Source organism: Pelophylax lessonae (genome assembly GCF_965119305.1).
Source record: "Pelophylax lessonae genome assembly, chromosome: 4".
NCBI classification, from domain to species: domain Eukaryota; kingdom Metazoa; phylum Chordata; class Amphibia; order Anura; family Ranidae; genus Pelophylax; species Pelophylax lessonae.
The window spans coordinates 152,111,478-152,255,656 of record NC_138771.1 but is presented as its reverse complement, the minus strand read 5'-3'; the positions used below and the strand labels follow the sequence as shown (position 1 = coordinate 152,255,656).

The window sequence follows — 144,179 nt, the reverse complement described above, 5'->3', positions numbered from 1 at the left end:
CCACTTCTCTGTGGTGTGTGCTTCCTCTTCTGGCCCCCTTGAATAACCCGACACAGTAAGGGCACACTTTGATGTGCCCGCGTCTGAGCTATGCTATTTTCATCTCCAGAACCCGCTCCTGAGTCCCGGCGCATGCTCAGTAACCCCCGGAAGACAATGTCTGCAGGGAGGTTTTTCCGTGTCTGTGAAGTGCGAGAGCTGGTCGCCGCCAGTGATGGCCCATGTGACTGGGGGTGGTGCCAAGCTCCCGCACTCCAGGAAGCTCTTTCTAGGAGCCGGGCTCTGAGAAGACTGTCAGCAGAGATTGCTTTGCGATCTCCAGCTGACTATCCTCAGTGCTAATTGAAGGGAATATTTAAACCAGCCCACTAGCACACACTTTGATGCTGTCTGCTGTGGGTCTTGGTTGTCAAAATGTATCTCTTGTAACATCTCAGGTATGGTCATTTCTTTGTTATTTTTTCTTAATTATACAATACCCATTCATCTTTTAAAATATGGATGGGACATTTGACAAGCTCTATTTTTATTTAATTCTATATATCAACATATATGTATGTATACATATATATTTATGTATGTATATATATATATGTATATATATATATTTTTTTCTGACCACACCTATACAAATTTACTGGCTTTGCTAATATACTCGCAATGATTACCTTATATTTTTCTTATTTGGTTTACTTTTGTTAGTCATTTTTAGTAATTACCATTATGACCCTTAATTACAAACAACTCTTCATTATTTGAATGGGTGTTTTGCAGCCCAGGCACATATTTGTGCCTAATAATGCCAAGATCACTACATTTTAAATTGATATTTGTTTTATATTAGTCATTACTCTGTAAAAAATTAAAAATTCCTCTCCTCCTTCCTCCTTTTTCTTCCTTTTGATGCCAGGGCTCCTTACCTTTTGGACTTCAACTAACCATAGGGTCCATACCTTGGAGCGCTTTCACCCCACTTGTGGGAAAGTTGCTGTTGTGACATTGTTCACCAATATTGAACTATGATGATCCACCGGGCAGACGATCGTTGCTAGCTTGTTTTTAAAATCCGCAAACAGTGCAAATCGCATTATAACACAATGCATGTAAGTGTTTTCTTTTTCCCTCTTCTGGATGTTATAATCATATTTATGGACACCATACATTTGTAAAAAGTAACATGATGTTGTTGTAACATATGTACTAATTATGTCTTATATGATTTAATTATAGAGGAATAGTTATAGCCATGACTGTCACCCCTGAAGAAGAAGCTTATTGGCTTTGAAATGCATTGGGTATACAGTACATTGTGCTATTAACTTCACTATTTATCGCATTTTGTGTTTTTTCTGGAATACACTGTTTGCATTCTTTTAATGTTCTTTAATAATCTTTATGATTTTTTTGAATAAAATACATTTATTACATTACTATTTTTTGTGATCAATACAAGGGCCTTTAAAGTCCCACCACCAGGGGAATTTTTCTTTCTCTATCATATTTAGGGATGTGGCACTATTATCAGGGACTCTGCTGAGGCCAAACTTTTCCAACACTCGTGATTGAGACACTCAAGTTGTAAAGTAGATGTGCACAGTGTCTGTTCTAACAAAGGACTAAAGATCTCAAGGCTTGGGTGGCACATTGCATGTTTACTCACTTCAAGTAGAATTCCAGGCTAAAGCTAACAAGTCTTAAAAATGCTTCCTTCCCCCCCTCCTAACACCTATGCTGACCAACCTGAAAGATATATGAACTATACTTACCTATTTTAGGCTGCTCTGATCCAGTCACATGATCTCCTCTGTGTCAGCCAGCGGAGGCTGCAGGAGAGAGGAGAAAATGCTTGATAACGGCTTGGAATTCTTGGGAGTGGTGATGTCCCTATTTGTTTTCTTCGCTCTATCCTCCCCCCTGCAGCAGCCACTGACTGACCCAGGGGAGCCAGATAACGTGAGCGGACTAGCAGGCAGAAAGTAGGTAAGTATATGCATCTTTACTACATCGTTTTTTTCTTGGGGGGGGGGGGGGGGATTTTTAAGACTAGTTAGACTTAGTCTGGCTGGAATCCAACTTAACCACTTACACATCGGCCAGTTCTGGCAATCCTCTCCTACATGAAAAAATCTAAAAAGAAAAAACTTTAGTACCATGGGCGACTCTTTAAACATTTCTACAGGTTACCTGTTTAGAGTTTCAGAGGAGGTCTTGAATTGGGGCGAGAATTGTTGCTCTCGCTCTAACGTTCACTGCAATACCTCACATGTGTGGTTTGAACGCCGTTTACATATGTGGGTGCGACGTAGGTATGAATTCACTTCTGCATGCAAGTATGCAGGGACGGGGGGCACTTTGAATTTTATTTTTTATTTATTTATTTATTTTTACACTTTCCCTTTACATTTTATATTTTTAATCACTTTTATTCCTATCACAAGGAATGTAAACCTCCCTTGCAATAGGAATAAGGCATGACAGGTCCTCTTTACAGAGAGATCTGGGGTCTGTCATTCTCCCTGCTGTAAGTGCAGAGACTATACAATCCTGTGTAGGATCGTATGTCTCTGTGGTTACATCACTAGCCACGCCACGCCCCCCCCCCCCCCGCAGTTAGAATCACGCCCCAAGGGATACATTCAACCCACTGATCACCAATAAAGTTAACCCCTTCCCTGCCAGTGTCATTTTTACAATATCAGTGCATATTTATAGCACTGATTACTGTAGTAATGTCACTGGTACCCCCAAAAGTGTCAAATGTCAGTCAAGGGTCCGATCTGTCCGCCGCAATGTCGCACTCCTGCAAAAAAAATTGCAGATCGCCGCCATTACTAGTAAAAACAATAAAAATGACATAAATCTTTCCCGTAGTTAGTAAACGCAATAGCTTTTGCGCAAACCAATCAAAATCCGCTTATTGCGATTTTTTTTTTTTTTTACCAAAAATATGTAGCAGAAAACAAATTGGCCTAAAATGTTAAAAAATTTAGCTTTTTACATCTTGTTTTTTTGGGAATTTCATATAAAAAAATGTGAAAAATATTGTTATTTTTTCAAAATTGTCGCTCTTTTTTTGTTTATAGCGCAAAAAGTAAAAATCGCACAGGTGATCAAATACCACCAAAAGAAAGCTCTGTTTGTGGGGAAAAAAAGGACGTGAATTTCATTTTGGTACAGCGTTGCAATACTGCGCAATTGTCAGTTAAAGTCACGCAGTGCCGAATCGCAAAATAGGCCCTGGTCTTTGAGCAGCCAAATCCTCCGGGACTTAAGTGGTTAACTGTTTATCAGTCCCAGGTCATGTTTGTTTCAAGATGCACTAAATATTTGAAAATGGTGAAAAGTCTGGACTGCAGCCAGGCCAGTTAAGCCCCTGGACTCTTCTACTTCAAAGCCATGCTGATGTCATTAGCAGTAACATTCACCTGTTTGGTGTTGCTTTTCTCCTTTTGAGCTGACAGAAAGTTATGATGTTACAAAAACTCTCCTGCAAGTTGCATATTTTCTTTATTTTGTACTGAACTATTTCCATGGTTTTTAGGCAAATTGTCATAGGAGTGCGCACTGGGTGTGCCGGGTGTGCCTGGGCACACCCTAATCATCCCTTGAGATGCCGATTACCCCTACTTCTTCTCTCCCCACTGCAGTGCTGCCAGCTTCCCTCCTCTCAGGAGTGGGGAAGGGGCTGATAAAAATTTTTATTGATCGGCCCCTTCCTTTTCTGAATGAACACAGTGAGTGACCTGTATGCTATCATTCTTAAAGCGGAGTTCCGGGCACAAAAACAGTTTTTCAATAAACATACCCCCGGGACAGTCAGGGCTAGTACATTCCACAATGGCTAGCCTCTGATCTGTCCCGGTTCGCACTTACCTGCAAGAAGAAATACTACTAAAATTTCTTCTACAGCGTTGCCATCTCTGTTGTGGGCAGGTGAAGCCGGCGCGATCCTCTTCTGCGTCTTCTTCCGTGTCTTCTTCTCCCAGAATGCGCCTGCACCGGTCCCTCTAGTCACTTCCAGTGTGGCGCCGCATTCCTCCACAGCATTCCTGTTTAGCAGGGAATGCGGCGTCGCCCTGGAAGTGACGAGCGGGGCCGGTGCCGTCGCATTGATTCCTGGGAGCGATGACGTTCAGCTCCAAGGAATCATCGCAAAGAGGGAGTGACGGCGGAGCCGCGGCACAGAGGGAGGAAGTGGAGAATAGGTGAGTATTTTCTATCTACAATTACAAGGTGAGTAAAAAAAATATATATATACCTAACTATCCAATTCCTTTTCAGGTGAAGAAGAGCCAGCGGATGGGCACAAAATCGATTAGATCGATTTTGTGCCCGGAACTCCGCTTTAACTGAAGCATAGCAAACTATGTTTACTGCAGGCTGCAGAGAAATAGACTGAGGAAGTTCTGTCCTCAGTTTCTTTCTCTGTCTCAAAAGTGAGACATCAGGGGTCTGTTTAGACCCTTGATATTTCAATAAAGCCCCATAATTGGGCTCCTAAAAAGATGTAAAAAATAAAAATAAAAAAATAAAATAATGAAAAATATTGTAAAAAATAATAAAAAAATAAATAAAATTGTAAAAGATAATAAAAAATAATAACTATAAAAAACTATTGACACCGTCTACTGTCCTTGTCCTACTGCCATCAATCTTTACTCTTTTACTGAAACCGCCCACTGCTCTGTTGATAAACACACATGTGTGCTCTGGGGTGCACACTCTAATGCAATAGGCTGCGCACACCTATGCAAATTGTAAAAGCAGCATGGGTCCTTAGAATAGCAAAAAAAGTGTGTTATTTTTAATGGGTGAACAAGGCAAACTTACATCTCTGTGATCTTATTGCAGGACATAAAGGCTTATTGTCTGATACTTATCAATGTGTAATGGCTGCCTGGAGAATGACACTCCAGGAGTATACCGTAGATATATATATATATATATATATATATATATATATATATGTATATATATATATATAAATATATATATATATATATATATATATATATATATATATATATATATATATATAAAGAAAAAAACACATTAGTCCATTTTCTCAAAAACCATCACATGCATTTTATATAATGCTAGTGTAGCACCCTACAAGGTAGGTGCTATTCAAAATTATAGTGGACCTTGGCTGCCTAACAGCAGGGTCATGATTTTTAGCTGGGCTGTCATGTCTCTGAGAGGGGAGTCTCCCCACTGGCTTCATGAGAGGATTCTCATTGGGCAGTGGAGGAAACCCAATCAGAGGCACATACAGGCCTGTATCTACCCCAGAAGGCAGATTCTGCCGCAGAGGATTCTGGGAGTGGGTATAAGTTTGAGGGGATCGCATGTCGCAGCATCTTTGGCGGGAAGCAGAGTCCCAGGAGCGAGAGTACGGCTGTCTCTCCTCCTGTAAGAAGGATCAGGTGCCTCGGGTGGTTGCCTGAGAGTACAGAGAGAGCTGAGCTGAGCTGCAGCAAGGATCCGGTGTGCCAAGGACCAGTGGAGATAGAGGGGTTCAGTTCCAGGAAAGCATTCCAAGTTCATGAGTACTGTGGATTGCCCCTGAGGTTCTGCCTAGTGTAGAGGGCTCCGGTGAAGGTCCCAGGGATCCAGGAGCCAGCTAGTGTCAAAGAGGACCCTGAAGTGTCAGAGGGGGTGCCTAGTGAGAGGACCCTGAAAGTGTAGAGGGGGGCGCCAGCGGTTTGGGCCCTGAAGAGTCAAGTGTTCAGTGTTAAGGGTTGCAGCAGCACAAGCAGTTACAAGGAGCTACCTCAGTCAGTGAAGGGCTGCAGTGAGCTATTCGCAGGACTTTTGGGCTTGACAGAGTGCCAAGAGTCAAGTGTTACTACAGTCCTAGATCTTCTGAGTTAACCAAGGAGTTAAAGTCGAAGTTTCAGCACATTTCAGCAAAACAGTATTTCCAAGCGCTAGGGAGCGTTGGTTGGCATTCAGCTGGCATCAGGACAGCGCTAACAGGCATTTTTCTACAAAGTGTCCTAGTTAAACTTAGTTGAGCCAGAGGAGTATCCCACTCATTCCCTTCTCCCATCCCCATTACAAAATAAACAAAACAAACCAAAGTTGCCGGAATGGTCATTGTCTCAGCTCTCACACTTGGGCTTACAACTTAAATGTGTTGGAAGTGGTACCGGTAACCATGGCAGACCCACATCAGGCCCAATGCCTGGAAATCCTGCAACACTAGTATAATTACCTAAAATCTCTCTATTAAATTCCCACAGCCCCCTATCCACCAGAAATAAGACTGAGAGCCAGTCAGGCAAGACCACTTTAGCCATATGGGAAAAGGGGCAATGATTCCAGACTCACTAGTGCCATAGATAACATGCCAATGCATATGCACTGGGTTTACCGTGCGCAACTACACTCTAACAGCAGTGAGTGATACATACAGTATCTCACAAAAGTGAGTACACCCCTCACATTTTTGTAAATATTTTATTATACCTTTTCATGTGACAACACTGAAGAAATGACACTTTGCTACAATGTAAAGTAGTGAGTGTACAGCTTGTATAAGAGTGTAAATTTACTGTCCCCTCAAAATAACTCAACACACAGCCATTAATGTCTAAACCGCTAGCAACAAAAGTGAGTAAACCCCTAATTGAAAATGTCCAAATTGGGCCCAATTAGCCATCCCCCCTCCCCGGTTTCTTGTTAGTGTTACAAGGTCTCGGGTGTGAATGGGGAGCAGGTGTGTTAAATTTGGTGTTATCGCTCTCATTCTCATACTGGTCACTGGAAGTTCAACAGGGCATCTCATGGGAAAGAACTCTCTGAGGATTTGAAAAAAAGAATTGTTGCTCTAAATAAAGATGGCCTAGGCTATAAGAAGATTGCCAAGACCCTAAAACTGAGCTTCAGCAAGGTGGCCAAGACCATACAGCGGTTTAACAGGGCAGGTTCCACTCAGAACAGGCCTCGCCATGGTCGACCAAAGAAGTTGAGTGCAAACACACCTCCAAGACGACCACTGCTTTGCTAAAGAAGCTGAGAGTAAAGGTGATGGACTGGCCAAGCATGTCTCCAGACCTAAACCCTATTGAGCATCTGTGGGGCATCTTCAAACAGAAGGTGGAGGAGCGCAAGGTCTCTAACATCCACCAGCTCTGTGATCTCATCATGGAGGAGTGGAAGAGGACTCCAGTGATAACCTGAGAAGCTCTGGTGAACTCCATGCCCAAGAGGGTTAAGGCAGTGCTGTGAAATAATGGTGGCCACACAAAATATTGACACTTTGGGCCCAGTTTGGGCATTTTAACTTAGAGGTGTAGTCACTTTTGTTGCCAGCGGTTTAGACATTAAAGTGGAGTTCCGACCTATTTTGCAACTTTAGTGATTCCTGGAGTGCTCGCTATGCTGATCAACAATTGGGCATTTTTTGGGGGGTCCCTTAGCTTATTTTCAGGGCATTTTTTATTGTACTTCCTCCTTCTCCCCCTATGTGGCCACGGCCACCGACATCACTTCCGCCTTTGCATTGCATCCTGGGAGCTGTTTGTCATCACTACCAGGAGGCTGAAATCAGGAAGAACTCCCAGAACACTCCCTGGAATCAGGAAGAAGGACACAGCAGATTACACTGCGGCTTCAGATGCCCACATCCAAGATAGATAGATAGATAGATAGATAGATAGATAGATAGATAGATAGATAGATAGATAGATAGATAGATAGATAGATAGATAGATAGATAGATAGATAGATAGATAGATAGATAGATAGATAGATAGATAGATAGATAGATAGATAGATAGATAGATAGATAGATAGATAGACATACAGTATGTTTAAAAGTTGCATGTGACATACACTGGTACACTGTGTAGGATGAAGAAGAAGGGGATAGACCCCCAAAATCTTGTCCTGACAATGTAATTGTTAGTGCAAATAAAATTAACTCAGAAAATACTTAACTGTGTTGTTGCAAGGGCATTAATATGGCTTCAATTAACCTTCAAACAGATTGGAAGTTTATGGAGGATGCTTCATTACTCTTTATTGTACATTTCTAAATAAGACATGCACTGAACAGTATATTAAATAATAATAATAATAAGATGAACTCAAATTAAAGTTATATGCACACAAAATGGCTGTCAGCTGCACACTTTTATTATTATACAGGATTTATATAGCGCCAATCGTTTAATTTTATACATATATATATATATATACAAGCCACAAGATTGTTCCTGTTTGTAGACAGTTAAAAAATCACTTTTACGTGACCCGTTATGTGGCAACCAGCAACCATCCCTCCCCCCTCCTTTCCTTTGGTGGTTCCTGGGCCCTTCCTACTTGTCACAGAAGCCCAGGACCACAACAAACGCTATGAGGATGGCGAGTGGGAGAACATTGGGAAACATCCATCGCCTGATCTATTCTGCTTAAAGCGGAGTTCTGGGCACAGAATAGTTTTTGTCAAATTCACTGCATGGTCTTCCTTACCCTGTGCTGAGCCTGAATTGGATATTCCCGTTTTTTTTTTCTCCTTACCTGTTTAGAGAGCATTATATACTCACCTTTCCATCAACTTCCTCCCTCCAGAGCCGCGGCTCTCCCCGTCACTTCCGGTCCCGCAATGCGTCCTGGGAGCTCTTTCTAGGCGCTCCCAGGATGCACTGTGCAGTGACGTAGGCGGCCGGCCGCTCTAATCATCGCGCTATTTCCAAACAGGAAATGACGCGATGTTAGGCGGATCCCAGCGCGGACGGCACGTTGTCTGCGCTTCCGGGAGGCGGAGGATGGCTTTATAGGGGCGGCAACTTCCTCTAACATTGCCGTCCCTATGGAAACCAGTACTATGCCGATCGCATAGTACTGGGCATGCGCGAGATTTCGCGCTCGACTCACAGGCCTACGCCCACTCGAATGAGGAAGAAGGGAAGACCTTTCCCCATAACGGACTCGGCGATCCACAAGAAAGATGGCGGCGCTCGTCCAAAATTTTATAAAGTAAGATTTCATACTTGCACAACGATTATTCCAGTCTAAGAAACAGTATTAGCGGATATATAGTGGTGTAAGGGTCACTGTTTGGGGGACATTAAAATAAAAAAAACGATTCTGTGCCCGGAACTCCGCTTTAATGTCAACCCAGAAGTGCTTAACTCTGACATTTCTGGTTCACTGCTATCAAAAACCATAGCTGAACAGCCAGGTAAACAGGGAATCAAGCTAAAACAAATAAATAAATCAATAAAAAAAAAAAAACGACATGTCAATAATTTGAAATATATCATATTATTATATAGATTATAAATTATATTTTTTCCTTATAACTATAGATTTGATAAACAGTTGCGCAAATATTGTGCAAAAAATAAATAAATAAATACAACTACCATCCTTGTGTGCTACAGGACCACTGCGTTCCGCCAAAGCTGAAATTTTTAACGTGTGAAAAATGGAAAAAAAAAAAAACGCTCAAAAAGGGAAGAGGATTTATATAGAAAATAACTGTCTAAATTTAGCTTTATTCTATTTACAGAGACCCCCAAGCACTTCATGGGTTAACTAACCACATCATAGAAGTAGCAGTTTGATTTCACACATCTCACGTCAACCCCTCCCTGAACTCCTCTTAGACTGCACGGTGATCCCTGCTTCCTGCTGAATAACAATACGCTTGTGGTCACACCTCAATGAACATTTTATTCATAAGTTACAAGGCTGATTGCAAGCCCTGGGAAAAGAGAGAGCAGAGATGACAGGGTGACATCAGCCTCTTCCCCCACTCTGTATCCCCCCACCAGCAACCACTCCCAGAGCCCACACCCATTCTGCAAAATCATCACATACCCCCATTCACCAGCTCCGGCATGAGGTCATATTGCTGGGAGAGAAAGAATACACATACACAATTACACACATGCAAATACACATAGGGGTGGAGAGTTTGGAGAAGGAAAGACAAACTTATTTTACTTAAGTTATTGACTTTTTTTGCTGCTGAACTTTAGAAATTTTGTTGTGTCTTGTTTGGTCTAGAGAGATGTTTGTGTGTGGGGGGTACATTCTACATTTTTTTTTTATAACAAGTACATTTTTATTGAAGATTTTTTTCAATTACACAAAAAGTAGAACTAGTACGGTTCAGTTCTCTTCCCTTCTTACCTTATCCCAAAAAACAAAATAGAGAAACCAAGTTATAATTATTTAAACAATCTAGAAAACACATTTATTTAAGCCCCCGTTCACACTGGGGCGACCTGTCAGGCGACCTGGTCGCCTGACAGGTCGCCGTAGGTCGCCTGGCATAGAGAAGCTGTGGACCCGTTCTAATAGGAGCGACACAAGTTGCTCCGACTTAGAAAAAGGGTCCGGAGCCTCTTTGGGGCGACCTGGAGCGACCTGCATTGACTTCAATGTTATGAAGTCCTTGCTGGCCGCTCCGAGGTAGCGGTGCAAGCAGCGCGCCGCGACCTGTTAGGTCGCCCCGGGAAGTAGCGGCGCCCCAGTGTGAACGGGGCCTATCTGTTGTCACACAAATATTGGAACTGTAATCAACAAAATAAACCTAAAGAGGATGTAAACTTCTCTCTGTAACTTTTACCTATAGGTAAGCCTATGAGAAGTAAATATAGTGAATAACGTACCAACTTATGGGAAACCACCAGCGGCGCAAGTGAAATAAATGAAGTAATAAACAGAAATAATGAATTGATAAACAAAAAATGTGAAATAAGTACTCCCGTCTATGGGGGTACTATACTAACTGCAAGTCCAAAACTATTTGTGTTAAGTGCATAACTGCATAGTCCAGTGTTAAAGCGGAGTTCCAGCCATTTCACTCACCTGTACAACGGTCCAGCGATGCAGCCACTCGAAGCCTCGATCCTCTCCCTCAGCGCCGGCATCACTGCTGTGGGCACCCGGCTGTGACAGTTTGCTGCTTCACAGCCGGGTACCCACTGCGCATGCGCGAGTCGCGCTGCGCGTCTTGATTGGCCGGCAATCTTCTGGGACCTCTGACATGTCCCAGAAGATTGCAGGGAGGGAGGGGGAGAGGAGAACTTCCGTTCAGGGCGCCGCGGCGCTCCGAGCGGAAGTGGGAGCGGGTACCTGTCAAAACTAGGTACCCACCCCCCCCCCCCAAAAAAAATGACATGCCAAATGTGGCATGTCAGGGGGTTAGAATACATAAAGCGGAAGTTCCATTTTTGGGTGGAACTCCGCTTTAAGTGCATAGTCCAAAAATGAATTGAATCCAAGATAGGGTTAGAATGGATGTGAATCCCGTGAATACAAGTCAAATAGATCACCACAGATCACCACCATTGCTGTGTGACATCAACTTCCACTCCCATCAGATGGACACTCACCAAATATTGATGCCCCCCCCATTTGCATGGTGCGGCAAAAGCGGTGATATGTAAAGTATTAAGTGGAATCCTCTAGATGGATAGAATACTCTCCTGCCTTTTCCTCTAATAGTCACTGGTGGAGCTGACACCAAGGTCACCTTTGTTTACCACATTTGTAAATTATTGTTTTGTGCTGTTACTGCAAGAAGCAAGATTAACACTGAATGATCTCAGCGATGGCGAGTGGGAGAGACAGTAGAGGCAAAGCTCCCCGACGCTGATCTTCATGCCCCCTTCTGATGTCGTAAAGGGACGTCGTGGGTTCAAATTTACCTTCAGGTTTAAGCCCCTGGTCTTTTTGCTACCTAGCAACATTCTGCTGTAGGGAACACCAGGGCTGCATGTCCTAACAAGAGCTGCCTGGTGGTTTCACATAAGTTGGTTCCGACACTGAATGATCTCAGCGATGGCGAGTGGGAGAGACAGTAGGGGCAAAGCTCCCCGCACTGATCTTCATGCCCCCTTCTGATGTCGGAAAGGGACGCCGTGGGATCAAATTTACCTTCAGGCTCAAGCCCCTGGTCTTTTTGCTACCTAGCAACATTCTGCTGTAGGGAACGCCGGGGCTGCATGTCCTAACAAGAGCTGCCTGGTGGTTTCACATAAATTGGTACATTATTCACTATATGTTTTATGTTGATTTTTTGAAGCAGCGGCATATACATTTATATTAATTTCTATCGATTTATGGTATTAGAAATCTCTCGAGCTAAAATTCAATTTATAAGCCTATGATAAGGCTTACCTGTAGGTACTGTAAATATCTCCTAATCTTTCACCCTTTAGGAGATATTTACTGTACATGCAGCTAGTGATATCACTGGTGCATGCGCTCTGAAGCAGTGGCGTAGCGTGGGTTGTCAGCACCCGGGGCAAGGCAAGTAATTTGCGCCCCCTAACCCGCGGGATTTTAGCACTCGAGTCTCTTTCACTAGATTAGTTAAAGAAACCCTTACCCCCTAAGCACATGTATTGTTTGTTATGAAAATACTGATGTAATTAAAGTAAAATGCATCTAAATACAAGTTTGAATGACCAGCGTGCCCCCTTTCAATGCAGAGAGACCAACATGCCCCCTTTCAATGCAAAATGACCAGCATGCCCCCTTTCAATGCAGAATGACCAGCGTGCCCCCATTCAATGCAGAGAGACCAGACAATGCAGAGAGAGCAGCGTGCCCCCTTTCAATGCAGAATGACCAGTGTACCCCCTTTCAATGCAGAGAGACCAGCGTGCCCCCATTCAATGCAGAGAGACGAGCGTGCCCCCTTTCAATGCAGAATGACCAGCGTGCCCCCTTTCAATCCAGAGAGACCAGCGTGTCTCCATTCAATGCAGAGAGACCAGCATGCCCCCTTTCAATGCAGAGTGACCAGCGTGCCCCCTTTCAATGTAGAATGACCAGCGTGCCCCCTTTCAATGCAGAATGACCGGCGTGCCCCCTTTCAATGCAGAATGACAAGCATGCCCCCATTCAATGCAGAGAGACCAGCGTGCCCCCTTTCAATGCAGAATGACCAGCGTGCCCCCTTTCAATGCAGAATGACCAGCGTGCCCCCTTTCAATGCAGAGAGACCAGTGTGCCCCCTTTCAATGCAGAATGACCAGCGTGCCCCCTTTCAATGCAGAATGACCAGCGTGCCCCCTTTCAATGCAGAGAGACCAGCATGCCCCCATTCAATGCAAAGAGACCAGCGTGCCTCCTTTCAATGCAGAGTGACCAGCGTGCCCCCTTTCAATGCAGAATGACCAGTGTGCCCCCTTTCAATGCAGAGAGACCACCATGCCCCCTTTCAATGCAGAGTGACCAGCGTGCCCCCTTTCAATGCAGAATGACCACCGTGCCCCCTTTCAATGCAGAATGACTAGCGTGCCCCTTTCAATGCAGAATGACCAGCGTGCCCCCAATTAATGCAGAGAGATCATCGTGCCCCCTTTCAATGCAGACAGACCAGCGTGCCCCCTTCAATGCAGAGAGACTTACCTGCAGCGGCGGCTTCTCCTCAGTTCCCCGCGTCTCCTATAGTCCTCCCGCCTCCTCCTCGGCCAATGGCATGCGTTCGCCTTTCGGCCAATCAGGAAGCGGGTCTCGGACCCGCTTCCTGATTGGCCAGGAGGAGGATCCGTGTGACAATAGAGAATTCTCATTCGCTATTGTCAGAGAATGGGTGGGCTCGGGGCGCACTGCTCTGCGCCCCGGGTCCATCCCTTTTTGAAGCCTATTAGAGCCTCTGTCTCTAATCAGGTGATTAAAAAAAAAACACTCTGTGACAGCGCCAGGCTGCTGACTCACTCGCTGCTGAGCAGTGAGGAGAGGCAGCATAGGTGGGGCTTTGCTTGCAACGCCACCCCACCCTACACCAATGGACAGGTGAGGCACAGTCCAGCCCTGCCCCGACCCGCCATTTTCAGCCATAGGGCGGTCGCGCTGGACATTTCCCAGCCTAAAGATGGAGGCAGCTACACACAGTGTGTGAACTGTGTATGTCAGAGTCAGACAGACAGAGTGACACTGCAGGAATGCGCCCCCCCAGATGTTGCGCCCGGTGCGGCCAGCCCCCCCTGCACCCCCCACGCTACGCCACTGCTCTGAAGGAAGGAAGGAAGGGCCGTCCGCAGGTGCATGCGCAGGTGTGACATCATCATGCCTCCAGCCAATCAGACAGCCGGAGGATTCGTACCTGGAAGAACATGTCGGCCATCTCAGCAGTGAGCGAGCACCGCTGGAAGGGCTTCGTTCTAAGGTAAGTATTTCATAATGAGCTAGTATGCCATGCATATTTATTTTTTTAGGAGGTTTACAATCTTTTTAAATGCCCCTTTCACAAGGGCGGACCGACCAGGTCTGCCTGTCAGTTTTTAGGCGGATCCGATCGGACCATCCATTGCCCCCTATAGAGCGGCAGGTGTCAACAGACATATGTGTTCATTGACACCTGCCCAGGGTGGATAAAATCAATGATTTAAAAAACAGTATCCTCCTAAACTGGTTAATTACCTTGATTACCTTGATTTAGTGATATATCTAGAGGAGGAGTCCGTTTTCACACAGGGCCTATCAGAAGCCTACAGATAGAAACGGCTTCATTTCCCTAGACAGTTGTCACCATCCTTCGTGGCCAGACTTGTATAAAGTACTCGAAATTTCTACTTGAGTAAAAGTACAAGTGCTCGATCAAAAAGTGACTTGAGTAGAAGTGGAAGTGCTCGCAGAAAAAGTTACTTAAGTAGAAGTACTAAAGTATTCAACAGTTTTTTCAAAAAATTTGCTACTTAAGTACTAAAAGTAAAAAGTACCAGTAGTTTTGAAAAAAAATTTCTACTCAAGTACAAGTACTGTGTTATGTAGTTATTAAAGAAAGAAGTCAAAAGTTTGAACATCATATTGTTTTTTATTATTTCAAATGATTTATTCAAATGATTAACCCGTGTTAGTAGTTTCTTGATGCACTTTAAGCGCTGTAGCACCATTTATTTGTTTGTTTCATATTTTCTTTTTATTGGAAAGATTTGGTATAGCAGCTTTTATTATACACAGCCTTTATTTTCGTATGCGCTGATTTACAAATAACATTATACACATTTTTTTGAGCTTTATGCAACCTGCCATCTACTGTTCTGGCAGTGGTAATTTTTTTTAAAGTAACGAGTAACTATGCAGCACAAAAAAAAAATATCGGAGTAGAAGTATCGAAATCATCGAAAAAATGTAGTGAAGTAAAAGTACAAGTAGGAGAAAAAAATTCTACTCTAGGAAAGTACAGATACCGCATTTCGGTACTTAAGTACAGTACTTAAGTAGTTCTACTTCGTTACTATACATCTCTGTTCGTGGCTGAAAGCCATACCTAAAGGCCAGTTTAGGAGGATACGGAGAAACTGTTCAGATGTCACTGACTTTCAAATGCAGGCACAGGTGTTGAAACAAAGATTCGTGGAAAAAGGATACAAACCTTTATCACTGGAGAATGAAATTAAAAGTATGGAACAGCACACACAAGAAGAACTTGTTATTCCTCTGAAAAATGAGACACGAGGAAGTAACTATGATTTTGCGTTCCTTACACAATTCTCCAGCCAGTATAGATGGTTGAGCCATGTGTTCCGTAAACATTGGGGAATACTACTAGAGGATAGAGTGCTGGGATCATCTCTCCCTACAGAGCCTCAGATGATCTATAGAAAAGCAAAAAATCTGAAGGGGATCATAGCACGCACTCCTGTGGAAAGACCACCCAATCCTACTATATTCCCCAATTTGAAGGGTTATTTCCCATGTAGGAAATGTAACCTATGTAGAAATGCCCAAACTCAAAAAACCAAAACATTCAAGTCCACAGTGACAGGTGTGGAATATCCGATCAAGGATTTCATTACCTGCCACACCAAAGGAGGGGTTTACTTACTCACCTGTAGCTGTAAACAACAGTATGTAGGCAGAACTATTAGAACAACGAATGTATTCGCAAGGGATTTCCAGGACATAGTTTGTCCCAACATTTTGCTTCACATCACAACAAGAGTCATGCGAACCTTGAGGTGATTGTGATAAAGAAATACAATGCACATTGGCGTGGTAGCAATCTTAAGAGGTCTATATCCAGAAGGGAAAACTTCTGGATTTATGAGCTCAGATGCTCCTGCCCTCTCGGACACAATGTGGAATGGGACATAAATTCATTTATTAATATTAGTTAAAGTATGCCCCAATCTATTTGTCCTATTTTCCTCTTTTCTCCCTAACCAGCATATGCTCTTTGCATTTTTTGTGTTTTAACACTAGAGATGGAATTTTACATGTTTTTTAACATAATTTTTATTGATTTGACTTGGTGTTCCAACTTATTACATACGGTTTATTGTTATATACCCCCACCCCATTGGTTACATTATATACCTACATGGGGCTGGTTTGGAAGGTTCCTTGGGGTATTATATAAACCTATATATTCTTAAAATGAATCTTTTAAATATCAATATTTACTCAACCCCATGTTAATAGGTTCTAATATGTTTTATATCATGTATGTATGTACCAACATCGGAGGCATATTTAGAAGATTCACTTCCGGATGTCTAAATAGGAATGTCTTATCATACTTCTTCTTTAGGATTTATTGGCATTATTAGATTTAATTGGCTGATTTTAATGTAAGAATCCAGCATATTTGCATAACCGATTCATTGATATGATGTTTTATTTCAAATTCAACTTACGATTTAGCGATACTTTCTTTGCAGACACTGGAAGTTTTTCTCGTAGCTTTCTCTATAAGGGCGGAAGTGACGTTGCGTGCCATCTCCTGTCTCAGTTGACGTCCGTCGTAGGAGGAAACGCGTCAGAGAGGAGCGCCGCAACGTCACGATCCATCGCCGCAGACTGCGCTGCAGGCGGCCGCGGCTCTCTAGTTGATATCTCCGGTATTCATTACCGCTTTCTGCACCATTGCAAGCCTACTCACTGTAAGTGTGATACTTTATTTACAATAAAATTGTTTGAAGATTTTACACTATTAGCGTTTTTTTTTCATTCTATACCGGGGAGATCCTATACACCAACCAGAGCAAAACAGACCCAAGGATCCCAGGAAAACAGAAGAGGCATTCCATAAGGCAGATTTTCTTGCTCAGACCTATGAATTTTCTGGTAAGAGGCTGACCTGCTCCCTCCTGATTGGAGAGAAGTATTTGGGGCTTTTTCCCACTTTCCCTGGGCTACACAATATCATTGGATCTGATAATATACACGCCCTTGTATTATCCCATGTGGTAAGGGGCTCATTCATTCACGGTGAAGGTCTTCGCTGCACCTATCTATTGTGTTGAGTTTTGCACCTTGGAGATATATCACATGCATGTTGGGTTCATATGGACTTTCATATTTATTTATGGACTTAATTTTTGGATTCACTATTGTTACCATTTGCATTATTGTTCACTCTTTGTTCACCCATTGCTGAGCACATGTCATTTATTGTTTGGATTTTGATTTGTTTTATGTGGAGGAAGTTGTCCTCCATTTCAAATTTCACCTGATTATTTCATCATCAATTTTTTATTATTGATTTATCGCTATATTATTATATATTAGATATCAGTTAACAGATGAGCGCACCTGATACACACCATTTGTCTTGCATTTAATTTTCTAAGGTCGCAGCTTTTCTATTTATTTTCCAGCGCACTTTCTTTACACATCACATTGTTCACATATAAGCGACTTGGAATGGGGGGCAGATAGGTATATGTAATGAAATGTTTAGTTTTAAAAAACGATCCTTTGTCCTTAGCTTTATGTGTGTCTGTGAGACTGTCACTTGTAGCATAGTAAGGGCTTGTTTACACTATCAGCTGGGGGCAATAAAACCACGTGGTTCAGCTGTGTTTTTATCGCCAATCAACCACTCCCCAGCTGTTAAGGATGTGGCCGTAATGCTTTTTTTCTGACAGCTCAGAGAAGTTTTTAAATTCTGGACTTTGAATAGAAGTAGAGAAGAGAAGACTGCAGATGGACAGATCAGATCAGCATGGATGTCACACCACTTCCTCAAACTCAATCTTTCTAAAACTGAGCTCATAATATTTCCTCCTGCCCGTGCCCCCTCCCATGAATTCTCCATCAAGATCAGTAATATAATCATCAGTTCCTCCCCTAATGCCAGGGTGCTAGGCGTAATCCTGGACTCTGGCCTGTCCTTTCAGCCCCAAATCCAATCGCTGTCCAAATCTTGCAGACTTTACCTCCGTAACATCTCCAAATTATGCCCTTTTTTTTACAGTTGAAACCACTTAGCAGCTTATTTAATCACTTGTCATTTCTTGCATTGTCTATTGTAACTCCCTTCTCATTGGCCTACCTCTCTGCAGGCTATTCCCTCTTCAGTCTATCATGAATGCTGCTACCTTATCAATCGTTCAGTGTCCGCCATTCCTCTCTGCCAATCCCTCCACTGGCATTCCATTGCCCAAGAATAAAATTCAAAACACTGACAATAACATACAAAGCCATTCACAACTCTCCCCCGAGCTACATCACCAATCTTGTTTCTAAATGTCACCCAAACCATCCTCTTCCCTCCTCCCAAGACCTCCTGCTCTCTAGCTCCCTTGTCTCCACCCCCATGATCATCTCCAGGACTTCTCGGAGTCACTCCCATCCTCTGGAACTCACTACCCCAACCAACCACTACTCACTACCCTGTCTACTTTTAGGCGATCCCTGAAAACTCATATCTTCATGGAGGCCTATCCTGCCTTCAGCTAATACCCAAATCTATTTCTCCCATCAGTTTATTCCTCATAATTAACTTTTTTTTCCACCAGCCCTCTCTATTAGATTGTAAGCTTGCAGGAGCAGGACCCTCCTAGCCCTCTTATTGTATTGTTGCTGTATTGTCTCCCTTTATATTGTAAAGAGTTTCGCAAACTGTTGGCGCTATAGAAATTTTGTATAATAATATTAATAATAATAATGTAGGATGATTTGTTTCATGCCTGTGTATCACCTGAGGCTAGTCCCTTCACTGGGTAAATGTGAGGGTTTACAACCACGTTTTGATATCAAAATAATAAATTATCAGTTTTATTGGTTACAATATTTATTTTTTAATACTACAAAATGCATGAAGTTCCACGCACTTTTGATGCACATTACTGCATTTCCAGGTATCCTGAAATTTTACAGGGGACCTAACGCCAAGACTTGTGTCTAGTTGTATATAGTGATACGGTAAGGGCAGTTAAGTGCCCTGCCAGTTATCTGTTGCTATATGTGTCCCCATTGTACAATATTCCTGTGAAACCCATGTCATGGTGAGACTGGATGTCAACAGGACAGGAAATCAAACTATCTTCCTATTAAAGTAACAAACAGCCATTAAAACATGAGATTCAAACCATTCTTATTCTATTTAAAACTACTTAAAGCATAAGTTCACCTTTAAAAAATAATAATAAATACACATTTTTTTTTGCAGGTAAAAAAATGTGGGTTTATTATTTTTTTTTATTTTTTTTTTTAGAAGCCTTGAAAGCATTGCACCAGCGATCAGCAGATCACTGGTACAATGCAGGCCTCCTGCAGACTGTCATTATAAGCTATCTGCCCATACGTCATACATCGTAGGGGCAGACAGTTTCACACTGACAGGAAGAATCAATGACAATGACAAGGAGTTTGACACAATATGGTGGAAGGTTCCATCAACAACATGTGGGTAGTTGTCCTATACAAGAAGAAGCAGGGCGGGGACTTAAGCAGTTTGGCGCCGACATCTGCCCAATCACAACCACCCTTACATGAGTATGCATTCAGGGACACTGGCTGGCAGCACTGGTCTGGTGGCACTGATTGTTGTTGCAAACGATAAGGTAAACTATTGCTGGCTGCACAGGGGGACGAGTGACAGGTGGCTGACTGCACTGTTCATTGACATTTACATTGGTGGGATAGCGATGGGTGACACTGTAAGCTGGCTTCCCTGTTTTTTTTTTGTGTGAAAAAGTGTGTTACAGACACTGATTACAGAGGACCTGCAAACGGCTCTCTCTTCCCTCTTACTGATGATGCAAGAGATCAAACAAACATTTTGGATTCGACACAGCAATCATATGGTACAGGACCAATTCCATAGATCATGTACCTGGCACTGTTATCCGTGGGACTCAGCAACCACAGTGTGTTTTGCTGCACGCTCTAGCAGCAGCGCATGAGTGGTCAGAGTGGAGGACGTATGGGTACATCCACCCGCATAGGTTAAAGTGGAGTTCCGGCCTATTTCGTAACTTTAGTGATTCCTGGAGTACTCGCTATGCTGATCAACAATTGGGCATTTTTTTCAGGGGTCCCTTACCTTATTTTCAGGGCATTTTGGATTGTACTTCCTCCTTCTCCCCCTCTGTGGCCGCGGCCACCGACATCACTTCCGCCTTTGCATTGCATCCTGGGAGCTGTTTGTCATCACTCCCAGGAGGCTGGAATCAGGAAGAACTCCCAGAACACTCCCTGGAATCAGGAAGAAGGACACAGCAGATTACACTGCGGCTTCAGATGCCCACATCCAAGATGGCCACACCCAGACAGCATTTTTAAAAGTAAGGTTTTGACTAAAATCCAATACCGTACACCTTGTAAGTATGAAAATAGTGGTTCTGTAAAGGCGACGGATTAGTATTATAGGGGTATTTTTAGTTAAAAAAGGTATTTGAGGCCGGAACTCCGCTTTAAGCTCCTGTCCAGCCCTTTATATGCAACAGCCAGATGGAAAGCAGCTACTACCAATAGAATTCTGTTTACTGATTGCTACTATGAAAGTCCCATAATCACTATGCACACCTGGCTAGTGGAGGTAATATGAATACAGTGAGCCCCCCATAAAATAATACTTTATTGCATATGTAATCTTGATTCTATTCTGTATACTGACAGACTCAGCAATAGGAGTTAGGACAGTTGTATAATCGGAGCCCAACCAAGGTTAACAGGGACATCCCTGCTGTCGTTTTTTCTGTTTATAGAATGAGCCTAAAAGAAAATTTACCTAAATTAGATCTTCAATAAATATGGAGCATTCGCTGACTGGTCTGGTGGTTGCCGTGGCGATGTTACCTCAGTTGCAAAAGGCTACAGGACTAAACTTAACTCGGTGGAAAAAACGCTGTGAAGAGGAGCACAGAATGTTCACAAAAATAATAAGTAGAACCATATTTATACGCTTTACCATCATCAGCATCTAATGCTTAACAGATCCGGAGAAATATCTTTCTGATGGTGCCAATAGATGACATAAATGATTCTCTGCAGAATCTTGAGATGAATGGACCAGACATTTTAATAACCTTGTCTGATCACCATTGATTAGCCAGCTAAAGGGGTGTCTGCAGCACATAGCCTCAATACTAAAGGTTGCACAATGTTTCTGTTGGTGTTTACAGCATCCCAAATGGGGGTGCAGTTTGAACATGGATGTCCAACTGTCTTCTGATGTCTACAGAAGCCTAAGGCCCCTTTTACACTGATCAGGTCCGCCTGTCTGTTTTTCAGACGGACCTGATCGGACCACCCATTGTTCTCCATAGGTAGGCATAGGTTCTTCATAGGTAGGCAGATGTAAACAGACATGTGTCAGTTTACATGCACCTGCATCTGATCCAGGCCGCCAAAAATAGATGGATGGGGATCTGTTCCCCATCCATCTAGTGGATCAGATGACAGGGGGTCCGTTTCCATCCAACCACCCCATAGAGATCAACGGGCTGTGTCCCCCTATGCAGAGTGGACAAGGACCTGTTTTCTGCCTGCTCAGCAGAAATCAGCGTACAGATCCTCTGCTTAGCAGGCAGAATCGCTTAATGAAGTCCGGCCAGCGTAAAAGGGGCCTAAAAGATTGCCTTTTACTGTATGCTATGGTAAATGAAATATGCACTTTCCAGTAAACCATATGGACCAGTCAGAGTTCATATCTTGCTTCTAAATAAACTACATTCTCTAACTGTGTATACAAGCCTTAGGTTACCAAACATGCTATAGAGGAGATCAGTAGCCTGACAAAATGCTTTTCCACTAGCTTTCACATGATTAGGGTATTATAGAGGCATACACTCAATATTAATATTACCCCAAACTGCTCATCTATATCGGACTCTGAATAAATAAGAGTGACACCAGTCTGGAGAAAATTTTGGCCTGGTAGGCCATTTTATTAACAAATAACCAAAATAATATTTTCTTAAAAAGGAAACCATACATAATCCAGTACCACATAAAGGTTGCTGGTCTTGGGAGGCACCAAAAACCAAATTAAAACTGTGTATCAGCGTCAATACTCAAATGGTCCTCAGCCGCGCAACACTGGCTCGGGGACAAACACACTTCACCACTGATACCTCCTTGTTACCACTTCCCTGTTAATCCACCATTAACCGGGATACACTAGAGTGCGCCATACCGTAGATGGGTCACCCTATGAACTTTACCAAAAACTGTTTAACACCTCCAAAGACCCCAACTGCCAAACGAGCAGTCATCTTCATTTTCTTTTTTTTTAATAAACAACCATTGAACACACACCAGAGCGAGTGGGGGATTCTTCTTCGCTCCACGTTCCACAAGGTCTGCTGAAATGCAATATAAAGTACCTAGTGTTACCCTGCCTATAGCCACTCCTACACCTAGACTGCCCAATCCCAGGAACATGATCCCAGCTAGTTAACCCTTTAAAATATCAGTATCCCTGTCCACCCTATCATGAGGCCCTGCGCTTTTTTTTCTTTTTTTTTGCTTCAGGCCTGTCTGAGGTAGTGTATCCTCTGTGATAATATATCAAAATAACAGCACCACAGACAAGTGTGTTAAATGTATTCTGTTGGACTGCTGCTGTCACTGATTATTGATCAAAATCAATAAAAACAGGTATTGAAAACAAAATGAGTAGCACAAGTCCACATACCACAAAATGTGCTCTCTTTGGTGCTATACACATAGCTAAATATAATAACCAATTGTATGAAAAATGAAACCATCTCACCCCTTACTCTTCTAAAATGCATACAAAAAGAGCAAAACTTGAAGAAAGTACAAATGCAAGAAAAAAGTCCAAACTATGAAAATGTGCAAACAACAACACATTTAGCAACAATAAAAGTGCTCTATTAAAGTGCTTGAGTGCAAAACAATTTTTTTTGCTCCAAAAAACTCCAAAAAATGATCTTCACAGTGCAAAATCCAGCCAGGTGTAACACCGAAATGTGAGTCCTTTACCACTCTTACTGGATAAAACTCACCAGATCGAGCAAGATAGGTTGTCGCATGACCAAACGCATAGGGAGGGGCAGGAACTCTGATGTCACCACGTATGCTGGTTCATGCTCATGGTCCGTGAACTGACCAGAGATGAACGCAACACAGCTGAGCATGTTATCCCTAATGTTGGGCAGACACTAGGTCCATGTGAGTGGATTTTTCTTGGATATGTTTTTTTTTTTTCAAAACGGTTTTTATTGAATAATAAGAGATACAATACAGCAAACTTGGATATGTTAATAAAGCCTGTTCATACGTTTTTACACAATGGAAGCCTCCTTCCTTCTTTTTATCTTACATATTGGATACTACGGTATGGGAGAGGATACTCTGGTATCGCAAATAAGAAGAAAGTGCTCAGGGATCTTTTTGGAGGATCTTTTGGAGAGATTTTGGCTTGTATGCTGGTCTTTAATCTGACTGGCCCATCGATCTGGTGAGTTTGATCGAGTAAGAGTGGTGAAGGACTTACTTTGTCGGTAATACACCTGGATGGATTTAGCACTGTAAAGATCATTTTTTGGAGTTTTAAGAACATTTTTTCTGGGACACTGTCTTTACCTATATGGACTATTACTAGAACACATATACAGTATGTCATCACTGTAAAAGAGTACAAAACAAAACATTTTTTTGCACTCAAGCACTTTAATAGAGCACTTTTATTCATCCGTGATGCCTAAAGAGGCCTAAGGCACAGAGTCTTAAGCTAAGTACACACTATCAGTTTATTCTCATTCAACCCAGCAGGCTGAATGAAAAAAAACTAAGGAGCTCAAGAGGAGCCACTCTACTAGCTATCTGATGTTAGTACAGCGATCTCGTCGCTGAGCTATTGTGTTCTGCTGCCAGAACACATTGGTCAGCACTTGCAGCCATTGGCTGAGAGCGCTGATCGGATGCTGATCGGCAGATGTTTTTCGGTCATGCCCCTTCAACAGAAGGTAGAGGTTCAGCCAGCTTTTGTCGGACAGGCTGCGGTACACACGAGCCAAATATCAGCCGGTGTCTGTTGAACCGGTTATAATTCAGCCTTTGCTGCAAATGGCAACCTGGTTATGACACTCTGTAATACTCTGAGTGGCAAATGCTGACAACTGTTAGAAGCAAACCATTGGACGGAATTGGCAGGCACTGTTGTGGTCAAACAGGCAAAAGGTCAAAGCAGAGAAATAACAAGGATTACCCAGAAACAGGCATAAGGTCAGGGCAGGCAGATAACATGGACTATGGAGAAATAGGCAGAGGTTGTAAATGGGAATCAGAACTGGAACAGAGATGATTACACAAACCTGAGAACAGATTCTCCGAGAAGTTTTTGTTCCGGTATATCCCAAGTACAGGTTTAAAAGGTTTTCCCAGACATGACCTTAGAGGAAGTCTCCACCAGCACCTATTTAGAATCCGCAGGAGGCGTGTAAGAATGTCTAAACATGCAGATTGGAAAAGACTAGGGATGAGCTCAGGCATGTTTGGATTCTAGTCCGAACCTGCCTTATCTATCCTGCCAGGAAGCTGTCCCTGTGCCCCGCCAATCATAAGTGGCTGATGCATTGCCTGCCCTGCAGGCGCACATATACATGCGGCTGCAAGGCGAGAAATACCTCAGCTGCCTATGATTGGCGGGGCACAGGGACAGCTTTCTGGCGAGATAGATCAGGTGGGCTTGGACTAGGATTGAAAAATCCTGAGCTCATCTCTAGAAAAAGACTTAATGCTTAACAAAATTTTGGATTTTCGCTTACCCTTTTCCTCAGTGACAATGGTCATCAGAACAAAAAGAGGGGAAATTAGCCTAATGGGGACACAAACATCAAAAAAAACTTGACACAGTCTAACACTTCCCCACTCTATCCAAAGAACAAAACAAAAAAACTTTACTTAAAGAAAGTTTCTGATGTTAGGTCTCCCTTAATATTTCTGTCCCCTAATTGCAACGTGTTCTGGAATTAGGCTGTAATCAGCCTGAGCTCTGTTTACATTTTTCTGGACTAGTTGCTGGTTTTCCTAAGCTCAGTGTGTTGATTGCTTCTGTCTGTTGTTGTTGAAGAGGTTCCAGTAATCAGTGTGGAAGGACAATCACAGAGTGATAAATGCTTGTTTGACTGCTCCAATCCATAAAATCCTTGTCCCGTGGTATGGTTTGGGGAGATCTGTAACCAGCCTGAGCTCTATTTGCATTTTTCTGGACTTTGCTGGTTCTCCTGTTGATCGCATCAGTCTGTTATTGTTGATGAGCTTCCAGTAATGTGTGTGGGAAGAACAGGCATGGAGTTATAATATAGTAATTGTCACTCTGACCCCACCAAACATTGAGGTCCTTGTTCAATGGTATGGTTTGGGGGATGCTAAATGTTTGGATCACCTTTCCAGAGCATTCTTTACGTGCTGGGCCTCTGCCTGGAGAGAATGGCAGTATGGAGGGTTCTCTCTTTTGGGCCTTACCTAAGCCTGGGACATGTGCTATAGACCCAAGGGCTTTTGCTACCTTGCTGGAGTGTATCTGGAAGGAGCTGGCCAGAAAGATGGCTTACTGGAAGAAGGGACTGCATAGCGAGGGCACGTTAAGTTTGTGTGGTTCGCAAGCCGGAACCGGAAGTCGGAAGCCGTTCCGAGAGGACGTGCAGCCCGTACCGTACCGCTGACCACCAATGCAAACAATTGGAACATCTTTTTAAAGCTGCTAACCCTATTTAGGGTCAATAAACTCACTATTATACTGCACTATCTGGAGCATTCTTCTTTTCCCTATGCACACAACCGGATCCTGAGGGATTGTTGCCAGCCCAGGGGATACCGTGAGGAGACCCGTCTGAGCCCAGGGGGCTCATTAAGCCTGACTGGTTCTGGTGCCATAAGGCATTCAGAACCCACCATATCTGGTAAGTGACCCAACCACAATATTTATTTGGAACAAGGAATATCTGAACCTTATATATCAAATCTGAACACAAGCACCTTATATGAATTTTGGACATTTATTGGAAGGACACTATTATTGTTTTAATTATCATCTGATGGGATAATTATAAGATTTTTGCACGTTTTTATTCACAATTATTGAATTATTGTATTTATTTATTTTTTATCATTTGTGCTTATTTAATTCACACTATTGCACTTTACTAACCATTGGAGTATTGTAATTTATTCGAGCAAGCGCTGTACTTTGGTCTCCAGACCAAATACTCACCAACACTATTGCACTAATTCATACAGCAGCTGCTATTTCACACATTTATTCATTTATTTATTTATCAACACTAGATTGCACAATATCACTTTATCCAACCTTTTCCAAAGGCGCGTGGAAATACACTTGTATTTATTTTGCACTTACTGGAAGAAGGACCTGTGGGGAATTTTTTTGCTAAAGAGTGTCGCAGAGTAACTGGGTAGAAGCTACTGCTGGACATTGTAAGGAAAATTCATCAAAGTATCTTTGACTGCTATCAAAGAGTAAAAGTATAATTAAAGGCAAAACTTTTTCTTTAGTTTTGGATAGAATGGAGAGGGATTAGAATGCTTGTCAGTTTTTATTGAAGTCTGTGCCCCTGTTGGGGAGACTCACCCTCTCTATTTGTCCCGTTTACCATTATCACTGAAATTGAAAGTAAAAGAAAATCCCACATTTTAGGTTGTCTCCAGAAAAGTAATAGAGGGGAAATCTTCCATTGGGGGTGTTCCGTGAAAAAACCATACCCGTAAAAATTCCATACCCTCGTCACTTCCTGTCAGGGTACGTCATTCAACAGCTGAGATGCTTCCAGCCGCTTCCCAGTGCGCATGCGGCTGCATGCCCAGCTGCTAAATGAAGCTATCTCGGAGACTGCCTGCGGGTCCAGGGAAATTTTAAAGCGGCGATCAAGGCGGCGGGTCGAACAATTCCTTATCTTTCTAATCTACAATGCATATAAATCCCTTTACATATTAATTAAAAGAAAAGAATGCAGGGCTTCATCTCATAGTCATCATTGATTTTTTCATTAGTGGAAGCCGATAAACTCCCATCGATGTGACTGAGGAGAAATGACATTACAGTCCGAGCCGTCACCTCCATCCCTGAGTGATCTACTATTATGGGATGGATTCACTATGACGTTGGTGTCACACACACGGCTCTGCACAAATTACTGAAGAAGTTGAATGGGGTTCAATGAACCCAACTTCAGGATCGAATTCTGGAGCCAGTGCAATGATCTATAATAATATAAACTCTACAATACCATATAGACAACTGTACTGCCATGATTTATATCGCCGCTTTAATCCCTGGAGCCGAGATCGGCCATGCGCAGTGGGACGTGCTCCAACAGCTGATGAATGACATGGGCACAGCTGTGAGCATGCGCAATGGGAAGCGGCTCAGCTCTTCCATGACAGGAAGTGACGTGGGTATGGAATTTTCACAGGGTATGGTTTTTTAACGTTACAGGGGCACTAGTTCTGGTGACCTGGGGGTCCCCAAGGAATTCAAGGAATTAATATGCAGTGATTTCCTCTCACTTCCTGTTTGGTTGTTTGGCTATAGGACAGTAAGTGAAGGAAATCTCCGCAGATGGAGAAAAAAAAAAAATCTGACAGGTTATAACCCTCCTTTGCCTACAGTTCTACATTAGGCCCCTTTCACACTATCCGTCCGTCGGACGGATTCAGTTTTTCTCAGCGGGGGATCGAGCCGCCGATCCCCCGCTGAGCAGGAGGATGACAGCTGTGTCTCCGCGCTGTGTGCAGAGACACAGCTGTCAGTTCCCCATGCATCTCTATGGGGGAAATCGAATGGGAACAGACCGTCAGTCCGTTCTCATCCAATCCCATCCGATCCGCTGGACAGATCGAAAATAGGGTTTCCATCCGTCCAGATTTGATGGATCGGATCGGGTCGGATGTCAGCGGTCATGTCTCCGCTGCCATCCGATGCCCCCATAGGAATGCATGGGGGGACCGTTCAGATCAGCCAAAAAAACAAACAGGCGGATCTGAGCGACCGGTCCGCCTGTGTGAAAGGGGCCTAAAGGAACAGATCAAATTAGAGAGAGATCCACTGCAACTCATGGAAGACTGTGGTTGCTCCTACATGGGTCTTAGAACTCGTTGCTCTCAAAGGGCCAGAAATCACTAAGAGGCTGCTCTAAAAGTGCCTACTACTACCAAAATACCTCTTATATTTTTGTGGTTTTATTGATTACCCTGTACTCACTCCTAAACCCTCTCTGTTAGAACTGAGTTGAGCACTAAAAGATAAATAGATTAAGGCCACTGGTGCCCAACTTATTTTTCACCCACCACATCACCATACACTAAATATGTTAGCATACCACACCCATTTGGGGTCATTCCACATCATCAAAAGAGGAAGAGGGTTACATTTAAGTTTATCAAGGTGGCAAAGTGACAGTAAAAACAGGAGGTTGGGCCGTGTTTTTACCACCCCCTGACCACTCACCTATAACCTCCTCAGCAAGCCAAGTTTCACAGCCGGCACCACCTGGGAAAACTTGCCCAATGACGTCAATGGAAAGACGCTGCAGCCGCAAGCTGAATGCAAAATCCGACTAAAAGAAATAGACAAAGGGATTTTCCTGACAAACTGGAGGTCGCTTCTTTACCATCCTCTGACAAGTGATCTGCCACAGATGGGTCAGTAGCGGTCTTACGACTGAAATACACTGACACAGGCCTACACTGACAACAGGTAAGTCGTTTTTGGCACACAAAACACAGTATAGTGATTTATTGGCACAGGAGTGGTAACTCTCAGCACAGATACATTTGTTTCTGTAAGTGATCATGCACAGGGACATTTACTCCTGAATTCTTGAAGTGTAAAATGTTTGGCGCTTTCCTTGTAGTGATTACATTCGTTTTAAGGTTAGGCTAAAGCTGGATACACACTATACAACTTTTGTTGTCAGATTTCCTTTAGATTTACCTTTTCTATGTAGTGCAAGGGGCCTGCCAGATTGAATACAAATTTAAAGTGTTTAGGTTTGACCTCATATTATATGGTTTTGGTAAGTATGAAGGAAAAAAATCTAAAGAAAATTGTATAGTGTGTATGGCCCATAAGACTAATAACTCATAGGTTGGCTAGAACTCTACAATGGTTTCCTAAATGACAATGAGTTACTGATTTGCACCTGCTGCCATCTAGTGGTGTCTTACTGTATATGCACAGAATGAACTGCACACAGCGTAACACAGCGATGTTCTGACTTAAAGTGGAACTTCACTCTCCCAATCAACATTGATTATTTTTAATCTTAATGCTGCTAACACTAGTAAATAGATAAGAAAGTGTATCATATTTACTTGTTTTAAACTTTTTTTTTTTTTACATTTCTTCAATTACTTTCTGGTTTCCTGCCTAGGCAAATGATGTCATACATCCCAGGAGTCTTCAGAAGAAGAGGAGGGTTTTTTCAGCTAAACACAATCTCCTGCATGCATACTTGAGCTAAGGGCAGGAAGTAAATGCTACATGAATCATTTGCCCTTACTCAAGATGGCCATGGTCCGAAATACAAGGGGGTGTTTTTCAAAGTGATTCCTCACATGGCAACATGAATGGAAGGGGGAGTTTGCTTTGAATATTAAAAATGAATGATATAGTGATTTTGGTTTGTAGTGCTCAGATGCAGTGAAGATCCACTTTAAGCTGCCCAAGCATTAATCATTTTTTTCGTTCAGCGGTTTGAAGAAAAAAAAAAACTATCTGATTCCCCCCATCCACACATTCAAGGTGGATGGGGGAATCACTGATGCAGCCCTATTGTGTTCTGACGGCACTGTCCCTGGCATCAAATCACACTGATCAGTGTTGCTGGTTATGGCTGGGGGGCACCGATTGTTTGGGAAAAACCCAATAGGATGGTTGTACAGAAGTCGATCAGCAGGAAAAAAAAAATTCAGAATTCCCCATCCACACACTGGAGGTAAATGGGGGAATCACTGATGCTGCGCTGTCGTGTTCTGACAGGGCTGTCCTTGGCATCAGAGAACACTGATCAGTGTTGCTGGCTATGGCTGGGGAAAATCGAACAGGGTGGTAGTACAGAAGTCAAACAGGAGAAAGACTACTGTACAACCAGCCTGCCGAAAAACATGGATTGAAATTTGTCCGGTCCCCCTTCTGAACTGGCCGAATTTCGAACCATGCCTGCCTTTTCTGTGAAGACTGACTACTCTTTTACTGGCTTCTCACAAATAGGCACATTTCTTGGCTGCTTGTGCCTATTGCAGCTTGCAGGTTTCAATACGCAACAATGAAATGCTCCAAATTTACTGCCACAGCTGTCAACATATTACTACTACGTCAGCGCTGCATTTCATACTTTGCGTAGTCACTAAGAACTCTATTATTCAGCATTAAATCGCTTCTTACACAAGTTTGGCAAATTGTATTAAAGCGTAAGTAAAGTCTGCAACACTTACCCATACCTTTCAACTTGATGGGACGAGATGGGAACGAGGGACACCTATGAGCAAAAGTATGTAGGTATAGGACACAACCCCTGCCATTCCCCCTTTAATTAAAAAAAAAAAGTTAAAGTTTTACTAAACCTACAACAGTAAAATCACTCTGTATATGCAGTAAAGCATGTTTGTTATACTCACTGTGGAACCTAAGGGGTTAATCTTCTGCATTGTGTAAAAAAGCTGTTTAATCCTGTCTTCTCTGATCCTCCCCTTCTTCCACAGTCACCAATTAATCTCCTGATATGACAGAGCCTTGGGGACAAGCTGCACATGCTCAGTTTGGTGTGTATTGCTAGAGAGTTTTTTTTTTCTTGGGAGAGTGCATGTGATCAGCACAGGGCCAATCAGCACTGTCCAGAGAGAGGGTCATGTAGCTTCATAGGACAGTCTGAGCAGAATGAAAATGCCACCTACACGCTTTAATCAGACACTGATAAGTCACAAGACTGCTATATACTGCTGATGAAAAAAGGTATTTAGCAGTTTATGGTTACTAAAACTATTACATTTCCATGTTCTGCATACTGCGGGAGACCAAATATAGTTAGGGTTGCCACCTCATCCCTTTAAAAATGAATGTCTATTAATTACACAGGTTCTGTGGCTAATTAAGGTGGTAATTCAACTCTCTTGGTGCCTTATATGCATTAAATTGGCCTCAGAACCTGTGTAATTCATATGTGTTCGGATTTAAAGTGGAGTTCCACCCATTTTTGGAACTTTAGATCTTTGTAATCCCCTTTAAAATGGCTTTTACCAATGGAAACTTTTTTTTTTTTTTTTTTGCTAGTAAATACCTTAATTTTGGCTTTATTCCCCCTCTCCTCACTTCCTGGTCCGATCGGCGATGACGTCATTCGGCGATCCGCAGTGTCTGCTGGGATGTATTCTACTTGCAGTAGCTGTATCTGTACTGAGCCGTGCCTGCCCCGCCTCCGCCCCGCCTCCTCTCATTGAATTGCATTGTATGAATGTATTAAGGCTGTTCTCTGCCCAGCCTCCGCCCCGCCTCCTCTCATTGAGTTGTATTGAGAGGAGGCGGGGCGGAGGCTGGGCAGAGAACAGCCTTAATACATTCATACAATGCAATTCAATGAGAGGAGGCGGGGCGGAGGCTGGGCAGAGAACGGCCTTAATACATTCATACAATGCAATTCAATGAGAGGAGGCGGGGCGGAGGCTGGGCAGAGAACAGCCTTAATACATTCATACTGATCAGCACATTCGTAGTCCACTGACATTTCCTCCAGCTTTCTTGCCTGTACCTCTGTACAGGCATTCTGGCTTACAGATAGAAAGTCTGTACAGAGGTACAGGTAAGAAAGCTGGAGAATATATAAAGGAGCCTGACATTACACCTGCGAGCCACTAGATCAGTGGTGGCGAACTTTGGCACCCCAGATGTTTTGGAACTATATTTCCCATGATGCTCGAATACCCTGCAGAGTGCAAACGCATCATTGAAATGTAGTTCCAAAACATCTGGGGTGCCAAGGTTCACCACCACTGCACTAGATCATGGGTGCAATGCTCTGCGAGCTCCTGTGAAAGAAAAAATAAATGCACATTTTGTTTCCTGCAAAAATATGTGCATTTTTTATTTTTTTCAGAAAGGTGAACTTATCTTTTCAATGCTATACAAAATGTAAAAGGTATTTGGCTCACAATTCTAAGAAGTCGGGCAAACAAAATGGTCAATATTTCCTTAAGGATTTGTCATGCATACTGTATAAAAAAGGGGGCGAAAGGACTTAATTTTGGGCCAGAGCAAGTTTGTATCAGATTATATATATATATATATATATATAAATATATATATAGAAGCTTCAGTTTATTTCTCCTGGAGATTTGTAGCCATCTATACAGTAGCTGCTAATTACATTAGCAGCTGCAAATTGGTGGGCCAAGATTATCAGTAGCCTCAATCGACAATAATTAGTAAGGGTCTCATTCATTCTTGTGGCAGCCTCTGCTGCCCCTCTGAAAAGCAATCCGGTGTGGACCACTTTTCAAAAGAAGGTTTAGAGGTGGCTGGGAGTGGATGTGTGAAGGAGAATACGCTGCCCCGTTGACTCACATGTTCTGAAGAACCTCTTGGGCTATTTCGTTGGAGCCAAGTATGGTGACTTTCCCACCTTCATTATGTAAATACATGGATTCTTGTGTCTTTTATCTCTCCTCTGGGACACAACAGTTTGCAGATGGAACAGCTTTCCATTCTACCTCAATGCTGTGCAGCTGCTCAAGATTTATTTCTGATACCATCCTACATGCTGCCAACGTGTTCAGCCAGGTGTGCAAAAACCTAAGCAGATGGACATCAGTTGGAGGTGTTATATTCCTGTATTCTCTGACTGTATGCACCCTCCCGATCGAGAGAGGGCTCAGGTAAGTATAAGGGGGTTGAGGGCAGCTGCTACACACAGAAGGCTTTTTATCTTAATGCATAGAATGCATTAAGATAAAAAACCTTCTGCCTTAACAACCACTTTAAGGTAAAATACCTTCCGGGTGCAGCTTCCTCCGAGCCCCCCCTTATACTTACCTCCTGAGCTCCATCCCGATGCAGAGATATAGAACAGTGGCTCTCCAGGAAACCTATCTCTTCATTGGCTGACACAGCAGCGGGAGCCATTGGCCTTCTTGGTGTAGTTGTTTTCTTACCATTTTGCCCATGATGGAGATCAACTGATTGACTGAAGTGTGGCTTAAAGGATAAGTCCAGACAAAACCGAACTAACACTAAACCTACTCTGTGCCACATTCTAAACCTAATCTAACACTGTAAAGCAATAATCACTGTACTTACCTATTCTGCAGCCGATCCGGTCCCACGCTGAGCTGTCAGCGGCGGCTTCAGCATGGTGGTGGGTGCAGGAGAGGCACTCGACAACAGAAGCCCCACAGTAACTCTATGGGGGACGTCTCTTCCCATTAATTTCACAGCCGTTGTTGGTACTCTCCTGCACAGAGCTTCCGTCGCTGGAGACCGGACTGGATCGGGTGCAGAAAAAATGGATTTTTGTAAAATCTTACCGTAAAATCCTTTTCTCTTAGCTCATCGACAGACGTAGTCCTCGGTGATACACCACCTTCGGGTTATGTTACCTCCGCAGGAGCAGGACTAGACAGGAAATTAAAAAGCTCTGGCCACACCCTAGGGGCAGTCCCAGAGGGTATATCCTCTCTCTCTCTGCCTCAGCAAATCAGTTATGTGAAAAAGCAGTGCTTAGAGAATTTAACCCAACCCAACTCCAAAACAGAGGGGCGGGGACTACGTCTGTCGATGAGCTAAGAGAAAAGGATTTTACGGTAAGATTTTACAAAAATCCATTTTTCTCTAGCGCTCATCGACAGACGTAGTCCTCGGTGATACACCACCTTCGGGACGTCCCAGAGCAGTATCACAACTGAGGGGTGGGAAAATGGAAATCAAATCCCAATCTAGAAGGCCCAACCGGTGCCAACTAGAAGTTTACAATGCTCATCCTTAATGATGAGACGCAACAAAAAAATTTTCAAACAGAAAAAAACCCTCGAGGTAGACCACCGGTCTCCTCAAATTGCGGCCTGCAAAACCTTGCGGCCAAATGAGGCATCCGCCGATGCCGTCACATCAATTTTATAGAATTTTGTAAAGGTATGTACCGACGACCAGGTGGCCGCCTTACATACCTGGACCACTGACGCCTGATGGCGAAAGGCCCAGGAAGTACTGAGCGCTCGAGTGGAGTGCGCCCTAACAGGGAACGGAGGACTCTGACCCTTAATAGAATAAGCCTGTACCACCGTTTGTCTAATCCATTTGGCAATGGTTGCGGCAGATGCAGGCAAACCCTTTCTGGGGCCATCCGTGATCACAAAAAGTGAATCCGTCTTACGGAATGATTCCGTAGCTTTCAGGTATACCCTGATTGCCCGAACCACATCTAAGGAATGCAACGCATGTTCCCGATGATGCTTGGGCTGAGGACACAAGGAAGGTAGTACAATATCTTCATTCAGATGAAAATCTGAAACCACCTTAGGAAGAAAAGATGGCTTAGGATGAAGTACTACCTTATCCCTATGAATCACTAGGTATGGGGACTGGCATGATAATGCAGCCAGTTCTGACACCCTGCGAGCAGAAGTAATAGCCACCAAGAAGGCCACCTTCTGGGATAAAGTAAGCAAGGGAATCTCCCTGATGTTTTCAAAAGGAGGTTTCTGTAGAACCGACAAAACCAAATTAAGATCCCAGGGCGGTAAGGGCGCGCGGACTGGAGGAGCCAGGTGCCGCACCCCCTGGATGAAATTCCGCACCAAGGATTTGGTAGCTAACGGCTTCTGAAAGAAGATTGCTAATGCTGAAACTTGACCCTTGATGGTGCTCAAGGCTAGCTTCTGCTCAACCCCTTGTTGCAAAAAGGCCAATATTCGAGACACCGAATAGGTACGTGGAGGAAATCCTAAAGATTCGCACCACGCAATATAAGTCTTCCATGTGTGATAATAGACTTTGCTGGAAGTCGCTTTCCTTGCTTTAATAAGGGTGGGAATGACTGAAGTAGACAAACCTCTGTCCTTCAGTACTTGGGTCTCAATGGCCAGGCCATTAAAACCAGCGACTGTAAAGCACGAAGGTAACTTGGTCCTTGAGACCACAGACACTCCCTGAGACGAAGTTCCCACGGAACGTCTGCGACTAGCATGTCCAAGTCGGCCAGGCCGGCTTGAGGAGGCCAGCCTAGAATTTCTAGGACCACTGGCGCTGATTGGATCTGAACCAGGCGTCCCTAGAGCTATCTGGCCCCGACCACTTGGCCTATCTGGTCAACCAGATCCGATTCCTGTGAGGTACGGGGACTAATCTTAGGAAAGGGTAAAGGAAAAGATCTATTCAGGGAACGGTAACTACCGCTTCCTGTGGTACTTAAATGTTGGAAGGGAAGAATCGCACCGGTAGTAGTGGTTGATGCTCGATCTGATGTCCTGAATACCGGTGAAAACGTCCCCCCACCCTGAAACCGGGTGGGGGCGCACCTTCAGGCTGTGTACTCCTTTGCTTCGGGTTTGGCTGGGTTGGTCCTCTGCTTGTCCGACCAGCCCTTCTTGAATCCTCCTGGAGGAGTCTTGCCTTTCCCGCTAGTACCAGCCGGGCGCCCTTTATGGGCGGTAAAGAAAGGTCCTCGCTTGTTGCGAGGTCCCTTAGCTTTTGCAGCCTGTGGCAAGAAAGTGCTCTTGCCCCCAGTGGCATCCTTAATGATTTCATCTAGGTTAGCCCCAAATAGACGATTCCCCTGAAAAGGGAGATTGGTCAAGGTCTTTTTGGAACCTAGGTCAGCTGACCAGCATTTTAACCACAGCACACGTCTGAGGATCACTGCTAACTTAGATGCATGCCCTAATAAGGGAGTTGTGTCCAAGGCTGCGTCACAGATAAACCGTAGCCCTTGTATGATCTGTTCCATCAAATCAGATGTTTCCTGGGGAATATCTTTTCCCCTAAGATCTTGGCGTACCATTTTCGCCCATTCCGTAAGTGTCTGGGAAACTAGACCAATAACAATTACTGGTCTAAATGCTGACCCTATCAGAGAAAAGATAGTGCGGGACTCTGCTTCTATCTTTCGATCCACCGGATCCTTAAAGGACGAAGTGTCCTCCACTGGAATAACCGTGGCTTTATTCAGCCTGGAAATAGGCGGATCCACGACTGGTGGTACCGTCCATTTCTTAATGATGGATTCCTCAAACGGATAGCGTCTAGCAATACGCTTGGAAATAGTAAAGGTACGTTTAGAATGCTCCCATTCTCCTTTAATCTGATTACTAAAACATTTAGGTACCGGAAAAGCCTTCGCCATCTTGATGGGCTTATTAGTACCGAAAGGCCTCTCTGTTTCAGTTGCCTCTGCCGGTAAAGCCTCAAGTTTTAAGGTTTCTTGCACTGCCACAACTAGTGCGTCCACCAATGCTTCTTCCTGAATTATAGCAGGAGAAGAAGCGTCCTCCTCACTGTCTGAGGGGGCTTTACCTGGGATAACAGCCCTTGCAGAGGAACCTGCAACTGCAGTGACCATCTCTGAATCAGAGTCAGAGGTGTCAGATGGTATAGGGGTAGGCGGGGGTCGCTTCCTTGACCCCCGTCCCTGACAGGCAGCCTCCACCCGAGCCACCATAGACTCCAAAATTGCTGTAAATGACTCTATACTCTGTGCACCGGCGGGTCCCGAGGCCCCCTCGAGGGAAACAGGTGGGGGAATATGTGTGGCAGGGTCCATGATAACTCCAGTTACTTCCTGGATAATATGATTCAAAAGAAAAAAACTTTTTTTTTTTTTTTTTTTGACCCCCAGCGCCACAAAAAGCCCCTTAGTGTTACCTGCTAGGGATCCCTATCGATCGAGAGAGAGAGAGATAGACCCCCAGGCTCACCACTTGATGCTCAGAGTTAAACTGCAACAGCTTACAGCGCTGTCTTGACAAACAGGAAGTCTTTTGGCTGGCTGCCCAGGAAGAAGGGAGGCGGCTCCGCCCCTCTGCACGCCTTCCGGCGCCTCCCCCAAGCTCCACGAGGTGTAGGATCACCTCAAACATGGCCGCCCCCATGCTGGAGACACGAGGCTACGCCAAAATGGCGGCTCGTGCGATCCAGCAAAAAAAAATGGCGGCGGCCTGTGCTGACTAGCGGTGTGCTGCAGGGCACACAACACTCTCTCTGCATGGGGATATGGCGTGGTTGGCGGTACCGGCCCTGGCGGACCGCATGGCCGTTCGGGAGGCCTGCTAATAGCTGGAGATCTGATTTGGAAGGAAGTCTACATGTCCGTGGCTTCTGACTGGTAGGTAGCTTATACTTAACCCATAAGATTCCCAGAATGCCACAGATTACATCTTTAAAACATGTATACAATAGATTGTTAGCTCCCAAACCAAGCCTCCTGGCTTTTTGCACACATAAAATCACACTCAAAGTAGGAGGATTTGTGACATGTTATAGGATAGAAAGAACTCTTTCTTACCATACAGAGAGGGGCCCGCGTTCACCACAAAACCCGTCAGGGAAAAAGGGGGAACATACTACTCACCATACCGGAACCAGGCGGGCACCAACTCCTGACAGTACCCCTCTCCACCGGGGCGGGAGGGCTGTCGACCGATACGGACGCCGTGACTCATGGTCTTTGGCGTTTCAGCGAGACGTTTAACTCGCGGGTTCAGTCCTTTTAATGGGACTTTGTCGCGGCCGACCCAGCGCGGAGCTATGGCCTGCACGCGCTCGTAGGCTGAACTGGGGTGACCACCGGATCTCAACATCCAGCCCGTCGCCCAGTTCAGCTTTCTTGCTTGAAGATCTCACAGGAACACTGGAGAAAAAAAGCCTTCTAAAAATCCTTTTAGAAAAAAATTCTTGCCAGGACCTAAGATCCCAGCAAGGTATCTAGGTCCTTACTCCTAACTAGACAGAAAATAACTGATTTGCTGAGGCAGAGAGAGAGAGGATATACCCTCTGGGACTGCCCCTAGGGTGTGGCCAGAGCTTTTTAATTTCCTGTCTAGTCCTGCTCCTGCGGAGGTAACATAACCCGAAGGTGGTGTATCACCGAGGACTACGTCTGTCGATGAGCGCTAGAGAAAGATACGTTTAGCAATTTTCGCTTTACAGGGTTAGATAGATTAGGTTTAGAATGTGGCACTGAGCAGGTTTTAGTTAGGTTTTGCCTGGACTTATCCTTTAACAATGTTACCAGATCAGAGGCGTAACTAGAACCTTCAGGGCCCTGATGCAAGAAACCATGAAGGGCCCCCCAGTCCCCTGGCCGGGGCCCTTACCTTCAAGCCCAGGGCTCTTCCCACTAATCCTGGGGCTCTTTACACTTGTTGCATGGCCTTTTATTACGGTCCCGCAGCAGGATTCTTTCACAAGTTCTGCAGTGGGCCCCCTTCCTGCAATCTTGTGGGCCCCCTTCCTGCAATCTTGGGGCCTCCCCACAGTGGTGCAATGCCAGGGTCCGGTTGCAAGTGTGACCTTTGCGATCCTGGAAGTTCACCCACTGGTTTGCTACCGGGCCCCCTGGAGCATGGGGCCCGGTAGCGATTGCAACCCCTGTAGTTACGCCCCTGTACCAGATACTGATTACCTTTTATTTATTACAAAAAAGTTTCAAACTTTGAGTGTGGTGAGTGTGGTGGACAAGGGGCAATCCTCAGGTGTATTCACTTAAAGACACCAAAGGGATAAGTCAGGCCTAGTGCATTATCCCAAGAGTAATCGGATAGAAGTAGATAAAAACATACTCACAAACAAAATAGGGGTTCACAGCATATAAAACCACTGCACTGCCTGAGGAAGAGGGTTAGCCCTTGAAATACTTAAGTCACCTTTGGATCCCAGACGGCTTCTCTTTGGCATTGGATCACTCTGGTTCTTACTTACCTTTGTATTGGTTCACCTCAAGACCCACCTAATCGCTGGGATCCCCCATCAAAAAATCACCTTATGGACTTTTGCTAAAATTTATTTAATCACCTTAGTCACCCATTTACCTACTACTGTTGGATTTTAAACAATCATTTGCACATTGGTTCTTGTCGCACTAGTCACTTTATTATATTATTAGATGATATTACACTATTTATTATTGGAGACAACTTTTGCACTTTAGTGTATACTTTATTTTATTTATTTTTTATTTTCACTCATAATTATTTACCAAACTACCTCATTTTGCACATTGTGTCACCTTGATCTATATTCTCCGTATTATTATTTATTTATTTATTGTGGTTGATCTACAAATTAAGGGCACCCACTATTTTTGCACAAATTTCCCCATTGCAACCTCTAGTTTTTTTCAATGCATCATATCCCTATTGGCACTTTTTGGCACTTTCACGTATTTATTTAGTTTTATATGTATTTGATCTGATGTGATGATATATTGTGATATTTTTATGGTTCCAATGACCCACCCTGTATAGTACTTTGTTGTACCCAACTTTTTCCAGATATATTGTTTAGGCAGCACCATTTACCTCATTTTCTCTTCTTACTTACCATTGTACCATTAGGCAGTGTTTTTTTATGCTGTGAAACTATTTTGTTTGTGAGTATGTTTTTATCTACTTCTATTAAATTACTCTTGGAATAATTCACTAGGTGCGCCTTCTGTTTTGTTTTTTTTATTACTCAGGGCTCCAACCTCTTCTTTATGCTTGTGGAGAATTAAATATTTGTTAATAGGCAAAACATACTAAAAAAGATTACTACTGTTTAGATAGGAGTTACATAAAGTATGAGCAGAGTAATCCTGTCCTCTGTAAGCATAACTTAGTTTGGCAATACACAGAATATGAGATAATCTCTTAACAGTCTGATGGTTTTAAAATACTTTCTCCTTTTGCTTATTTCACAGGTTAACATCAGAGTTTTGATATCCACACTATTCAGTAAAAAGATATGCATTTGTCACTGCCTGGTGTGCACATTTCTAATTTTCCTTATACATTGTCACGTACCTGGTTGGAGGCCGAAGTGACAAGATGGCTTCCCTTGCGGATGAGCGCAGAGCACCCATAAAAAGGTAAGACAGGTAGTGCTGCTCCCAAAGAAGCATGGGTTGCCAGCAGGTTCAGGCACAGGAGGTCATTCAGGATAAGAAGCAGGAGCGTGGTCAAGATCAACCTGAGGTGTAACAAATTAGTAGGATATTTTAAGCCTTAACAAGATGTGATCTGTAGAAGTCATATAATCGTAGATGTAGTGTAATTCTGGGTTATTAAAGATGCAGTATTCAGTCATACACATACAGTATCTCACAAAAGTGAGTACACCCCTCACATTTTTGTAAAATATTTTTTATTATATCTTTTCATGTGACAACACTGAAGAAATGACAATATAAAGTAGTGAGTGTACAGCCTATTTAACAGTTTAAATTTGCTGTCCCCTCAAAATAACCCAACACACAGCCATTAATGTTTAAACAGCTGGCACGAAAAGTGAGTACACCTCTAAGTTAAAATGTCCAAATTGGGCCCAAAGTGTCAATATTTTGTGTGCCCACCATTATTTTCCAGCACTGTCTTAGCCCTCTTGGGCATGGAGTTGACCAGAGCTTCACAGGTTCCAACTGGAGTCCTCTTCCACTCCTCCAGGACGACATCACGTAGCTGGTGGATTTTAGAGACCTTGCGCTCCTCCACCTTCTGTTTGACAATGCACCACAAATGCTCAATAGGGTTTAGGTCTGGAGACATGCTTGGCCAGTCAATCACCTTTACCCTCAGCTTCTTTAGCAAGGCAGTGGTCGTCTTGGAGGTGTGTTTGCACTCAACTTCTTTGGTCAACCATGGCGAGGCCTGTTCTGAGTGGAACCTGTCCTGTTAAACTGCTGTATGGTGTGTTTGGGGTCATTATCACGTTGGAATACTGCCCTGCGGCCCAGTCTCTGAAGGTAGAGGGATCATGCTCTACTTCAGTATGTCACAGTACATGTTGGCATTCATGGCTCCCACAATGAACTGTAGCTCCCCACTGCCGACAGCACTCAAGCAGCCCCAGACCATGACACTCCCACCAGCATGCTTGACTGTAGGCAAGACACACTTGTCCTTGTTCTCCTCACCTGGTTGCCGCCACACACGCTTGACACCATCTGAAACGTCTCATCAGACAACAGGACATGATTTTAGTAATCCATGTCCTTAGTCTGCTTCTCTTCAGCAAACTGTTTGCAGGCTTTCTTGTGTATCATCTTTAGAAGAGGCTTCCTTCTGGGACGACAGCCATGCAGACCAATTTGATGCAGTGTGCGGCATATGGTCTGAGCACGGACAGGCTGACCCCCCACCCCTTCAACCTCTGCAACAATGCTGGCAGCACTCATATCCAGTAACCAGTAAGAGAGTGAGAGCTATAAAACCAAAATTTAACACACCTGCTTCCCATTCACATTTTAGACCTTGTAACACTAAAGAGTCACATAACACCGGGGAGGGAAAATGGCTAATTGGGCCCAATTTAGACATTTTCACTTAGGAGTGTACTCACTTTTGTAGCCAGTGGTGTAGACATTAATGGCTGTGTGTTGAATTATTTTGAGGGGACAACAAATTTACACTGTTATATAAGCTGTACACTCACTACTTTACATTGTAACAAAGTGTAATTTCTTCAATGTTGTTACATGAAAAGATAAAATAAAATATTTACAAAAATGTGAGGGGTGTACTCACTTTTGTGAGATACTGTATGTTCTTTTATTAGCATTTGAAAAAGACAGGACAAGTCTCTAGGATAGAGTTGACACCTAAATGCCAATAAAAGTCTGCAATGCGAACAAAAAATTGCCACCATCCTGAAGCCCCAAAGAAAACTGCTAGTCATCTTGTCTATGAGGCTCTGCAGGGAGGAGGGGAAGGCCCCAGAAGGTATGCAAACTTTGATTGGTATCACCAGATCTAAAGAATGTATTTTATCTCTCATAGTAGGTAAAATATTAGGACCCTTTCACACAGGGTTTTCATCTGATCTCCCATAGAGGAGAGCTGGGCTCTGACAGCTCTGTCTCTGCAAAGTAAGCGGAGACGGAGCTGTCATCCACCTGCTCAGCGGGGATCGTGTGAATGGGTCCTTAGTGGCAGAGAGATGAAAAGAATCCCTTCTGATGGTACACGTTGGGCAAAATACATGTAAATCGGTATTTGTAGTGTGTGTAAAAGCTTAGAAAAATGTCAACACAAAGAAATTGGCCCGCGGGACTTTGTATGAGGTACGTGCTCAGTGGCTGGAAATGAATATCATGCACAATATATGAATAAAAATTGATTTTATTACATAATGTATAAAAACGACAACATATGCTCAATGGCACATATGATAGCTCAATGATGGATGTGTGAATAACCGCGCTACCCTATTAATTTTCTGTGGCAGTATAAATATAAATGAAAAGTGCCTGTGCAATTTTATAACCAATGCTCATATAGTAACTTGGTGGGATAAATAAATAGTATAAATAAATAATATATTACTGTGAAATACCGTGATTCCTCTTAAAGTGCAACGTGCTGAATAATAAATATATTGTAAAATATAACACTCAAAAAATAGATATAGTAAATAAATATATAAATGTCCAATGCAATCAAGTCCATATAGTGAATACAAAAAATTGTGCAAAAAACGTGCTCAAAACACTGCCGGTGTGGGGATGAAAGTGCTGCGTGCCGGTGATCCTTGGGTTCTCACTCTGTGCCCAGGGGTAAGGTAGCACACTTACCGGAAGGTGTGGATTCCAATGGCATACGCCAAAAGGAATCGAAATCGCTTTGTCTGCTGCTCCTGTATATCGATAGGTGGGTGGACGGTCTCCTTATGGATATAGGTAAGCGTTCCGCATGGAAGAAAGAAGGTAGAAGCTCCTCATAGTGTAAAAAGGTTTTTCCTTTTATTAGACTTCAACTTCATAAAACAAATCAACATCAATCTTCCCATACAGCTTCCAAGTATAAATCCATAAAAACCCCCGATCGGTGATGCAGACTTTAAAAACACTCCAAATGTGGTAAAAAACACTCCAGATAAAAACGTAAAGGTGACACAGCAAAATAAAACAAACTCGACCCAAAAAATGAACTAAGGGGTCAATATAATAGTAAAAAACGCTCTTAGAGCTCCTATGGTGTCTCGCGGCTGGGATACCTCATAGGATGCTGGCTGTAACCGCTGACTCGCGCCGAACCCGGAAGTCGGAGCCTCGGCGTGCGGTCCAGCTACTGACTCAGAGCGAGGCAACGTGCGTGCCAACTTGACGCGTTTCGTCAGAGTGTGACGTCTTCGGAAGTGGCACGTACGTTGCGTTCCAGCTTGGTTATATAGAGGATTGACCGCTCAACTTCCGCTCTTTTTGTTCTCTGCATCTCGTATTCCCCTTTCATGACACATGAACCGGAATCAGTTCACTGGATTCATGGTCTGTCTAATGCGCTACCTTATAGCTTTTTTGCCCTATTTTTTATTTTATGTGGCCATGTATTTTACCCCTATTGGCAACGTGTAAAGAAATATATTAATAAGTTAATAAATTATGAATATGCGCATGAGCCTCCGACGACTGATGCCTATTTATGCTAAAAGTATTAAAATGAAATGTCAGCGACTTTGTGTGTGAATCCTTATTTAAAGTGCAATGTGATAATATTACCATTTGTGTGTATGTTGTATATGCTTATAACCCCGGTATTGTCATAACTACGTGTATAAGTATATATATATATATATATATATATCTTCGTATTTTGAAAAAAGAATAAACAAAAAGGAACAAAAAACCCTTCTTTCCCAAGTGAATAACTAATAGTGCCTATTCATACATATAACATACTTAATGTAATAAAAATTGCAATACATTACAAATATATACTAGAATGGTTTCCCATACATAGGCATACTTAATATAATAAATATAACAATACTATAATCCAGTGCTAAAAATTCAATAATTAGATAATTTTACCACATTTGAAGTGTTTTTAAAGTCTGCATCACCGATCGGGGGTTTTTATGGATTTATACTTGGAAGCTGTATGGGAAGATTGATGTTGATTTGTTTTATGAAGTTGAAGTCTAATAAAAGGAAAAACCTTTTTACACTATGAGGAGCTTCTACCTTCTTTCTTCCATGCGGAACGCTTACCTATATCCATAAGGAGACCGTCCACCCACCTATCGATATACAGGAGCAGCAGACAAAGCGATTTCGATTCCTTTTGGCGTATGCCATTGGAATCCACACCTTCCGGTAAGTGTGCTACCTTACCCCTGGGCACAGAGTGAGAACCCAAGGATCACCGGCACGCAGCACTTTCATCCCCACACCGGCAGTGTTTTGAGCACGTTTTTTGCACAATTTTTTGTATTCACTATATGGACTTGATTGCATTGGACATTTATATATTTATTTACTATATCTATTTTTTGAGTGTTATATTTTACAATATATTTATTATTCAGCACGTTGCACTTTAAGAGGAATCACGGTATTTCACAGTAATATATTATTTATTTATAATATTTATTTATCCCACCAAGTTACTATATGAGCATTGGTTATAAAATTGCACAGGCACTTTTCATTTATATTTATACTGCCACAGAAAATTAATAGGGTAGCGCGGTTATTTACACATCCATCATTTACCTATGAGAGCACTACTTTGGTAGTGTTCTTGAATACTTGCTGCTTCCCAAAATATCATAAATAAATACCTAGGCGCGAGTATACCACCGTTTTTCATTTTTATATTAGATCTCCTTTACGTGTAGGGGGACTATTTGATACACGCAGCCATGGACACATACTGCATTTTTGAGTATGCGGATACCAAAAAGATAGATGTGGACTTGTTATTCTCAGGAGGACAAGTCGAAACAACAAAAACTCCCAATTTGGAACAATTGTTTAAAACATTAAAAAACAATATGGATAAACAGATCCGCACTTGGTGGGATATCACTACTTTAGAAAAATATATTAAAGAGGATATCACACCCAGACGGTTGAGGTGAGACTTAGCCCCCAACGATGGCATTGAAGACAAAAAGTTAGAAGAAGATTGGTATAATTTTTTTAAGGCTAGTGAAACTAAGTTATTGGAACTAATAGTAACTAGACGTAAGAATAAACTGGGAGTTATAAAAGAAAAAATTAAAAACATAAAAGATCAATTAGAACCACATGCACAATCAATGGAATACAAAGAAAGATACAAACATCTTAAAGAATTCTTAGACAAATTGGACAGGGACACACAAAACAAAAAAATTAAAAAATATCAAAGAGATATTAAAGACTATCAGAACAAATTAGTCTACAAATGGCAGGAATTACTGGAGGAACCACAGACCACCTCCAGGGATTCATCCCCAGCCAGGGACCGCCAGGACCTACAAGAAGAATTTAGAAATTCCCCACCAAAACCTGCAACACCGGGCCCACAGAGGAAAAATAATACCCCTAGGGGCCCACAAACAGTGAGAACCCCAAAGCAACCAACTAATTTGCATTATAACAGTCCTCACAATAGGAATGAGAGACAAGAATATTATCAACAACCACAATACCCCACCCAATCCAATCCACGGGATTTTCAACACATGGGATACGGCAACCCCCCAGGTCCCCCTCAATATTACAGAGGAAACAGGGGTTGGAACCCAAATTACAGAGGAAGGGGCAGGGGAGGAAGGGGAAAACCCTGGTACCAACCCTACCCTTACCCACAACACCCACCCCCCCCACCCCCACAACCAGAATATGGAAGGGGGGACAGAGAAGGAGAGGATGCAGAGGGGGCCGCCTTAAAAAGAAAAAGGGAACATTAGGCCAGGGGATTTTTAACCTGACCAGTGATACCTTCACTGAGACAGAGCTTAGGGTCCTAGACCAAGGACTAAAATTCGCCCCTGACAACAAATTTAATGAATTCCAAACCTTTATAGACTTGCAAAAGTTTATAAGAAAAGTTAATATTAAAAAGCATTTCCATTTAAAAGAAAATGACCCAGCTATAATTTTAAACCCTACCTCAGGAACGCCCCTCCCCAGTGATTTTAAGCATAGTCACCTTAAAAACAAATCTACTTTTAACCCCCAACCCCCGAATAACCATTTTACGGATACTTTTAAAAATATGGTAGCCCAAGATTTAAAGGATGTGAGTAAGAATAAAGGTAGAACTAAGAAAGACATATGGGAAGGAATTAAACAAATAGAAAAAAGGAAAAACATAGTTATCCACCCTGCTGATAAGGGGGGAGGTATAGTTATTTTAACCAAAGAAATGTACAAAAAGGAATTAAACCGATTGGTGCAGGATGTAACCACATATGAGAAATTAAAAAATAACCCCACTCACAAATATAGAAGTAAATGTAAATTATTATTAAAAAAGGCACATAAAAGAGGAATATTAAATAAAAAGGAATATAGATATCTCATCCCCGATCATCCTAGACTCCCTGTAATTTACCAAGTCCCAAAAATACACAAAAGTGCTATAGCACCACCAGGTAGACCCATTATCAATGGAATAGATTCCATCTTTTCTAGAATAGGAGAATACCTGGATTTCTATCTGCAGCCCCTAGCACAGACGTACCCGGCCTATTTGAGGGACAGCAAACAATTAATTAACATTCTTAATGAAATTGAAGGTACCTCCAATTTAATTATGGCTACAATAGACGTTGAGTCGTTATACACCAACATAGATCAAACAGATGCCCTACGAGCAGTCATGTGGGCCTTAAAAGAAAAGACAGACCTCAAACACGATCAACAAATCCTAATAGGTGAAATGTTGGACCTAGCCATGGGGAGCAATTACTTCTGGCATGAGGGCCAATATTTTAGGCAACACAGAGGCGTAGCTATGGGGGCCAAGTACGCCCCTAGTGTAGCCAATATATTTCTCAGCAAATGGGAGGAAGAGGAAATTTTTCAAAAAAATATTAAGGATCTTGTAATTTATAAAAGATATATCGATGACATTTTTATTATTTGGTCAGGAACGGAGGAATCTTTAAAAATCTTTATGCATGACATGAATATTAATAATTATAAAATAAATTTTACGGGGAGTTATGACAAAAATGAAGTTAACTTTTTAGATCTCACTATTAATTTTAAGCAGGGTAATTTTTATACTAGGAGTTTTTTTAAAGGAACAGATCGCAACGGGTATATACCCACTCACAGTTGCCATCACCCCAGATGGATCAATGGCATTCCCAAGGGGCAACTACTAAGAATGCGCAGAAACTGTAGAGATGACAACGATTATGAGCAACAAGCCAACACTTTAATAGACAGATTTGTTAATAAGGGGTATAATGAGAGAGAACTAGGGACATTGAGAGATAACATCGGCAAAATGGATAGAACAACGCTATTAGCAGATAAGGAGAAGAGCGATCAACCTGGCACCAATCACTTTAATCTAGCATTTACCACACAATACCATCGAAATTACAGACAATTAGAAAAGATAATTAAACGGCATTGGCACATATTAATGAGAGATAATACTCTCAAAATTATACTACCTCCAAAACCAGCCTTTATATATCGGAGAGTGCCCAACCTGAGAGACAAACTTGTCCATAATATTCCAGATCCCCCTAAGACGTTGGGATCAACCTTTTTGGACTTTAAAGGTTTCTATGCTTGCAGAAAATGCAAAGCATGTAAAACGGTTAAAATGAAAAATAGGAGACAAACCTCCTTTAAGTCCCATACCACATCCAAAGACTATCAAATAAAAAAACTTATTACTTGTGCTACCACACATGTAACATATTTGGTCACTTGTCCATGCGGCCTACAATATGTAGGCCGCACAACTAGAAAATTGAGTATCAGAATAGGGGAACATTTAAACAATATAAGAAAGGGATTCAAAAAACATAGCTTATCTATGCACTTTAGAATTCACCATAATAGGGATCCCACACTAGCTACATTTTGTGGTATCGACACAGTGGAACCACATTGGAGAGGGGGAGACAGGAGAATAGCCATATCAAAGAATGAAACCTTTTGGATTTGTGAACTTGATACTCTACAGCCGAAAGGAATGAACAAAGACTTGGACATAAATTGCTTTTTATCTAATTATTAAATTTTATCTAATTATTGAATTTTTAGCACTGGATTATAGTATTGTTATATTTATTATATTAAGTATGCCTATGTATGGGAAACCATTCTAGTATATATTTGTAATGTATTGCAATTTTTATTACATTAAGTATGTTATATGTATGAATAGGCACTATTAGTTATTCACTTGGGAAAGAAGGGTTTTTTGTTCCTTTTTGTTTATTCTTTTTTCAAAATACGAAGATATATATATATATATACTTATACACGTAGTTATGACAATACCTAGGTTATAAGCATATACAACATACACACAAATGGTAATATTATCACATTGCACTTTAAATAAGGATTCACACACAAAGTCGCTGACATTTCATTTTAATACTTTTAGCATATATAGGCATCAGTCGTCGGAGGCTCATGCGCATATTCATAATTTATTAACTTATTAATATATTTCTTTACACGTTGCCAATAGGGGTAAAATACATGGCCACATAAAATAAAAAATAGGGCAAAAAAGCTATAAGGTAGCGCATTAGACAGACCATGAATCCAGTGAACTGATTCCGGTTCATGTGTCATGAAAGGGGAATACGAGATGCAGAGAACAAAAGAGCGGAAGTTGAGCGGTCAATCCTCTATATAACCAAGCTGGAACGCAACGTACGTGCCACTTCCGAAGACGTCACACTCTGACGAAACGCGTCAAGTTGGCACGCACGTTGCCTCGCTCTGAGTCAGTAGCTGGACCGCACGCCGAGGCTCCGACTTCCGGGTTCGGCGCGAGTCAGCGGTTACAGCCAGCATCCTATGAGGTATCCCAGCCGCGAGGCACCATAGGAGCTCTAAGAGCGTTTTTTACTATTATATTGACCCCTTAGTTCATTTTTTGGGTCGAGTTTGTTTTATTTTGCTGTGTCACCTTTACGTTTTTATCTGGAGTGTTTTTTACCACATTTGGAGTGTTTTTAAAGTCTGCATCACCGATCGGGGGTTTTTATGGATTTATACTTGGAAGCTGTATGGGAAGATTGATGTTGATTTGTTTTATGAAGTTGAAGTCTAATAAAAGGAAAAACCTTTTTACACTATGAGGAGCTTCTACCTTCTTTCTTCCATGCGGAACGCTTACCTATATCCATAAGGAGACCGTCCACCCACCTATCGATATACAGGAGCAGCAGACAAAGCGATTTCGATTCCTTTTGGCGTATGCCATTGGAATCCACACCTTCCGGTAAGTGTGCTACCTTACCCCTGGGCACAGAGTGAGAACCCAAGGATCACCGGCACGCAGCACTTTCATCCCCACACCGGCAGTGTTTTAAGCACGTTTTTTGCACAATTTTTTGTATTCACTATATGGACTTGATTGCATTGGACATTTATATATTTATTTACTATATCTATTTTTTGAGTGTTATATTTTACAATATATTTATTATTCAGCACGTTGCACTTTAAGAGGAATCACGGTATTTCACAGTAATATATTATTTATTTATACTATTTATTTATCCCACCAAGTTACTATATGAGCATTGGTTATAAAATTGCACAGGCACTTTTCATTTATATTTATACTGCCACAGAAAATTAATAGGGTAGCGCGGTTATTTACACATCCATCATTTACCTATGAGAGCACTACTTTGGTAGTGTTCTTGAATACTTGCTGCTTCCCAAAATATCATAAATAAATACCTAGGCGCGAGTATACCACCGTTTTTCATGATAGCTCAATGGCTTGAAATACATATGACATGTAACATGAGTAATGCAATAGGATATATTAACATTTTTGATTGACACCTTGGTGTAGCCTCTTGAATTAATGGCAGAAATGTTGTAATAGGATGACATCGCAGTAGAGTATATATTGTTTGTGATCTGACGCGTTTCGGGAGCAGTATCCCTTCTTCAGAGATCAATGTAATCAAAATGTCACTACAAAGAAACAATGTTGTTACAGGGTGCAAATAAGGATAAATTAAAATATGAAAAAGGTTTAGACAAAAATGATAAGAGCTGTGGGAGTACTGTATACTCACCGGTCAAAAAGGCTCAAATGGCAAAAGTGGACTCCTATAGAGCAGCGGTGCGTCATGTCTGACCCGGGAGCTGAAGGGTCCCAGAGTGCCGGCAAATACAGAGGGGGGTCCTCTGTATACAGTACTCCTGAGTATACAGTACTCCCACAGCTCTTATCATTTTTGTCTAAACCTTTTTCATATTTTAATTTATCCTTATTTGCACCCTGTAACAACATTGTTTCTTTGTAGTGACATTTTGATTACATTGATCTCTGAAGAAGGGAGACTGCTCCCGAAATGCGTCAGATCACAAACAATATATACTCTACTGCGATGTCATCCTATTACAACATTTCTGCCATTAATTCAAGAGGCTACACCAAGGTGTCAATCAAAAATGTTAATATATCCTATTGCATTACTCATGTTACATGTCATATGTATTTCAAGCCATTGAGCTATCATATGTGCCATTGAGCATATGTTGTCGTTTTTATACATTATGTAATAAAATCAATTTTTATTCATATATTGTGCATGATATTCATTTCCAGCCACTGAGCACGTACCTCATACAAAGTCCCGCGGGCCAATTTCTTTGTGTTGACATATATATTTAGGGATGGAGGAGTGCTCTGGAGGAAACCAGATCATTACCCTTTAAGCTTAGAAAAATGCACACAACATTTATATGGAGCCTGGTTTTTGCAGGCAGGCAGTGATTGGTACTGTTGCGATCGGACCGATGCGCTGGTCTCAGAAATCCTATCCCTGACTCAGCAATCAGCGCCGTTCTGGGCCAAATAGACTCTGGTCATTTCAGAACACAAAACATCCTGTGGGCTGAGACAGGCACACCACCCCCGGGGTTGATTGACCAAGGGCTAAAGTCCAGCCCACATCCATATTCCATATTCCAATAATTTGGGGATCATGATATATGGACATTGTTTTTCCATAATGCCATTTCAAAACTGTGGAGTCCCCACACGGTTTCCGGTATGCTTCTACCAAGGGATAAGCTTTGGTAAAGTTTATTCTTTTTATTGTAGCGGACTGCCGTTATCTGATAATGCAGATTTACTTTCTGCTCTTTTAGTCTGTCTCTGCATCCTTCCAGTGTTGGTCTCAGGTTTCATGCATCACACTCCTGAGGCTGAAAGAAAGGCATTGTGGGGACTGTAGTCTTTTACAGGGTGCTGATCATGTGGCCAGATTACTCAAGAAACCGCCTTTCCCAGAAAGCAAGGAGACAGTGGAGCATCTTGGCAGGAGCTATAAAACTGTCTAAAGTGGGGTACACACTAGTAGAAAATCTGCCGAAAATTCCCATCCGAGGTAAAATAGTACGGTTTTCGGCTAGTGTGTACACAATTTTCAGCAGCCGATGCCGACAATTTAAACGAAAAAAAACGGTGGGACAAACACCAAAATTTTTATCATCCGCCCCCAAACGACCAATTTTCGTGTATGCAGTACGTCCCTGAAAAATCGGATACGAAAGACCACGCATGATCTGAAGTTGCTGACGACCCGGAAGTCTAGGAACAAATGTCCCCAAAAAAAAAAATCGGAGGAGAAATTTTGTGAACATTTATGCACTATCAACTAAAAACGGTTATGAACGCTGAGCAAGAGAGAGAAAAATCAGAGGATATTTCGTCCGATTTCCGTCAAGTGTGTACGGGTTATTACAGACTTGACTCTCTTGCTCCTGGGACCCATCACGTGCACATCAGCCTGCTGAGTGTGTGTGTGTGGCAGCAGATTGTGGCCTACTGCATGAGCTCTGACCCGCTTCCAGAACTCAGCCTCTGTGGAGCGGATGCCTGTCGCTATACTACGGATGTCACTGCAGTTGCGGATGTCACGCTGAGAGAGAAAGTGGAGATGGGCTGAATATCCTGAGGCAGCAGAGTGCAGCAAGTTTTGCAGATGCCGGAGCATGGGAGACCACATCGCCTGTTCCATAGGGCCCTCACAGACTGACATCTTAATTGGTGAGAGGATGCCTGCCTTTGATCCAGACTGCAAGTATACACCTTATTTTTACCCAGAACACAAACAGTGAAGCAGATACCAAACCCCTTAGGATTACCATTTATCATCTTGCTATACTAAACCACAGTGGAAATTTTCTTATATGAGCTCCAACTGCCGGTGAAGAACATTAGCAAGGCCTTGCTAAGGGGAGGGACATTGCTGTATAGTTGCTCTTAAAAGGGGACATGTTCTAGTTATATTGCTATAACTTTAATTAGAATACTGACAGTATAGATCAGCTCAGAGTTCTTCTTTAACTTGAGTATTGCTTTGTTACAGTACAGAATATCAATATACTCATAGAATATAGAATATTACATTGGATACTGTCCCTTGATATAATAACATTCTGTTCACCTGTTATTTTTCTGTGTCAGTTTTGCTGAACCCTGATAGTTTATGCGGGGTTTAGCTGACTAACATAATATTACTTGCTTATTCATTGAGTAAACGTTAAAGCTCATTTATACTGTGTCAGTGTGTTCCTTAAAGGTGTATACACTCTCAAATTACCAGGTGTGCCAGTGGGGCGGAACTTGTTCTTGGGGTTGAAAGGTTGAGTGCGGGACCCGTTATACTTACGCGGCTCCTGTGGGGGTAGCGCTACATTATTTTTATAGCAAATTGCCAATGGTTAGTGTTGAGCGAACACGGACTGTATTATTCGTGTTCGTACCGAATAATTGGATTTTTGTTACCCGAACACGGACACGGACACTTTACTGTATGTTCGGGTAAAAAATCCGTGTTCGGTCGTTTTATTTCCGGGTTTTGCATGTTTTGGCGCTCTTTTCATGGCGGGCTTTCAACAGCCAATCAACAATCGTTTAACTGGTGTGCCTTAAGCTATCCCAGCCATGCCTGCAAATGTATGAGTAGCTGTGATTGGCCGTCTGAAGCATGTGACCAAGTCTTTATAAGTTCGAGGCAGCCGCAGCGGCGTCATTCTGCTGCTTAGCTCAGGGACAGAGCACACATACGTGCTGGCTGCTGATTAGGGAAAGACAGGCAGGGAAAACGAATTGGTGTCCGGATAGAATTTAGGGTCAGGTCGGAGTGTTTAGCCAGGGCGAGTTGTAGGCATTTTAGGGATAGAGTCTGCTGAATTATAGGGTCAGTGTGTTCTACAAACTACAATCGATATTGCTGTGTGGTGTGGGATAGGAGATAGGCAGGTGTCAGTGATCCACATCCATTTTTCTGTGTGTGGGCTGCAGTGAACACAATTTTTTTGGGGTGCAGTGAACACAATCCTTTTGGGGTGCAGTGAACAAAATCTTTGTGGGGTACAGTGAACACAATCTTTGTGGGGTGCAGGGAAGACAATCCTTGTGGGGTGCAGGGAAGACAATCCTTGTGGGGTACAGTGAACACAATCTTTGTGGGGTGCGGTGAAGACAATCCTTTTGGGGTGCAGTGAACACAATCTTTGTGGGGTGCAGTGAACAAAATCTTTGTGGGGTACAGTGAACACAATCTTTGTGGGGTACAGTGAACAAAATCTTTGTGGGGTACAGTGAACACAATCTTTGTGGGGTGCAGTGAAGACAATCCTTGTGGGGTGCAGTGAAGACAATCCTTGTGGGGTGCAGTGAACAAAATCTTTGGGGGGTACAGTGAACACAATCTTTGTGGGGTGCAGTGAAGACAATCCTTGTGGGGTGCAGTGAAGACAATCCTTGTGGGGTGCAGTGAACAAAATCTTTGGGGGGTACAGTGAACACAATCTTTGTGGGGTACAGTGAACACAATCTTTGTGGGGTGCAGTGAAGACAATCCTTGTGGGGTGCAGTGAACAAAATCTTTGGGGGGTACAGTGAACACAATCTTTGTGGGGTACAGTGAACACAATCTTTGTGGGGTGCAGTGAAGACAATCCTTTTGGGGTGCAGTGAACACAATCTTTGTGGGGTACAGTGAACACAATCTTTGTGGGGTGCAGTGAAGACAATCCTTGTGGGGTGCAGTGAAGACAATCCTTGTGGGGTACAGTGAACACAATCTTTGTGGGGTGCAGTGAAGACAATCCTTTTGGGGTGCAGTGAACACAATCTTTGTGGGGTGCAGTGAACAAAATCTTTGTGGGGTACAGTGAACACAATCTTTGTGGGGTACAGTGAACACAATCTTTGTGGGGTGCAGTGAAGACAATCCTTGTGGGGTGCAGTGAAGACAATCCTTGTGGGGTACAGTGAACACAATCTTTGTGGGGTGCAGTGAAGACAATCCTTTTGGGGTGCAGTGAACACAATCTTTGTGGGGTACAGTGAACACAATCTTTGTGGGGTGCAGTGAAGACAATCCTTGTGGGGTGCAGTGAAGACAATCCTTGTGGGGTGCAGTGAACAAAATCTTTGGGGGGTACAGTGAGCACAATCTTTTTGGGGTACAGTGAACACAATCTTTGTGGGGTGCAGTGAAGACAATCCTTTTGGGGTGCAGTGAACACAATCTTTGTGGGGTACAGTGAACACAATCTTTGTGGGGTGCAGTGAAGACAATCCTTGTGGGGTGCAGTGAAGACAATCCTTGTGGGGTGCAGTGAACAAAATCTTTGTGGGGTACAGTGAACACAATCTTTGTGGGGTGCAGTGAACAAAATCTTTGGGGGGTACAGTGAACACAATCTTTGTGGATTACAGTGAACACAATCTTTGTGGGGTGCAGTGAAGACAATCCTTTTGGGGTGCAGTGAACACAATCTTTGTGGGGTACAGTGAACACAATCTCATACTTCTGAAGATTTGAGGGTGCTGCCTGTTTCATCCTCCTCCTCCTCATCCATCCTTTTAGGGGTACAAACAATAGTAATTGGGGCCTAGTGTGCTTCTGTACGTGTGAAAAACATACACTTTTTTTTGATCATATTTCCTATTCCGCTATTCAATAAAAACCTTTGGGGATCAATTAAATTGCGGGATAGTCTGTGTCGGTACGTGTGAGATCCAACTTTCCAAGTTTTTGGGGTTCATCTCATACTTCTGAAGCTTTGAGGGTGCTGCCTGTTCCATACTCCTCCTCCTCCTCCTCCATCCTTTTAGGTGTACAAACAATAGTAATTGGGGCCTAGTCTGCTTCTGTACGTGTGAGATACATACACTTTTTTTGATCATATTTCCTATTCCGCTATTCAATAAAAACCTTTGGGGATCAATTAAATTGCGGAATAGTCTGTGTCGGTACGTTTGAGATCCACCTTTCCAAGTTTTTGGGGTTCATCTCATACTTCTGAAGCTTTGAGGGTGCTGCCTGTTCCATACTCCTCCTCCTCCTCCTCCATCCTTTTAGGTGTACAAACAATAGTAATTGGGGCCTAGTCTGCTTCTGTACGTGTGAGATACATACACTTTTTTTGATCATATTTCCTATTCCGCTATTCAATAAAAACCTTTGGGGATCAATTAAATTGCGGAATAGTCTGTGTCGGTACGTGTGAGATCCACCTTTCCAAGTTTTTGGGGTTCATCTCATACTTCTGAAGCTTTGAGGGTGCTGCCTGTTCCATACTCCTCCTCCTCCTCCTCCATCCTTTTAGGTGTACAAACAATAGTAATTGGGGCCTAGTGTGCTTCTGTACGTGTGAGATACATACACTTTTTTTGATCATATTTCCTATTCCGCTATTCAATAAAAACCTTTGGGGATCAATTAAATTGCGGAATAGTCTGTGTCGGTACGTGTGAGATCCACCTTTCCAAGTTTTTGAGGTTCATCTCATACTTCTGAAGATTTGAGGGTGCTGCCTGTTCCATACTCCTCCTCCTCCTCATCCATCCTTTTAGGTGTACAAACAATAGTAATTGGGGCCTAGTGTGCTTCTGTACGTGTGAGATACATACACTTTTTTTGATCATATTTCCCATTCCGCTATTCAATAAAAACCTTTGGGGATCAATTAAATTGCGGAATAGTCTGTGTCGGTACGTGTGAGATCCACCTTTCCAAGTTTTTGAGGTTCATCTCATACTTCTGAAGATTTGAGGGTGCTGCCTGTTCCATACTCCTCTTCCTCATCCTCCCTTTAGGGTAGGAAAAAATTTAATTGGGCCTAGTCTGTGTTTGTACGTGTGAGATACACAGTTTTTTATCCTATTCCGCTATTCAATACACACCCTTTTGGTGTAAAAAACATTAAATTGCGGCATAGTTTGCATATTTGACTGTGAGATACACCCGTGCGATACTGTTGTTCTTTTGTTCTGCTATTCAATAAAGACCTTTCTAGGGCAAGATCTTAAATTTCAGAAATATGAGGAGAGCGTCAAATAGGGGCCGTGGCCGGGGTCGTGGTGCTGCTGCTAGAGCTCCTGTTGCAAGGAGAGGACGTGGTCGATCTGTGCCAGCTACACGCACAAGTGAAACACCTTCCTCAAGTGTGAGTAGGCGACAGAACCTGCAGCAGTATTTGGTAGGGCATCATACACCTCTAGAAGTGATGAGGCCAGAACACAGAGAGGCGATAGTAGATTGGTTTGCTGCTGACAGTGCCTCCAGTTCCTTCACATTGTCTCCCACCCAGTCTACTGCAGAAAGGTCAGAGTTGGCACCTGCAGCCAATGTCCAACCGTCTTTCACCTCACCCCCTTGCAAATCAGGCAAGCAGTCTGAGCCCCAAGCCATACAGCAGTCTCTTATTCTTTTTGAGGACTCTGTCAGCAGGGTTTCCCAGGGCCATCCACCTAGCCCTTCCCCAGAAGTGGAAGAGATTGAGTGCAGCGATGCCCAACCACTTATTTCTCAAGATGAGTACATGGAAGGACCATCACAGCACGTCTCCGATGATGACGAAACGCAGGTGCCAACTGCTGCGGCGTTCAGCATTGTGGAGACCGACAGGGAGGGCAGGGGTGAAGACTGGGTGGAAGATGATGTGGAGGACGATGAGGTCCTCGACCCCACATGGAATGAAGGTCATGCAGGTGACCTGAGTATTTTGGAGGAAGAGGCGGTGGTCGCACAGAGCCACCAGCACAGCAGAAGAGGGAGCAGGGTGCAGAAGCGGAGCGGCCGTGCCCTAGACATTACGCCTGCTACTGCCCAACACAGCAAGGGAACGAGCGCACCAAAGTCAGCTCAAAAGAGTTCTCTAGCGTGGAAGTTCTTTAGAAAATGTGCTGATGACAGGACACGAGTGGTTTGCACCCTGTGCAATCAGAGCCTGAAGCGAGGCATAAACCTTCTCAACCTGAGCACAACCTGCATGATCAGGCATCTAAGTGCAAAGCACGAGCTGCAGTGGAGTACACACCTTCAAAACCAAGAAACGTCTCTGGCTCATCCTGCTTCCTCTTCTGCTGCAGTCTCGGCCACTCCAGCCACCTCTGTAGTCATACCGGCACCTGCCACCCCGCAAACAGACGATCTGTCAGCAACACCACCACCTGGGTCACCAACAACCATCTCCACAATGTCCCGTGGAAGTGTTCAGCTTTCCATCTCCCAAACACTTGAGAGGAAGAGGAAGTACCCCCCTACCCACCCGCGATCCCTGGCCCTGAATGCCAGCATTTCACAATTATTGGCCTTTGAAATGCTGTCATTCCGTCTGGTGGAGACGCCCAGTTTTAAAAAGCTTATGTCGGTGGCTGTCCCACAGTACGTCGTGCCCAGCCGCCACTACTTTTCCAGGCAAGCCATCCCTTCCCTGCACAACCAAGTGGGGGAAAAAATCAGGTGTGCACTGCGCAACGCCATCTGTGCCAAGGTCCACCTAACTACCGATACGTGGACCAGTAAGCACGGTCAGGGGCGTTATATCTCCCTAACGGCACACTGGGTAAATGCAGTGGCGGATGGGCCTGAGGCGGATAGCAATTTGGCGCATGTCCTTCCACCACCGAGGATTGCAGGGCGCTTCAGTTTGCCTCCTGTTCCTAACTCATCCTACCTCATCCTCTACCGCCTCCTCATCCGGACAGCGTAATACCTTCACCACCAACTTCAGCACGGCCAGGGCTAAACGACAGCAGGCAGTTTTACAACTTGCCTGTTTGGGGGACAAACCACACACCGCGCAGGAGTTGTGGAGGAGCATGGAACAGCAGACAAATGAGTGGTTGCTGCCAGCGAGCCTCAAGCCCGGCCTGGTGGTGTGCGATAATGGGCGAAATCTCATAGCAGCTCTGGGCCTAGCCGGTTTGACGCACATCCCTTGCCTGGCGCATGTGCTGAATTTGGTGGTGCAGAGGTTCCTTAAAAACTACCCCGATATGTCAGAGCTGCTGCAGAAAGTGCGGGCCGTCTGTGCGCACTTTCGGCGTTCTCACCCTGCTGCTGCTCGCCTGGCAGCGCTGCAGCGTAACTTCGGCCTTCCCACTCACCGCCTCATATGTGACGTGCCCACAAGGTGGAACTCCACCTTTCACATGCTGCAAAGACTGTGCGAGCAGCAGCAGGCCATAGTGGAGTTTCAGCTGCAGCACGCACGCGTGAGTCTCTCTGCGGAACAGCACCACTTCACCACCAATAACTGGGCCTCCATGCGAGACCTGTGTGCCTTGTTACGCTGTTTTGAGTACTCCACCAACATGGCCAGTGGCAATGACGCCGTTCTCAGCTTAACTATCCCACTTCTATGCCTCCTTGAAAAAACAATTCGGGCGATGATGGAAGAGGATGTGGCACAGGATGAGGAGGAGGAGGATGAAGAGGTAACATTTCAAAGGCTTTCAGGGCAGTCATTCGCAAGGGGCTCCGAGGGTGGGTTCCTGCACACACAAATGCCAGGGACACAATTGTCCAGCAGGGGCACAGTTCTGGAGGATGAGGAGGAGGAGGAGCTGGAGGAGGAGCTGGAGGAGGAGATGGAACCATGTTCACAGCAGGGTGGCACCCAGGCCAGCTCATGGCCATCACTTGTGCGTGGCTGGGGGGATACAGAGGACACGGACGATACACCTCCCACAGAGGACAGCCTTTCGTCGCCTCTGGGCAGCCTGGCACAAATGAGCGATTACATGCTGCAGTGTCTCCACAACGACCGCCGAGTTGCCCACATTCTAACTTGTGCTGATTACTGGGTGGCCACGCTGCTGGATCCCCGTTACAAGGACAACGTACCGTCCTTAATTCACTCACTGGAGCGCGATCGCAAGATGCACGAGTACAAGCGCACGCTGGTAGATGCGATGCTGCTGGCATTCCCATCTGACAGCGGGGCCACAGTGGAAGCACAAGGCAGAGGAGGAGGAGGAGGAGGAGGTCGCCAACGCAACCAGGGCACCGCCAGCACCTCAGAAGGCAGGGTTAGCATGGCCGAAATGTGGAAAAGCTTTGTCAGCACGCCACAACAAACAGCAGCACCAGCAGCTCAGATGGAACGTCTTAGCAGGAGGCAGCATTTTACCAACATGGTGGAGCAGTATGTGTGCACACGCCTACATGTAGTGAATGAGGGGTCTGCCCCCTTCAACTTCTGGGTCTCCAAATTGGGCACATGGCCTGAGCTTGCCCTTTACGCCTTGGAGGTGCTGGCGTGCCCTGCAGCCAGTGTATTATCTGAACGGGTATTTAGCACGGCTGGGGGCGTTATAACAGACAAGCGCAGCCGCCTGCTCAGAGACAATGTGGACAAGCTCACGTTCATTAAAATGAACCAGGCATGGATCCCACGGGACTTTTCTGTACCTTGTGCAGAATAGCAATGGATACCGACCTTACCCACCCATTGTTCCATTTTTGCTCTTTCTGACTCTTTTGGGGTGTACCCTCATTTAAAATTTGTGAAAAGAAGCAGTGTTGGCTACCTCGTCCTCCTCCTCAGGGCCAGATTAACGTAGGGGCTATTGGAGCTGCAGCTCCAGGCCCCTACCTTTTATATAGGCCCCAGGTTGGCCATATTCACTGTGACCGCTCTTCTGTCACTTGTAAACACAGAAGTCTGGCTTCTATGCTCGCTTCCCCAGGCAGCACCCTTAGAACCTCCCCACACAGCGCGAAGGCCTGACAAGGAGGGACAGTTGCCGATGCATGGATGTGTTTATGGGCTTCAGAGACAGCATCCCATGTTGAATTAGGCATGCATGGCTGCACCCTTCCTCCTCTGGGTGCATGCCAAGGCACGGCCCTTAAGGCCCTTCAAAATCCTCAGCACCAAGACCATGATGCTCTTAATCCGGCCCTGGTCCTCCTCCACCGCCGCTTCCACCTACACCGCCCATAGGTGTGCGCAGCCTATTGCATTAGGGTGTGCACCCCAAAGTTGAAATACACATGCATGTGTTTGCCTACATGTACATGGCCCCGATACATTACTCTCCCTGCTGGCAAAGAGAAATAGAGCAGAGCAGGTCCGAGGGAGATCTTTCCCATCTCCTCACTGGCAAACAGAGCGATAATGCTATGTGCCCTAGGTGATTAGGGTGTGCCCAGGTACACCCGGCACACCCTGTGCGCACGCCTATGACCCCGCCACATCCACCACCACCTCAACCTCCCTCCTACTCCATATGGGCCTCGTCCTTCAGAGATGAAGAACATTGTTTTATTTTTCTGTTTTTTTTTTGTTGTTTTAAGTTATTTCCCTATCCACATTTGTTTGCAGAGCACTTGCCATGCTCTTAACTACGTTTTGCTGCCATTTGCAGCACTCTAGCCCTTTCCATTGGTGTTTTAGAGCCATTTTAGTGCCTTAAAGTTCGGATCCCCATTGACTTCAATGGGGTTCGGTGTCCGGGAAAAGTTCGGTAAAAGTCCGGGACACGGACCCGGACTTTTTTTTAAAGTTCGGCCGAACCCGTCGAACACGGACATCTAGGTGTCCGCTCAACCCTACCAATGGTGTGTCTTTTTTTAAACTAATTTTTCTTTGTATATATTTCTATGCACTGCCTACTTTTGGGATATTAAATTATAAAATTAATAAGTGACTTCTGTGTAATAAGTTAGGGCTCATATCTCTGAAGAGATTGTTGCATTTTAGTGCCTAATTGCTTGGTCTAAGCTACCTGCCAATCAGTATGCAATTGCACTACTTGTTGGCAGATTGCATGCAGATTGTAAAATAGCTGTTCTGCCAGACGGAGATCTGTGTGTGTGTGTGTGTGTGTAGTGGCCCAGCAGACCAGTCTGTGGACAAACTGTTGGATGGTGGCAGGCTATCGTTTGTGTGGACAGTGGGAAGAGTGATTAACACCTAGGTTCTAGCTTGTAGGATAGCAGGAGGAATCCTAGTAGTGTGTAATGATTGCTAGACTGCTCCCCAACCCTTAGAGTGCACAAAATTGTATGCAAGATTTGTATCTGCCTGTGTGTGGTCAGCCAGCTGGATTGGAGTGGAGTCTCCCTCTACTGGTGGCCAAAGGCAGTGTGGGCTGTAAAGGTGTGTCACAGCCAGTCTTATTGCTCAGTATAAGTTCCCCCTTATTCCCTTATACTTCCCAGTCACGGAACCACTTCCCGGTTAGCTAGTTGCCGTGGGCATGCGGCAACCGTGACACTAGGTCATACACAAGTGGCAGGAAGTAAGTGAAGTCCGTGAGATCGAGCCAGGAGAGAAGCCAAGACAGGTCCAAGGACTGTAACACTCGGGGCGTTCGTCCCATATCCACTCACCTGTGTCCACTCCGGCTCTCTCCTCCGCTCCCCGCTCACGTGGTTCCCGGTGTGCGCGCCCCTGCACCATAGGGCGCGCGCACGCCGGCTGCTTGAAATTTAAAGGACCAGTGCACCAGTAATTGGTGCCTGGCCCAAACCTCCCTTCCTGTTTCCTGTTCCCTGTTTCCTGTTTCATGTTTCCTGTTTCATGTTTCCTGTTTCCTGTTTCATATATAAGTGACCTGCCCCTTCCTGATCTTTGTTGCCTTATTGCCTAGTGAAAGCGTTGTTGGTGTATCCCTTGCCTGTTGCAGAACCCTTTGCTAACAACTACCGCCTTTGAACCTGTGCTGCCTGCCCTGACCTTTGCTTCGTCTGACTACGCCTCTGCCTGTTCCTTTTGTACTACGCCTATCTCAGCAGTCAGTGAGGTTGAGCCGCTACTGGTGGACACGACCTGGTAGTTACCGCCGCAGCAAGTCCATCCCGCCTTGCGGCGGGCTCTGGTGAAAACCATTAACTACTTAGAACCGATCCTCCGGTACGGTCCATGCCATTCCCTCACTGACACAGCGGATCCACTCCCTGCTCCGCTCCTGCTACCAGTCCGGACCCTGACAAGGACAAGATGGGTCAGCAACGGGGAATACAAGAATACAGCTGCACAGGAACAGGGGGCTGACGATCATCCAGCAACTTGTGGACTAGGCTGCTGGCTTTAAATAGGCTACTGGGTGCCAAGATCTAACACATTTTGCAAGTCATAGCGCACAGGTGTGCACGATTGCGTGCCACAGCCCACGACTGTGCGTGACTGCATTTGCATGGGCGCGCTGCCAAGCACCCCTACACAACATCTGTGTGCATTTCTAAGCACATTAGCGTGGCTGTGTTGAATGTTGGCAGATGTGCCAGTTTTTTGGCGGTTCATCCTCTGACACATGTACATATACGTGTAGTTTTTGAATTTTGAGCAAAACACTTCTTATGTTTCTACATAAAAAGAAAAGCCATTTCATTTGAATTGCACAAGCAGCAGATACAGGACAAAAGTAGACTTTATGCCTTTGAAAAGTAACACATTAGTAGTATCTGGTGATGGCTGGGTAGGTGTGCTTTGATAAAGTATATGTACTAAATAATATTTTATCGAAGTACACCTAGCCAGCCATCACTACATACTACTAATGTGTTACTTTTCCAAAGCCATAAAGTCTACTTTTGTCCTGCATCAGCTGCTTGTGCAAAAGAAAATGGCTTTCTTTTTACACAAGAAACCTGACATGTTAACAGGGGTGTGTACAGGAGAGGACTGGGCCAAGGAGCAAGGGGGCAATTGCCCCCTGGGCTGCTCTGATGTTTAGTAAATAGGCTGCACCGCTTCTACCACAGAAATGCTTAGGAGGATTCCTGTTAAGAGAAGTAAAAAGTCCCCGCTGCTGACCTACTGAGTGCGGGTTGAAGACATAGACAGAGTGCAGGCCTCCGCCCCCCCCCCCCCCCCCCCCCCAGCATGAATGGTGTAAACTGTGTCTGAGCAGAGACCGGTTCCATGTCTTACTGGAGGCTCTCCTGCCCTGGGCAGCCCCAACTGAGCTGTTCCAGCTCCCCCCAACCACCGCCTACTGGCTAGGTCTGGAACCCAAATTCGGATTCTGAATTCTGAGTAGAGAGTACCTGGAGTGGAGCTTCAGCCTGGAATTGGGGTCAGGAGGAGCCCGGGAAGAGGTAAAGTGGGAGGGGGGAGGGCGAGTCTCTGCACCATGGGCCTCTGCTTTGTACTTGCTCCCTGGGCCGAAAGTTTCCAGTCAGCCCCTGGGTGTGTAGACTTTTTAAATCCACTGTATTTGTAGAAGGCCAATAATCTGGTGCCATAAATGCCTTAAAATAAGATGTAGAAGGTCTATCAGAACATGTGAAAAATTATATCATTAAGCATAAAAAGCATATTTGAAGGTGATACAACTGATTCTGAGCTTACAGAAAGCAAAGGTAGATGTTGCCACTAAATGACTGGTGCTGTATATGGTGCTGTATATGTGGAAAACACATCTTGGCTCGAAATAACAACCTCGGCAAAAGTGGAAGGTATAACAGAACAGGGCATTACAGATTTTGCAGATGCTGTGCTTGAACAATGCATGTCTCTACGTAAGATATTAGTTTCCATCTGATCATAAATGTAGCACTGCCTCCTTGAGGACTGCTGGATAACACACTTTCGGGTCCTCCTGGGTTACTGTTAGCAACATGGGCATTCACAGATTAACACTTTACTTTGGCTCAGTCAATGATCAGTCCAGGGGTATGTAGTTGTTTTTTGGGGTTTTATTTTAAATATGGATGGGAAAAGGGAATAGTGGGGTACTCCAAATTGAGCTATTCACAATAGATGAAGACTCCTGTCTTGAGATGCAGCCAGGCTGCAGATTCACCTTGCCACTAGATGAATTTAGGTCAAGTCTCTGTTCAGATGACTTAGTTAGGTAGATTATCTTCGGGATACCTGCCTAGTATCCCCTTTCACTCCACAGACTGACACCCGTCCTCTGACTATCCTACACCAGGGTGGCCCCCCTCAGGTCAGGCCCCTAGACACGATCCCCTTATTCACTATACTGTTTTTCAAGGGTTCTCCAGTGTCTCTACCCCTCCAGTCAGTTCTCCTGGACCTCTGTGCTCAGTTCCTTTCCTCTGGTCCCCAGGCCGACTGCCCGTGACCGCGTGCCACTGCTACAGAGGAGGAGGCACCCACCACCCTCCTTCCAGGACTCTGCTCACCAGCCAAAGACCCCGCAGCACATGTGCTCCTGGCATTTATAAAGTATCCCATAATGCACAGAGACAGCCAGTCTCTACCAATTACTGGGACTGTATCAAGGCCTGTGTACTCATTGGTCAGGTTTCCTCCCACTGTCCAACATGCCTTCCTATTGGAACAGTGTAAAAACACTATCTAGACTCAATCAATCACACACTGAGCAGACCTAACTCACAGATCCCGCTCTCTGGTAGGCAGAAAGCAATGTAGATTTCCCTGCTGCTTCTCTGATAGGCAGACAGAGCCAAAAACTATACTCTCTCACTAGCACCTACCTAGGAGGGTGCTACATAAAGAAGGTGTGTTATGCCCCTTTCACACTGTCAGTTTTTACCCAATCTAACCCTCCAGTTTCCTCTATGGAGTGACCAATGTCACATCGAATCCTATCTGCTAAAAACAGACATATGGGGATCAGTTCCCCATTTGTCTGATGGATCGGATGTAAATGGACAGACGCGTCCGCTTACAGCTGACCTCTCACAGAGGAGAGCGGGTTGTGTCTGTGTTCACTCTGCATAAGTGGAGCATACACAGACCAGCCATCCCCCTACTCAGCAGGGATCAGATTCCCCTTTGAGCAGGCGGACTCCAATGAAGCCTGCCCCATGTGGAAGGGGTCCTACATTCAGAATGAGTCGCACTTTCATGTCTCCCAGTGTCACCACCTTTTCACCTTCTTCTAGAAGACGCGTAAATGGGACCCATTTGGAATATATAATGTACTTTTATTACTATTACTAGTATAGTATTACTATTATCAATTGGATAAATAAGGAGAGAAACACAAAAAAAAAGGTATTATTATCTGAAAAAATGTATTTAGATTTAGTAAACTTGTGGACAGAGCATTACTATTAACTGTAAGAGAAAGCAGTGATCCACTTTAATATCACTGTATTATCTGCCAACTGCTGGGGGGGTGTGTAACGTATGACTGAGTTGGTACAAATCCCACATCTAGTAATCCGATGATAGAACTTCTAGGAATAGAAAGTGAGCCGTCATTTGTACGTACATGGTCTGGGGCAACACCAGTAGTTTAAGTGTCATTAACCCCAAAAATGTTTGTTTATATGTTTATCAAATACCTATTGCCATAAACTGACAAAAGGAACCCTTTGCGATCCGAAACCTTACTCTAAGTCGCTCACACCCAGTGAAGGTTTACTCCGACAATCTGCAACATTTGCTTTCTGGTGCATGCAGTGCAAAACCTATTCCATCTAAGTAGATTTTAATCACTTCTGGACCGGAAGGTTTTACCCCCCGTAATGACCAGGCCATTTTTTGCGAAATGACACTGCGTTATTTTAACTGACAATTGTGCGGTCGTGCGATGCTGTACCCAAATAAAATTGATGTCCTTTTTTTCACACAAATAAAGCTTTCTTTTGGTGGTATTTGATCACCTCTGGGATTTTTATTCTTTGCGCTATAAACAAAAAAAGAGCGACAATTCTGAAAAAAAAAATATATTTTTTACTTTCTGCTATATAACATTCCCAATAAAAAAAAATTAAAAATCTAATTTTTTCATCATTTTAGGCCAATATGTATTCTGCTACATATTTTTGGGAAAAAAAATTCCAATAAGTGAATATCGATTGGTTTGCGCAAAAGTTATCGTGTCTACAAACTAGGGGTAAGATTTATGTCATTTTTATTTATTTTTTTATTAGTAAAGGCGGCGATCAGTGATTTTTAGCAGGACTGCGACATTGCGGTAGACAGATCTCCCGCGTTTACATTGGAAGACCGCCGTTCTGTCTCCACGGGGAGCGATTGCGGGTGCCTGGCGGACATCGCGACTGCCGGACCCGCTGATTGGCTCCCCCTGTGGAAAATCGGTGCATGCGTGCGCCCCCCACTAGCTGTCCCGCAAAATGATATACAGGTACGTCGTTTTGCGGGTGTAGCACCCTCCTATGTAGGTGCTAGTGAGAGAAGTAGAAGTTTTGAGCTCTGTCTACTTACCAGAGGGGCTGCAGGTAAATCTATATTGTTCTCTGCCTACTAGAGAGCAGGATCTGTTAGTGAGGTCTGCTTATTGTGTTCAGTATGCGATTCATTCAGTCTGGAGCAGTGTTAATTTCGTCGACTAAAACCGACTAAAACGTTTTCGTCGACTAACACAATTCAGATGACTAAAATACGACTAAAACTAAAATGGCATTTTAGTCTTAAGACTAAAATACGACTAAAACTAAAATGGCATTTTAGTCAAAAGACTATAACTAAAACTAAATCGAAATTTGCTGCAAAAAATAAACACTGGTGCATGCTCAAAGCATAAAAAATAACATATTAGATTTTTCACTCCAGGACCAGCAGTAGTATATAATGAGTTTGGAAATTGTAGAGAAATGCTTAAATAATGCATTACAAATTACAATTGAACTACACCCATTTGATTATAGATGACTAAAATGAGTTTTAGTCGACTAAAATGTAGGGCGTTTTAGTCGACTAAAATATACTGGAGTTTTAGTCGACTAAATACGACTAAAACTAAAACACTTGCAGAAGACTAAAATAGGACTAAAACTAAAATGCCATTTTAGTCCTAAGACTAAGACTAAAACTAAATTGAAATTTGCTGCCAAAATTAACACTGGTCTGGAGAGTGTTTCACACTGGTCCAATAGCGAGGCATGTTGGACAGTGGAAGGAAACCTGACAAATGGGTTTTTGATACAGTCCTGATGATTGGCAGAGGGCAGGTCGCCGCAGTGGATTCTGGGATACTGTATAAAAGCCACATGTGCTGAGGGATGTTTCGTTGGAGAGCGGAGTCCCGGGGGGAGGGGGCAGCACAGAAAGCAATCAGCTTCTATCTCCAGCTTGTTCAATTAAGCTTTGACAAAAAAAATCTGGAAGCTGATTGGTCTCTATGCAGAGCTGCACCAGAGTTTACACTGTTCAGTTTTAGTAAATTAACCCCTTTGTCTTCCTCATTGCATCATAGTTCCAACCACTTTCAAGCACTTCCTTGTCTACATTTACTTGCTTCACTGCCAGCTGCAGATCAGTGCTGTGACTGGCTTCCTGATAGTGAAAACAGAAGGCCATGTATGAGCGATGTCTGCACAGTCATTAGGCCTCGTGTACACAGACACCTAAAAACGCCACATTTTTGGGCTTCAGCCTGGGTTCACACTGCTGTAGTGTGCGATACTGCACGTAATTTGCAATGTAAACAGGCCACATTCCTGAGTGAATTATGTGCCGTGTCTCTGAGGTGAGATTTGAGCTAGGGATTTGTATGGCTCAAATCGCACTGCATTCACACCAAACTGCTGACGTGCGATTTGAGCCATATAAATCCACTGTTTTTTGTCTGCACCAGAATTGTATCGCATGGGTGTTAACACTCATGCGATCAAATCTGTACAATGTGCTGCCTGTTGCAAATCGATTGGTTGTCGTTAACTTAACCACTTACCGATCGCCTAACGTACATGTACGGCGGCAGGTCTGCTCTATTTTGTGAAACCACGTACCTGTATGTCATTTCATGCAATAGCCACTATGGGGCGTGAGGTGTGATCATGTGCAGATTGGACAGAGGGGGAGCAAATCAGCGGGTCCGCTGGACCCGATGTCCACCGGCCACCCGTGATTGTTCCTGAGAGAGGCAGAACGGCGGTCTATGTAAACAAGGCAGATCGCTGTTCTGACAGGGGAGAAGATAGAGATCTTGTGTTCCTGCTAAGCATGGATCCCTGTCTTCCCCCAGTCAGAGCAACCCCCACACAGTTAACAAACACTCCCTAGGAACACATTTAACCCTTTGATCGCCCCTGATGTTATTTCCTTCCCTGCCAGTGTCATTAGTACAGTGACAGTGCATATTTTTAGCACTGATCACTGTATTGGTGTCACTGGTCCCCCAAAAAAGTGTCAGTTAGGTGTTGGATTTGTCCGCCGCAATGTCACAGTCCTGCTAAAAATAACTGATCACCGCCATTACTAGTAAAAAAATAAATATGCCATAAAAATATTCCATAGTTTAAAGCTGCGATAACTTTTGTGCAAACCCATCAATATACACTTATTAGAATTTTTTGTACCAAAAATATGTAACAGAATACATATTGGCTTAAACTGATAAAGATATTAGATTTTTTTTACATTTTTTATTGGGTATGTTTTATACCAGAAAGTAAAAAATATTGTTTTATTTTTAAATTGTTGGTCTTTTTTTGTTTATAGCACAAAAAAAACAAAAAAAAAAAAACGCAGAGGTGGTCAAATACCACCAAAAGAAAGCTCTAATTGTGGGGAAAAAAAGGACATCAATTATTTGGCTACAGTGTCGCACGACCGTGCAATTGTCAGTTAAAATAATGCAGTGGAGTATCGCAAAAAATGACTTGGTAATTAAAGGGGTAAAACCTTCCAGGGCTGGAGTGGTTAACGTACACTCTGAAATCGGTTTGCATAGATGAGTTGCGATTTGAATTTCATCTAGTGTGAACCCAGGCTTAAGAAGTTTTTTCTTTTTACTGATCAAAAAGCAGCGCATTGCTTTTAAAGGGCCTGTACACACAAATGCGCAAACTTTGATCAGAAAAAAAAAATCTGGGTTGCTGAGTAGTATTTTATCCTCCTATGGACATATACACACACACACATATACGTGCCTACGACACAATCCAAGAAAAACCAGAGTTAGACTTACCGGTAACTCTGTTTCTAGGAGTCGTCCAGGACAGCACAGGAGATATAGGCTCCACCTCCAGAGACAGGAAACACAAAGGATCAGGTGAATAAAGGGGCGGACACCCACCATCTTCCCCAGTCTTTATCCGAGAACTCCCCGGACATGGCATCTGCAACAAGACAAAAACACTCGCCCATGGTTATAACAGCATATAGGGAGGGAATCCCTGCTGTCCTTGACGACTCCTAGAAACAGAGTTACCGGTAAGTCTAACTCTGGTTTTTCTCCAGTCATCTGTCCAGGAGAGATCAACGAAAACTTACCAGATTTAGGGTGGGACTACCGCCTGAAGAACCTTCCTTCCAAATGCTTGGTCCTGCGCAGAGAGAATGTCCATCCAGTCTGTAGTACTTGATAAATGTCGAGAAGCTAGACCAGGTGGCTGCTTTGCAAATTTGTTCTGGTGTCGCCCCTGCTCGCTCTGCCCAAGAGGAAGATAACGCCCTCGTGGAGTGAGCCAACAGAGAAAGAGGGCACTCTTTGTCTAAACTTTTATAGGCTTCCACTATCGCCTGTTTAATCCACCTGGCAATAGTGTTCTTTGAAGCTTGCTGCCCCCCTATTTTTCCCTGAATGCACTACAAATAAAGCAATGGATTTTCTAAAGCTCTTAGACAACTCTAGATAGTGTAACACACAGGCCCTGACATCTAGAAAATGAAACTCTGCTTCCTTTGGATTGGTAGGGGAGGAACAGAAGGAAGGTAACACCATTTCTTGGGCCCTGTGGAACCTGGAAGCCACTTTAGGTAGGAATCCTGGATATGTATGTACCACCAACCCGTCTTCAAAAATTTGAAGAAAAGGTTCCTTAACTGAAAGCACCTGTAACTCACTAATGCAGAGTTGTATAAAGTACTCAAAACCCATACTTGAGTAAAAGTACAAGTGCTCGATCAAAAAGTGACTTGAGTAGAAGTGGAAGTGCTCAATCAAAAAGTGACTTGAGTAGAAGTACTAAAGTATTCAACATTATTTGTACTTAAGTATTGCAAGTAGTTTTTTTAAAAAATTTGCTACTCAAGTACTGAAAGTAAAAGTACCAGTAGTTTTGAAAAAAAAATTGCTACTCAAGTACTGAAAGTAAAAGTACAAGTACTGTGTTATGTAGTTATTAAAGAAAGAAGTCAAAAGTTTGAACATCATATTGTTTTTTATTATTTCAAATGCAGCTTTTATTTATATATACAGTAGCATTTATTTTCGTATGCGCTGATAATACACATGTTTTGAGCTTCATGAAACCTGCCATCTACTGTTCTGGCAGTGGTAATTTTTAGAATAGTAACGAGTAACTATGCAGCACAAAAAAAAAATATCGGAGTAGAAGTATTGAAATCATCGAAAAAATGTAGTGAAGTAAAAGTGGAAGTAGGAGAAAAAAAAATTCTACTCTAGGAAAGTAAAGAAAGGGGGGAAGGGGAAGTAAAAAAGGGTGGGAGATATAATTTCATAACAACTGGCATGTTAATAAATAACAAGGGTAAAAAATATATAGCCATAAATATTAACCAATACTATAAAGCCAGTTGTTGGATGAAAAATATATGGGAGGGGGGTAAAGGGGAAAATTCGGGACTTTGAATGAGGTGTGTGGTAACGATTGGTACATACATAGGTAAAATACACAGGTAGGTCTCATATGATGATAAAAAACATTTTATTGGCAATGTCATCGACAGACATAAGAACATCATAGTATAAATATAGTTGATACGGCAAGTAAATGGTAATTATTAAACCAAATCATATACATAAGAACTGATTGGTTGTAGACTGGAGTAGAACACTAATTGTCAAGCCATATTGAAGGATCCAAAAAATAGAAATAAGGAATGCATCATAAACAAGCTCTACCCGTTTCATGGAATGTAATCCACTTCCTCAGGAGCAGATGCATCATATATTACTGTAGAAAAAAGAGAATCCTTTTTACAGATAGCATAAAAAATGATAAAGGACTAATAAATAATGATAGGGAAGGGATATAATATCTCTAGCCTATATGTTCTCCAGCCAGTGTACTTACAATCCAGCAATGACATCAACACCTAAGTATAGTGGGGGGCAGACCACTGGGGGAATGTCTCTACCGGGAACTGAGAGAGCTTGATCCAAGGTCATCCGGGCACAATAAGAAGATTCCACAAAGAAATGTGTATTCAATATTGTGATGAACAAATCCATATAGATAATGGTCACCAGAGGGTTCTAAAAATAAATAGTTGTAAATATGAAAAAACTTGTGTAGTACATATAAATAAATAGACTAAAATAGACTGGGTAGTGTAAACTACCCAACAGAACCCATAATCAGAGAGCCATGTTGTGTGAAATTGATGAAATAAACCAAGAGTGTGCTAATCAGAATAGATGGTGTAAAGGATAAACCAAATAGGAAGTGCCTGTGAAACAGATAGGAAGTGCCTATGAACCAGGGAGGGAGTGTGATGAACAGATCCATATAAATAATGGTCACCTGAGGGTTCTGAAAGTAAATTCTTGTAAATATAGAAACTAGTGTAGTACGTATAAATGAATTAATAAACTTAAATAAACTGAGTGGTATAGGCCACCCAGCAGAACCCATAATCAGGGAGCCGTGTTATGTGAAATAGATAGAATAAACCAAGGGTGTGCTAATCAGAATGGATAGTGTGAAAGATGGACCAGATAAAAAGTGCCAGAAAGTGATGCAATTTTTCCCCTTTACCCCCCTCCCATATATTTTTCATCCAACAACTGGCTTTATAGTATTGGTTAATATTTATGGCTATATATTTTTTACCCTTGTTATTTATTAACATGCCAGTTGTTATGAAATTATATCTCCCACCCTTTTTTACTTCCCCTTCCCCCCTTTCTTTGCTAAGCAACAGGGATGGAGGTAATCTGCCCGGAATTGGCAGTACCTCCTATAAAGTCCCAAATTTTTTCAAATTAATTGGTTTAATTATCGGTTAATTTATTTTTTCATACTCTAGGAAAGTACAGATACCGCCTTTCGGTACTTACGTACAGTAGTGAAGTAGTTCTACTTAGTTGCTATACATCTCTGCACTAATGCGCCTGGCTGCAGAAATTACCACCAGAAAGGCTGTCTTAAGGGTAATATACTTAAACGACAGGTCTACGTCCTGCGAAAGTTTTATCCAACCCTGCAGTACTATTGATAAGTCCCATTTAGGAAGAACCCTAAATGGAACTGGTCTCATTCTGGATAATCCCTTGAAGAACCTCATCACTAAAGGTTCTAAAGCCAGGGATTTCTCCAGAAACACAGATAATGCCGCTACTTGCACCTTCAAGGTGCTAACGGCCAGTCCCTTGTCTGCCCCTTCCTGCAGAAATTCAAGGATGGCTGGAACACCGACCTCCCGGTTACCGGTATTTAGCCAAGAACAAAAATTTTTACAATACTTAAAATAAATTGCCTGGGTGACCTTCTTTCTACTAGAAAGAATTGTGCGGATCACATTATCTGAAAGTCCTTTTGACTTCAAAAGACCTTCTTCAGATACCAGGCCGCCAACTTCATTCTCTGAATCTTTGGCAGTTGAATCGGCCCCTGGGACAGCAGGTCTTCCCTCTCTGGGAACACGAGGGGAGGGTCTACTGCTAAACGCTACAGGGATGAAAACCAAGGCCTGTTTGGCCAAAACAGGACTACCAGGATTAAGGTGGTATCCTCCTGGATGAATTTCTTTAGAACGAGAGGAATCAGCTTGAATGGGGGAAAGGCATAACTCAGTTGAAATGTCCACTCCTGAGCCAGGGCATCCACCCCTATGGCTCCTCCGCCTTTCTCCAAGGAAAAGTACCTTGGGACTTTGTTGTTCGTTCTGCTGGCAAACAGATCTATGTCTGGAAGGCCCCATCTCTGGGTCACTAACTGGAAGACTTCCCTGTTTAGGGACCACTCCGATTCCAACACCCGATGGCGACTTAAAAAATCTGCCATCTTGTTGTCCACTCCCCTTAGGTGGACTGCGGAAATAGAGCTCAGGTTCGCCTCCGCCCACGAAAAAAGGTTCGCTGTCAGCTGCATCAAGGACGGGCATCGTGTCCCTCCTTGTTTGTTGACATAAGCGACCGCCACCACATTGTCCGAGAGGACTTGTATATGGTGGCCATTCAGGTCCTTGGAAAAGACCTTTAGGGCTTCCCAGATTGCCCGCTGCTCTCTCCAATTTGCTGATTTCAGAGATACCATCCTGGACCATGGTCCTTGGGCCATCCTTGATCCTCAGTGGGCTCCCCAGCCCCAGGTACTGGCGTCCATAGTTATCCGGACGGATATTGGGAAGGACCATTGAAGGCCCACCCAGAGGTTCTCTTTTTTCCTCCACCACCAGAGCGATTGCTTGGCTTTTGGAGAGAAGTGGATGGTCTTGTCCAAGGATTGTTGTCTCCCGTTCCAAACTCTCAAGATGTTGGCCTGGAGACATCAAAAGTGGGCCCTTGCCCAAGGAATGGCTGGGATCGTTGCCGCCAGGAACCCTAGGCCTGACATGGCTGTCCTGATGGACAGTGACAGGTTGGTTTGTAGGGCGACCGCTGTCGCTTTTACTTTTTCCCCCTTTTCTGGCGTGAGGAAAACTTTTTGCTCTATCGAATTTATCCTGTACCCCAGATAGCACAAATCTTGTGTTGGGATCAGGTTGGATTTGTCCTGGTTGATTAACCAACCCAGGTCCTCCAAAAATAGTAGCTACCCGTCAGACTTGTATAAAGTACTCGAAATTTCTACTTGAGTAAAAGTACAAGTGCTCGATCAAAAAATTACTTGAGTAGAAGTGGAAGTGCTCGCAGAAAAAGTTACTTAAGTAGAAGTACTAAAGTATTCAACATTTTTTTTACTTAAGTATTGCAAGTAGTTTTTTCAAAAAATTTGCTACTTAAGTACTAAAAGTAAAAAGTACCAGTAGTTTTGAAAAAAAAATTTCTACTCAAGTACTGAAAGTAGAAGTACAAGTACTGTGTTATGTAGTTATTAAAGAAAGAAGTCAAAAGTATGAACATCATATTGTTTTTATTATTTCAAATGATTTATTCAAATGATTAACCTGTGTTTGTTAGTAGTTTCTTGATGCACTTTAAGCGCTGTAGCACCATTTATTTGTTTGTTTCATATTTTCTTTTTATTGGAAAGATTTGGTATAGCAGCTTTTATTATACACAGCCTTTATTTTCGTATGCGCTGATTTACAAATGACATTATACACATTTTTTTGAGCTTTATGCAACCTGCCATCTACTGTTCTGGCAGTGGTAATTTTTTTAAAAGTAACGAGTAACTATGCAGCACAAAAAAAAAATACTTGAGTAGAAGTATCGAAATCATCGAAAAAATGTAGTGAAGTAAAAGTAGAAGTAGGAGAAAAAAATTCTACTCTAGGAAAGTACAGATACTGCATTTCGGTACTTAAGTACAGTACTTAAGTAGTTCTACTTCGTTACTATACATCTCTGCTACCCGTAAGTCTTCCTGCAACTGGGGAAAGGAGTGGGCAAAAAATAAAAGGTCGTCCAGATAAGGAATGACCGAGATCCCCCTGAGTCTTAAGGGAGCCAATGCTTCTGCCAGAACTTTGGTAAAAATCCTGGGAGAAGAAGTCAGCCCGAATGGCAGGGCGCTGAACTGCAGATGGCGAACAGTACTCCCCCAGCTTATCGCTATTCTCAAAAGACTTTGAGACTTCTTGTGAATCGGGATATGTAGATAGGCATCCCTTAGATTCAGGGGAGCCATAAAGCAATTTGGGGGGAGCATCGCCTTCACCGTAAAGATGGTTTCCATCTGGAATTTCTTGTAGGTCACCCATCTGTTCAGAGGTTTTTAGGTTCAGGATAAGCCGAAAATTCCCAGACGGCTTTTTCACTACAAAGACGTGCGAGTAGAAACCCACATTTGTTTCTTCTTGGGGCACTGGAACGAGAACCCTCTGGTCCATAAGGTCGCCAATTTGCGACAGTAGTGCCGACGCCTTTAGGGGATCTCTGGGGGGGGGTCAGAAATGTTCTTGCTGGCGGAGTGCCCTGGAACTGAATCTGATAACCCTCCCTGATGATCCTCAGTATGAACCCGTTTTGGGTCACTTTTTCCCACTGTGGGAGGAATTGACCCAACCTTCCCCCCACCGGGACACGGTCACTGGGGTTTAGGGTTTTTTTTAGGAGAGGAAAAGAGAATACCCTTCTTTTGTTGCCCTCTCCCCCACTGTTTTTTAGTGGTTGGCATCTTGGAAGCCTGCCCTTGTGGCCTTTGGGGACTAAAAAAAGTCACTCTGGAGCTTTTTTGACCTTTGACGGAAAAGCTTTCTTCCTATCAGCTGTTCGGTCTAAGATCTTTTCTAGGTCTGGGCCGAATAGGAGGTCCCCTTCAAAGGGAATGCTACAGAGCTTTATTTTGGACGCTAAGTCCCCCGACCATGATTTTAACCACAAGGCCCTACGCGAAGAGTTCACCAGGGCTGCAGTTCTGGCTGATAACTTAACCGATTCTGCCAAAGCGTCTGCCATATACCCGGCCACTTTTGACAGCATAGGTAGGGAATCCAGAATCTCTTTACGGGAAGTCCCTCCTTCCAGATGGGCTTTAAGTTGGTCCAGCCAAACCTCTAAATTTCTGGCCACCACTGTTGTGGCCATAGCTTGCTTTAGATTAGCCATAACTGCCTCCCATGACCTTTTGAGGAGAATCTCTATTCTCTTGTCCATGGGCTCTTTAAGGACACCCATGTCCTCAAAGGCCAGGTCTGTAGACTTGGCGCATTGTGAGAAGGCCGCATCCAGTTTTGGAACCTTGTTCCAGATGCAAGAGGGGTCCTCGTCAAAGGGGAACCTCCTTTTTAAGCTTTTTGGGAAAAACAGCTTCTTTTCAGGTTCCACCCACTCCTTTTTAATGGAGTCCGACAAAGTACCATGTACCGGAAAAACCCTAGACTGAGTTTCTTTTAGGGTTTGGTACATCTTGTCATGTAGGGACAGAGAGACCTGCTCTTCTTTAATTTCTAAGGTCTCATAAATCACTCCTAGTAAAGCATCAAACTCCTCTAGTGATAACTTAAACCTAGGCGATTTAGTCCCTAACTCAAGGACCTCCCTGGAAGAAGCTGCCTCACTAAGCTCTTCAAGGGAATCTGAGTCCTCTGCCTCTGTTTCTCCACCCTCCTCTGGGGCTGAAACTAGGGGGGGGGGGGGCTTCTGCTGGCTGTTTGGGGGTCTCTATGTTAGACAGCATAGATTTAATTGCTTTCATTTCCTTCTGGACTCCTGCGATTAAAGCGGTAGTATCCCGCTTTTTTACACTTTTACCTACAGGTAAGCCTATAATAAGGCTTACCTGTAGGTACAATTAATATTTGCAGTGCATGCAGCCGCTCACGCGAGCGGCGCATGCGCTCTGAAGGACCGGGGGGACCTTCAGTTTTCCTTGCCGGGAGCTTGCCGGAAAATCACTCCTGCGCGCGGGAGTGACGTCATCGCGGCTCCGGCCAATCACAGCGCCGGAGCCGCCGAACCCGGAAGAGATGCCGAGGGATCATGGCAGCGCCCGCAGCGATGTCCGGGGGTCCGTGTCGGGGCTTCGTTCTAAGGTAAGTAATACATAATGAGCTAGTATGCGATGCATACTAGCTCATTATGCCTTTGTCTTGCATGTTTTTTTTTTTTTTTTTTCGGGTTTACAACCGCTTTAAATCCTTGCATGCCCCTGTTGACTCCTTATAGACCAATTTGTCTATGCAGGGTTTACAAAGTGGTTTACTCCAGCCCTCCTTAAACTTAGTGGCACAGGCCGGGCATCTTTTCCTCCCTGTCGGTTTCTCTGTGTCTTTGGGCTGAGCCTGAAGATGAGAAGAGGGGGAAAAAAGGAAACAGTAAGACCCTTAAACAAAAAACAAGGAGGGGGATAATCTTCAACAGCCACCCCCTCCCCCTGCCAGAGAAGCTAAGCCAGAGTTCCTAGGCTCTTTAGCCCGGACTAAGCTTTATGGAGGGGGGGGGAGAAAAAACAAACAGGGGGATCCACAGCATTCTGAGGGGCCCCTGTACTCACCCCCCCCCTCTCCCAGCCTAGTAGGTAGCCTACCCCTGTGACACCTACCTGAGGTGGGATGGCGCCACCACCGCTGTGTCCTGTAGTCTCTATGAGAGAAGCCTCTTCCTCCTGTAGCATCCCGCCACTGCGTTCTGCACAAGGAAGCCTCGCAGACTTGAAGCTGTTTCAGCAGTTTGCATAAACCGCCATAGCTCCGGCGTCATCACCGCTGTGAGCACCGGAATCGGAAGTGATGCGCCGGAAACCCCTCCCTCCTCCGTTGCGCTCCAAAGGCCGGAACTGGAGGCCTGCGCATGCGCCCCACTGCCCTGTATGCGGAAGCCGAAAGAAGGATTCCACATCGTTGCGGGTAGTGGACATAGCCCTCCCCAGGGTCCAGGAGGAGATGCGCCGGACACTGCCTCGTCAGCCATCGGGGGCCCAGACCGATGATCCCTTCATGGCCCTTTGACCAGGACAGGTACAGCAGAGCTTCTACATCTGCCTCCTCCTTCGGGGAGGAAACACAAAAGACTGGGGAAGATGGTGGGTGTCCGCCCCTTTATTCACCTGATCCTTTGTGTTTCCTGTCTCCGGAGGTGGAGCCTATATCTCCTGTGCTGTCCTGGACAGACGACTGGAGAAAACTTGTTTTAGGCAGGAATCTGGTGTTCTTACTTCAGTACTGCATGTAAGTACCCTTAAAGGGTATCTCCACTTTCATGGGGAAAAAAAATAGCAAAAATAATAATAATATAGCATATACAATCGCAAAGTCATATTGTAATTGAATGTTATTAAAATGACCTTTCCTTTTTAATCTGCAGCTCTGTAACTTTGAAATGCAATGCAATATGGCTACCTGGAGGCCCCCCAGATATGTCATTTCCTGCTTGTGTGATTGGCTCACTGATTTCCCCAGAAGTGTGCACTAAGGTACAATTCAGACTTCAGGCATCCCCTGCAACAAAAATGTCATTTTTGGTGTGATACTCCCAATAGGAAATCACATCTAAAGGGATGCAGGCCCAGGCTTTTTCCTCATTAGAGACCTGCAGGTGCAGCAGCTGACTAATAATTAACCAATTAAGGACCAGGCCTATTTTTGACACTTGCTGTTTACAAGTTAAAATAAGTATTTTTTTGCTAGAGAATTACTTAGAACCCCAAAACATTATATATATATATTTTTTTTTAGCAGAGAACAAAATGGAGATCGTTGCAATACTTTATGTCACACCGTATTTGCGCAGCGGTCTTACAAATGCAATTTTTTTGTAAAAAATAAACTTTTTTTTTAATTAAAAATAAGAAACCAGTAAAGTTAGCCCAATTTTTTTCTAGAATGTGAAAGAGAATATTACACCAAGTAAATTGATACCTAACATTATAGTTCATATTCCTATTGCACACCTTCCTGGTTTGTAGGCTCGTGTGTACTGGGTGCTGAAGCGATCACCAGTTGGCAACTGGATTAGTTACAAGTAAATACATATTCGCCAGCACACCAAGGATCTTGCAAAAGCAGTCCAAAAAACTTTATTCAAGATATGATCACATCAAAAAATAGTGCAACGTTTCGGAGCCGCACAGGACCCCTTCGTGCGGCTCCGAAACGTTGCACTATTTCTTGATGTGATCGTATCTTGAATAAAGTTTTTTGGACTGCTTTTGCAAGATCCTTGGTGTGCTGGCGAATATGTATTTACCTGATACCTAACATGTCATGCTTCAAAATTGCGCACGCTCGTGGAATGGTGATAAACATCGGTACTTAAAAATCTCCATAGGCGACACTTTTATTTATTTTTTTTCTTATTTATTTTTCCTTTTATTTTTTATTTTTACACTGTCCATTTAAAAAACAAAAAATATTGATCAATTTTATTCCAATTACAAGGAATGTAAACACTCCTTGTAATAGAAATAAGCATGACAGGACCTCTTTAATGTGAGATCTGGGGTCAAAAAGACCTCAGATCTCACATCTACACTTAAGGGGGAAAAAAGGGCCCTTTAAGGCCGTTGGGTCGAAGCGACGAGTGACGTCACTCCGGTCCTCCAAGGCCATAGAGTTGAGTGGGGGCCGTTTTTGTCCCTCACTCGACTTCCTGCCTAGGACCTGAGAGGACCGGATCGGTTTCCCCGCTACCGATGGCTCCGGTAAAGTGAGGAAACGACCAGGAAGCGGCCGGAGGGGGGTGGGCACCTCTCCCGCTGCCCATAAAAGTGATCCCATGGCGTGAAAGAGGGCCATCGGCCGTGTAGAAAAATACCGGGATTATGGCAGCTATCTGCTGCCATAACACCAGTTTTTAAACGTCAATGTACCCACATAAATACATGGTGGGCGGTCTGGAAGTGGTTAAGAAATCACTCCCATTAGACTCTTCTCAACACATGGACACAGACAAACACACAGGGATTTCTTCAGAATAACAAAAGGTAGGAATCTGCAACAAAGTTTGTCAAATCCTTGTAATGTACAGAGATCTCCCAGAGGGGAATGTGATTTTCTCAACAAAAGTGGCGTTACACTTTAAACTGGTTACACATTATACACTTTTATCATACAATTTGCTTTAGATTTACCAAAACCATAAAATATGAGGTCAAACCTAAACACTATTAAATTGTATGCAATTAGGCAGGCCCTTGCACTACATAGTTGAATGTAAATCCAAAGGAAATGTTATGTAACCACATTAAGACCGCCCGCTGCAGATTTACTACGGCAGGCTGCCTCTCCTGTGCAAACCGACGTAGCCCTACATTGGTCACGGGCGTGGAGCTGAGGGCGAGCGTTATGCCACGATTGCCCCCCGGGCACCCGCGATCGCTCCTCGTTGAGAGAGAAGGACGGTCAGCTGTTGTAAACACAGCTGACCGTTCTTCTCTCTGAAATGATCACAGAGCGGCCTGTGATCATTCTATATAGGATCACAGGTCTCTATGGTCATTTCACAAGCCCCCCCCCCCCCCCCCAGTTAGAAAACACTCCCTTAGGCTCAAACTTAACCCTTTGATCACCACTAGGTTACCCCTTCCCTGCCAGTGTCATTATTACAGTAACAGTGCATATTTTTAGCACTGATTACTGTAGTAATGTCACTGGTCCCCCCCAAAATTGTCAAAAAGTCAGTTAGGGGTCCGATCTGTCCCCTGCAATGTCGCAGTCCTGCTAAAAATCGCAGATCGCCACCATTACTAGTAAAAAAAATAAATAAATAAATAAAAATGACATAAATCTTTCCCCTAGTTTGTAGACGCGATACCTTTTGCTCAAACCAATCAAAATACTCTTATTGCGATTTTTTTTTTTTTTTTAACACAAATATGTAGCAGAATACAAATTGGCCTAAAAGGATGAAAATTTTTGATTTTACATTTTTTTTCTGAATGTTATATAGCAGAATGTGAAAAATATAGTTTTTTTGTTTTTTTTCCCCAAAATATCGCTCTTTTTTTGTTTATAGCGCAAAAAATAAAAATCACACAACTGATCAAATACCACCAAAAGAAAGCTCTATTTGTGGGGAAAAAAGGACATAAATTTAATTTCGGTATAGTTCGCACGACTGCGCAATTTTCCGTTAAAATAATGCCGAATCGCAAAAAACACTTACGGACCGCCCACCGTGTATTTATGTTGGTATTTTGACATCCGGTATTTTTTTTTAAACAGCGGGTGGTCTGCTTTAACATAAGGGTGGTCCCAGCGGCAGATTTGCCGCGGGATCACCCTTATGGGCGGCGGGAGAGGTGCCCCCCCCCCTCCGCCGGTAGCGGGGAAAACGATCCGGTCCGCAATCCCCTCAGGCAAGAAGTTGAGTGAGGGCAAGATGGCCCTCACTCGACTCTATGGCCTTGGAGGGATTTAAAGAGCTCATTTTTTTTCATCATGAAAAAAAATGACTTTTTTTTTTTGTTAGTGTAGATGTGAGGTCTTTTTGACCCCAGATCCCACAGTAAAGAGGTCCTGTCATGCTTATTTCTTTCTATGACAAGGGATGTTTACATTCCTTGTAATAGGAATAAAAGTGATCAAAATTATTATTTTTTTTAAAAAAACAGTGTAAAAATAAAAACATAAAATAAATAGGAAAAAAAAAAATTATGAAAGCGCCCTATCCCCCTTAGCTCGCAGCAGAAGCGAACGCATACGCAAGTCGCGCCCACATATGTAAACAGTGTTTAAACCACACATGTGAGGTATTGCCGCGATCGTTCGAGCGAGAGCAATAATTTTTGCACTAAACCTCCTCTGTAACCCTAAACTGGTAACCTGTAGAAATTTTTAAAGTGTCACCTATTGGGATTTTTAAGCGCCAATGTTTGTCGCCATTCCATGAGCGTGTGCAATTTTGAAGCATGACATGTTGGGTATCTATTTACTCGGCGTAACATTATCTTTCACATTATAGAAAACAATTGGGCTAACTTTACTGTACAAGTGAATTGTTACCCAAAAAATTGTGTTTGTAAGACCGCTGTGCAAATATGGTGTGATAAAAAATAATGCAACGATCTCCATTTTATTCTCGAGGGTCTCCGCTATATTAAAAAAAAAAAAAAATATATATATATCTATATATATATAGATATATATATATATCTATATGGCTACCAAGAAAATTGTATAATGCGTAGCCAGCTTTAGAACAGAACAGTTTGTTTTTCAAAGAGTTTGTCCTCTCCCCAGGCCCCATAGCATGAGCACAATTTAGGGAGTGTCTGATAATGTTCCATACCAGTTCCTAAAAGGAGCCAGCGTCTGACTGTACAGTTGTGGGTGTTGCTGTCCTTGCACATCATAGGCTGACTGTAGGTTAGGAGCCAAACTGAGACCCAACTACAAACCAAATCAAGACAGTTCTCTGCACATGAGTGCGCTTCATCCTGTGTGTGGTTATTCAAGCACTGCCTGGTGTAAAGATAGAAGATCACCCCATAATAAAGCCTGCACTGTAATTGCTGCTGCTATAAGGGAATGTATTGTGTGCTGGTCATCACTGGCAGCTCATTCACACCAGATGCAGTCAGATGCGTTTTTAAACACAGCAAAAAACGCACTACAAATGCATATGCAAGAAAAACTAATGTATTCCAATGAGCCAAGTTTACACCACTGCATCGTGTGCATTAACCACTTCTGGACCGGAAGATTTTCCCTCTTAATGACCAGGCCCTATTTTGCGATTCGGCACTGCGTTATTTTAATGGACAATTGCGCGTGCGTGCGATGCTGTACCTAAACGAAATTGATGTCCTTTTTTTCCCCACAAATAGAGCTTTCATTTGGTATTGGTATTCGATCCCCTGTGTGATTTTTATTTTTTGCGCTATAAACAAAAAAAAAACGACAATTTAGAAAAAAAATATATATATTTTTCACATTCTGCTATATAACATTCCAAAATAAAATTAAAAATCAAAATGTAACATTTTAGTCAAATTTGTTTTCTGCTACATATTTTTGTAAAAAAAAAAAAAAATAAAAAAAAATCGCAATAAGTGTATTTTGATTGGTTTGTGCAAAAGTTATTCCGTTTACTAACTATGGGAAAGATTTTATGTCATTTTTATTGTTTTTTTTTACTAGTAATGGCGGCGATCTGCGATTTTTAGCGGGACTGCGACATTGCAGCGGACAGATCGGACCCCTAACTGACATTTTTGACACTTTTGGGGGGACCAGTGACATTACTACAATAATCAGTGCTAAAAATATGCACTGCTACTGTAATGATGACACTGGCAGGGAAGGGGTTAACCCTGTGGGTGATCAAGGGGTTAAATGTGTACCTAGGGTCGGGTTTCTAACTGTATGGGGGCGTGGCTTATGGAATGACCATAAAGACCTGTGATCCTACCTAGAAGGAAGGATCACAGGAGCTCTGATCCTTCCAGAGAGAAGAATGGTCAGCTGTGTTTACAACAGCTGACCGATCTTCTCTCTCAGCGGGGAACGGTCGCGGGTGGTAATCGGAGCTGCCTGCCCTGTGCATCAGGGTCTCTGCTGCCGGGTGGGCTGCCCCCTAGCTGCAGGCACGCGACCGACGTAGGTGTACGTCGGTCGCGCAGCAGGGCCAGCTTGCCGCAGTAAATCGGTCTCGGGTGGTCCGGAAGTAGTTAAAAAAAAAAAAGTACATGCTGCATTTTTCTACACCAGAACGCACCGAAAACGCACACGATCGCAAGCAAACACACAAGAACGGGTGCAAACACAACGCAAATGCACATGAATGTTTACAAACGTGTGAATGCAACTTAGGCCCCTTTCACACGGGCGTTCCGTATGTCCGTATATCACCCCATCCGTTTGCGGGTGACATACGGACATAATGCATGTCAATGGGATTGCGGATGTCAGCGGATGACCATCCGCTGGCATCCGATTTGCGTCCTTTCAGTTCTGTTCCGTTTTTTGGAACGGAACAGAACCCTATTTTTCTTCCGTTTAAAAAACGGAAAGGACGCAAAATCGGATGTCAGCGGTGTCATCCGCTGACATCCGCAATCCCCATAGACATACATTATGTCCGTATATCATCCGCAAACGGATGGGATGATATACGGAGCGGATGACACAAGTGTCATCCGTGTCCGTAAAAAAAAAAAAAAAATGTGCCGCAGCGGACGAAAAACTGAGCGGCCGTATGAAAGAAGCCTAATGCCCCATACACACACGCAGATTATCTGCAGACTTTTGTCTGCAGACTTACCTTTTCTATGTAGTGCAAGGGCCTGCCGGATTGCATACAAATTGAAAGTGTTTAGGTTTGACCTCATATTATATGGTTTTGGTAAGTCTGCAGACAAAAGTCTGCAGATAATCTGCACGTGTGTATGGGGCATTAGATAGGTAAATAAATTGCAATAAATAAAAAAAAGCACTGGAAATGTACGCAGACGCACATGCAGAAATGCATGGTGAATGCAGAGATTGTGGTGTACAGGCGGTCCCCAGGTTACAAACATCCGACTTACAAACGACTCCTAATTACAAATGGAGGGAGACAACAGGAAGTGAGGAGAAATCTCCTCCTAGGAAGGGAAATTCTCTCCTGTAAGAGTTCTCAAGGGAAAAAGGTGTCTCCACCGAAGCTTTATCACTAATCCTTGTTTCCTCAACAACCCAAAATTTTCTAAATCCAGTTGTCATAGGGACAGAAATTAAAAGTGAAATCTTCTGACCAGGGGCACAGGCTGCAAAACAAATGGTACAGGGGTGTTAACCCTTCCCTATGCTATCTATAAAACGTAAAAATGATTATTTTGCCTGGAGCTACACTTAAAAAATGTACCTTTTCCGACTTACAAACAAATTCAACTTAAGAACAAACCTACAGTCCCTATCTTGTTTGTAACCCGGAGACCGCTTGTACATGAGCCCTAAAGGACAGAGGATCTGCTCCTCCTCCTCCTGAGCAGTATGTGATTTGCAGACACTCCCTTACTCAAGGGCTGCCTGACTTGTTCTGGTTATGATGATGAAGATGGTGATCATGGGGAGAATCTCTAGTACTTTGCACTCTGTTATATCCGGCTTAGCACAGACCTACTACTACAGCACGGTGAGTACGGCTGAGTATATCCTCGTACTACAGGCATGAGAAGAACAGCCCGGATCAGGAAGTACACCATCATGCTGTGTTATTTATAGGGAGGAAACTTATAAAAATGAACTACGTATCCTAAAAATGTCATTTATGAGGCCTCGTTCACATTGGACTTTTCTTCCGCTGCTCCTAGGGGCGTTTGGTGTATTTTTTCGTCTAAACGCCCCCGCATGTTATCCCATATGTCCATGTACACATACACTATATGTAGGACAGAGCACACTATTAGCAGGTCAGACAGCGGTCATCCATCGGTGGGGAGATGAGGACTTGGTATTTGTACCACATTATGATTCATACTGCCTAAACGCCCATTTTATTTGTGTTAAATGTGAGCAGCTCTTTTAGAAGATTTTTTTTTTAATGAATGTTGATTGATTGGGTAATATGCCATTGGAGGTTTCCCTTTTTTTTGTCTAAGGCCCCTTTCACACAGGCGGACCGTTCAGATCCGCCTGTCTGTTTTTTTGGCGGATCTGAACGGTCCCCCCATGCATTCCTATGGGGCATCGAATGGCAGCGGAGACATGTCCGCTGACATCCGACCCGATCCGATCCATCAAATCTGGACGGATGGAAACCCTATTTTCCATCCGTCCAGCGGATCGGATGGGATCGGATGAGAATGGACCAACGGTCCGTTCCCATCCGATTTCCCCCATAGAGATGAATGGGGAACTGACAGCTGTGTCTCTGCACACAGCGCGGAGACACAGCTGTCCTCCTGCTGCTCAGTGGGGGATCGGCGGCTCGATTCCCCCCCTGAGAAAAACGGAATCTGTCCGACGGACAGATAGTGTGAAAGGGACCTAAGGGCTCTTTCACACATGCCAGACGGACTCCGTTTTTCTTAGCGGGGGATCGATCCGCTGATTTCCCCCGCTGAGCAGGAGGATGACAGCTGTGTCTCTGTGCTGTGTGCAGAGACACAGCTGTCAGGTCCCCATTCATCTCTATGGGGGAATCAGATGGGAACGGACCGTCTGTCCATTCTCATCCAATCCGATCCACCAGACAAATGGAAAATAGGGTTTCCATCCGTCCGGTTTTGACGGATCAGATCGGATGTCAGCAGACATGTCTCCGCTGACATCCGATGCCCCATAGGGATGCATGGGGCCGTAAAAAAAAAAAAAAACTGACAGGCAGATCTGAACGGACTCCACGTGTGAAAGGGGCCTTAGGGTCCTTTCCGCCCGGCAGACTCAGCAGGGATCAATCTGCCGATCCCTGCTGAGCCAGCAGATGACGGCTCCGTCTGGAACGTCGCTGCTCTGTGTACAGAGGCAGACCTGTCAGATCCCCGCTCTCCTCTATGGGGGATCAGATGAAAATGAACCACCTGTCCGTTTTCATCTGATCCCATCCAATCCAATCCTCCAGACGGATGCAAAATAGGGTTTCCATCCATCTGGATTTCACAGACAGGATCGGACAGCAGCGGGTGTCAGTGGAGATGTCACTGCTGACAGCTGCTGCCTCATAGAGGTGCATGGAGGATCCGATCAGGTCTGCCTGGAAAACTGACAGGCTGACCTGATCGGAAAGCCGTGTGAAAGGAGCCTTACGTGATATTTGAGCAAAGGATTTGATCTATATCTTGGAATCATTCAATCAATTAACAAGCAATTATGCCGACCATGCGAATGGAAGGCAGCATTAGCTGGTGAGGTATCCATTGAGAACGGGATCACTTGCACCTGATTTGGTGGTTTGAAACTAGATCTTGGAAGAAGAAGGATATCACTAATATCACTACATTTTAAAAGAACCTTCACCAATCTTTCTTATGAAGATTAACACTGGGTGTTTATGGACCTTTTTGTTTTTTTCACAACAGTATTTTTTCTTGAACTTTATGAACTATTATTGCATTTCATTGGAATATTATTAACCCTCGTTTTGGTGTTCACAGCTCTACCTTTAACCACTTCAGTCCCGGAAGATTTTACCCCCTTCCTGACCAGGCCCTATTTTGCGATTCGGCACTGCGTTATTTTAACGGACAATTGCGCGGCCATGCGACACTGTACCCAAACCAAATTTACATCTTTTTTTCCCACAAATAGAGCTTTCTTTTGGTGGTATTCGATCACCTGTGCGATTTTTTTTTTTTTTTTTTTTTTTTTTTTTTTTTTTTATTTTTTTGCGCTATAAACAAAAAAAAGAGCGACAATTTTGAAAAAAAAAACAATATTTTCCGATTCTGTTATGACACCCCCCCCCCCCCAAAAAAAAAAATGTAAAAATCTAAATGTTTTAACATTTTAGGCCAATTTTGTTTTCTGCTACATATTTTTGGTAAAAAAAAAAAAAAAAAATCGCAATAAGCATATTTCGATGGCTTTGCGCAAAAGTTATCACGTCTACTAACAACGGCAAAGATTTATGTCATTTTTATTGTGTTTTTTTTTTTTTTTTTAGCGGGACTGCAACATTGCTGCAGACAGTTTGGCCCCGAACTGACATTGACACTTTTGGGGATACCAGTGACATTACTACCGTAATCAGTGCTAAAAATATGTACTGTAATAATGACACTGGCAGAGAAGGGGTTAACAGTATAGGTGATCAAGGGGTTAAATGTGAGCCTAGGGGAGTGATTCTAACTGTGGGGGGGGGGGGGGCATGGCTTCTGAGATGACCATAAAGACATGTGATCCTATATAGAAGGATCACATGAGCTCTGTGATCATCCCAGGGAGAACGACAGTCGGCTGTGTTTACAACAGCTGACCGTCCTTCTCTCTCAGCGGGGAGCGATCGAGAGTGTCAGGTGGCAATCGGAGCCACCTAACACATGCATCGGCTTCCCCGCTGACGAGCGGAGGCGGGAGCACGCCGGCGGCAGCGCGCACTCGCCCCCTAGACTCCCGAGAGCGAGTGGCTGCCTGCCGCAGTACATCCGCAGCGGGCGGTCGTAAAGAAGTTAAAGTATTACATTTTTGTTACACATACACTATATTACCAAAAGTATTGGGACGCCTGCCTTTACATAAACTTTAATAGCATCCCAGTCTTAGTCCATAGGGTTCAATATTGAGTTGGCCCACCCTTTACAGCTATAACAGCTTCAACTCTTCTGGGAAGGCTGTCTACAAGGTTTAGGAGTGTGTCTATGGGAATGTTTGACCATTCTCCCAGAAGTGCATTTGTGAGGTCAGGCACTGATGTTGGACGAGAAGCCCTGGCTCGCAGTTTCCGCTCGAATTCATCCCAAAAGTTTTCTATCGGGTTGAGGTCAGGACTGTGCAGGCCGAAACTCGCTCATCCAAGTCTTTATGAATCTTGCTTTGTGCACTAGTCCAAATCATTTGGAGGAGATTGTGGTGTGGGGTTGTTTTTCAGGGGTTGGGTGTGGCCCCTTAGTGCCAATGAAAGGAACTCGAAGGCGTCTGCATACCATGACATTTTGGACAATTTCATGCTCCCAACTTTGTGGGAACAATTTGGGGATGGCCTCTTCCTGTTCCAACATGACTGGGCACCAGTGCATAAAGCAAGGTTCATAAAGACATAAATGAGTAAATTTGGGTTGAAGGAACTTGACTTGCCTGCACAGAGTCCTGACCTGAACCCGATAGAACACCTTTGGGAGGAATTAGAGCGCAGACTACGAGCCAGGCCTTCTCTCCAACAACAGTACCTGACCTCACAAATGCGCTGCTGGAAGAATGGTTAAACACACTCCAAAACCTTGTGGACAGCCTTCCCAGAAGAGTTGAAGCTGCAAAGGGTGGGCCAACTCAATAGTGAATCCTATGGACTAAGACAGGGATGCCATTAAGGTTCATATGCGTGTAAAGGCAGGTGTCCCAATACTTTTGGCAATATAGTGCAGGTGTTTAGAGACGCTTAAAGGGGAATTCCAGTCAAAAATTTCATGTTTCCTATTAATAGTATGTTAAATATCTTTATCTTTGATATTATTCATTTTTTGGCTAGCTGCTTGTGGAGCTTAGAAAGTCTTATCTCTAAACTGAACAAACGGCTTCTTCCTGTTCTTCACTGACAACGCTATTTCCTGTTATCTGAAATCTCCATGGTGCCTTTTACTCCCTGAAAACGTTGTCCTTCTCTCTTGCCCAGGCATGCCTACTATTCATTACAACCGCCCTGTCCTGCCCAGCCCCACCCCCATCCCTCCTCTCCTTAGTCAGACAGAGAACGATATCCTCATGTCTTCAAAGCCTTGTTTTGGCTAACAGCTTCCTGAGAGAGGAAGGGAGAGAGAGAGCAGACAAGCAGGTTTGGTAAGTATGGTATGCTCACTGCATGTGGCTGAAGCAGCACATGGCACAGTCAGAGAGACACGCACTTCTTACTAACCACAACAACGTCACTTCCTAAAATGAATTATTCATGTTGGAACACGCCCAGCATCTGGGGAGTAATGGCACACCCAGCTGCTGTAAAGAGGAAGCTGAGGAAATAAAATGACATGACCTGAGCACTTTTGAACAAATATAAAGGTACAAAGAGAGCTTTTTAATATATTTGCACATATGCTTGCCTGTAGTATTCCTTTAACCACTTTACGACCGGAAGCTTTTCCCCCTTAATGACCAGGCCATATTTTGCGATTTGGCACTGCGTTATTTTAACGGACAATTGCGCGGTCGTGCGACGCTGTACCTAAATAAAATTTATGTCCTTTTTTTTCCCCACAAATAGAGCTTTTTTTGGTGGTATTTGATCACCTCTGTGATTTTTATTTTTTACGCTATAAACAAAAAAAGAGCGACCATTCTGAAAAAAAAACAATATTTTTCACTTTCTGCTATATAACATTCCCAAAAAAAAAAATTTTAAATCGATTTTTTTTTTTAACATTTTAGGCCAATTTATTTTCAGCTACAGTCAGGTCCATAAATATTGGGACATCAACACAATTCAAATCTTTTTGGCTCTATACACCACCACAATGGATTTGAAATTAAACAAACAAGATGTGCTTTAACTGCAGACTTTCAGCTTTAATTTGAGGGCATTTCCATCCAAATCAGGTAAACGGTGTAGGGATTACAACAGTTTGTATATGTGCCTCCCACTTTTTAAGGGACCAAAAGTAATGGGACAATTGGCTGCTCAGCTGTTCCATGGCCAGGTGTGTGTTATTCCCTAATTATCATTTACAAGGAGCAGATAAAAGTTAATTTCAAGTGTGCTATTTGCATTTGGAATCTGTTGCTGTCAACTCTCAATATGAGATCCAAAGAGCTGTCACTATCAGTGAAGCAAGCCATCATTAGGCTGAAAAAACAAAACAAACCCATCAGAGAGATAGCAAAAACATTAGGTGTGGCCAAATCAACTGTTTGGAACATCCTTAAAAAGAAAGAACGCACCGGAGAGCTCAGCAACACCAAAAGACCCGGAAGACCATGGAAAACAACTGTGGTGGATGACCGAAGGATTCTTTCCCTGGTGAAGAAAACACCCTTCACGACAGTTGGCCAGATCAAGAACACTCTCCAGGAGGTAGGTGTATGTGTGTCAAAATCAACAATCATGAGAAGACTTCACCAGAGTGAATACAGAGGGTTCACCACAAAATGTAAATCATTGGTGAGCCTAAAAAACAGGAAGGCCAGATTAGAGTTTGCCAAACAACATCTAAAAAAAGCCTTCACAGTTCTGGAACAACATCCTATGGACAGATGAGACCAAGATTAACTTGTACTAGAGTGATGGGAAGAGAAGAGTATGGAGAAGGAAAGGAACTGCTCATGATCCAAAGCATACCACCTCATCAGTGAAGCATGTTGATGGTAGTGTCATGGCGTGGGCATGTATGGCTGCCAATGGAACTGGTTCTCTTGTATTTATTGATGATGTGACTGCTGACAAAAGCAGCAGGATGAATTCTGAAGTGTTTCGGACAATATTATCTGCTCATATTCAGCCAAATGCTTCAGAACTCATTTAAAGTCAGTTAAAGCACATCTTGTTTGGTTCATTTCAAATCCATTGTGGTGGTGTATAGAGCCAAAAATATTCAAATTGTGTCGATGTCCCAATATTTATGGACCTGGCTATACATATTTTTGGTAAAAAAAAAATCGCAATAAGCATATTTTGATTGGTTTGGGCAAAAGTTATCGTGTCTACTAACTACGGGAAAGATTTATGCCTTTTTTTTTTTTACTAGTAATGGCGGCTTTCTGCAATTTTTAGTGGGACTGACATTGTGGTGGACAGATCGGACCCCTAACTGACATTTTGACACTTTTGGGGGGACCAGTGCTAAAAACATGCACTGTTACTATAATAATGCAATTGGCAGGGAAGGGGTTAAATGTGAGCCTAGGGGAGTGATTCTAACTGTGGGGGGGGGGGGGGGGGGCGTGGCTTGTGAAATGATCATGGAGACCTGTGATCCTACATAGGATGAAGGATCACAGGAGCTCTGTGATCATTCCAGAGAGCAGAACGGTCAGCTGTGTTTACAACAGCTGCCCGTCCTTCTCTCTCAGGGGGGAACGATCGTGGGTGTCCCCCCCCCCCCCCCTAGCTGCAGGCGCACGACCGATGTAGCCCTACATCGGTTCACGCAGGAGGGCCGCCCTGCCGCAGTATATATGCAGTGGGCGGTCCAGAAGCGGTAAAGGCAGAAATAAAAAAAACACAGCCAGTGCATTCAGGAGCTGCAGAGTTTTGGCAGAAAAAAATGCTTGACTCATGCAAACGCGTTTAGCGCTTAAGCGGTAATTCACTTTAATATCCAGAATAAATTATTGCAATGAATTAACATCCATGCACTTGACGCTTCTCAACATTTTACGTGCCTCTACATGCCTCAAGGGTGTTTTTTTTGCCAAAATGCTGCTGCCAGGAAATAAATAGTTTTGGAGAGTTAGCAAAATGTCCAGTGTGCATGAGGCTTACAAATCCCAATTATAAATGTTGAGGACTCATGCACAGTTGCGCCGAGATTCGTACAGCCGTATTTCTGCACCCTGGAGTGACGGGTGTTGTTTACTGCTGTGAAGGGGTTATTAGTTAACCTAACCCTTCAAGTTGTGCAAAGCTTTGACTCAGATCCATATATACATAATTGTTCGGATGGTCTTCTTATAGGGGTGTACTTCAGTACCTGTACACGTGTGTACTACAGGGGCAGATCCAGAGTTTACTCTCGGGAGGGGCACTGCCAGAAAATAAGTTGTTGCTTACAGATCTGTATTGCAAAGCAAACTTTCCCCATACTTCTCTTTAAGTGTGTACCCAGCTAAAAGTGGAAAGGGTTAAAAGGGGGCAATAAAACAGAATCTGTGCCTACACGCTGTATACACTGCACACACATACCACAAAATACTCCTGATCACTGTGCCACAGGAGGTAACCATTTTATAGACCCATATAAACCTCATAATGAACGATCATTTATAAAAAATTAAATGTTTCCATCACATATGCTTTACTTCGCACAGAAACTGATCACTGAGCCTACCTTAAAGAAGATCCTCATTAAAACCTGCAACTGTTGGGACAATAAACACTTTGGTCAGGGCTATGTAATGTACAACATACTGTGTAGAGTGCAGGGGTCAGGAGGAGTAAGTAACATACAAAACATCATAATGTATAGAGTACAGGGGCCATGAGTAATGTATAGAGTACAGGGGCCATGAGTAATGTATAGAGTACAGGGGCCATGAGTAATGTATAGAGTACAGGGGCCATGGGTAATGTATAGAGTACAGGGGCCATGGGTAATGTATAGAGTACAGGGGCCATGGGTAATGTAATAGAGTACAGGGGCCATGGGTAATGTAATAGAGTACAGGGGCCATGGGTAATGTATAGAGTACAGGGGCCATGAGTAATGTATAGAGTACAGGGGCCATGAGTAATGTATAGAGTACAGGGGCCATGGGTAATGTATAGAGTACAGGGGCCATGGGTAATGTATAGAGTACAGGGGCCATGAGTAATGTATAGAGTACAGGGGCCATGAGTAATGTATAGAGTACAGGGGCCATGGGTAATGTATAGAGTACAGGGGCCATGGGTAATGTATAGAGTACAGGGGCCATGGGTAATGTATAGAGTACAGGGGCCATGGGTAATGTATAGAGTACAGGGGCCATGAGTAATGTATAGAGTACAGGGGCCATGGGTAATGTATAGAGTACAGGGGCCATGGGTAATGTATAGAGTACAGGGGCCATGGGTAATGTATAGAGTACAGGGGCCATGGGTAATGTATAGAGTACAGGGGCCATGGGTAATGTATAGAGTACAGGGGCCATGGGTAATGTATAGAGTACAGGGGCCATGAGTAATGTATAGAGTACAGGGGCCATGGGTAATGTATAGAGTACAGGGGCCATGAGTAATGTATAGAGTACAGGGGCCATGGGTAATGTATAGAGTACAGGGGCTCTGAGTAAAGCTCGCCATACATGGTTCAGGATTTTTCATTCAGCCAGTCAGCTGAACAAAATAAACTGAATACATTTCCTCATCCACACATTCCAAGGTGAATGGGGAAATCCTCCCTGTTGTGTCTGTATATTCTGGCAGCAGGATTCCCCCACTGTCAGAATACACTGATCAGCATGCAGTCACTGGCTTCATGTGCTGACCGAATACTGCAGGACTGTTTATCAGAAGCAATTCTATCAGACAAGACAACAGAGTGCTGCAGTCAGGACAAGCCCCCTTGTTTACATGAATGTCCCCCCCCTTACATCATAAATCCCCCCCCCTCTTTATCAGACCCCCCCCTTATGTCCTCAGAGTCACCCCCCCCCCCTTACTCCAGGGTCTCCAGAGCCACCCCCTTTACATTAAGGTGCCCTGAGCCACCCCACCTTACATTAGGGTCCCCAGAGCCCCCCTTATTACATCATGGTCCCCACAGAGCCCTCCCCCTCACATCAGGGTATTGGGGTCCTCACAGAGCCCCCTCCCCTTTCACAGGGTCCCCACAGAGCCTCCCCCTCCCATCAGGGTCCCCACAGAGCTCCCCTCTCACATTAAAAAAGAGCCTTCATATTCAATTGTACTCATGTTTGTTGTGCTCTGTGCTGCCCTGGCCTGGAGTAGCTGGAGGGAGGAGGTGGGTGGAGCCAACACTCCACTCAGCGCACGGCAGAGGAGGAAGAAGGCTCCACTGTGAATGCTGGGGCCTCACTCGCCTCCTCAGGTGACGTCACTGGTTGCTACACGCCGGGCGGCGATAGCAACCAGTGCACTGCAGTATAGGCCAGTGGCGCGGCGTTACTACAACAGATGCTCTCGGCTCCGCTGCAGCTGCTGGCCTGGGACTCAGACATTGGGAGACTCTCTGGACTGGAGTGGGTAATATTTTCGGGGGGCAATTGTCCCGTTGCGCCATCCGCCCTTCCCCAGATCCTCTGGTGTACTACAGATCTGTGTCCAGGGGTGTACTTCAGTACCTGTACACGTGTGTACCACAGATCTGTGTACTGGGGGTGTACTTTAGTACCTGTACACGTGTGTACCACAGATCTGTGTACTGGGGGTGTACTTTAGTACCTGTACACATGTGTACTACACATCTGTGTCTAGGGGTGTACTTTATAGTACTGTACACGGGTGTTCTACACATCTGTGTCCTAGAATGTACTTTATAGTACTGTACACGGGTGTTCTACACATCTGTGTCCTAGAATGTACTTTAGTACTGTACACGTGTGTACTACACATCTCTGTCCAGGGGTGTACTTTAGTACTGTACACGTGTGTACTACACATCTGTGTCCTAGAATGTACTTTAGTACCTGTACTCGTGTGTACTACACATCTGTGTACTGGGGGTGTACTTTATAGTACTGTACACGTGTGTACTACACATCTGTGTCCTAGAATGTACTTTAGTACCTGTACACGTGTGTACTACACATCTGTGTACTGGGGGTGTACTTTATAGTACTGTACACGTGTGTACCACAGATCTGTGTCCAGAAGTGTACTTTAGTACTGTACACGTGTACTACACATCTGTGTCCAGGGGTGTACTTTAGTACTGTACACGTGTACTACACATCTGTGTCCAGGGGTGTACTTTATAGTACTGTACACGTGTACTACACATCTGTGTCCAGGGGTGTACTTTATAGTACTGTACACGTGTGTACCACAGATCTGTGTCCAGGGGTGTACTTTAGTACTGTACACGTGTACTACACATCTGTGTCCAGGGGTGTACTTTATAGTACTGTACACGTGTACTACACATCTGTGTCCAGGGGTGTACTTCAGTAAAAAATCTGAAAAAAAACATTGTATTTATTTTAGTATACTTGTGGACAGAGCTTTAGTATTACTTGAAACAGAAAGCAGAGATCCACTCCCCCCCCCCCCCCCAATCTTTTTACTGGGCAGCGATCCACGTTCATATCACTGTATTACCTGCCAACTGCTGGCAGGTGTGTAATGTATGACTGAGCTGGCACAAGTCCACATCTAGTAATCCAATAATAGGACTTCTAGGAAAAGAAAGTAAGCCGTCATTTGTACATGGTCTGGGGCAACACCAGCAGTTAGAGCCGGTTCATACTTCTGTGGATGCGATGATCGCATGTAATTCGGAGCGCACTGCGCCTTCATTACATGCGATCTCCTGTGCGGATGCGAGTTCAGCCATAGACTTTGTATGGCTGAATTTGCAGCGCATCCGCAGCAAACTCGCACATGAGGCATTTTTTGAGCCGCCTCAGAATCGGATCGCACAGTGGTTCACACTTGTGCGATCCGATCCTGTGCGAACTTGCAGATCGCACTGCGATATGCGATCAAACTGGGGGTGTCGTTAACATTTAATTGACACCCCCTGCGTATCGCATATGGCAGTGTGAACTGCCAGATGTGCGGATGCAATGCGGGAACACGCTGCATATTCGCAGCGTTCCCGCATCGCACAAATGTGAACTGAGCCTTAGTGTCATACCCAAAACTTTTTTTCTTCTATGTTTATCAAATACCTAGTGCCATAAACTGACAAAAGGAGCCTTTCACAATCCGAAACCTAAGTCGCTCACACCCAGTAAAGTTTTACTTTGGCAAACTGCAACGTTTGCTTTCTGGTGCATGCACTGCGAAATCTAGTCAAAGTACACTATATTACCAAAAGTATTGGGACGCCTGCCTTTACACGCACATGAACTGTAATGGTATCCCAGTCTAAAGCCCTGTACACACGCAACGATTATCGGCCGACCGATCGTCCGACTTTTGTCCAGAGTGGTGTTTTGTTGGTTGGAATGTGCCTAGACTGCACACGAATTTTCTCGCCCAACAAAAATCTACTTCAGAAGTGATGTCATGTGTTGGTTTGCTTTCTTTGTGTTCTTTCTTCTCTGAGCATGCCCAGTCTTTCTCATCAGATTTTTCCCTGTCGAAATTTGTACTGACTGTGTTTTGACGGCCAACAAAAATTTTATAGTCTACACACCAGATTTTTTTCGGCTGAAAAGTCGGATTTGGTTGTCGGAAGCATCATACTAACAAGCCGAAAATCGGCAGATCGGACGTTGGGACGAAAATTCCCTGCCAATTTTGGATGCGTGTGTACAGGGCTTTAGTCTATAGGGTTCAATATTGAGTTAGCCCAAACTTTGCAGCTTCAGTTTTTTTGGGAAGGCTGTCCACAAGGTTTAGAAGTGTGTCTATGGGAATGTTTGACCATTCTTTCATTTCTGCGGTCAGGCACTGATGTTGGACGAGAAGGCCTGGCTCGCAGTCTGTACTCTAAATTATCCCAAAGGTGTTCTGTTGATTGATGTCAGGACTCTGTGCAGGCTAGTCAAGGTTTTTCACTCCAAACTCGCTCATCCATGTCTTTATGGATCTTGCTTTGTCCACTGGTGTGCACTCATGTTGGAACAGGAAGGGGCCACCCCCAAACTGTTCCCACAAAGTTGTCCAAAATGTCTCGGTATGCTGACACCTTAGGAGTTCCCTTCAATGGAACGAAGGGGCCAAGCCCAACCCCTGAAAAACAACCCCACACCATAATCCCCCCTCCAGCAAATGATTTGGACCAGTGCACAAAGCAAGGTCCAAAAAGACATGAATGAGCGAGTTTGGGGTGGAGGAACTTGACTGACCTGCACAGAGTCCTGATCTCCACCCTATAGAACAGCTTTGGGATGAATTAAAGCGGAGACTGCAAGCCAGGCCTTCTCGTCCAACATCAGTTCCTGACCTGACAAATGTGCTTCTGGAAGAATGGTCAAACAATTCCATAGACACACTCCTAAACCTTGTGGACAGCCTTCCCAGAAGAGTTGTTAAAGCTGCAAATGGTGGGCCAACGCAATATTGAACCCCACGTGCGTGTAGGCAGGCGTCCCAATACTTTTGGTAATATAGTGTAAGTGGATTTTAATATTTTTAATAATGCTGGTAGTATGGTTCTGGCTGTTTTTCTCACATTGCTCACAAAGAATTACCCCCGGGAAAATCTGTGATCCATGGAAAACTGGGAAATTATGTACGGTAAGCCTATTTTGACCTGTCCGGTAAATGTTTATTCAAGAGGTTGTAAACCTCAGGAAGGAAAAAAAAAAAAAAAAACCTGAAAGACAAAGGTATAATGAGCTAGTATGTGATACATACTGCCACATTATAACATTGCCTTTTTTTTTGTTTACAGAGTTTGCTACTGCTTTAAAGTTATTGTAAAACCTTACATATACCTAGTGAACAAATTATCCTCAGGTGATACACAGAGATAAAACCAATCCTCCTACATAAGTTGTACCTGTTTCTCTTCTCTACATCCATTAAAGTGCTGAATTTATAAGCTTGTCTGAGCTGTTAGAAAAAAGGGGGAAGAGCTGAAATTACACTATGCAGAGTTCGGTGAAAGCTGATAGGAATGGACGGACGGACACCCACCCCTCCCCCTCCACACAGGAACAGAGCTAAGGTTGTCAATCAACTGGAGCTCTCTCTCTCTCCTGTCACCATTTTTCTCTAATCGTCTTCCAGGGCACCACCTGAGAGATTGGCTTCTCACACCTGAAACAGGAAACACATTAGTCCACCATTATAAAAAAAAATCAGTCATACCTTCAGCCTCAGTTTAATTGTGTTTCTTCTGGACCCATGAGAGCTGCAACAGTTTGTTATTGTCCAGTCTCTGTGCTATCTGCAGGAGGCTCCCAGATCAGCCTCCCATGCAGCTCAGCGAGCCTTGGGCAGTGCAAGTGAGGGGCAGCACACTGAGGTTTTGCCCTACTGAGAGGTATGCAACCATCTTCCCAGGATGCTGGCGGTGTCCCCTCCCCCCCCCCCCCCCCCAAGTACAGTACCTGGTTATGCCTGAGTTCTTTCGGCGATCCCTCCGGAAGGTTGTGGGGTGGGGGGGTCCCTGCTCAAAGGTGCGGGTGAGTGAGAGCGGTGCTGACCCCCCCTTCGGGTGCCTGCTCGGGCCGGCTGACCCGGCTTCCTGGAGCTCCTCACTGTGAAGGAGCAAGATGGCGACGGGGCCGGACATGGCTACATTTCCGCAACAAGCTTCCGGTCCACGGCCATCTTGGAAAAGGGCGAGGTAGTCGCTGGCGCTGAAGTCACTTCCTAGCAGCCTGAGGGACTGTGGCGCGGTTCGCAAACAGGCAAATTGCAGTTGGTGCTGGGTTGTCTTTTGTCAAGACCCTTTATCAAAATGATCAGCAGATTGCAATGGCAGTTGAAGTTACAGTAAAACCTTGGAATGCGAGCATAATTCTTTCCAGAAATGTGCTTGTAATCCAAAACGCTCTTATATTAAAGCAAATTTCCCCATAAGAAATAATAGAAATTCAGATGATTCGTTCCACAACCATTGCAACTCACATGGTTGATGATTAAACGGGCACATCTAAGTATGCAGGCATACTGCAGGTAAAGCTGTCCATAGACCGTCCTCATCACCGCCAGCTCTCACCACCGTCAGTCTGCAATCGTGACCAGGTAGACTACTCTGCAGTAGAGCGATCTGAAAGCGAGGGTTGAAGTTCGTGCACGAAGCGCAGTGTGGAAGGGATGACGTTGATGGGGGTGTGGAGGACAGTCTATGTGGACAGCTTTACCCCAGATGCCTGCATACTTAGATGTGCCTGATTTATTCATCAACCATGCGAGTTGCTAAATATTGTTTCTTCATTAAATGTAACCATATTGCTACACTAAGAGGCGCCTCTCTTCTCTTTTATACTTAGTTGTGACGTGACGCAACGCAACGCGTATTGCAAGACCTTGCTCGTTTATCAAGGTAAAGTTTATAAAAAATGTTTTGCTTGTCTTGAAAACACTCAGAGACCAAGTTACTCTCAATCCAAGGTTTTTCTGTATATGCGAATCTTAGGTCTATAGTCACATTATACACTTTAAATTTATAACATCAGGATTATAATGGCAATACAAACTATAGTTCTATTTTACAAACCAATATAAGATTACTGAGTGCTACCTGTCTGCTTGCCATCTCTTTTCACATTTTCCTGGATTTTCTGTATGCGTTGCAAATTCTCTTCTGCTGTTTACTTTGTAAGGACTACATATCCCATGGTACATTGCTGCCAGCAGGCAGTGATTCCTCTACTGACTCCTCCTCCTGAAACTCACCTCTGTAGTTCGGAAGGCAGGCTCTGTAAAATGTGTGACACAGCAGTGTGTGTAATCATAGGGCATCCTTTTAGGCCAATTTGTATTTTGCTACATATTTTTGGTAAAAAAAGTACCAATTAATGTATTTTGATTGGTTTGCGCAAAAGTTATCGTGTCTACAAACTAGGGGGAAAATGTTGTAATTTTTTACACTTTTGGGGGGACCATAATAATGATATTGGCAGGGAAGGGGTTAACCTAGTGGGTGATCAAAGGGTTAAATGTGAGCCTAGGGGAGTGTTTACTAACTGTGGGGGGGGGGGGGCTTTTGAAATGACCATAGAGAGCTGTGATCCTATATGGAAGGATCACAGGCACTCTGTGATCATTCCAGAGAGAACAACGGTCAGCTGTGTTTAGAACAGCTGCCCGTCCTCTCTCAGCGGGTAGCAATCGCGGGTGGCCGTCGGCCCTGTGCATCGGCATCCCCGCTGCCTAGTGGGGGCGGAAGCGCCCCTTAGCACCAGGCACGCGACCGGTTTAGTCCTACGTCGGTTTGCGCAGGAGGGGCTGCCTGCCGCAGTAAAACTGCGGCTGGTGGTCCAGAATTGGTTAATTAGTGCAGTGCTGAACTGAAAAAATGGCCTGGTCATGAAGGCAATTACCGGTAAAATCTTCTGGAGGGAAAGTGGTTACGGTAGACTTCCTTCAATAGACGGGCCTTGCAGATGATAATGACATTTGGATATATCTGGACTCTTAAGCCCCGTACACACGATCAGAAAATTATAAAAAAATATAGCTTTTGACGCAACTGTACGATAATCTGATCGTTAGTATACAGCTTTCGTCCGAAATCATCCAAAGGGACAAACACAAAAACTGTTCTCATACTATATTGGCTTTTAGAGTTTTCATCCAAAAATACATCACATCACTTCTGAATTTTCTTTCTGTCGTATGAAAAATTTTGGACTTAGTAACTCCGTAAATCACAATAAGCGTATTTTGATTGGTTTGCGCAAAAGTTATTGCGTTTACTAACTAAGGGAAAGATTTATGTCATTTTTGGTGTTTTTTTTTAACGCGTAATGGCGGCGATCTGCGACCTTTTTTTTGCGGGACTGCGACATTGCGGCGGACAGATCGGACCCTTGACTGACATTTTTGACACTTTTGGGGGTACCAGTGACATTACTGCAGTAATCAGTGCTATATATATATGCACTGTTACTGTAAAAATGACACTGGCAGGGAAGGGGTTAATTTTATTGGAGAGGGAGGGGTTAATGTATGCCTGGTGCTTACTAACGTGTGGGGGGGGGAGGTGACTGTGTGACACAAGGACAGATCCAGGGTTCAGCTATGCTGAACCCTGAAATCTGACCCTGCCTGTCACTTAGGAGATCCGCCCGCTCTGTTTACACAGGCGGGCGGATCTCCAAACTCGATTCCCCGACGATTGGCAGTCGCCGCCGCTCCTCCCCTGGCCTGACTCCCGCTGTGACTGAAAACAGCGGGAGTGAGCCTCTGGCGGCGCGCGCGCCGCCGAGAGAGGCGAATGTCTGGTGACGTAGACCTACGTCGCCAGACAATAACGAGCCACTGTGCTGCAGTAGCAGCACAGTGAGCAGTGGTAAAGCGGTTAACCACTTTACCACCGGAGGATTTTGCTGTCTTAAATCTGGGCCACTTTTTGCGATTCGGCACTGTGCGACTTTAACTGACAATTGCGCGGTCATGCAACGCCGTACCCAAACGAAATTTACTTTTTGCGCTATAAACAAAAAAAAAAAAGCGACAATTTTGAAAAAATAACAATATTTTTCACATTTTTTTATATGAAATTCCCCCCCCAAAAAATGTAAAAATCTAAATTTTTTAACATTTTAGGCCAATTTGCTTTCTGCTACATATTTTTGGTAAAAAAATCCCAATAAGCGTATTTTGATTGGTTTGCGCAAAAGTTATTGCGTTTACTAACTAAGGGAAAGATTTCTGTCATTTTTGGTGATTTTTTTTTTTTTTTTTTTTAACGAGTAATGGTGGCGATCTGCGATTTTTTTTTTTTGCGGGACTGCGACATTGCGGTGGACAGATCGGACCCTTGACTGACATTTTTGACACTTTTGGGGGTACCAGTGACATTACTACAGTAATCAGTGCTATAAATATGCACTGTTACTGTAAAAATGACACTGGCAGGGAAGAGGTTAATTTTATTGAAGAGGGAGGGGTTAATGTATGCCTGGTGCTTACTGACATGTGTGGGGGGAGGTGACTGAGTGACACAAGGACAGATCACAGGTTCAGCTATGCTGAACCCTGCAATCCGACCCTGCCTGTCACTTAGGAGATCCGCCCGCTTTGTTTACACAGGCGGGCGGATCTCCAGACTCTATTCCCCGACGATCGGGGAAGAGCAGCGGCGATCGCCGCTGCTCCTCCCCTGGCCTGACTCCCGCTGTGACTGAATACAGCGGGAGCGAGCCTCCGGCGGCGCGCGCGGCGCCGAGAAGGGGGAGTGTCTGCTGACGTAGGTCTACGTCGTCAGACCTACAAGAGCCACTTTGCCGCAGTAGAGCTCTAGTGAGCAGACGGCAAGTGGTTAATATATATCCCATGGGTTTGGCACGGAAGAGGTGCATCATGGGATAGGGTATAAAAGCCAAGGGCACATGTTGTAGAGGGTCTTTGGGCAGGAAGCCAGGTCCCGGAAGGAGGGTGACGGCTGGCTCTTTCTGTAGCTGTGGATGGTGGTCACAGACAGTCTGCCTAGTGAACCAGGAAGTGTGACTGAACCCAGAGGTCCTGGAGAAGCTGACTGGAGGAGTCGGGGCTGAAGTGAATCTGGAAAAACAGTGTTTGTGAGTACAGAGGAACTTGCCCAGGAAGGGGACAACTCCGGAGTGTAGAGTCAGTGGACGGGTGTCAGCACACAGAGAGAGTGAAAGAGGGTGCCGAGTTTTAGAACCCTGAAGAGAATTTTTCAAGCAGGAACACCTAAATTATCTTCACTTCAGTGGCAGAGTGAAGCAGCGGCCTTGCTGCATTCTAAAGTCAGTTGTCCTCAATACTGTGAATAATTATCAGTTGGAGTATCCCACTCATTTCTTCTCCTATCCAAGTTCTAAATAAAACTACAAAACATCCCCTGGACAGATTATTGACTGAGCCAAGGACTTAAAGTGATAAGTTTCTGCAACCAGTTGCTATGGGTAACCCAGGGGAATCCAGAAAGGGTTCTATCCAGCAGTCCTCTAGGGGGCAGTGCTACAAAGCTAAGGGGTTAATCCTGTCCATTGTGTAAAAGGCTGTTTGATCCTGTCTTCTCTGATCATCTCCTTCTTCCACCGTCTCCAAAAAGTAACCTTGATATTTACAGTCTATGAAGTCAGGCTGCATATGCTTTTTTTTTTTTTTCTTTTCTTGGGCTAGTGCATATGATCAGCACAGGGCCAATCAGTACTGTCCAGACAGAGTCAGGGGTCTTGAAGCCTGATAGGACAACCGTGGGGGAAATGACAACTCCTCCTACAAGCTTTACTAGGAACTGATAGAAGTCGCATGACTGTTATACACTGCTGATGAGAAAAGGTACAGTCAGGTCCATAAATATTGGGACATCAACACAATTCTAATCTTTTTGGCTCTATACACCACCACAATTGATTTGAAATAAAACAAACAAGATGTGCTTTAACTGCAGACTTTCAGCTTTAATTTGAGGGTATTTACACCCAAATCAGGTGAAAGGTGTAGGAATTACAACAGTTTGTTTATGTGCCTCCCACTTTATAAGAGACAAAGTAATGGGACAATTGACTGCTCAGCTGTTCCATGGCCAGGTGCGTGTTATTCCCTCATTATCCCATTTACAAGGAGCAGATAAAAGGTCCAGAGTTAATTTCAAGTGTGCTATTTGCATTTGGAATCTGTTGCTGTCAACTCTCAATATGAGATCCAAAGAGCTGTCACTATCAGTGAAGCAAGCCATCACTAGGCTGAAAAAACAAAACAAACCCATCAGAGAGATAGCAAAAACAGCTCAGGAACACCAAAAGACCCGGAAGACCACGGAAAACAACTGTGGTGGATGACCGAAGAATTCTTTCCATGGTGAAGAAAACACCCTTCACAACAGTTGGCCAGATCAAGAACGGTAGGAGGTAGGTGTATGTGTGTCAAAGTCAACAACATAGGCGTGCGCACAGGGTGTGCCTGGGTACACCCTAATCACCTGTGTGACACATATTCCCCATGTTTAGACCCCTAATATTTAACCAAATACAAAAAAAGTATCTTTCTGCTAAAATAAATAAATAAATAAATAAAATTGTAAAAAATATCCTACTGTCTCCAATCCTTGCCCCTTGTGACACCATCCACTGCTCTACTGACACTGCCAGTATAGAAAACACATGCGCACACACATGAATACAGCATATGTTTGAGTTTTGGGGTGCACACCTTAATGCAAATGGCTGTGCACACATATGGTCAACAATCAAGAGAAGACTTCACCAGAGTGAATACAGAGGGTTCACCACAAGATGTAAACCATTGGTGAGCCTCAAAAACAGGAAGGCCAGATTAGAGTTTGCCAAACAACATCTAAAAAAGCCTTCGCAGTTCTGGAACAACATCCTATGGACAGATGAGACCAAGATCAACTTGTACCAGAGTGATGGGAAGAGAAGAGAATGGAGAATGAAAGGAACTGCTCATGATCCAAAGCATACCACCTCATCAGTGAAGCATGGTGGTGGTAGTGTCATGGCGTGGGCATGTATGGCTGCCAATGGAACTGGTTCTCTTGTATTTATTAATGATGTGACTGCTGACAAAAGCAGCAGGATGAATTCTGAAGTATTTCAGGCAATATTGTCTGCTCATATTAAGCCAAATGCTTCAGAACTCATTGGACGGCGCTTCAAAGTGCAGATGGACAATGACCCGAAGCATACTGCGAAAGCAACCAAAGAGTTTTTAGGGGGAAATAAGTGGAATGTTATGCAATGGCCAAGTCAATCACCTGACCTGAATCCGTTTGAGCATGCATTTCACTTGCTGAAGACAAAACTGAAGGGAAAATGCCCCAAGAACAAGCAGGAACTGAAGACAGTTGCAGTAGAGGCCTGGCAGAGCATCACCAGGGATGATACCCAGCGTCTGGTGATGTCTATGCGTTCCTGACTTCAGGCTGTAATTGACTGCAAAGGATTTGCAACCAAGTATTAAAAAGTGAAAGTTTGATTTATGATTGTTAATCTGTCCCATTACTTTTGGTCCCTTTTAAAAAGTGTGAGGCACATATACAAACTGTTGTAATTCCTACACTGTTCACCTGATTTGGATGTAAAAGATTAGAATTGTGTTGATGTCCCAATATTTATAGACCTGACTGTATTTATCCATTTATATTTACTAAAACCATTGCATTTCCATGTTCTGTGAACTGTGGGAGACCAAATATAGTGAATTCAGGCTCCTGTGTTTAGTGACCCTTTAGGAATTTACGTTAAAATTTCACACCATTAGTGGGCCGCAGCAAAAGCCGATTTTCATGGGACCATCGAATTTGAGTGATCGAGCGTGTTGGAATTTTTTGGAAAAATTCGAATTTCTAATCAATGATGGGAGAACCGCGCGAGAAATATAATTGAAAAATAAATGAGCTGTGACCTGGAAAGTAAAGGAGATTCCCAGCCACAATTTTTCTTTTCTGTAACATAATGAGATAAAATTGAACGCTTGGCAGGTCGAATTTCAAAAATTAATCGGATTACAAAGCACACTAAATTTCGGATTTGTGAAAGAAAATTTGTTCAGAATTTGACCCATGTATGGGCAGGCTGAATGTACCAACTTGATTGATTGATCAACTTGGGTACAACCAGCCTGCTGGATTTTACTTGCGATTATCGCTAGCGGCTGTTATAGTTGCTAACAATAATCACTATCTTCTCCTACCAAACATGAGGGATCCCCTGTCAGCACTGTCTGTGTTGATGGGGGGAATCAGGCGCATTTATGTCCTGCAAACCGTGGTTACAGGAAAGAAATCTACACACAGTCTATGCCCTGCGCTACTGACTGTCCTGACATGCAGCTTTCACTGAAAATAACTTCTCATCACATTTGACATGTGATATATTTTTCATCATATTTATATATGGATTTCTGCACAAATTGGTCATAAAATGTGATCTGATCATCATCTAACTCAAAACAATAGACAATCACAGTCTGCTTAAACTAATAACACACAAAGAATGAAATGTTGCCATGTTTTTATTGAACACACCATGTAAACATTCACAGTGCAGGTGGAAAAATTATGTGAACCCCTAGACTAATGATATCTCCAAGAGCTAATTGGAGTGAGATGTCAGCCAACTGGAGTCCAATCAATGAGATGAGATTGGAGGTGTTGGTTACAGCTGCCCTATAAAAAACACACCAGTTCTGGGTTTGCTTTTCAGAAGAAGCATTGCCTGATGTGAATGATGCCTCGCACAAAAGAGCTCTCAGAAGACCTACGATTAAGGGCTCTTTCACACAGCTGCTCAGTTTTTTATCTCCGCTGCGGCACTTTTTTTTTTCACGGACACAGATGACACTTGTGTCATCCGTTCCGTATGCCCGCATATCATCCCATCCGTTTGCGGATGATATACGGACATAATGTTAGTCTATGGGGATTGCAGATTTTGCATCAGTAACGGAGGAAAAATAGGGTTCTGTTCCGTTCCAAAAAACGGAACAGAACTGAAAGGACACAAATCGGATGTCAGCGGATGGTCATCCGCTGACATCCGCAATCCCATTGACAAGCATTATGTCCGTATATCACCCGCAAACGGATGGGGTGATATACGGACATACGGAACGTCCGTGTGAAAGAGCCCTAAGAATTGTTGAGTTGCATAAAGCTGGAAAGGGTTATAAAAGTATCTCCAAAAGCCTTGCTGTTCATCAGTCCACGGTAAGACAAATTGTTTATAAATGGAGAAAGTTCAGCACTGCTGCTACTCTCCCTAGGAGTGGCCGTCCTGTAAAGATGACTGCAAGAGCACAGCGCAGACTGCTCAATGAGGTGAAAAAGAATCCTAGAGTGTCAGCTAAAGACTTACAAAAGTCACTGGCAAATGCCAACATCCCTGTTAGCGAATCTACAATACGTAAAATCTACAATACGTAAAACACTAAACAAGAATGGGTTTCATGGGAGGATACCACAGAGGAAGCCACTGCTGTCCAAACAAAACATTGCTGCACGGTTACAGTTTGCACAAGAGCACCTGGATGTTCCACAGCAGTACTGGCAAAATATTCTGTGGACAGATGAAACCAAAGTTGAGTTGTTTGGAAGAAACACACAACACTATGTGTGGCGAAAAAGAGTCATAGCACACCAACATCAAAACCTCATCCCAACTGTGAAGTATTGTGGTGGGGGGCATCATGGTTTGGGGCTGCTTTGCTGTCATCGAAGAAAAAAATGAATTCCCAAGCTTATCAAGACATTTTGCAGGAGAACTTAAGGCCATCTGTCTACCAGCTGAAGCTCAACAGAAGATGGGTGCTGCAACAGGACAATGACCCAAAGCATAGAAGTAAATCAACAACAGAATGGCTTAAACAGAAGAAAATATGCTTCTGAAGTGGCCCAGTCAGAGTCCTGACCTCAACCCGATTTGAGATGCTGTGGCATGACCTCAAGAAAGCGATTCACACCAGACATCCCAAGAATATTGCTGAACTGAAACCGTTCTGTAAAGAGGAATGGTCAAGAATTACTCCTGACCGTTGTGCACGTCTGATCTGCAACTGGAATGATCTGGAAACGTTTGGTTGAAGTTATTGCTGCCAAAGGAGGTTCAACCAGTTATTAAAATCCAAGGGTTCACATACTTTTCCACCTGCACTGTGAATGTTTACATGTTGTGTTCAATAAAAACATGGAAACATTTCATTCTTTGTGTGCTATTGGTTTAAGCAGACTGTGATTGTCTATTGTTGTGAGTTAGATGATCATCAGATCACATTTTATGACCAATTTGTGCAGAAATCCATATCATTCCAAAAGGGTTCACATACTTTTTCTTGCAGCTGTATTTCTATATCTATCTCTCTATCTCTATCAAGGTTTCCAGGCTTGTGGCCTGATGTGGGTCTGCCATTGGTACCGGTTACCTCTCCAGGCGAACCTGGGTGTGAGGACTGAGACATTGACAACTCCGGCATCTTTGTTTTGTGGTTTTATTGTAGATAGAAGGGAATGAGTGGGATACTCCTTAGGCTCAACTAAATATACTTGGGACTTTATCCAGGAAAAATGTCTGTTAACGCTGCCTTGACGCCAGCCAACGCTAGCCAAAGCTCACTGACTTTCAGAACACACTGTAACTTGATAGAAGTGCTGAATCCTCGACTTTAAGTCGAGAAGATCCAGGTCTGTGGATTACAGAACTACTGACACTGCGATACTGCAAAGTCACTGACTACTCCCCCCCAGCCTTGCACTGGCTTGAGGTACTTTGTTGTAGGTTCCTGTATGGCTGCAACTCTCAACTGACACTCTGTACAATTCAGGGCCCAAACTGCAGGTGCCCCCTTTAACCTTAAACTCTTCGGGGTTCACTGACTCTGTACCCCCCCTCAGTAACTTCAGGGTCCTCAACCTAGGTACCTCCTTTCCTCAGCTGACACTGGATCCTAGAACCTCTTCCGGAGTGGTCCCCTCTGACTCTAGGCAGACCCCAAGGGGCAATCCTCAGTACTCACGACCTGTGTAGCCTTTCCTGGGACTGGACCCCTCTTGCTCTCCGCAGGTTCTCGGCACACCGGATCCCGTCAGCTCAACTCGGCACTCTCTGGATTCCCGGGCGACACCCCGAGACATCCACCTCCTCAGACAGGAGGAGAGACAGCCGTTCTCTTCCTCCTGGGACTCTGCTCCCGCCAAAGACACTGTGCCACGCACTTCCCCCCAAACTTATACCCACTCCCAGAATCCTTTGCGGCATAATCTGCCTCCTGGGGTAGCTACAAGTTTGAATGTGTCTCCTGATTGGGCCTCCTCCACTACCCTATGAGAAGCCTTATAGGAGCCAGTGGGGAGACTTCCCCCTAAGCAAACACATCTGGAACCCATGACACCCTAACCAACAAATCATGGCCCTGCTGTTAGGCAGGCAAGGCCCACTATACATTTATTTTTTTAGCAGAGACCCTAGAGAATAAAATGGAGATTGTTTCAATTTTTTTCACGTCGTATTAGTGCAGCGGTCTTACAAACAGTTTTTTTTTTTTTTTTGGAAAAAAATTCACTTTTTTTTAAATAAAAAAAAAAGAAAACCGTAAAGTTAGCCTAATTTTTTTCTATAATGTAAGAGATAATATTATGCCAAGTAAATAGATACCCAAGCTGTCATGCTTCAAAATTGCGCACTCTCGTGGAATGGCGACAAACCTTGGTACTTAAAAATCCCCATAAGCGACATTTTAAAAATGTTTACAGGTTACCAGTTTAGAGTTACAGAGGATGTCTAGGGCTCAAATTATTGCTCTCGCTCCAACGATCGTGGTAATACCTCACATGTGTGGTTTGAACACCGTTTACATATGTGGGTGCGGCTTGCGTATGCGTTCACTTCTGTGTGCGAGCTAACTGGGACAGGGAGCTTTAAATTTATTTATTTTTTACCTATACATTTTATCTTTCATTTTTACACTGGTGGGATTTTGTTGTTTGTGTGTGTGTTTGTGTTTGTTTGTTTTTTATTACTTTTATTCCTGTTACAAGGAATGTAAACATCCCTTGTAAGGCCCCGTTCACATAGGGGCGATCCGACTTGGGGGGGCGACCTCCGAGGTCACGGTGCGAGCAGCGCGCCGCGGCCTCGGAGCGGCAGCCACGGACTTCATAACATTGAAGTCTATGGCGGTCGCCTCCGGGTCGCCCCAAAGAAGCTCCGGACCCTTTTTCTAAGTCGGAGCGACTTGTGTCGCTCCTATTAGAACGGGTCCGCAGCTTCCCTATGGAAGGCGACCTGTGAGGCGACCAGGTCGCCTTAGTGTGAACGGGGACTAATAGAAATAAGCATGACAGGACCTCTTTAATGGTGAGACCTGGGGTCAAAAAGATCTCAGATCTCACATCTACATTAAAAAAGGAGGAAAAAAAAAGTTTATTTTTTTTCATGATGGGGGGGAAAATGGGCTCTTCAAATTTGTTGCTAGGGAGCGACGTATGATGTTGCTCTGGTCCTCCAAGGCAATAGAGTCAAGTGGGGGCCATCTTGCCCTCACTCAACTTCCTGCCTGAGAGAACGGACCGGAACGTTTTCCCCACTGCCGGCGGGTCCAGTAAGCGGGGAAAACGACCGGGAAGCGGGGGGGGGGGGGGGCTGTGCAACTCTACCACTGCCAATAAGGGTGATCCCACGGCAAATCCGCCGCTGGGACCACCTTACCCTTATGTTAAAGGGGGCCACCCTCCATTTTGCGATCTGCTGCCACAACCCTGGTATTTAACGTCAAAGTACCGACGTAAATACACGGTGGGTGGTCTGTAAGTGGTTACATTTTACCTTTAGGAAAGCCTACAAGGCTTAACTATAGGTAGTGTAACTATCTCCTAAACGTGCACCGTTTAGGAGATATTTGCTGTACATGTAGCCAGTGACATCACTGGCGCATACGCTCTGAAGGAACGTCCACCTGTACCGTTTCTTCAGAGCTGTGACTGGCGGCTCCCGCTCCTCCGGCCACTCTCACAGCTAGAGTCCGCGGACCTGGAAGGAAGACGGACTAAGATGGATGCGGCCTCCTGCAGTGACAACGATGGTTTCGTTTGCAGATAAGTTTCACGCTAGGTGCTAGTATGCATACTAGCACATTATGCCTTTTACTGTTGCAGGTCGGAAAAGAGAAAAAAAAAGAGCCCTTTTTCTTCCTCTTTAAGCTAAATCTTCAGCTTGGTGACCTTTAGTATTGTATATAGAGAACAGTGTAGATATAGAAGAGGGACTAGGAAAACTGCAGAGTACGAATGTTCTTTTCCTTATCTAGGCATTTACAGATTTCAGATCTTTCTGACTCTTGCACTGATAGGAAGTGTTTTATAACTTTTTACCTGAAGCAAGGGAGGGGAAAGGGGTGGCAATGGACTCATGTGAGCACCATGTGAGCATCAACAGGCTGCTGGGAACAATCATAGCTCTTGTTCTTCATGTACAGCAGGCATTCTGATTTCACATGAAAACCATCAACAGAGAACAGGTAAGATAACATAGAGAACGTAGAACAATTCTAAGTGTCGTGTGTAATTAGTACATGTAAAATGAGTAAGTAAATTGTTAAATGTTTCTTAGTTATTTGGTTAGGATTCCCCATCAGTCAAAATGTGTTGGAGATACTCAGGGTTACTGAGTAACGTGGAGCAAATAGCTATGCATTGAACAGTAACCCATGGCAACCAAATGTAACGTTCCATCAAGTGATCGCTGTCAGAGATCAGGGTTGATTGCTATGAGTTGCTCCTGTATACGGCTGTTTGTCTTATTTGGTATGACTTACTTAACCACTTAAGCCCCAGGAAGATTTTACCCCCTTCCTGACCAGGGCCTATTTTGTGATTCGGCACTGCGTGACTTTAACGGACAATCGTGCGACGCTGTACCCAAATTAAATTGACGTCCTTTTTTTCCCACAAACGGAGCTTTCTTTTGGTGGTATTTGATCACCTGTGCAATTTTCTGATCATGCGCTATAAACCAAAAAAGAGCGTCAATTTTGCAAAAATAATATTTTTCACATTTTGTGAAATCCCCTCCCCCCCCCCCCCAAAAAAAATGTAAAAATCGAATTTTTTTTAACATTTTAGGCCAATTTGTTTTCTGCTACATATGTTTGGTAAAAAAAAAAATGCAAAAAGCGTAGTGTTTATAACTGTGATTGGATGTGGCTAGTGATGTAACAGCAGAGATCTATGGTCCCACATAGCAGGACCGTATGATCTTTGCTGTTACACAAGGGAGAATGACAGGCGGCTTTGTTTACATTAGCCGCCTGCCTTTCTCCCGGTGTAACCGACGATCGCGAGTGACCGGTGGACATCAGGTCCGCCGCTCACACGCGCGGGGGGGGGGGGGGGGTGTATGTGAGCGAGCCTCCAGCGGCGCGCGTTTGCTCCCTAGAGCCTCACATGCTAGCGACGTAGTACTACGTCACTTTGCCTGTGAGGGGCTGACTGCCAACGTAAATCGTCGTTAGGCAGTCAGCAAGTGGTTAATTCTGGGGCCATAATAGCACTACTAGCTCTCTATATAAGCAATGTCTGTGTGCCTAAAGGCATGGGTCAATTTTTTTCTCCGGTTCATCAGGCAGCAGCCAAACTTTGATCCATGTTTGGGCAGGCTGGTTGTATAGATGTCGATCTGAACAACCAGCTTTTTTTCCGATCAATTAGTGCCGCTGGCTATAGTCTGTAGCACTGATCAGTTTATTCTGAGGACAGGGAAGTCTCCCTTCTGTCAGAATACACTAGGGTTCCAGGTTGAGCTTCCAGGTTTTTTGTCAATGCTTAAAGTGTTACTAAACCCAGGAGCCTGCATTCACTAGATCTGGTCTCCCACAGTACACAGAACACGGAAATGTAATTATTTTAAATATAAATTGCTAAATACCTTTTCTCATCAGCAATATATAGCAGTTGTGTGATTGTATCAGCTCCTGGTTAAATCTTGTAGGAGGGGTTTTTATACTGCACTGGCTGTCCAATCAGGATGCAGGTCCCCTAACCCTCTGTCTGGATAGTGCTGATTGACCCTGTGCAGATCACATGCACTCTCCCAAGGGAAAAAAAAAAAACCTCTAGCAGCCTGAATCCAGTAACGCTGTCTGATCTGGACATGTTTTTTGGGACAATGCAAGAAAAGGAGGATCTGTGCATACAGGATCAAACAGCCTTTTTACACAATGCAGAGGATTACCCCTTAGGTTCCACAGTGAGTATAACAAGCATGCTTTACTGCATACACAGACTGATTTTACTGTTTTGGGTTTAGTAATTATAATTTTTTTTTTTCTTCATTCAACCTGCTGGTTGAGCAGAAAAAGTAAATGTATGGCCTTTCTCAGTGTATTAGTGCTGGTTCACACTACTGTGGGTGCGCTGATCGCATGTAATTCAGAGCGCACTGCTCCTTCATTACATGCGATCTCCTGTGCAGATGCGAATTCAGCCATAGACTTTGTATGGCTGAAATTCGCACTGCACCCACACAAAAGACGCACAGGAGCCTTTTTTTCAGCCGCATCAGGATCGGATCGCACAGTGATTCACACTTTTGCGATCCGATCCTGTGCGAACTGTCAGATCGCACTGCGATATGCGATCAAACTGGGGGTGTCGTTAACATTTAATTGACACCCCCTGCGTATCGCATATGGACGTGTGAACTGCCAGATGTGCGGATGCGATGCGGGAACTGGCTGCGAATTCGCAGCGTTCCCGCATCGCACAAGTGTGAGCCGGCACTTAGAGATGTGATTACTTTAGGCATGAGGAAAAATGTGTACATATTAGGCTCCATTCACACCAATGCATCTTTTCATACATTTTGCTTTTTGCAAAAACGCAGGACATTATTTTTAACATGGGTTCCTATGGAACACGTTCACATCAGTGCATTTTTGTACCTCTGCATTTATGGAAAGGGTCAGGGACTTTTTTAAAATGCAAAACACTGCTTTTTTGGTTCACTAGACTTCAATAGATAAACTGCAGAAAAACATGTAGTGCGTTTATGCCATGATTTTGCAGCGATTTTCCATTTTTAAATCTGCCCAACAACAAATTTGCCTAAAAAAAAATCATAACAAATAATAAAAATGCAAATTGGGGCAAAAAGCACAGCAGAAATGCTCAAAAGCAACATGCATTGGTGTGAATGGAGTCTTAGGGCTGATGCCAGTGGTATGCAGCTCATTTGTAAGCAGCATAACTGGATATGTGTTAAGAAATATTTACATATTTATGAAAAAGTGCTGTACATATATTACGCCTTGACATTTTAAAGGCTCTTGCACACTGCAGCTTAAAAATGTACAGCCTTTTTTTTTTTTTTTTTACTGAGCTAAACTACAGCGCATAAATTGTAATGTGCCAATGCACAAAGACAAGTAAACAAGCGGCGTGCATTTTTCAGTAAAAAAAAGCAAGCCTCTCTCTTCTCTGTCTCTGTCTGTCTGTCTCTCTGTCTCTTTCGCTCTTCAGATCTCATTTTCACAAACTACCCGTTTGTGACAGAACGGTCATGTACTGTGATGAGAAGCGGAGAACATGTTCTCTGCTCTTCATCTCAGCTACATAAACCAGTATACACCAGACATCTGCCGTGATCCGGAGTATCACGGCTTTTCCCTGTTTCGTAAATGGACACCATAATGTAATAGGTGGTGGAAATTATGTATGAATGTACTGAGACATTGCATAAAGATGCTCTGGAAGGGTCTTGGCGACAGCCAAAGTGTTGGTCCAGGCAGCAGGAAGGACCATCAAGGTTAGGGTCTCAGTCAGGAAAAAATAGGGACAGGATTCTGGGAATTACAAAACACAGGAAACCAAAATAGTTTTTTTTTCTACTCGGAACACTATTCTTAAGCCCCTCACTTTTGTGAGACCCCTGTGTACTAAAGAAGAAGGGCAAAAAATCAATCCAAGTGGCAGGCAAAAAAACATGGTCCAATAACAGGCCGAGGTCGGTACACGTGGAAGTCAGAAACGTAGTTTAGAAAAATGTAAAATGGCAGGCAGAGACATCGCCTATAAACAGGCTGAGGTCGGTGCATGTGAAAGGTAGAAACTTGGTTTACAGTAGGGCAGGCAGAGGTATTGTCGGTAAATAGGCCAGGGTCCGTTACCGTGGAATTGCAGAGTTTTGCCCATTGGGACTTTAGCTGAAGCGCCACACAACCAGTAATAAAAACATGATACACGTTTATTAAATATATGCCAGCATTGAAACTGGGAAGGAGGTGTCACATTGCCAACAGTTGGCCGAAGTATACAAATCCATTACATTGGTACATACAGTAATCCAATAGTACATGTGTCGTAGCATCTGTGGTAACCCAACACATTTCGTGTGTTCAGTCTCACTCTTCAGGGGTAGATGAATAGACTTAATGTATAAAATAAAATGATTAAAAAAATAACATAGTAATGAACATTGGAATGTATCAGGTACTCGCAAAAATGCTGGATGCTGCATGCCAAAGTTTGCACAGCTCCAATTGGAGCTGGGAGTCTTTGCCTTCATACGCGTAGAAGGTGTACACATATCCTCTAACTCTTTCGCATAGTTTATTAGGTTTTAACCCATACCTGGCCCTCTTACTGGGAATATATTGTTTGAATTGCAGCTGGCCAGTAAAGTGGACAAGGGATTCATCGTCACAAATGTTTTGGTCTGGGACATACATTTTAGCTAATCACTTGGAAAAATAATTTATTAGGGGCCGTATTTTATATAAATTGTGGATGGGACGATCTCGGAGAGGGCACTGCGAGTTGTCATTGAAATGTAGGAAGTGCATGATCCATGTCATCGCGTGTCCTGGACAAGACCGCAGAATAAATCGGCATGGGGTGGTGTGGACCAGTAGGCATGCAATTCATTTTTCTTTGGAAACTCCATATTGAATGGAAGGCCCAAAACTAATTTTAACTCCTCCTCCACCTTGAGACATTGCCAATGAAACATATGGGCATAGGAAGAATTGGGGTTGGAGGCAATAAATTGCTCTGCATAAAGATTTTATTGGTCCATGATTATACTGCAGCAAATCTTATGGGGAAAAATAATCTAACTGAGAAAAATGATGAGTGTTGGGCTGCAAACCTAAGTTGTGTGGTGAAAAGGGGGATTGTAGCTGACCCTGAGCTGAAAGGCAGCCATAAGGGGTTTGCCAGGGCATTGGGAAGGTAGGTTTGGGCCCGGATTTTTTGGGTCTGATGAATTATTCCAGTGCTGGTACTGGGCTCTTCTTCCTGGGATCTAGCTCCTTTGGTGTTGGTGCCGTTGGGGTGTAAGGCGCTGCTAGTGGTAGGCAGGTTGTTCTCTTTATTCTTTTAGGAGGGACTGCTTTCTCCTCTGATCACTGATGGCGTTACTGATGGGCTGAATGACAGATCCACTGATGGCGGTACTAATGGCTATGTGACAGATCACTGATGGCAGTACTGATGGGCTATGTGACAGATCCACTGATAGCGGCATTTATGGGCTGTGTGACAGATCACTGATGGTGGTACTGATGGGCTGTGTGACAGATCCACTGATGGTGGTACTGATGGGCTGTGTGACAGATCCACTGATGGGCTGTGTGACAGATCCACTGATGGTGGTACTGATGGGCTGTGTGGCAGATCGACTGATGGGCTGTGTGGCAGATCGACTGATGGCAATACTGCTGGGCTGTGTGGCAGATCGACTGATGGGCTGTGTGGCAGATCGACTAATGGGCTGTGTGGCAGCAGATCACTGATAGCATTACTGATGGGCTGTGTGGCAGATCCACTGATGGCGGTACTGATGGGCTGTGTGACAAATCACTGATGGCGGTACTGACGGGCTGTGCGACAGATCTGCTGATGGCGGTACTGATGGGCTGTGTTGTCACACAGATCCACTGGTGACAGGTTCTCTCTTTTGGGAGGGATGGGGGTGTGTTGTGCACAGTAATGTGTTTAGAAATGGGACAATAGCAGTATCTCGCTATTCTCCAACTCTTCTCCTCACAGGATTGGTGTGTGAGGAGAAGAAGCCAGGAACAGCTAGTAATGATTGTGTTTACAGTTGTGACCGGCTGTGATTAGACACAGCCGATCACATGGTAAACAGCCAATTACTTCTTGTAAAACTTAATTTATTTTTCTAATTGCATATTCTATATTTTCATATCATTTTATTCTTAAAAATATGCATAGAGTAGTAAATCTCAATAATAATTACTTGGTCAGCTTAATTTTTAATTTAATTTTTTATTTTTTTTTCCTCTCGTCATTCTGGTACAAATTAATCTTAGCTTTATCCATCCAAAGAAGGCTTTCCAGAACTGGTCTGGCTTTTTTAGATGTTTTTTTTTTTTTTGGAAAAGTCTAATCTGACTTTTCTATTCTTCAGCCTTATGAATGGTTTGCATCTTGTGGTGAACTCTCTGTATTTGCTCTTGTGAAGTCTTCTCTTGATTGTAGACTTTGACAATGATACGCCCACCTCCTGGAGAGTGTCCTTCACTTGTCTGGAAGTTGTGAAGGAGTTTTACTTTACCATAGAGAGGATCCTGCAAAATTTGCTGCCTTTTTTTTTCCTCACAAATAGAGCTTTTTTTTTTTTTGGGTGGTTTTTGATCACAACTGGGATTTTTATTTTTTTGCAATATAAACAAAATAAGATCGCAGTTTTTTGTTTGTGGTTTTTTTCTTTTTTTTTAATTATATTGTCTTCTTTTTGTTATAAAATAAAAATCCAATAAACTCAATTTTTGTCAAACATTTAGGCCAAAATGTATTCAGCCACATGTCTCGGGTAGAAAAAAATTCTAAAAGCGTATATTTATTGGTTTGCGCAAAAGTTATAGCGTCTACAAACGATGGCACATTTTCTTGAATTTACGCAGCTTTTAGTTATGACTGCCTATCTCATTTCTTGAGATGCTAAAATGGCAGGGCAGAAAACAACCCCCCCCCCCCCTAAATTATACCTTTTTGGAAAGTAGACACCCCAAGGAACTTGCTGAGAGGCAGGTTGAGCCCATTAAAAAAAAAAAAACGGAATTTTTGTAAAATCTTACCTGTAAAATTCCTTTCTCTGAGTCCTCCGACAGTCGCCGCCACTTCATATTCATCACTAATGGGGTTATTGACCTTTGCTCCGCAGGAGTAGCTAGGCAACAAAATTTGTTAATATCAAAGCTTTTAGCATATCCCACCCCTAGGGGGTGGTCCCCTCAGTCAATACCTCCCTGCTTCCTGCATTCCCAACTCAGTTTCAGTAGCATAGCAGTAGAGTACACAAACAAACCCCAAAAGAGGGGCGGGGCGGCGACTGTCGGAGGATTCAGAGAAAGGAATTTTACAGGTAAGATTTTACAAAAATTCAGTTTTCTCTTACGTCCTCCGACAGTCGCCGCCACTTCATATTCATCACTAATGGGGACGTCCCATAGCAGTGTAGACATGAGGGGTGGGAAAAAACGCAGCCGCGCCTAAAGCAACGCAGTACCCACATCAGAGAAAGGAACCTTACCAAAGTAAGAGAACCAACTGGGCAACAGGAAAAAACCGTGCTCAACAGGAGCAACAACCCAGGAAAACAAGTAACCTAGGGATAAAGACATCCCAACAGCCAAGGACCCAAAACAAGGGACCCTAAGGCACTGCCGCACTAAGAACTTTGCGGCCAAAGGAAGCATCCGCCGATGCCTGAACATCCACCTTGTAGAATTTGGAGAAGGTGTGAACTGATGACCAAGTCGCAGCCTTACACACCTGGGCCACAGAAGCCTGATGATGATAGGCCCAAGACGTACTCAGAGATCTGGTAGAGTGCGCCTTCACAGGGAAAGGAGGAACCCTCCCCTTCAAAGCATAGGCTTGCACAATGGTCTGTCTGATCCATTTGGCGATGGTCGCAGCCGACGCTGCCATGCCCTTCCGAGGACCCTCTGGAAGAACAAAAAGAGAATCCGACTTGCAAAAGGATTTCGTCGAAGACAGGTAAACCCTGATCGCCCGAACAACATCCAAGGAATGCAAAGCCACCTCCCTTGGATGCTTAGGCTTCGCGCAAAGCGAAGGCAAGACAATGTCCTCATTGAGGTGAAATTCCGAGATCCTCTTCGGAAGAAAAGAAGGGTTAGGTCGTAAGACCACCTTATCAAGTGAATCACCAAGTAGGGAGAGCTGCAGGACAAGGCCGCCAGCTCCAATACCCTGCGAGCCGAAGTGATCGCCACCAAAAAGGCAAACTTCTTGGACAACAGAGACAACGAGATCTCCCTGATCTTCTCAAAGGGAGCATGTTGCAACACGGACAGAACCAGGTTCAAATCCCATGGAGGTAAAGGGTCCCTCCGAGGAGGGGCCAAGTGTAGCACCCCTTGAACAAAGGTGCTAACCAAAGAATTAGGCGCCACAGGGCGTTGAAAGAGAACGGTCAGCGCAGAAATCTGACCCTTAATCGTGGCCAACGCCAAACGCTGGTCCACGCCCGTTTGAAGGAAAGCCAACACTCTCGACACCGAGTACGAGCGAGGGGAATACCCCCCTGGACTCACACCAGGCAAAGTACGCCTTCCAAATACGGTAGTAAATCTTCCCCGAAGAGGCTTTTCTAGCCTTGATCAAAGTGGGAATGACCTCAGGGGAGAGACCCCTATCCTTCAGGACCTGGCTTTCAACAGCCAGGCCGTTAAAGCCAGCGACTGTAAAGCAGGATGGAAGATCGGTCCTTGAGACAGGAGATCTTCTCAAAGAGGCAGACGCCACGGAGCGTCGACCGCCAGATTCACGAGGTCTGCGTACCAAGACCGGCGAGGCCAGTCTGGCGCCACCAGAACCACCGTGTGCGGTTCCGAGCCCAACCTGCTAAGGAACCTCGACAGCAGCTGAATCGGTGGAAAGGCATACATCAGACGATACTGATGCCAGGGCGCCACTAACGCGTCTGAGGCGTCTGCCTGAGGATCGCGCGTCCTTGCCACGAACCTTACCACCTTGTTGTTTAGACGAGACGCGAACAGGTCCACATCTGGGGAACCCCACTTCGCGCACAACATCTGAAAGACATCCGGGTGAAGGGACCATTCTCCCTGGTCCAGGGTCTGGGGACTCAGATAATCCGCCTGCCAGTTCTCCACCCCCGGAATGTGAACTGCAGATATCGCCGGGACGTGCGTCTCGGCCCAAGACAGAATGTCGGCTACTTCCCGAGCCGCTCGGGCACTCCTGGTGCCCCCTTGGTGGTTGATGTAGGCCACCGCTGTGGCATTGTCCGTCTGCACCCGAACCGGACGGCCCTGAAGCCTGTCCGTCCAACGCAGAAGGCAGAGATTTATCGCTCGCAATTCCAGAATGTTGATCGGAAGGGAAGATTCCTCCTCCGACCAAGTTCCCTGGGCGGACAGAACGCCCAGGACACCACCCCAGCCCGACAGGCTGGCATCCGTGGTGATCACCGTCCACGATAAAGGACGAAAGGACTTGCCCCCCGACACTGCCGGGGACTGGAGCCATCACAAAAGACCCCTTCGGGTGAGGCAGCTCAACGAAATCCGCAGATCCAGAGATTGCGGACGCCCGTCCCACTTGGCCAGGATCTCCGCCTGAAGATCCTGTGTGTGAAACTGGGCGAAGGGAATCGCCTCGAAGGCCGAGACCATCAAACCCAGACACCTCATACACGTCCGGAGGGACGAGCACTGATTGTCCCTGAGGAACCTGACTTCGTACTGAAGTGTCCGGAGCTTGTCTTCCGGCAGGAAGACCTTCGCTTGAACAGAGTCCAGTATCATCCCCAGGTAGGGAAGACGAACTGACGGACACAACGTTGACTTTGGTAAATTTATCGTCCAACCGAACTCCTGCAGAGTCTGCATCGTGATGGACAGGTCGTTCACCAGGCCCTGACTGGTCGCAGACCGAATCAAGATATCGTCCAGATACCCCAAGACAGAGATGCCCTGGGCTCTCAATAAAGCCAGGACCGGCGCAAGCACCTTGGTGAAAACCCGCGGAGCCGAAGCGAGACCAAAGGGTAACGCCACGAATTGGAAATGATCCTCCGCAATGGCGAATCGAAGGTACCTCTGGTGACCCTCGAAAATGGGAATGTGAAGATACGCATCCTTCAAATCGATGGAGGCCATGAATTCCCCCGGAACCAGGGCAGCCACCACCGAGCGCAGGGATTCCATGCGGAACTTGCGAACCCGCACAAAGTGGTTCAGAGCTTTCAAGTCCAGAATCGGACGTACCTTGCCCTCCTTTCTGGGCACAGTGAACAGATTGGAATAGAACCCCCAAAATCTGTCCCGATGAGGCACCGGAACTACCACTCCCTGGGCCCGCAGGTCCCGCACCGCCAGGTGCAGATCCTGCAAGCGCTCCGGAGTCAGCTGAAGGTTTGAGGGGAAAAATCTGCCCGCCGGCCGAGAGAGAAACTCGATCTTGTATCCAGATCGAACGATTTCCTGAACCCACCTGTCCCGAATGCGGTCCAGCCAGGGTTGAAGAAAACCGAGCAAACGTCCCCCACCCCAGAACTGGGTGAGGGCGTCCCTTCAGGCCGTATTGTTATGGGCAGCGGACCCGGACTGGCCGGACTTCTGCTTACCCGTCCACGGCTTCCTCTGGGAGCCTTGGCCCTTGAAGGGCTTGCCCTTATAGTGCGACCGAAAGGACCCCTGAGAGGGCCTAAACAAGGTATTCTTCTTCTTACCACGAACAAACTTAGTCTTCTGAGTTTGGGGTAAGAGAGTGCTCTTACCCCCAGAAATTCCCTTTATCAGAGTATCCAAAGATTCGCCAAAAAGGCGAGATCCCGCGTAGGGCAAATTAGCTAAAGTCTTGCGAGAAGATTGGTCAACAGACCAACATTTCAGCCATATCAGACGACGGTTCAATACCGCCACACTTGAAAGACGCGCAGCCAAAGGGACCATATCTAAGTCCGCATCACACAAATACATGACACCCTGATGAATTTGATCCACCATAGCCAAAGTTGTCGGCGGGGCAGAGTCAGCAACCAGGGTGCGCCTGAGCACCTGCGTCCAATCCGCAATAGCCTGGGCTGCCATAATGGAAGCGAAAATAGGCTTCAGCATAGAACCAGCAACCGTATAAGCATGACGGGCCAGAGACTCCAATCTCCTGTCCGTCGGGTCCCGGAACACCGGGGTATCCTCATCAGGGATCGCAGTGGATTTATTCAAAATCGCCACCGCGTGATCCACCTGAGGCGGCACACACCAACGCTCATCAGTGGTGGGTGTAAATGGATAACGCAGTTTGAACCTACTCGGCACAGCAAAAGGCTTCTTTAAATTGCGCCATTGCTCATCAACCGCGCGCTGAAATTCCGCAGAGCAAGGAAAAACCTGCGATGTTTTGCGTTTCCTTTGCGTCCCATAAGAGGACATCAAAACAGGAGGACATGGTTCATCCTGCAAATGCAGCGTTTGCTTGATAGAAGAAACCAACTCATCCATGAGTGCAAGCTCTTCAGACGAGCCAGGGGGAGAATTATCAACCCCTTCTACCTCAGCCTCCCCCTCAGACCCCACAAGGTCTAGAGATGAGTGAGACCCTGAGAAGGGCACTCCAGCCATAGCAGCCCCATCGCCCTCTGAATCAGAGAAAAAAGACACTCTGGGCCGTTTGGTGGATCGATCAGCCACCAGCATCTGCACCTGAGCAGCCAAGTTCGCCACAATAGTAGCCAGATCAGCCCCCTCGGGGGATGCAGCAGCCCCTTGGCCCCCCACCAAGGTGGGAGGAAACTTGCAATCCTGAGAATCCATGCCCCAGTAAAAGTAGAAAAAAAGGAGTACTGCCCCTTTAAGACCACGGCGAGCGTAGCCCACCGAACCCTACTGAATACACCGACCCCCACAGGGATAAGAACACTGGGCAAGAAATACAGGAAAAAGAAAAGGTAAAAACCTGGAGAGATCACACAGGCTGCTGCCACCGATCGCTGTCCCAGAGCAAAAGGAAGTGATGCAATGACTGACCGCCCTATAAAGCCTCTGCAAGGCTACACAAACATGGCCGCTCGGCTGAGAATTCCTTAGGCACAGAGAAAATGGCGCCGACATGTGGCCTGATCGATCGCCGCCAAAATGGCGGCGTTTGGCGCCAAAACGCCGCGCCATACCACACAGGACCGGGCACCATAAAATATGCGCAAAAGAATGGCGGGCCGCAGTAGCGATCGCCGCACCGCATGTCTAGCCCAGACTGCTTCATGCATTCACACAGCAGAGCGGGAGAGCCCCCCCCCCCCCTCGCAGCCCACAGACAGGCAGCTATTCCACACAGGAATCTGACAGGGAGCTCAGCATTTACACAGACATGCAGGGTCACACAGTCCCAGACTGACACCGAAATAGACAGGTCCCCACATAGATGTAAACTTACCAGTCCGGATGGCGTGGGGAGCCTTCTCCAGCGACCAAACCGCTGCACTGAGGACAGGGAGTGTCGCAGCCAGGACGCAGTGGAACTGCGGTGCAATGGCGTCCAGTGAGGTAGCCACCTCACAGATAGCATCCCTGCAGCGAACAGGGATGGGTCGTTCAATATGCCAGGGAAACCTGAGCTGAACGCTCGATGGCAGGCTGGGAAGCCCCTGGCCCTGAACCCTGGGATCCAGGGTGGCCAGTCCGAGACCCAGCTCCGCATGATCATCTTCATCCGAAGAAGCTAACTAATGCTGAAAAATAACAGCTAAGTAAAAGAAAGAGAAAAAAACTCAAAATAAAATCAAAAAGAGAAAAGAGGCTGAGACTGAGAGCCCCAGCACAGAAACAGCCTTGCTACTTCTAAGCTAGGCATTAGAAACTGAGTTGGGAATGCAGGAAGCAGGGAGGTATTGACTGAGGGGACCACCCCCTAGGGGTGGGATATGCTAAAAGCTTTGATATTAACAAATTTTGTTGCCTAGCTACTCCTGCGGAGCAAAGGTCAATAACCCCATTAGTGATGAATATGAAGTGGTGGCGACTGTCGGAGGACGTAAGAGAAAATGAATATTCTTTTTTGTCACAAGTGATTGAAAAATAACAAAAAAAAATTAGTCGTCACTGAAATTATATATTTCTCACACATGCCATGGGAATGTGTGGAATTACACCCCAGAATATATTCTCCTGCTTCTGAGTATGGGCATACTCCATGTGTGAGACTTTTTGGGAGCTTAGCCATACACAGGACCCCAAAAACCCATCACCACCTTCAGAATTTCAAAGGGCGTAAAATGCTCATTTCACTTTCTCACTACTTATCACGGTTTCAGAGGCCCTGAAATGTCAAGATTAGCATAAAACCCCCTAGATGACCCCATTTTGAAAGTATATACCCCAAGCTATTTGCTGAGAGGCATGTCGAGTCCATGGAATATTTTATATTTTGCCACAAGTTTTGGGAAAATTACTACTTTTTTTCTTAACACAAAGTTGTCACTAAAATCATATATTGCTCACACATGCCATGGGTATATGTGGAATGACACCCCAAAATACATTCTACTGCATCTCCTGAGTAGAGGGATACCACATGTGTGAGACTTTTTGGGAGCCTAGCTGTGTACGTGACCCCAGAAACCAATCACCGCCTTCAATCTTTCTAAGGGCGTAAATTGCGCATTTTACTTCCTCACTGCCTTTTCCGAGGCCCTGAAACGTCAAGATAACAAAAAACTCCCCAAAATGACCCCATTTTGGAAAGTATACACTCCAAACTATTTGCTGAGCGGCATGTTAAGTCCATGGAATATTTTATATTTTGCCACAAGTTTCGTTTTTACACAAAGTTTTCACTTCAATGCTATATTGCTCACACATGCCATGGATATATGTGAAATTACACCCCAAAATAAATTCTGCTTCTTCTCCTGAGTACAGGGATACTCCATGTGTGAGACATTTTGGCAGTCTAGCCACATACAGGTGAATCAGCGATGCCTTGAAATAGCTTATAAAGTGTTCTTAAACAATCTATTAAGAGGATGTGTCAGTATTTGCATATTAACACCCTAAAAGAGCTTATAATAAATATATAGATAAAATCAATATACATAAATTATAAAGTGCTCAACCGTGTTGTGTCTAGCAATCATATAGTTTCCATATATTGTATAATCAATCTAAATAATTGTGCTAAATATATCCACAAATAAACATAAATTATGTAAATTAAAACATCTGTGAATAAATAAATAACAAGTGCCAACGTGACTTTTCAAATATCTTCCTTCATCTGCTGAATAGTCCTTCTGCAATACAGTTCATATGAATCATAAAGTGACCAGTGTCCAATGTGCAATTCTGTTCCACTCATGATCTCACTGTGATCAGTGTTCTGCACCGTGCTCCCCTCTCTCCTCCCTACTTACCAAGGGTAGGCAGGGTTCAAGCCTTTAAAATATCCACAGGGGTAGTCTTGCACCTCCTTCCAGGGGTAGGGGACACTCCAACTATTTAATCTTATAGGGTAATCTCCTCCACATCTCCTCGTTATCGCCATCATATAAAAGAACATGCTTCCATAGTGTAGTACGTTTAAACTAAGCTTTTTATAAAATAAATAGCAAATAAAACACTCACAAACTTCTCCAAGTGTTGAAAGCAATGTTTCCTGGTATGGTGTATCTTGTAGCCAGCATGTGCTCCAACCGCAGGAAACCGCATGTGCTCCTGCTTTTTGGGGTGTTCTTTGGGAAGGGGTACTCGGGATGACATCCGGAAAATGCCTCTCCTGCAGCCTGCTCACTGCATCTTGATCGGGAAGTTAGGCCACAGCACCTCCTGGATACAGAAGGGCTCTGATGATCTTTTCCTGGAATTTTAGGAAGGATCCAGTTTGTCCAGATGCTTTGTATAACACATAAGCGTTTAAAAAGAGCCAATTGAAATAAGTACACAGACACTTTTTTTGTACCAGCGTCTGGCCTTATGGGCAATTAAGTACGATCCCATTATCTGGTCGTTGGAATCGCACGGTGCCACATGCGCCAATTCCTAAATGAAAGAGGTGTCTAAAAAGTGGCACGCTTTAATAAAAATTGTCCATGTACAAATGGTACCCCTTTCCGAATAAGGGTGACACCAGGTTCCAAACAATCTTGCTGCTGCTCCCCATGTAGTCTGGGAAGTTGGGGAGCTCCACATTGCTGTCTTTTCCCTCATAAACCCGAAAACTACATGTATAGCCTTTGGCCCTGTCACAGAGCTTGTATATCTTGACCACATATCTGGCGCGCTTGCTTGGGATAAACTGTTTGAAAGCAAGACGACCAGAAAATTTAATCAGGGAATCGTCAACACAGACACCTTGGGGGATAAACAAGGCTGCAAATCTTTGATTGAAATGGTTTACGGGGGGGCCGAATTTTGTGGAGCCGGTCATATCCAGGGTCACCCCGAGGACGACAGTTTATTGTCATTGAAATGCATTAACCACAATATTTGCTCATATCAAGCCCTGGCCATGGCAGCAGAGAACACGGGTATATGGTGAATTGGGTCAGTGGACCAATATGACAGAAACTCACTCTTTTTTTTTTTTCCGTAATGCCCATGTTGAGGGATAGGCCCAGAAAGGTCTTAAATTCTGGAACCGTTATAGGTTTCCAGCCAAATTGTCTGGCAAGGTTTGAATTTGGATTGGCGGTGATGGAATTGATTAGCTAACAAATTGCTTTGATCCACAATAGATCTGTACAGATCTTCTGTGAAAAACAGCTAAAAAAAAATAAGGGAATTATAATCAGCTGTTTCCACCTAAATTCTGGGTTGACCAGTGAATGGGGGGGGGGGGGTAGTACGAGCTCTTCAGAATCTGTGGACTGCCAATTGGGATTTGCAAGTGCATCAGGAAGGACGCTATGGGCTCTACGAGCCTGTCTTTGAATTCTTGGTGGCTGCAGGACACTACCTGTGCTAGCCACCACACCAGCTTGAACTGCACTTATGGGACCCGCCACGTCACCAAGTGTTACTGCAGTGCTGGTATGTCTAGGACCAGGATGTACTAGGCCGCTGGTGCTTGGCAGTTCAGCAGAAGGTTGAGCGGCACTACTACCGACACTGCTGCATACGAGAACTCTGCGGGTTTTGCACTTCAGCAACAGAAGAACGGGGTCGGGTATGCCTGACCATAGCAGGGACCGCTCCATCGTCAGAGCTTTGTCAGGGTGCCACTGCTTTCTACAGGTTCGTATACTGAGCCTGATTCTGACCGTGAGGCTTCCCCCATCACTCTCATCGGTCATGCTCAGTATCCTGTAGGACTCTCCACTAGTGTACCTCTGACTTAACATTTTGGCCAATAAATTTACAGGTACCTAGTGTGACTCGCAGGTAAAAAAGCACCTGGTTGTCAAAACTGTTTGACCCGCTACAAAAAAAAACTGCTAGTGCTTTCAGAGATCAGGCCTGACTCTGCTAATGCTGTGGTTTTGTGTGTTGTGTTTTGGAAGTGACAGTAATCTATTGATTACTGCACTTGCTTTGGTGGGGTGGGCTGGGGGCAGAGTGGCTAAACGCAGGTGTCAGTGCTGATCATGCTAACACCGCATTTTTGGGAACACGAAACTATGGGGACGCTAGTACAGTTCTAATTAGATCAAAGATATTGATCTGTTCAAACACTATACTAGTAATGGATGTGTATAGTGTGTGTGTGTGTGTGTGTGTGTGTGTGTGTATGTGTTAGTGTTTTACTGGCAATCTGTGATTGACCCTAAATAACTGTTAACTGGGGGGGGGGATCAGGGGGTTAAAACTTTTAGAAAATGTGGTGGGACCACTGACACTAACTAGCGTCACCCGTGACACTAATACAGTGATCATTGATCACTGTATATAATGTACACTGTGACAGGGCAGTGAAGGGGTTAAACCTTTAATAGGTTTAGGGCCATACATCCCCTATCTGGGCCTTTCGCTAGCGCAAACTAGGGTTACAAGTGACACTAATACAGTGATCAGTAATTAGCTATATACTGTAGTATACACCGTGATGGGGAGTGAAGGGGTTAACTGGGGGAGATCAAGGGGTTAAACCTTAATTAGGGGGATAGATGGTGGGTGCCCTAAACTTATCTGAGCTTGGCACAAGCGCAAATTAGGGTCACAAGAGACACTAATACATTGATCGGTAATAATCTGTATACACTGTATATTGTGTACACTGTGAGGGGTTAACTGGGGGGTGATCAAGGGGTTAAAAGTGTGCCTATGTGTACTGGTGTCAGTGTAGTGATTCTGTACTCAGTTACATGCTGCTGCTTCTTCTCTCCTGGAGCCCTTTCAGTTCCAGGAGAAGATTACATCACTTCCCCCTGCCTGTGTTTACATTACACAGACCGAGGACATGATGCCATTGGCCAGAACCGATCACCAGATCCAGGCCAAAAATCATTGGCCTACATCTGGTGACTGATCAGTTCTGAGCTCAATCAGGCCACAGCGGGAGCGCGCCCTAGACCCATGAATGCGCATCACGTAGCTATACGTGATTATGCGCAGCCAAACCGACCTGCCGCAGTATATCTACGTGGGGCAGTTGGCAAGTGGTTAATAAATGGGTTCACTGTAGACCTGATACAAGAGATGGCCAGAGACTGCGAACATGGTCTAGGAGAGGTGAACATGCTATTGCAATTGTTAGAAGCTAGTGACGATTCAGAAACAGTCATAGATTGGAGACATATTACATAAGACTGCTAGAAATCATTGCTATAACAGGGCAATATGGTAACACAGATTAGTGTTGGCAGGGCCCTGAGGGCTGCATACAAAGTTCCAAAGGGTTGCAGGTGGGGCAGCACAGGTTGATCAGTTCAGAGTTAACCATAAATGATGGCCCTATAATTATTGCTTCTACTCCAACATATGTGGCGATATGTAACGTGTAACTCATAAGTAGATTTTGCATACCTCCCAACTTTCTGAGATGAGACACCTATTAGCAAAAGTATGTAGGCATAGGACACCCCCCGCCATCCTCCCCTTTAAAGGAGGATTGTACAAAAAAAAAAAAAAAAAAACTCTGGTTAATTTTACTATTACTTTTATATTGGCGTTTGGAATTTATGAATGCAGCAATTTAGAAATTGGATAAAAGGTTTAGCACTGGGAAACACACTTTGATAAGTAGTGCATTTTATATAAAACTATGTAGATCAGACCAAAATGAGGAGGAAAGAGGGACAGAGGGACTTTGTTCCAAATTAGGGGCAGTCCCTCGAAATCGGGGACAGTTGGGAGCTATGATTTTTGTTCATAGCTGTACCCAAGGCATGTTTTACATATGTATGTTTTGGTACGTGAGGGTGCAGCTTTAATCATATTTTTACTTTTTTTTTTTATTATTTTTAATTTGTACAACTTTATTGTTATTACATAGGGATTTAATAGCCCACTATGTGATATCCTATTGCTGGTGACAGGTCCTCTTTAATGAGATATTAGGGGTCTGTAGGACCCATAATGTACCACATTGTGCTTGATCAGCTTCATCCTAGGCCACAGCAGCGAGAGAATGATGGCTTTAAACTAAGTGACTTAATACATATCACTTCTGGGTTTGTTTACCAGAGGGAGGATTCACTGATCTCCCTCTGTTCTATCATGCAAAACCTGCCATCCTCCTCGTCAGAGATTGGGATACAGTGGTTGTGAAAGTGATTGGGTGGATGTCAGCTTGATAAATATATACACACACATACTGCTAGCTGCTGTAGCAGTCAGGTGTGTGTGCAAATAACCACCACCACCCCATGGCTGCTAATTTAAGCCTTATGTTGGTGGCAGCAAAAGGGTAATTGCCAATTTCTCTAAATTAAACTTTATTTCCATCTGAGATTTTGCAATGTGACATCCAACATATTGCATAAACTGAAATAACGATTTGGTAGAGGTCCAAATGTTTAAATCCTATGCATATTTTGCTAAACAGATCGAATATCTTTTATTGGAATTTTGCTCCTCATACATAGGCTTTTTGGATGTCTGTAATTTTTTCTTTTATGTGTAGCACTGCCCCCATGGGAGCTGATTGGAGTGGATTTCCCTGGGTTACCCACAGCAACAAACAATTGAACTTCTAGCTTTTAAGTCCTTGGCTCAATGAACAGTCCAGGGGATTTGTTTTTTTGTACTTTATTTTGGAACTGGGATAAGAGAAGGGATGAGTGGGATACTCCAACTAGCAACTATGCACAATTTGAGGACAACTATCTGTGGTGTGTGCAGCAAGGCCGCTGCTTCACTTTGCCACTGAGGTGAAGGTTTTAAATGATGAACAGTACTTTATGCTTCTCTTCAGGGTCTATCTTGGCACCCCCCCTTTCTGACACACTGTGTGTGCTGGCTTTGTCCACCGACCTCCCTGGAGTGGTCCCCTTCCTGGACAGACCCCTGGCAAGCTCCCTGGTACTCACGGACACTGTTTTTCGCAGGAATCAGCCACTGCTCCACTGTCAGTTTCCACAGGACCTCACAACTCAGCCCCACACGTCTGGTCCACTAAGCCGACTGCCTGTGACCACTTCCCCTCTGACAGGAGGAGAGACAGCCTTCACCCTCCCCCTGGGACTCTGCTTCCCACCAAAGATGCCCTGTCACATGTGCCTTTGGCTTTTATGACCAATCCCAGGATGCACTGCTGTTGTGCCCTCCCACTGGGACTGTCACAAAAGCCTGTGTGTCACTGGCTGGGTTTCCTCCACTGTCCAACAGGCTACCCTATTGGTCTGAGGGAGTGTCCCAACTGTATCCAAGTGAATCCCACCTGGACACATGTAACAGACAAAACTAGAAATCCTGCTCCCTGATAAGCAGAAGAACAATTAAATGCTTTAACCTAGCACCTGACTATGTGACCATGAATTATGAATTATGAATAGAACTCCATCATAGCAGGAATTATGGAAACTGTTTATTGTTTGGCTCTGGTGGTTCAAACTCAGTTCAAAACCCAGACTCGCATATTTGTATTTTATTACTACAGAGGCTATTTACCACAAGGCTGGAATAAGAGGCTTTCTAGACTCTGTTAATTACTTATTATGATCATGCTGGAAGTTTTTCTATGGCCTGCTTGGCGTCTCATGTTGTGGGTGCTGCCCATCTGCCAGCCATCTCTTTCAACAGCTTACTAGATTACATGTACTGTATGCTTTGCGACTTCTCCTCTGCTCATTCTTTTGGTTTACTGTCCATTTTTAAGGACTACATAATATTCTATAATACCTTGTTTTCTGCAAGTAGGCTATGTGAAATGTGTGACATGTTAGTGCATATTTACAAGTCCTAGTGAATGTGTCACTGCATACAAGGCAGTAAACTTGTGGGATTCTTAAAGTACATTTTTAAACTTCAAGATTGTTCTTAAAAAGGAAGTAAACCCTCCTCTTCAACTTGTACCTATAGGTAAGCCTATGATAAGACTTACCTATAGGTACTGTAAATATCTCCTAAACATGCACCGTTTAGGAGATATTTACCTTACATGCAGCCACTGACATCACTGGCGCATGCGCTCTGAAGGAACAGCCGCTCGTGCCGTTCCTTCAGAGACCCGTGCCGTGACCGTCGGCTCCTTATTTCTGAGGTTTACAACCTCTTTAAATAGGATAAACGAAACGCAATGTGGAAATAAATATAATTTTACATTTTAACCATAGATATGCTGTAAATCCCATAAATGCTTAGCACAAAAAACAGATTTAAAGCATATCTATCTATGGTTAAATTATATATAATAATTTCTGTATTGAATTTCAAGTTCACTTCAAAAAATAATAATAAATAAATGCAAAAAAAATGTGCATTTTTTTAGGAGCCTGTAAAGCATTGCACCCGCGATCAGCAGATCATGGGTGCAATGTCAGGCTCCAGCAGAATGTCAGTGTAGTACTGACAGTACCTCTGCTATGGGCAGGCAATTACTAAATGATAGGAAGATCATTAAACTACCTAGAGCACTCCCCTATGCCCTGGTAGTTCATTGAGAACTACAAGCCACCTGACGCAAAGGCTGGCGGTACTTGTAGTTAATTCACAGAACTAATTCACAGTGAATGAATAACGCCATTGTATGGGGGGTCACCCTGCACGCCCACATTCAGGGCTGGTGCTAGACTTTCTTTGTGCCCTAGGCAAGACCAGACATTTTATTACCCCCCCCCCCCCCAAAAAAAAAAAAAAAAAAATCTGCAAAATGAATTCAATAATTCTAGAACTAGTACTGCTGCATAACACTAGAATGATGACCTGTAGGGATGTATGTTTGCGTCCAAGAAACGGCATAGAACTTCAGTACCATATATATATATATATATATATATATATATATATATATATATAATATATACAGTGGGTACGGAAAGTATTCAGACCCCCTTAAATTTTTCACTCTTTGTTATATTGCAGCCATTTGCTAAAATCATTTAGGTTCATTCTTCTTCCTCATGAATGTACACATAGCACCCCATACTGACAGAAAAACACAGAATTGTTGACATTGTTGCAGATTTATTAAAAAAGAAAAACTGAAATATCACATGGTCCTAAGTATTCAGACCCTTTGCTCAGTATTTAGTAGAAGCCCCCTTTTGATCTAATACAGCCAGGAGTCTTTTTGGGAAAGATGCAACAAGTCTTTCACACCTGGATTTGGGGATCCTCTGCCATTCCTCCTTGCAGATCCTCCAGTTCTGTCAGGTTGGATGGTAAACGTTGGTAGACAGCCATTTTTAGGTCTCTCCAGAGATGCTCAATTGGGTTTAAGTCAGGGCTCTGGCTGGGCCATTCAAGAACAGTCACGGAGTTGTTGTGAAGCCACTCCTTCATTATTTTAGCTGTGTGCTTAGGGTCATTGTCTTGTTGGAAGGTAAACCTTCGGCCCAGTCTGAGGTCCAGAGCACTCTGGAGAAGGTTTTTGTCCAGGATATCCCTGTACTTGGCAACATTCATCTTTCCCTTGATTGCAACCAGTCGTCCTGTCCCTGCAGCTGAAAAACACCCCCACAGCATGATGCTGCCACCACCATGCTTCACTGTTGGGACTGTTTTGGACAGGTGATGAGCAGTGCCTGGTTTTCTCCACACATACCGCTTAGAATTAAGGCCAAAAAGTTCTATTTTGGTCTCATCAGACCAGAGAATCTTATTTCTCACCATCTTGTAGTCCTTCAGGTGTTTTTTAGCAAACTCCATGCAGGCTTTCATGTGTCTTACACTGAGGAGAGGCTTCCGTCGGGCCACTCTGCCATAAAGCCCCGACTGGTGGAGGGCTGCAGTGATGGTTGACTTTCTACAACTTTCTCCCATCTCCTGACTGCATCTCTGGAGCTCAGCCACAGTGATCTTTGGGTTCTTCTTTACCTCTCTCACCAAGGCTCTTCTCCCCCGATAGCTCAGTTTGGCCGGACGGCCAGCTCTAGGAAGGGTTCTGGTCGTCCCAAACGTCTTCCATTTGAGGATTATGGAGGCCACTGTGCTCTTAGGAACCTTAAGTGCAGCAGAAATCCTTTTGTAACCTTGGCCAGATCTGTGCCTTGCCACAATTCTGTCTCTGAGCTCTTCAGGCAGTTCCTTTGACCTCATGATTCTCATTTGCTCTGACATGCATTGTGATCTGGAAGGTCTTATATAGACAGGTGTGTGGCTTTCCTAATCAAGTCCAATCAGTATAATCAATCACAGCTGGACTCAAATGAAGGTGTAGAACCATCTCAAGGATGATCAGAAGAAATGGAAAGCACCTGAGTTAAATATATGAGTGTCACAGCAAAGGGTCTGAATACTTAGGACCATGTGATATTTCAGTTTTTCTTTTTTAATAAATCTGCAACAATGTCAAGAATTCTGTGTTTTTCTGTCAGTATGGGGTGCTATGTGTACATTCATGAGGAAGAAGAATGAACCTAAATGATTTTAGCAAATGGCTGCAATATAACAAAGAGTGAAAAATTTAAGGGGGTCTGAATACTTTCCGTACCCACTGTATATATATATATATATATATATATATATATATATATATATATATAAATACATTTTATAGGCGATGCTTTAAAATCCCCATACAGGTCATCCGTTTAGTGTTATGCAGGGGTTCTGATGCTAGAATTCTTGCCACAGGTGGGCACAGGAGCCACACTCCTCACTGTGGACCACAGATGTTGCACAGAGGATAGACTGAAACCAGAGGCCGGGGCTGCGCCCTAGGCAGCAGTGTGCTCTAGGTCAGTGTTCGACAAACCCCGGTCGCCATGGCGACCAGAAACCGCGTCTTGGCTCCTGATTTGCCGCCAGCCCACTCTCTGCAACTCCTGACTGCCCAGACATGCAGCTCAGAGTGTCAGGCAGCTGATGCTCCGCTCTCCCCCTCCCTGGTCTCCGTGTTTTCCCTGGAGCCGTGCAGTAATCTGAAGTCCGGCTGTGAGTAACATGAGAGGGGACGGGGCCGGCCTCCTCTCCTCTGCCAGAGCAAGGTCCGGAATGGCTGCTCTCTGAGTTCTCTTATGCTGCCCGTAGCGTCCTTATCAGGCTGGCCTTCCTCCCCAAGAGACCACAGTAGTTCAGACCTTGGAGAAGAGTGAGGAGGAGGGGGACCCGGCAGCCTGTGTGGCCTTTACCTGACCTAGCAGGCAGACTGTCACTACTGTGATGGAGGGGGGAGAGTACTGGACTGGTGGAGGATAGAGCACGGGGGCTGCCTGTGTGTGTGTTCATGTGTCCATGCTGTGACACACTGAGCCGCTGTTCTAATAGTGCAGTTGTTTAAGGTGGGCTGTGAGGTGGAGGAGGGGAGATGAGGCAAGGCATGCTTTAAAATTATCTTTTTATGTCCTCTGATAAAGCCCTGTGATAAAGCCCTGTGTATTATCAACAATCACCACAGGGGGAACACACAGGCAGGAAGTAGCTGCAAAGAGGCAACAGAAGATCAGCAGCGCTGGGATACTTCTTTCATCCTTTTCTGTATTTTATTTAAAATGTCACAAAGGCTTTATTTAGATGTGCAGTTGGGTGCAAAACAAAGACATGTTTTTGCCACCCTTAAGCTACAATAGGCAGCAGATGAGGGTATTTTACATGCTGCAGTCATGATGCATTAGCATAAAAAGGAGTTTCCCCTATAACAGGTTTTTAATGCCATTCTTTCTGGCCAGCCCATAACCTTGACGTAATGCATTACATTGGAGTTATTGACTGACCGCTCTGCTGTAAGTTAGAGTTAGGGGGCGCAAATTACTTGCCCTGACAAACCACGCTACAAAAAAAAAAAAAACTGGCTCCTAACTTTTTTAGCTGGCTCCTAGATTCATAGCAAATTTGTCGAGCCCTGCTCTAGGTAACTGCCTAATTTGCCTAGTGGAAGCCCTGGCCACGCTCTTTTTGAATTCTGACAGCGGGAGTAGGGAGAAGATTCCTGGCCAACTGTCATGAGGGGAGAGCAGACAGATGTTGAGCATGTAACATGTTACACCCTAAATTCACAGAGCCTGCCTTCTGAATTAGAGGTGCTGAGAGGAGAATTTCAGGGAGTGCAGTCAGTACAAAAACACACCACATCATCTCTACTTGTAGACAGCAGGGTGTTCAGGTGTCAGATCCTTGCTAAAGCAGTCAACTCCTGTGGGCCATTGATTCATTTTGTATCTGTCAGGAAAATTCCCCCTTCTTTTTAATTTCAAGGTTTGTAGGGTGTTGAGAAGCAGTGGCGGCGTGGTGTGTTGGGGGCGCAGGGGCGCCGGCCCCCTTATCCATGCGTCCGACCCCTAATCTGCATGCGGGGCGCCGGACGCATGGGGTTCAATGGGGCTTTTTTTTTTAGTCACCTGATTAGAGCCAGAGGCTCTAATAGGCTTCAGCAAAGGGCGGACCCGGGGCGCAGAGCAGTGTGCCCACGGATCCTCCTCCTGGCCAATCAGGAAGCGGGTCCGATACGCGCTTCCTGATTGGCCGAAAGGCAAACCCCATGCCAGGCCAAGGAGGAGGCAGGAGGACTGAGGACTCGAGGAGACGCCGGGGGACTGAAGAGAAACCGCTGCTACAGGTAAGTGCACTTCAGGGGGGGGGGGGGGCTTGGCACGCTGTTCACTCTGCATTGAAAGGGGGCACGCTGGCATCTGTGCATTGAAAGGGGGCACGCTGGCATCTGCATTGAAAGAGGGCAGGCTGGCATCTCTGCATTGAAAGGGGGCACGCTGGCATCTCTGCATTGAAAGGGGGCACGCTGGCATCTCTGCATTGAAAGGGGGCATGCTGGCATCTCTATCTTTGCATTGAATGGGGGCACCCTGTATCTCTGCATTGAAAGGGGGCACGCTGGTATCTCTGCATTGAAAGGGGGACACGCTGGTATCTCTGCATTGAAAGGGGGGCACTCTGACATCTGTGCATTGAAAGGGGGCACTCTGACATCTGTGCATTGAAAGGGGGCACGCTGGCATCTCTGCATTGAAAGGGGGCACGCTGGTCTCTGTGCATTGAAAGGGGGCACGCTGGTCTCTGTGCATTGAAAGGGGGCACGCTGGTCTCTGTGCATTGAAAGGGGGCACGCTGGCATCTGTGCATTGAAAGGGGGCACGCTGGCATCTGTGCATTGAAAGGGGGCACGCTGGCATCTGTGCATTGAAAGGGGGCACGCTGATCTTTGTGCATTGAAAGGGGGCACGCAGATCTCTGTGCATTGAAAGGGGGCACGCTATACCTTAATTACTGAAGGCCCCTTTCACACTTTTGTGACCTCAAAGTCACGCAATCTTTTACTGCGTTTTTTGCCGCAAAGCAATGCCTATTACATTTTTCTATTTGCTCCCCCCCAAAAATTTTGAGCACCAGCCGCCACTGTTGAGAAGGTGTCCTTCCATCATGGTCTTCCCATCTCTTGTAGACTCTCTGATGTTTTTAAGCCTCCCCCTTCATGTTTGTTAGCCTGGATTCAAGGCGAGACATCCAGATGGTCTTTTTTGATCAAGAAGTCCCTGGGGTAAATGAACTGGTCTCTCCCCTCCCTCCCCTCTCTGGGTGTGCCCCTCTTACTGTAGCTTCTATCTGGTTCCCCAGAAAAGACAGTTTCTGCTCAGTCAGGGTGTCCTTCTGTGAGTTTATATTCTGGCCTGGTCTCTGTTGGACATCGTTTAAGTATAGCAGGATCTTCACCCTGGGAAGTTTTTGGAGTCCTGCCTGTGACAGGTCAAGTGATCTGGTCTCTATACTGGATGACCCTGCACCACTAGAGACTTGTGCTCCCCTGGACTGTCAGCAGGCACGACACACTGGTCTTTTTTTATAGGACTAAACCACTGAGAAATAGGCAGTAGACAATCTCTAAAATACTTTTCAGCGGAGAAAGAAAAACATTGCTAAGGTATAAGTTCAGATATTTTATATACCTCTCTCACATTCAATCGAACATTTTAGACATAAAAAAACAAATGTCCAAATAAAAATGCTGAAAATGGGTACTGAAGGAAATGCGGTGGCAATCCCTGCTGACCTTTCGTTCTGAAAATTCTAGATTGCTGGCTGTCATGCTGATCCTCCCTGTAATGCTTCAGAACAGGTATGTACATTAAGAGTTTGGGGTCAGTGATTCATTATTTATGCAAGTGCTAAGGGGAGTGTAGTAAAATGACAACTCATGCCTTTCCAAAATTTAAGTGGTTCGAAAGGCTGAAGGTTTTTTATCTTCATACATTCTATACAACCTTCAGTGTGCAGCTCCACCCTCATTCCCCCCTAATACTTACCTAAACCCGAGCTTGATCCAGGAATGTGCACAATAGCAGTGGCTCTTCCGAGTTTCTCCCTCCTCATTGGCTGAGATGCAGCAGCTGGAATCATCCCTCTGCTGTCAATCACAGCCCTTGAAGGAGGGGCCCGGGAGAGCCACTCCCCGGGGAGACAGAGCGGGGCTCGGGAGCAAGCACAAACGAGTGCCCCCACAGCAGGAGGTTTGCTGTGGGGGCGCTCGGCAGGGGGTGGGGGACCCAAAAAGAAGAGGATCAGGGCTGCTCTGTGCAAAACCACAGAGCAGATAAATATAACATGTTTGGTTTTTTTTTTTTTTTTTTGCCTTTACAAATACTTTGTGGATATCTTGTGGGTGGACTTGCTATAACTGATGAATAATTATATATTACATTTTTGAAAGCTCAGGTCATGATATAACCAGTAATAGTCACATTAGCTAATTTTTACACATTTTTCTGTAATGCTGAGGACATTTAAAGAGGTTGTAAACCCATTTACAAAAAAAAACAACCTGTAAGACATCGCATATTAGCTCATTATGAAATACTTGCCTTAGAATGAAGCCCCCCGCAGCGGCGCCTGCACACTGCTGACATCTTCCCCGGTGATTCTTTCATGTTTTCAGGCTCCGGCGATGTGATTGGCTGGAGCCGCGATGATGTGACTCCCGCGCAAGAGATGGTACCAGGATGCAATATGGGAAAAAGGCAAGCTGGCAGAGACGGTGTGATGTATTGAGCAATGTTCTGCTGGGAAACATTGAGTACGGCTGTTTATGTGGATGTTACTTGACACGTTCACAGCACGGGGCTCTGAAGTAACCGCACGGGCAGCCGTTCCTTCAGAGCGCATGCGCCAGTGATGTCACTGGCTGCATGCAATGTAAATTTCTCCTAAACGGTGCATGTTTAGGAGATATTTACAGTACCTAGTAGGTAAGTCTTATCATAGGATCACCTATAGGTACAAGTTACAGAGGAGGGTTTACTTCTTCTTCTTTTAACTACTTATCCAAGTATTTCCATCCAGTAACCTCTTACAACATTGGAGAAAAAGTGCAATTCAATATATTTGTTACATTGTCTGTATAAATAAAGTATCTCTATGTTTTTGTTTCTACAGAGTTCCTACCTCCACTATCAAGTGAGTTTACAGCCTCCTGCCCTTGCTATGGCCCCAGCATCTGGAACTGTACCCCAAGAACAAGCTGCGAATACTTTACCTTATCCTCTTAACGTAAAGAAATATTCTAATTCATTTTCTTTGTACACAAATCCTTCAAACTCCGAAAGCAGTCAGTCTCCTCGTCCACTTTTACTGTTTCTTCCATGGCTGGGATCAAAGGCTAAATCTCATGAAAAGTATATCCAGCTCTACTTCAAGTTGGGCTTTGACGTATTTGTGGCAGAAAGCTCACTGTCCCATTTTCTGTGGCCTAGGACCGGAGTAGAACATGCAAGACAGTTATTGGATCTTTTGATGGGACAAGAGGATCTTTCTTCTCGCAGACTTTTTGTCCATGCTATGTCTGTTGGAGCGTACACGTTTGCACAAATGTTGGTGTGTTCATCCAAGCAACAAGAGATTCTGCAAAGGATTCAAGGCCAAGTGTTTGACAGTCTTGTGATAGGCAGCATGGAAAAGATGGCAACCGGTAAATTATTTATTTATTTTGTCCTGTCCAATCACATTAATTATCACATGCTACATTTTTATCTGATTAAAATTTATTTGCATGCCTTTTTTATATATATATATATATATATATATATATATATATATATATATTTTTTTTACGTTTCTTATGTGTAATAAAGATATCCACTGATCAGTCATAGCTTTATCCCTTTTACCCCCAAAACACCCTGACCCATTGCTGCATGGATGCCACTGGACCTCTGAAGGTATGCTGTGGTATTTGGCACCAAGCTGTAAATAGCAAATCCTTAAGTGCCGGTTCACACTGTTCCGACTTGTCAGGCGACTTGGTCGCCTGACAAGTAGCGGTCCATGCTGTGCAATGGAACCGTTCTAATAGGAGCGACTCAAGTCACTCCGACTTAGAAAAAGGTTCCTGCACCTTTTTTTTGCAAAGTCGGAGTGACTTGCTTTGACTTCCATTATGTGAAGTCGTTGCAAGCCACGCCAAAGTCGCGGTGCACCGGCGACGGCATTAGTCGCCCGAAGTCGGGTCGGATCAGTGTGAACCGACACTTAAAGTGATGCTAAAGTCTGGTTTTTAACACTTCTAAAATAACAAAAATATTATACTTACCTGCTCTGTGCGCTGCTTTTGCACAGAGCAGCCCTGATCCTCCTCTTCCCGTGTCCCTTTTTGGCTCACCTTTTTCCCTCCCGCTGAATGCCCCCACAGCAAGCAGCATTCAGACAGTCGCCACCCGGCCCATCCCCTTTCTCTCCTCATTGGCCCACTGAGTTTGATTGAAAGCAGTGGGAACCAGTGGCGCTGCTGCTGTCTCAGCCAATCAGAAGGAGGAGTCCAGGACAGCCGAGTCTCTCCTGCAACATCGGTGGATCGAGATGGGCTCAGGTAAGTATTAGGGGGGCTGCTGCACACAGAAGGTTTTTTTTTTTTTTTGTTTTTTTTATCTATTCTTAATGCATATAATGCAATTAAGTCAGGGCTGAACAAATTTTCTTTGAATCTACGGGCCAGTTTTTCAAATCATCTGCCCGGCGCCCAGAAAAAAAAAGAAAACAAGAAAGAGAAATAAAAGAAATGGAAAGAGGAGAGAAAAAAAGAGCGAGAGGGAAAAAGAGAAGGAGGTAGAGAAGGGGAGATTGGGGGGGGGGGGGTAGCAGAGGGGGAGAGAGTGAGAGGGTGAAAATCACAAGCAGATGTGTATATGTACAGTAAGGTCCCCTCAGTTCTGTGGTGTGTACAGAGGAATCCTCCAGAAGTGTGGCACTCTCCCACCTCCACCTTCCTCACATATACCCAGAAAATGGCCTGCTCTGCTCCCCCACACATGTGTTTATGGGGGGTGGGGGGGGAGAGTCTCCCACACCTGGCCAAAGGTTAACTGTGCCACCCAACTATTTGTAGATGGTGCCCTTCCCTCAGGCACAGCAGGATGGGCTCAGTCTGCATTCCCACCTCCCCCAGGGGGCTGAGGAAGCAGTGACACGCAGGCAGACTGGAACATTGGGATGGGGAGCGGCTGACACATGGAATTCTGTGCAGAGCCCATGCCCGGTGCACCATTCACCAGCCTCACACACACAGACCGCTCAGCGGACCTGGCGCTCTTACCCGATGTTGGATAGATGTGTGCCGGGTGACCGCAATGAGGAGGGCTGACAGTGGCAGAAGTCGAGCAGTGCATCCAATGAATGTGCTGAAAGTGGAGAAGAGGCACCTGGTTCTAATTGGTCAGCGCCGTCCATGTGACAATGCTGACCAATTAGAATGCATCTTGTTTCAAATCTCTGGATCAGTGAAGTGGCGTCCCGATGCCTGACAGCAGACGACTGAAATCCTAGGCGCCTGGACTCAGTTTCTAGTCTACAATGCGACCTGGCGCCTGGGATTTGTTGAGCCCTGCTGTGAGTTGGGGTCTCCATGGATGGACTTGTTTTTACTGCGCATTTTGCAGATGCTTGATTGGACTGAGATCTTTAGAATTTGGAGGCCAGGTCAACACTTCAAACTTTTCTTGAACTATTTTTGCAGTGTGGCAGGATGCATTATCCTTCTGAAAGAAGCCACTGTCACCAGAGAATACCGTTCTCATTAAGGGGTGTACATGGTCAGTAACAATGTTTAGGTAGGTGGTATGTGTCAAGTAACATCCACATGAATAGCTGGACTTGAGGTTTCCCAGCATGCTCAATTCATCACACTGCCTCTGCCAGCTTGCCTTTTTTCCCCAAACTGCATCCTGGTGCCACCTCTTCCACAGCAATGCAATGCACACGGACCCAGCCATCCAAATGATGTAAAAGAAAACATGATTCATCAGACCAGGCCATCTTCCTCCATTGCGCCATAGTCCAGTTCTCATTCTTGCGTGCCAATTGCAGAGGCTTTTGACTGTGGACATAGGTCAGCATGGGCACCCTGGCCGGTCAGCAGCTACGCATCCCCATACACAACAGACTGATGCCCATTTTTTTTTTTTCTGCTTTCAACACATCAACTTAAGGGACAACAGGTTTACTTGCTGCCTAATACAGCTCACTGCCTTTCACATGCCATTGTAACGAGATAATTAATGATATTCACTTGTCAGTGGAAATAAAGTTATGATATATGGTCAGTGTATATCCCATAGCTAGAGATATTCCAGGGCTAGGTAACCAATGTACTGTTTTTTTTTTTTTAAGGTATTGTTTTAATGGATGTAAATTGTCTCTAGATTTGTTACCTACCTTTTTTGCATAACCTACTAATTACGCCAGTGAATAGGTTTATTTAAATGAAGAATTAAGATAGTTTTAGGAGTTAATTACATTTTTGGAACCTAGTGTAATTCTCCAGAGCTTAGTGAATGTGGGGTAGCACTGCTGATATCTAACCATGAGCAAGCAAGTCATTTTCCTTGGACCTGATTGGGAACTTTTTGCGAAGTGAAGCTTCACCACATTCACTAACCCCATTTTTTTGATGGTCTCCCTAATTATGTTTTTTTCATTAATACTGTATGCAAAACCTTCAAACTTTGCATTTTCTCACGTCATATGCATTTTATGAGGTCTTTCCCTGCACAATAACCTTATACTTTCCTATTCTGTTGATTACTGATTTAAAATCCACTATTTAAATGTACAAAGTATAAATAAGTATTATTTTCTCTGTTTTCAGGTGTCGCGCTCATGGTCAGCTCTCCTCTTTTACAGCCACTTGTGGTACGAGGAATGCTTTTATACTTTTCACTCCTAAGAGGTCAAACAGCTGACTATTATGAAAGGGGTATTAAAGCCTTCTGGGAAACCCCTGTTCGCAGCCCAGCTCTCTTCTTCTACTGTTTAAATGACCCAATGAGTGATCATGTAGTGTTGGAGGAGCTTCTGCAATTCTGGGAAAAACAAGGGATCAAAGTGCAAGGAAAGAAATGGCAAAATTCTGTTCATGCTGGACATTTCAGGCAATACCCAGAAGAGTATACAGACTTACTGAACAGCTTTATAAGCAGTCTTCTCAAAAATGTTCCTAGAAGCAGACTATAGTTGGAACAATGCACCTTTTTTCCGCCATTAATAAACTAATAATGTGCCAATAATATACTATATACAGTGGATATAAAAAGTCAAAACTCCCCTGTAAAATGCCAGGTTTTTGCGATAAAAAAAACAGACCAAGGTAAATCACTTCCGTTTTTTCCCCTTTTAATGTGACTCAACCTGTGCAATTCAATTAAAAACAAACTGAAATTGTTTAGTGGGGGACCATAAATAAACAAATATATAATATTAAATATTGTGGCTGCATAAGTGTACTCACCCTCTTACAATTTGGTTAATTCTGAACACAGCCACATACCTGTACTCCCCCTCTTACAATTTGGTTAATTCTGAACACAGCCACATACCTATCACAATAAAACTGATGTTAAATAGTAGTCAGTTCTCACCTGTCATAAATGAACATGACTTTGATAAAGTCCATGTACAGTTCGGCTGCTCTAGTAGGATTTTTCTGACATTTACTCAGTTGTTTCTTACAGCAAAAGCCATGATCTCAAAAGAGCTTGCAAAACATCAAAGGCATCTCACAGTTGGAAGGTATTATTAGTCAATAGAAGGGTACAAAATGTCTATTAGATATACAATGGAACACAGTCATCAACAAGTAGAGAAAATATGGCAAAAATAAAAAGACAAGGCGCCTCTAAGTGCAGTAGGCTCTGAGTATTTATTAGGTTAAAAGTGTAAAAGCACTCACATTTGGTAAATGTGACATGGGCATAGCAAAGATCTATCTGGAGTCTTCCTATCTGCTGTGCTGAGTGGCTGCAATGAGGACATCCGGTGATCCGCTTCCTGTAGATGCGTCCTTTCGTCTGTGTCTCAGCTTAGTCGGTATGAGATTTCCTGAAGGCAGGGTGTGGACGCAGCGGCCGGTGTCCAATAGAGCGGGTGGTGGGCGGTTACATGTTTCGGAGCTCAGCTCCTTCGTCAGAGGTCTGGGAGGTCTGACGGATGTCCTCATTGCAACCACTCCAGACAGATCTTTGCTATGCCCATGTCACATTTACCAAATGTGAGTGCTTTTACACTTTTAACCTAACAAATACTCAGAGCCTACTGCACTTAGAGGCGCCTTGTCTTTTTATTTTTATCACTTTCAGAGCAGCTTCTCCTCTCCAGTGCTGCCGAAATGCAGTGTCTCAGTGTCTCAATTAAAACCTGCTGTATTCCACGGAAGCGCCCATACAACAAACCTTTGTTCTCTGAGAAAATATGGCACAACGGTGACACTATCAAGAACTGGATATTCCTCCAAAATTGATTAAAAAAAACAAGAAGTAAACTGGTCCAGGAGGCTGCCAAGAGGCTTACAGCAACATTAAAGGAGCTGCAGGAATTTCTGTCAACTACTTGTTGTGCACTACATGTGACAACAATCTCCCATAATCTTCATATGTCTGGGTTGTGGGGTAGGGTGTCAAGACAGAAGCCTTCTCTTAAGAAAAACATCCTAGCCTGGCTACAATTTGCAAAACCCTACATCAAGTCTGACAAAAAGATGTGGGAAAATGTGTTCTGGTCTGATGAGACCAAGTGTAAACGTTTTGGCAATAATTTTAAAAATCTTTGGTGCAAAACCAACACTGCGCATCACCAAACAACAGTGAAACATGGTGGTGGCAGAATTATGCTTTGGGGCTGCTTTTTTTCAAGTGGAGCTGGGGCTTTAGTTCAGG

General features: G+C 44.3%; 1 protein-coding gene across 1 annotated transcript; it reads left to right on the top strand.

The window, feature by feature from the left end:
- The first annotated feature begins 84,981 nt into the window (after positions 1-84,981).
- Positions 84,982-142,538, top strand: LOC309554852 (transmembrane protein 53-A-like). The gene is made up of 3 exons (XM_082256574.1): positions 84,982-85,107; positions 138,415-138,946; positions 142,118-142,538. The coding sequence occupies exons 1-3, from the start codon at positions 85,018-85,020 to the stop codon at positions 142,480-142,482; spliced, it is 987 nt and encodes a 328-aa protein (XP_082112700.1). The 5' UTR covers positions 84,982-85,017; the 3' UTR covers positions 142,483-142,538.
- The last annotated feature ends 1,641 nt before the right edge of the window (positions 142,539-144,179 follow it).

Excerpts from the sequence above, each read along its gene's own strand:
- LOC309554852 (XM_082256574.1), top strand. The coding sequence starts at position 85,018 with ATGATGATGAAGATGGTGATCATGGGGAGAATCTCTAGTACTTTGCAC. Across the intron at positions 85,108-138,414 it reads AGACCTACTACTACAGCACG|AGTTCCTACCTCCACTATCA; the intron begins GTGAGTACGGCT and ends TTGTTTCTACAG. Across the intron at positions 138,947-142,117 it reads CATGGAAAAGATGGCAACCG|GTGTCGCGCTCATGGTCAGC; the intron begins GTAAATTATTTA and ends CTCTGTTTTCAG.